Here is a 144,179-nt window from a genome sequence, read left to right as displayed (position 1 = left end):
AGGTACATCACAAGTGTTCACTTCACCTCCTGTTGTTATTGCCATTGCTTTTTAAATAAAAATAAATCATATTTTGACAAGTTTTCTAAGTGTAAATTCTATGAGAGGCAACTATGAACAGTAAGAACACAGTTTTCCTTCCCCATTTTTATACCCCTTCCATTTAGTACTGATTTGCCGTCTGTTCCTTGTACAAATGTTATCGGTGTATAAGAAATCAGAATATACTCTGAAGTATAGTTTGGGGTATAGTTTCAGCATATTTACTCAGCAGGGAGCTTTTGTTTTAGGTATCATTTAGAATCACTTTCCAATGATCATAAAAATTACAGTTTTAGGAACTATTTCTGAGAAATTTGTATTTTTTTCATGTGAAAAGATGGCCATAATTTCTATGCGACCAAAGACTGTCACTGCAAACAAGGTGATTTTTTTGTAAAGTCCAGGTATATTCAGTAGGCTTAATAATAACAATTTACCAATTAATTATAAGAATGGCATAATTGAAACTGCTCTATTTAAAAATACTATGCAATTATATAATTGTTTTATCTTTTAAAAACCTGAAACACCTTATAAAATATTTTAAAGGGTAGGTAACAAAAAGTTCCATCAAGCTTTTATAGGTTATATTCAATATCGTATGACATGTCCCATAATACTTAGTATTCCAGTTGATAGGTGCTGTTCATATCAGGAATGTGTGTATATATATATATATATATATATATATATATACACACACACACACACACATAAGTTCTCTGTGATATTTAGAAATACAAGTTTTCCTTGTTTTTGCTTTTTAAAATTATTTCTGATCCTAGTTGCTGCCTTAAACAATCTTATTCACACATACATATATACACATCTATAGAGACATGCATGCAAACATTTGCACACCAACCTAGGAAAAAATAGTTATTTAAATAAAAAAGGTAGAGCCAAAATTCACTTTAATTTTGTTCAATATTTCAAAATCTCTTCGTAGTTACAATTAAGTAAATGAGTGGGTCAGGCTATTTCTTTTCCGTTTGTATGTGCAGACACAACTTTATACACATGACAAATGCAACTGAAGCCATTTTCTGAAAAATCTAGTTCCCTCCACCTCCCCCACAAAAATAGTTAGGTTTAGATAACTGAGTGTCTCTCGTATAGAAATGTTGCCTTAAATGTTCTTAGAAAATGGTATTTAGAGAAACAGAGATCTTAGGAAAAAAACTCAGCTCTGTCACTCCTCAGCTGGTGACTTTGAGAAAGTTGTTTCTGTTCAGGCATTTGTTTCTTCATCTGTAAAATAGGGACAACTTCCAGATTACCAATCTCACTATGTTTATAAGAGACTATATGATGTCTGTAAAAGATATGGCACATTGTCTACCGCAGACATTATAAATGGCAAAGGATTGGTGGCTTCCATTACATGCATGTTGTTACAAAACTTAAGACTTTACCCCAAAGAGCTTTGTGTGCTCCCTCTGTTAGACATGACATTGACACTCAATTATGTGTGTAACCATGTTTCATTCTTAGAATTAGTCCACAGGAACAGGGGATGGAAGGATAAAAGTTTTGCGTCATAGGAATCGGGCTCTTATTTTATGTTTCTCCTTCTCATTTAAATATTATACAGTGCTGAAATACTGAAGTGTAGCCAAGAAAGTCCATTGGGTTATAAACACAAATGTATATAAGTATCTGAGATGTGTAATTATATAAATAAATTAAGACAAATCCATTGTCATATTTTGAAACAGATGAATGCCATGTAATTGTGTTGCTTAAATACAAGTGCATTTTGTGTAGGAAGAGCATTCTATAGAATAACAGACAATCTAATCCAGCTTTCTACCTAGGTGAACTCCGTGTTTCATCTCTCATGAAACCATCAAATCGAAAAACCTCTTATTCTATAAACTCAAAACCATTTTGAACTCTATAAAATTGAATAACCCATCATGCTTTTCCCTTTTAATCTGCATACCTACACAGTAGTCCCTGTCGTATTCAATGCATTGATTTGGTATAATGAAGTTGTCCAGTCATCATTATTTACATTTTATATTTCAAACATCTTCATGTCATATAACAGAAATAGTCACGTATTGTTTGAATTTACTTTCCCCCCTTTCTTTGCTGATGAACATTTTAAGTAACATGTTCTACAGCCGTTGTGCAGCAGGAAGCTTAATAGAGATGCTGTTTCCATAACAACAAATAGGATTTGAGCAAAAACGCAATGTTCAGTGGTTACTGTTCCTCGCAGCAGGTAAAAGCAGTTATTCAAAATTACAAGCAGCATGACATTGAAAAAAATAAATTAAAGCAAGGGGTGCTAAGAGTTCTGTTCCATATTTAGTAAATGTGTAACTCATAAATGCTTGAGGGGACAGCTGTAAGATCCCACTCTATGCAGTATTTCCCCTCATATCATGACCTAAAATGAAGAGTAGTTATGGACAATCATTTTTCAGATATGAAGAGTTTTGTGAGTCAAGGAGGCACCAGCAATGACAAGGTAGAATAATTTCTAAATAGGCTAACTGCTTATATTAGATAATTATTTATGTACAACTTCTAATTCTTATAGTTAGAAATATTTACGCTTTTCTAAAATTATCCTTTAACTTTATTTTAATTTATTTAAAATAAAATATGTATCTATTAAACTGAAAATTTTCCAAGATGTTGTAGAAAAAGGTAAGAAAAATAATCTGATCTGAAAGACTACAGTGTCTTCATAGGTTATTTTAAAAACCTTTTCCCTCTCCATGATTCCATATCTCGGTTACTGTGGTTGTTCAAAATGCACACACTTTGAGTGTTTATAGATCCATTTTCCTAGATAGAAAAATAGAATCAGTCTTTTAAATTTAAAGGAGTATTAGAATAAAATAAAAATATAATTAAAATGTACAGAATAGTAAAAACGATTAGAACAGATTTTTTTCCCTACAATATCAAATTCACAAAATGTGTGGGAAAGAATTCTATGTATAGCAAATTAAAACATAATCTCATTAAGAAATCTTTGTGTTTATCATTACTGAGAAGTGGGGATTCAGTCCTATGACTAATTTCAAGAAATCAAATTTATTGCTCCTCAGTATGTGCATTTCCATTTACAGACATCTCTGATTGGCAGTTCTTTCTTACTCAGATAAAGTGGCTAATAAACTAAAATCTTCCTCCTTATATTATCTAGTCACTAAAGATGGATCTTTTTAAGTCCATGCTTTGTCTCCTGTTCTGTTTAGTTATGGAAACTTAAGGTAGCAACTATCTATATGCCAATGGTTACATGTAATTTATGAAGTGATCCACACATTGTTCAATCTGATATCACCTCTCTCCTCATAATTTTTACAATACTATTTTTGAGCCTTGATAATGGAGCACAGTTTGAGTTATATTACATTTTGAAGGATGGTGTTTGCTCTCTCTCTTCTTTACTAAACAGATTCCTTTTAAAGTGTGAATTGGGATCTTCTCATTTTTGTATCCCTAGAGTACGCATCACAACTTGCTTATAGAAAGTTTCAACAACTTAATAGCTTTGAATGCACTGAGTAGAAAATTATGAGGAGTAATGATCAGAAATCAAGGTGAACAGAGAATTGGTTCAGTTCTAATCCCACTGTGGTAGGCAGAATTCTAAGATGGTCCCTGTGATTTCTATCCCGTTATCCACACCTCTGTACAATCCCTTTTCTTTGAATGCAGATAGAATCTGTGACTTTCTTCTAAACAATAGAATATGGCAAAGGTGAAGGGATTTTGCAGATGTAATTAAATTCGCTAATATGTTGACTTTGAGCGAATCAAAAGGGAGATTATCCTGGATCAGCCTAGTCTAATCAGATGAGTCCTTTAAAAAAGGATCCAGGGCTTCCCTGGTGGCGCAGTGGTTGAGAGTCCACCTGCCGATGCAGGGGACACGGGTTCGTGCCCCGGTCCGGGAAGATCCCACATGCCGCGGAGCGGCTGGGCCCGTGAGCCATGGCTGCTGGGCCTGCGCGTCCGGAGTCTGGGCTCCGCAATGGGAGAGGCCACAACAATGAGAGGCCCGCGTACCACACACACAAAAAACGGATCCAGACCTTCTCTGAAGGGAGAGACTCAAAGCAGCAGAGATGTTTTCCTTCTAGCCTTAAAGAAGCAAATAGCTATGATGTGAACTACTTATGGAGAAAGCCACGTAGGAGAGCACAATGGACAGCCTATAGGAGCTAAAGAGCCTCAGTCCTAGAGCCACAAGGAACTAAATTCTGCCCAAAACTATGTGAGCGCAAATGAGGGCTCCATACTTCAGAAAGGATGGTATCTTTATTGCAACCTTGGGAGACCCTGAGCAGAGAGCCCAGCTAAACCCAAACTCAGACTCCTGAGCCAAACAAACAGTGAGATAAAAAAGTGGGTGCTATTTTAACTGCTGAGGTTGTGATAAATTTGTTATGCAGCAAGAGAAAACTAATATAACCATCAAGGAAGCCCTGATTATGCTGTGGAGCTACCCTAGCTACACAGTCAGAATTCTATGCCATCAAGTAGGTAGTGGCACATTAGCCTGGGTCCAGCAATAGCTCCCTCTCTGATTCTGCTTTCATGTATTTGGTAGTTGCAAAGGTACATGTTATAAAATTGGATTGAAATGATTAGTAGCTGTAAAGCACTTTGAAAAAATAAGCTATTATAAAATTTAAGAAGGGGGCTGCATTTTCACATTAACATCAATCCCTACAATCCGTTATGAACTACACTTTCAGTGAAAATAAATATATTCCTTTCTCGCCTCCTGTTTTTCCACTTCCTATCATACATTTATCCAGAATGTATTTGTTAAATAGATGCAGTATGTGTAAAAATGTACTGGGCTTGTGGGTAAGTCAAAATGTGTTTAAAGAAGAGTTAGGAAACTATACTTCTAGAGTATTTAATTTAATTAAGTATGATACAATATTATAAGTGGGTGTAATTATTCAAAGAATGGCACCCAAACTGAAAATTACCTTGTAATCAAGAAGACCCAGACCAAATGAATCATTGTAACAGGTATGAAATCGAACACTTCATTCTAGTCAATTACATTTTAGGGGGAAAATGAGAACTTTATTTCCATATCTCTAATCAGGAGGCAAGTTTTACGTAGCCTGTAGCTATGCGACCCTGAGAAATAATGCTATCAACAATAATTTTTGATAAGCTAGTGCTTTTGTAGCAATCAGCTTAGTGGAATTTGAAAATAGGTTTAAATGAAAGTTAAATAGAAATCAAAGGGAAAAATTCAGTCACTGTCCATTTGAATACAAAGTGCTAAAACCTGTTTGTTAAAGAATGTATTTGAAGAGTCTACTTTTACTTCTTTTTCAAATGTGGACAAGGTTATTCACACCACTTTATTCATAGATGGGCTATTCACAGAATGTTGTGAGAAAGTTAGGGGAACATTGCCAAAGTTCAAGTAAGTCTGTAGAATCAAAATAAAGATGGAAATTCTCAAATTTCCTTAGAAGTTTCCATAGAGGCTAATCTGTGATAAAATTTTTGATTGACCAATTCTACCATTTACTCACTATGATGAGACACACACTTCTCAAAAGCAAGGAACAATGTGTTATCCAATGGGTATCACCACAGATAAATTTTCTGTGCCTTGTTTAAGAATCAAACTGCTGTATATTCAAGCAATGTAACAGTGGGCATACCCCTGAAAACAAGCTCAGTATGGAGGTTTCATAATTGCACCTGAGCAGATAATTAGGCAATTAGAGCTATTAAAAGTTGACAAAGCACCAAGCCAGGATGAATTATACCCCTGATTTCTAGGAGGAGAAGCAAGGGAAAATAAGATCCCCAGTGAATCTGTTCGATAGCCCAGTGAGGAAACGAGTTGAGCCCGGAGGGCAAAGATGGGAGTTTCCACTCCTCTACTCTCATCCTCAGGATTTAAGAAAGGATGAGGAGAGGATTGGCTGGAGATATGAAAATCTCACATCATTTGCACAGACTATATTGAATACATTAATAAAGTGAAATTAACTTTGCAAATATGTAATTAGATAAAAACATGAGATGAAAATAAAACAATAGGACTAATGATTTAATTTCTGAAAAGCAGCTGATGCCTTGGCTCACATCAGACATGCATCTGAAGCAAGCTAAGAAGCATAGCAAGAAAAACAGGTTATGAAGAAGATTTCATTTTAAGTGTGTGGAAATAAAACAGACTAAATTGAATTTTGCAAGAGAATAATACAAACTAGGTAAGGGGCAAAACTAGTAGCCCTTGGCTCCCTGATCTACTTGTTAAATTCACAATGATTGTATATGACTTAAAATTATTGCAGTCTCCCAAATTGACAAATGTAATTGCTGAGACTGATGAAAGAGAATATTGGGATGCTGCTTTGGATTCTGTTGGAAAGTACTTAGGAGTTGACAGATGGTGCGTACATTTGGAGGTTGAGAAGGGTAAGAAGGTAATGAGACTGGGGACCAAAAACAATTACAGTCTTAAGCTTCAAATGCAGCATAACTGTGGCTGTAGAGTAGGCAAAACAATTGAGTTTAATGTATTCATAATGTCTGTCAGAAGTGTGAGAGTCAAAACCTGGAGGTGTAGATAGAGTCTGAAAGCATAAGGCAAATGACTGCAGGACCTCTTCTTATTCAGTCACTAGAAGATTCAGGCAACAAATATTTATTGATGAAAAATGAATAAAAGTGCGTCACTGATGACTTTGTAGACATGACATTCACAAACATCAGTGCATTTTGAACAAAAGGAAGTGGAAATCACTGACTATTGAACTCTTACTTGAACATGATTACAGAAGATAATGAAATTGAAATAATTATACTAAAGGTTTGGGTGCTGGAATGAAGAATAAATTTAACCTGAATATAGATGGAAGAAGTCAGTTTTGAAGGGCTGTAAAGGAGGTATAAATAAGATTTATTGATTCATTGATATTGAGGAAATATCAAAGGGTATGGTAATCTCTAAGAACAGTATTTGGGGGCAATATTGACCGTGAGGAAATTCTAAGTAGAGGAGGGTGACATAATCCGATTTTGACTCATTACATTTCATTTGTTGGTAAGGCATTTATAGTAAGAAAACCATTCATCTCCAAGCTCCCTGAGAATGGAGAACACATCTAATCCATCTTTGCATCACCACAAGTACTTAGCCAAAGGCATGAGATACACTAGGTATTATAATTAAATAAATACAATGAAACAAATTATACGGAAGAATTTTTTTACCTTAAGGGAAAATCTCCTTCAATTTTATTTTGCCAGAGCAAAACTACTCCAACAATTTAATAAACAGGCTTTTCCATTGCTTTTTTCTCTAGGATCATGTTTATATCCTTCTTTATAATTTATCTTATTTAGTTACATCAAGTCACAATATTTCTGTTTTTCGACACCAAAATTTTCACCTGATTTTTACCTACTGGTTTGTATTGATTTGAATGCATTTCTCTATTGCTGGATATTTAGTTTTATTTTTCTAATTTTGGCTGTAATAAACAGTAAAACAATAAACATGATGTATAATCTTATATAAACATCTTTTTTCCCTTGTCAAATTTTAAGAATTTTTTTAAGATAAATTCTTAAAAATATCTCCCAACCTGTCACCCTTTTCTGACCTATATGATTTCTCAACCCAGCAGCCAGCCAAAGTAATCCCATAAAAAAGGCGAGATTGCGTCTGTCCTCTGAACAAAACTCTCCACTCATTCTTCATTTCACCCAGAGTAAAAGCCAAAATATTTACAGTGACACAGAAGGTCCAGCATAATCTTGGGTGAAGCATACACCCTCCTCAGAATTGTTGCCTGGAACACTTTCCCCTGTGATATTTACATGATTTACATCTTTATTTCCTTGATGTCTTTTCTCAGATGCCTGCTTATTTGAGAGGCCTTACGTGATCAGCAATATTCTCCTTACTCAGTTCTGTTTATCTTCATGCATTGCCTCCTAGGCATATTTTTATTATTTTTTTCTTGTCTGTCCTTCATAAGAATATGAGCTCTTCAAGGGCAGAAAATGTATCTGTTTTGTTTACTGTCACATCCCTGCACATGAAGCATAACCTAGCAGCACATGAATGAAAGAATGAACAAATGCAAGGAATGTAAGTTGGGATCAGCTCAGCAAGAATATTGGGTATCTCGTTAAGAATTTGTACAGATAGTACCTGCACACATCGAAGAGGTTTAAAGGTTTAGATTTTTTTAAATAGATAATAATATGTCCATTCACTTATTTATTAAACAATTATTTATTGAGTGCCAATATGTGCTAGGCCATGTGTTTGGCACAAGACACACCAAACTAAGAAGGACTGGCACAGTTCTTGCTGGGACTTGAAAACTTTCATTTTCACGAAGGAGAATTCAACTGTGGTTTCAGAAAGATCACTGGTGGGGAGAGGATATCCTGGGGATTTGAAGGACTGGATGTGGGGCACCAGTGCAGAGCATTTTGTAATGGGAGTCTGGTTTAGGGCAACAGCAACAAGTAAAAGGGAAAAGAAGAATATGAAGAGCCTTTCTTCTACTTAACACCAGTTACTAACCAAAGGTACTTATTGTGAGTAAACAAGCTCATTATCTTGAACATGCCGTAATGAAGAGTGTAGGGAAAAATACTGGCTCAGGCCCCTGACAGTTTAATTCAAGACTAGTTAGTAAAATTGTCAGGAGCTTGTAGGTTTCCTAAACTCTGGCTGTAAGTAGATTAAACAACAGACTCATACTCTATTGGGTTTATGTGTCATCAACTAAGGAAAAGGGTGCGTCGCTTCTGAGCAGCTCTGGGCAGGTGGTAGAGATGATACTGCTCACTGCCCGGACGACTTGCCTAAAGCGTATGTTGACCCAGCTGAGGAACAAGATAACCCAAGTTTGAATTATCCATCCCAAAAGTCAACCTCTCAGGCTTGGATGGATTTCTTAATCTCCGTGAACTCTGATGTTTCTGTAATACATGCCTTACAGTCACCATACACAGCCCTCTCTATTCCCATTCTTCTGATTTTAATAAAGTGAGATTCTTGCCTAAGTATTCTTATTCTTTTGCCCATTTACTTATTCCTCCTCCTTATGGAGTACCTGAATGGGGGTTAAATTTCATTTCTGAATTAGATGTGTTTAATACATAAGACAATATGTGGTAGAATCAGTCACTCACTTCCCTCTCTCCACACTGGACAACTGTGATGTTTGTACCAGTGCTGGGTGTGTCTGTGCTAATACTCTCAAATTAACCCTCAGGTGAGCTGTTTTAAAGCCCAGACCTGGAAGGTAGGAAGAACTAGTAGAATCGTTGGTTCTAATACTAAATCTATTCCTCAATATTAACTTTATCAGTAAAGGTGAGGTGAATTTAAAAAAATTATCTGCTTAATCCCTACTAACTCCTATGATTCACAAAGGGAAAAGAACTCACGACAAAAAATCAAGAACTTATTTGTTGATGGTTTCAAACTTTAAAACCAGCCATCCTAATAAACAGCATTCCCTAGCCCTCCTGAACTGAGGTAGGAGTCAGGTTGTAAAGACTGGAGTCTTAGTAAAGAGCATCTCTCATATGCCTCATATATTTCTCTTATCCATACAAGCTCACATTCTTTCTATTGCCTCATAGACAGCTCCCTATTCTCCCTGTTTCACTCTTTAATACATCCTCTACACAACATGGAGGCCAGTGTTTTAACCAAGACTGTGCTGGGGTAGGAATTAAGTGTCTATAAGAAGATAATGGCCGAGCTTGTAAGGAGGCCAATGAGTTCACCCAGGTTTTATAAATGTGTCTTTGGCCCAAATTATCAAAGTTCCAAGGGTAATAGAAATCTTAATAATATTGAAGTTGCATAATTGTTTTTGAGATGACTGAATGAATAAAAGAGATGAGACTCCCCTTTTGGCCTCAGTGGGGAATACAAGAGAAGAAGGAAGGGGAAAATATTAATGGGGCACTCATCTATGTAAGGCATTATATTTAGCACTTTATATAATTTAGATAATGTTATCTACACTACATATACCATGGTATTTTATTCCATTAATTTACTTAATCCTTGTCTCATTCCAAGTGAGATTTTGAACTGCCTTTTTACAAATGTACTCTGTAAGACAGGAAAAAAAATTAATTAAGGTAACAGTGAAAATAAAATAAATGATCTAAATAGAGTCATATTTTGGATAAGACTAATGCTAAATAATGCATAAAAAAGAATTCAGACAATTGTATAGTTGGGCTGGAAATCTGGCAATGAGCAGTTAAGCAATCAAACCAAAGTGTGGGCAAGTTTAGTTACATTACCTGGTTTCCATTAAAAGAGAAAAGTTAAAAAGAAACACCACAGCTTTTCCTGGCACTGAGAACAGAAAAAAATTTCCCCATGGATCCTATTAAGATGAGAAGGAATTTTTTTCTTCTGCAAGTCATATATTGTAATGGATTTGTGAAGGTAACAAAAGTTTGAATTAAGCTTTTATCCAACTTTGATCCTAAAAGATAGTTTCTCACTCTGTCATGTATTTGGTCAAATGCAGTGATCAGGCAGGAAGTAACACTAAATAAGTAAGTGTACTTCACAACCAAGTGCACTCTTCTAGTCGTTGCCTCAACCAAAAGCATCAATATATGATTCCACACTGCCCACATATTCCTGTTGAATACTAGTGCCATTCGTCTTTATATACCTTTAAAAATGTACACAGATATGATCAGAATGACATGGTTGTAATATGGCTAAAGCATGTTCTCTTTTCTGTAATCATTAGTTTTGAGACTACTGAGACCGTTCACCAGGTCCGTTCCCCTAAACTGTGGTTCTCTTACAACTTAGTAAGCACCCCAGGGAAGGGAAGAAGAAAGAAGAGTATGATCTCACAGTAATAATACCCTATCTTTGCCTCCAGTTTTTTCTCTGACCGTAAAAATAAACTCAGTTCCAATTATTATTCCTTTGTAAAGGAGAAAGGTTCAGGCAAAGTGATGCAATATAAAAGAGCTCTATGCAGTCAAAATGAAATGGTGAACAAAATAGTGACAAGAAGATGAGAAAGTCCAATTGCTGCAGAAGAAGAAAACGCTTGACTTTCTGGAAAGGCAGAATAGGAAATCCACAATTAAATTAAAAACCCTCACCTTTATAATGATGAGAGCTTTATCCTTTCATTAAACAAATTAAGCAGTGTATCTTACCTGCTTTCCCAGTAATGGTTCTGGTATTCTGATTTTCAGGGCTTTAAGTGTTAGGTAGTGGTTTTGTGATGTAAAATTACTGTAATTCCAGTTTCTTTTATTATCTGACACTGAATTATAAATTTTCTATTAATAATTATTAACTAAGCATTTAAAATATATCAAGAATAAGGGAGGAAATATCTATTTTCTTTATTTCCTTATGGTTTATAAAATGAGGTCTAGATGACCTTTATTTTTAGTAATACCAAATATAAATAATTCATGTTATCTACATTTTACCGTGATGATTTATTTTTTTAATTTTCTTGGTATATAAGCATTTCCCAGAAGATAGTTTATGTGACCAGCAATTAATGCACAATACAACTGAAGAGTTTAAATGATCTTCAAACAGTAAATGATGAGCTTGCATCAAGCACTTCAAAAAATATTAAAAGCTTCACTTTTTTCTTCAGGTACTCTAAATAATTGCCAAATGGACATATGTAACGATCTTGTCTATTCCTTAACATTTCTGTCATGTGCTCTGCATTGGCTGCCTCGGTTACTCACTCCTCAAGCCCACAGCAGCAGGGTTTCAGCCCCCAGCACTGTGGTACAACAGCTGTCTGCCAAGTCACACATCATTTCTGAATCACTGATTCCAACAGTCTCATCCTCCTTGAATGTATTTATTCATATAGTTTTAAATACCAAATATTGCAATGTATTTAAAATATGCCAGGCACTCTGTAATGTCCTGACTCTCTTAGATCACATCCTGAGGTTCAGTAACTTTCTTGATGTCTTTACTGGCCTTTCCCAGGGTTAACTGTCACTCACTGAGACCAAATGTGATCTTATCATGTATAGATCATAATATAATCCCCTAACAGTTTTTCTGTTGGATTTACATAATGTTTCAGGTAGGAGGAGTTTGGGGGCACTGTGCACTGGCTCCTTTTATTGAAGCCAGCATAGACACATGAATGAAAATGTTTTTCTAGAGCAGCACTGTCCAAAAGACCTTTCTGCAATGATGAACATGTTCCATATCAGCTCTGCACAAGAGGGTAGCCACTAGCTACATGTAGTCATTGAGCACTTGAAATGGAGCTAGTATTATTAAGGAATTGCATTTTTTTCTTATTTATCATGTTTAAGGAATGCATTTTTAATTTAATTAATTCTAATATAAATAGCCACATGTGGCTAGTGGTTACATTACTGAACAGTGCCTTTGTAGAGCATGCCTTTCCTATATAATCTCTTCTGGACACATACTGAACTTTCATGTCTTCAGTACAAAACAAACATCTCTCAATCTCCACCGTCATCTGTATAATCCCCACTTCCTCACCTCCCATTTACTTCTTTTTTTTTTTTAACATCTTTATTGCAGTATAATTGCTTTACAATGGTGTGTCAGTTTCTGCTTTAAAACAAAGTGAATCAGTTATACATACACATATATCTCCATTTACTTCTTTGATCTGGCTTCTGCTCCTGCCAATTCACAGAAATCACAGAAGTATATTGCCAAATTCATGATATATGACACTGGGTTATTTCTCTCTTTTGTCTTACCTTCTTTAGCTTCTGAGTCACCCTCATCCTGGGTTTCCCTTACTTCTCTGACCCATTGATTCATTCCTTCATGAATAATGTCTTTACTATGAGTGTCTGCTATGTGCTAGGATTTTGGGTGATGAGAAAAAGGACACTATCCCAGTTCACATATAGCTTATAGTCTGTGTTGTTCATTTTAAAAATCAGTGATGTTCAAACTCATTGGACCACAATGCAGAAATATGTTTTACTTTGTAACCAAGTATACATATATTAGTGTAAATATATTTATAACGAAAGTTTCAGGAAGAGATCTTTACTCAAATTATATGCAAAGCATATTAATATTTTCTGTACTATTTTTTAGTGCTGGTCGAGACCTATTCTACTGATTTCATGGCAGGCTCACAGTTTGAAAACCCAGCCCTAAATCCCAGCTCTCCCCAAACTCTGATGCTAGCCTTTGACGATCTCATGTAGAGCCAAGTACATGGTTCCAGCCCCTATTCACAAATACTGCTCCTTCCCTGGAATTCTGTCTCCACCCAGACTCCCCACAGATCACATCATGAGAATCAGCAGCCTTTCAGAACAATGGCCTATCTCAGGGTTGCCTCTTGTTCACTGGCTACAAATCTGATTTCATATCCTTTTTCCCAATCCTGTGCCTTCTCCTATATTTACTTTACTGGTGAATGGTTCTACCATCTACCCACTTAACCTAAGGAAACCTAGAAGATATTCTAAGTGCATTCCCTCTCATCCCTCTGCATCACATCAAATATCTTGGAGAGATTCTTCCTCTCCTTTCGTTGTCATTGCTGCAGCTTAGACCTTCCTGACCTCTATTATAGATAATGTACCTCAAGTTCTGTCCCTTGGAACTTTCAGTGACACTGGAAATTTCTGTATCTGTACTGTCCTATATGGTAGCCACTAACCATGTGTAGGAGCTCTTGAGAACTTGAAATGTGGCTAGTGCAACTGAAGAACTAAAAATTTAAGGTTAAATAGCCATATGTGGCTAGTGACTAATGTACTGAACAGCACAGGTCTATATGATCTCCCCAACACAAGTATACCCCCTGCTAGTCTCTGGAACAAACAAACAACCAACCAACCCCTGAAAAAATTTTTACTCTAATTCTTTGCCGATAAATGCTACATTTGTGGCAAAAATGTAATTTTTCAATAATATTTAAGTTTTAAATATCTACAAAAATTGTCAGAAATCGAACAAGGTTTTAGGCATTTGTATGTTGTCTACAATATCCTTTTTAATATTAAAATGTGTTAAAATTTAAATGTCTTACTATATATTCTGATGTATTTGTATTCAAAATTAAGCAGATTTTGAAACTGATGATTTTGAAAATAACAGGAATATACAATTTAGTCAATTTTATTTCCTGCTTTATGTATATATACATTCAGAGGACTAAGTGATAACATTAAAGACAATTGTTTCTTCGTACTTGACTATTTTCCTTGACTATTTTCTACATTCGATTATTGTGTATACACTATAATCAGGGAAAGGGTATATATATATATATATTTCATACATATGTATTTCTCCATGTATCCATGATAAAGGTCTTGGAAGTTTGACAATGCCCAGTAAACAGCAGCTACATCTCTGCCCAAGAGAAAAAGGCATTAAGAAATCAAAATATCACCTTTATTACTGATAAAGGTTAATTTAGAGGGCATGCCATAACATGAGACCTAAATGAATCTGCTTAGATTCTATAGGAACAACCCACAAAAGGAAAATTTTAGTCTGCCATGCAGACAAACCTACCAAATTCACTACTCCACAGCTGATAAGTCTGGAAAGGAAAAATAGACTAAATCTCCCAACTAATATCCCAGTCATGGAATGCAGACCAAAGGTTATTGCTCACAAGGTAACTGACTCCCTCTCCTTTGAGGACCAGGTTATTGGAAATGTTAGAAAAAAATCCCCATTATGTAAAATGTGGATATATTCCCACCCTAACATCCCACCCTAACATACTCTAGCTTTTTCATCTATCTCATTGAGATTAATGATTAAGCCTATTTGCTCTCCAAATGCTACACGTTGTCTATTTGTGGCCAAATGCACAAAATTCTAATTACGCTAATCTCGCAATTTTGCTAACCCAGCAGTTACCAACAACCCTGAACAACCACAGTCCCTGGCCTCCCCGAGGCAGCTGCCTCTAAACAGCATCGAACAACCACTTCATGAGAGGGGAAGAGAAAAGGAGACTAATCCACACACGCCGTATGTCTCTTTTATGTTTAGCTATCAGATAATTGATTTCAACTCCATGGGAAAGCATAAAAGAAATCAGTCTGCCTGGAAATCTGAGGAATTATTTCCTTCAGCAATTTATAATACAGACTTATTTTTAAAATGAAATAATTTGTATGTATCAGTCAACTAGAGCAGTGGTCCCCAACCTTTTTGGCACCAGGGACTGGTTTCGTGGAAGACAATTTTTCCACTGATGTGGGAGGGGCGGGATGCTTCGGGCAGTAATGCGAGCGATGGGGAGCAGCAGATGCAGCTTCGCTTGCTCGCGTGCCTGCCACTCACCTCCGGCTGTGCAGCCCGGTTAGTAACAGGCTGCAGACCGGTACTGGTCCTGAGACCAGGGATTGGGGACCCCTGGACTACAGAAAGAATGAGATAAAGTAGAAGAAACAATGAGAACTGAGCATCAGAAGACCTGGTTTGGTCTAGGTCCAGCACCAAGATATTGGGCATTTTGTTAGTGATTTTGGCTCTCAGAGCCATAGTTTCTTCGCAAAACAAAAGGTTTGAATTCCAGAGAACTTCTGAGTACCTTTATAATCTTTCCAATACATCTATGCTTACATTCTCAAACATAGGATGAACTTCTCAGTAATAAGAATATTGCACAGCTCTTGCAACCTCAGCTACCAGAATTATTTCCTTTACACGTTAGAAACTCAATGTTTATTCTTTCTTCTTGATATTAAACAAGAATAAATTTGGCAAAATCTTAAGAAACAAAAATAACTAGGCAAACTCTCATCAACCCTTCATTTCTTGATTCTGTGATATGCGACTGAAAATAGAAGAGTGGTGTGATTTGCACATAGAAAGGGAAATAAGATTCATCTGTCTCATCCTGGCTTTATCACATATTTGGCTTGACCTTTGATGACCTCTCTATGCACTTTTCTAATGATAGGAATGTGGACTGAAGTACACTTTGCCTAAATGAGTTTAATTTGCATTAAAAGAAAAAGATACGTATCAACATCTTTCTTCTGAACAACTACAACAATCTGCTTACCAAAACCCTACTGCCAAATTGACATTCCTAATAATAGCAAATATTTATAATAGTTAGTGCTTACCCCATCTCAGACATTGTTCTGAATTTTAAAAAATACGTTATCTCACTATTCTTCTCAAAATGCTTTAGTAGCTTTCGATAACCTTAAGGTATAGTCTGCCTTCATACTAAATATGAGTTATACATATGTATGTATAATAAGAAATAAGTTTGGATATAATACATGACTCTATTCCACTTCCACATGGGTTACCCTTGCCCTCCTCCCCTTGCTTACCTGCAACCTCCCACTCCAACACAGGGAAACCTGGCTCTCAGTACCTCCATCTATTTACTTAATTATACAATTATAATATTTCTAGGTGGTAGTTTCAGACTTTGTAGACATGCCTATAGGAAATAACTATCAACTACAGTCCAATATTTATGTACAGTTACTTTTACCTTTAGTCCTATAGACTCCACTCATTTCCCAAGTTACTTAGGTTAGTGCCTTGTCCCCAGTGTCCTTTAATGAGGCTGTTTACTACCTTTAAAATACAGTTAGACTGGTCACATTCTGTCTTCTATGCTGGATCCTCTGACTTCCTACATGATTTATTTTTAATTTGCATACAATATTCACTCTGTTGTAAAGAAAACAAATAGATTTTGACAAATTCAACATTACATTATCATACAGAGTGGTTTCATCAGCCTATAAAATTCTGCACTTGACCTATAAAACCCCCTACTCTGAATTCCTGGAAACCACTCTTTATACCTCTGTCTTTTCTAGAATGTCATATAAATTACCTCATACAGTGAGACATTTTAGACTTTTTTTTAAACTAACCAATATACACTAAAGATTCATCAATGTCTTTCCATTATTTAATAACTCACTTCTTGCTAATGCTGAACAGTATTTGATGTTATGGCTGTGACAGAATTGTTTATCCGTTTACCTATTGAAGTACATCTTGGTTATTTCCAGTTTATGAAGCTTATGAATAAAGGTGCTATAAACATCTGTGTGAAGGTTTATGTTTAGATATAAATTTTCAAATCAATACCTAGGAGTACCATTGTGGAATGAAATAGTTAAGATCATGTTTAGGTTTGTAAGAAACTACCAAACTTCCTTCCAAAATGGCTGTTCCATTTTGCATTCTCATCAACAATAAATGAAAGTTCCTGTTGCTCTGCATCACCACTGAAAGTAAGTAATGTCAGTTTTATAGATTTAGTGAGGTTTTATCTTTTCGGATAAGGTGTCTGTTCAGATCTTTTGCCCAATTTTTAATTGTGTTATGTTCTTAGTTTAATAAATTTTTTATACATATTGGATAAAAGTTTTATCAGATATGTTTTAAAGTATTTTTCTCCTAGTACATGGCTTGTCTTTTATACTCTTAGTAGTATCTTTTGTAGACCAGAACTTTTCAAATTTTAATAAAGTCCAATTTACCAATTTTTTCTTCCATAAAAATTTTGCTTTTGATATTGTATCAAAAACTTATTACAAAATCCAAGGTCACATAGATTTTACTCCTGTGTTTTCTTCAAAAGTTTTATAGTTTTCCATTTTCCATTTAAGTTTATCACCCATTTTAAGTTAATATTTTTGCATATGTATCCAATTGTTCCAGCTCCATTTCTTGAAATGTTTTATAGATTATCTGCATACTACTGATTTCAAATTGAATTATGGCTAGTTTGTAAGTATAAATTATTTATTATTAAAATATAACTCAGGAAATATTGTAACTTGTTAAAAGGAAATTTGAACTTCTATATATCTTGTAGGATTATGTCACAATTTAAAAATTTCCAAATATTCTCCCTCAAAAACAGGTGGTAATTACCTTTTCTACATAAATATGTTTCTTGTGTAATTCAAGGTATATTTGGTCATTTATTCTTCAATGTACATTATTGCACAGATTAATCTTAGCATCTAAGCCTTCATGAAGGCATTTAATCATTATACATTATAATTTTACCTTTATTACTGTAAAGCTTTACCAGCATTCTTCATTCATCCAAAGGGTTTTCTTAAATTATAACTCAAATCTAATTCCTGATCTTCATGAATCTATGCTCCCTGTCATTCCCAAATTAGCACTGAATTCCAGTAGTTGAGTAGAACTGTGATCAACTGAAGCCATTTATTTTTAATGTGCAATTAATTGTTTGTGGAGCTAATATTAATTGGACTCATTGGTTTCTCATTTAAAACAATTAAATCAGGAAAATAAAGCAGCTTGCAAATGATCACACTGAACTGCAGCGTAAAGAGCACTACCATTTCTTAATTGACTGAATATTAGTAAAATTACTTGAGAAAATAAAATTAGTTAAGCTGTCCCAGATGTTCCTGGACACTCCTCTGGTTTTCATAGAATATCAAGATTTTAAAATGTTTGAAAATAAGAAACAAATCAGAATAAGAAATGAAAACTTTTCATTCATGAGATCCTTAAGACATAATTGGGAGTGACTAGAATCAGTTTTAATACTCGATAGAGAGTGCCTGTGAATATTTATTTCTAGGATTTTATGAATATTTCTGATGCACCTTTTGGAGCATTCAAAGGTCAGAGTGTTGTTGAATAACACCCTCTTTGACCAAAGCCTCTAGTAAGAAATACCACATGGAAATGATTTCCTACAATTTAACAAAGAGAAAAAAATGTCTTTCTTCACCAAAGAATAATATGGAGCTGAGTGAAAATTATGTTACTGGGTTGACTGATGAAAGTAAACATGTTAAGTCCTAAGGGAAAGTGATAGTGAGTTAAATCAATAAAGTACATAACCTTGCCTAAAAGCAAAATGAAATAAGTTTTTTGTTTGATTTTTATATAAGTACGAGCCACTTTCCATATAGTGTTTAGCATTATCAAGTTATAAATTTATATAAAATATATTCATGAGGCAATGTTGTTTTTCACATAAAAAGTTTTCCCCATGATAGGATTAGAGATGCTAGTATACATTCATTAATTTGCTTTTTTCTAAAAATACTGACTGCCTTTTATTTGCCATGCTCTGTCCTCTGTCTTGAGTGTATAATATTGGGCAAAATAAGCAAAAAATAGTATTTGCTTTTCCCTCCAGCTTTATTGAGGTATAACTGACATATAACATTGTATAAGCTTAAGGTATACAACTTAATGCTTTGATTATGTATATACTATGAAATGATTACCACAATAAAGTTAGTTAACACATCTATCACCTCACATCATTACAATTTTTTTGTGGTGAGAACTCTTAAAATCTACTTTCTTAGCTACTTTCAAATATATAATACAGTATTGTTAACTTAGTATCTGCTTTTATGGTGCTCATAGTTTTGAGTGGAACAAATCTGGTGAGACAGAAAAAGAAGAAAACATTGGTCAGTTTTTGGGTAAGCACCTTCTCATTAATTGCAACTTTGTCTTAAAGAATTATCTTGAGCACTCTGAAAACAGATTCACAAATACCACTATAGCTAGTCATTCAAATCTTAGTAAAAGTTATGAGAAAGGAATTTGCAGAAAATTGCTAGAGAAGTATAGTGAGTGTGTCCGGTCATATGGATGGACAAGGCACATTATCAGGTGCTGACCTTCCAGGGAAGGGAAGGTAGTTACACAGTGAGGAGTACTGAGGGGTAGATAACTCCCAGTATAATTCAATTATTCCTCAACTGTTTTGCTCAGAGATGTCCCTGCATATCTATGACATAAATATTCAAACCTAAGTGTTTTTCATAACAAAATGGTAACTGTGAATTGCATATTACATTTAACTATTGAAATAATAAGTTAATATCTTTTTGTCTCTTACTGTTGGGAAAGATTTAATTTGGTTATTAATTTAGTGAGGTATCCAAAAGTGCGGAGATATAAGTTCTTAAAATATTAATAATATAACTTTGATCATTTGACTTAGTCGAAGCTAAATGTCCCTGGGCCCTGATGGGGATTCTGGTTAGATTCTCATAGTGAATACTTAGAAAAGGCAGACAAAAAAGGAACAAATTGGAAGTCATAGGGAGGATTAGTAATACATGTGTGGGGAAGACATCAGGGTTCAGAGGGGTTGAAATGGTGAGGGCAGAGGAAGTGTAGTGGTCCTAAGGAACATTTTCTACGTTCTGGAGGATACAGAAACAGTATAGGTCATGGAGGGAAGGAAGTAGAGACTCTCATGGAATGCAAACTTCTTGTATAAAGTTGAGGTGTGCTTGGAACAATTGTTCTTTTAACCGTGTGCCTGGCTGATAACAAAGTGAGACCATCAGTCTTTATACTTAAGAGTGTGTGAAATTAAGAGCATTGTGAAAGACAGGTGAGCAATATGAGGTTGCAGTGCTGAGATATACTGAGCTTCAGGAAAGGGTTGTGTGGTCTTTTCCTGAGTAGACTCCTGTGTGGTTTCCACATCTCCCTATTGTAAAAGTTCAGTGAATGAACAATAAAACTGAATGAGCAGAGTATACAAGAAAAAGAAAAGTAGAATATATATTTAAGTTCTGGAAGATGCAAAGTAGATGACACCATGGACTTAGACTTACAAAATAACAGGATGTTCTAATATTCTCAATATTCACATAACTAATGGTAGAAATATGAGTGGCTGGAGTGACCTAACTTGGGGTACAGAGTAGGTTATAGGAAATCATTGGTTGTGCAACCAAGAATCCAGTCAGGTTTGAGAAACTGGAAGTCTCCATCTCCCTGTGGTGTGTGTTTGTTCTTGATCTCTGATAAGCTGTGAGGACAGGACTTGAGGAGTTGCAGTTTCCGTGAGCCCGCGAGGTCCAGAGCTTGTTGGGATTTGGGGTTCAAAACTGATCTTCAAATGACTTCCTACCCCTAGCTTCTACTCTGCTTCTCTCTCACTATATCACTGACATAAATATACATGCCACACAATTTCAAATTGGGACAACCACGCAAATGAGCTTTTACTTCCACATACATAATGGGAAAAATACCTCTGGTGTTATCTATAGCAAATGAAAATGTTTTCATTCATTGCCTATATAGTGCCAATGCATGTAACTTAGACCAAGAATTTTTCCAGTTTCATTGGGTCACTGACTTAGTTGATACTAAATTGGGAAGCCAAACAAACCATACAATTGTTAACACAATACCATTTTGATGTACTGTTGGTCTGTAAGGTGGATACTGATGCATCACATGTGTAAAGACTGCATTGGTCATGTTGAATGAGTTCTTAATTTTATTTTTCATTTCCCTTAAGGTAACTATTAATTATATTTATTTATTTCCACTAAAAATGGAAATACAACATTTTGAACTAGTAAAATTGTCTTGAATATCTGGACATATCTTTGAAAACTGCAAAATATTTTTAGTTTTGTCATTCCTTTCAAATAATTCTCTATTATTATTATTATACTTTACTTTGGATGGCCTTGATTCTCTGAATAAAACCTTTCTTTGTGAAGCAAATGATTCAATTAGCCTTCTTAAATGATTATTTTTAGGTTTACTTTTAAAATAGTTGGACTACATTCTTTACCTAGTTATTGACTTATGAACTGATTTAATGTCTATGAGTGCCAAGTAAAATTTTGTTTTCAAGCTGAATATAACCAAAGTGCACACATCTTTTGCGTTTTATGAAATCTGAACATTTTCCATTTTCCCTTTTAATTAAAATCTTATTTCACTTCTCTTATTTTCCCTATTTTTCTCTGAGTAGTTGAAACAAGTGTAAACCAGAAATTTCAAAAGAACAGGAACACTTGGCTGTATTTCTGGCTGATCAAGAAGCAGAAAATGCAGGAAATCTAACGAGAAAGCTTATTATTATGATTTGCACAGCTCAGCTTTTGCATAATCAAGCATGTCAATGCACTCACACATTTGCAAATGTTGCTTAGCATCACACATCTGAATCTTTTTAATGCTTCTCCATTACCATTGCTTTTGCTGCCCCACTCAGGAAGTGGTCATCCATGACCCCAATTTTCAAAATGGGCCAGCTAAAAACAAAGACTGGATGTGTTTCCTAATCCTATCAAACCTTTTTTTTTTTTTTAAGCAGAATGAAAACAGGTGGTGTTCTCAATTTTTAAAGGAGCCAAATTATGAACTGTAAGCTGAATATGGCTGTGATTATCCAGGTACAATTGCTCACATGAAAGTTGGTAGAATTGTAGAAGAAGCTATGCAATATTCAGGTCATCTTTGTTAGCAGCTGTGGTGCGTTTGATCTCTTAATATCATGCAGTACTTCAGTTAATGTTATAGGAACATATGTTGCTATTTGTCAATATAATAGTGTAATACATATGTATGAAGTTGGGTGTCATGCCAAGAAAACTGCATCTACATCCTCCCAAAAGAATTGATATGAGTAGTAAATACCCCTCGCTCCCTTTCTCACCTTTCCCTCATCCCTACACTTAGGACTCATATTAAAACATAGTGAAATGGTGAGGCATCATAAGACTGTTCACCATCATAGTCTGGTGATACTTTAAAATTCTGGTCCAATAAATAAAAATAACTTTATGGCAATCCATTTTATAGCTATTTGTTATTATTATTATAGTTATTTTACTGTATTTGTGATTACTAAATGAATGATTAGATATTGATTCTGAACAAGAGAGAGATGAATTTCAAAATCAGATTTTTCATGTTATTATGTATAACAGTGAAATAAAGTTTGAGCATCAGTGATTAGTGTTTCCTAAAATACTTCATGAATAAGAAAGAAAACCATAGATGATGGTAAAATTCAGTGGATTTGTAGGTGATTGAAGAATCCCTTAAAAAGGTTGCTGTGTCATGGATTCCTGACAACCTGTAAAGGCAACAGGTGGTGAGGTGACATGGGAGCAAGGATCATAATTAATATTCAGAAGAGGACATTGAGGCCTTTTTCATCAAATGTATACATGGCATAAAAGCCTTGAGAGCTAACCAGTATTTGAAAGAACAAAGTCAGAATACTAAATGCTGTCAACAAAATGGGAAGATAAGTAACATATAATAAGATGGAATTTTAAAACATTAAATGGAAAGGATTGTCCTTATTCTGAAAAAAAATATTTTTGCAAAAATAACATAACATATGGAAGATGAGGCATAGCAAAAACATGTGCTAGGGATTTTAACTGGAGGAAAGATTAATATGAAACAACTGCAGGATAAATAAAAACCCTCAGAACATTTTGAATACATCAACCTTTGAACAGACCTTTATGTGTTCCAAGAGAGACTTTAATGTGACTTCCCGCAAGCTTATATTTTCAGGTCTAATTTTGAAATTGGATTAGTATATTAGAATTTTAAATCCTTTCAGTATCGTGATAGAAAAATCAAAGCTTGCTGACCATCTACCTCTTAAGATATAATCAAGACCTGTACTCAATATCTTAGGTACGATCTACTCCAGGTAGATAAGAAAAATCATCTTATACATTCTGGACACTAAATTCATGCATACAATTATTTTTAAATATTTATTTAGACTCAATAATGGGCCAGTAGCCACACAAAGCACAAATATTAGTTTCTCTCTGAAGGAAATATCTAAAAATATTAGGAAGGCTATCTTCATAAATAAATTTTTCACTGAATTATTTATTTTAGGAAAAGTAAAAATAATATTAGAGGACAAAAACTGAAGGATAGGTAAATAATATTCTATATATATATATGGCAGGATACTGTCAAAGAATAATATTTCTAAGGACTTTATAATAACATGAATTTGCTCATGTCAACATGTTAAAAAACAGTAAATGAAGATATATATGTGAACACAGTCATGTGCAGGGTTATAAAAACATCATACCAAAATGGATTAAAGTATATCTAAGTGAACACATTTAATACTAATTAGAAATATGTCTGTTGAAAAATATGGGCAAATCACATGAGAGAACAATTCACAATCATAGAAAGTTACCTGCTAAACAAAATGTAAAAATAGCTTAACTTGTTCAAAGGAATCAAATAAACCTAACTGAAAACGCTAATGCCATTTTAGTTACCTTAATAAGTTTAAGAGAAAGTATACAATAACATGATGAGATCAAAATTGCAACAACCAGGACTTCCCTGGTGGCGCAGTGGTTGAGAGTCCGCCTGCCGATGCAGGGGACACGGGTTCGTGCCCCGGTCCAGGAAGATGCCACATGCCGCGGACCAGCTGGGCCCGTGAGCCATGGCCGCTGAGCCTGCGCGTCCGGAGCCTGTGCTCCGCAACGGAAGAGGCCACAGCAGTGAGAGGCCCGCATACCGCAAAAAAAAAAAAAAAAAATTGCAACAACCAAGAAAAGATATGTATTCACAACTCTAACAATGTACTGTTAAAATATTTATCAAAAACTATAAATTCACATATTTTGACCCTATTCCTCTTAAATTTTAATCCTGACTATGAAAAGCTTTCTTATGCAAAAACACAAGCAGACTAGAAACTCTAACTGTGTAAATGATCCTTGAAATGTTACATGAAACTTCTGAGGGCAGTCAATGCACCTAATAATAAAGGAATGCTTAATTATGGTTGTTCTCACAATGGAATATCATGCTGTTATAAAATAATTTATGAATTTTGAAAAACAGCATATAGATATGATATACTGTCAAATGAAAGTCAGGTTACAAATTGTAAATACATTAATATTTAAAGCTACATAAAATGTATAGGCATATGTAAAAAGATTAAAGGGAACTCTCAAACTGACAATAATTTTGTTAGCATGGTTGAAAGGTGGGATGATTTCCATATTGAATTATTTTAAAATGTATTTTAAAAATAAAATCATACTTAAAGCCAAGAAGAACGTCTGCAACATATGTGTGTGATATATATACATATATATACATACCTGACACTAAAGCAAATCATAGATGGCTTACTATAGAAATAAGTAAAGAGGAACTTCCCTGGCAGTCCAGTGGTTAAGACTGCCTTCCAATGCAGGGGGTGCAGGTTCAATCCCTGTTCGGGGAGCTAAGATCCCACATGCCTCAGGGCCAAAATACCAAAACATAAAACAGAAGCAATAATATAACAAATTCAATAAAGACTTTAAAAAGGGTCCACATCAAAAAATCTTCAAAAAAATAAAGTTGGGGAAATAAATGAAGAAGATCTTTGTAAAATATTGATATTTAAGGAATAGGCAAAAGATGAGGACTCACATTAACCTGATTAAAATGACAAAGCGGGCTGAAAAAGACTAAGTTGGCTGCATCTCCAACAAAGTGAAAAAGGTTTAGTTCTTCAGGAAGGCTGGTGATGTACTTGCTAAGGTAGTTTCCTCTCCTACCTAATTATGCTTGAGTACAAACAACAAACCTTCACTAGTATGAAGTAACGAGAGTATTCCACCTGCAGGAACCTGTACTAAATGATGTGCTTATTTGCAAGTTAACAGTAGCAAACCTAAGTTAAAGCTGTCAGTTTGGGATTGGCTTAAAGGAGGCTGTGTCCAGGATAAAACTCTCTTTACAAAAGCTGTCTGCTCTGATCCCATCTCTAGAAACTGGCAAAGCTACTCCAGCAGGTGGGGAAATAGGCTGGGTGACACAATATGACTGAAAGTAGCGAGCACTCCTACTCCACTCAGGCAAAAGCAGAGGTGGAGTGTCTCTCCTTCTCTTCCTGAGTCCGACTGTGTATGTCTACATGGTGGTCTCCTTGCTGCCCCCAAACACCCATCATCTTCTCCTCCAGGTAATGCTCTACTGCCAATCCCTATCCCTTCGTCACTATCCCAAATCCCAAGAATCTCACTTAGCCAAAACTAACGAAATGACAAGGAAGCCCGGCTCCTCTTGTTGGCACAAGTCAGAGAGTATAGCAGAGGTGTGTAATTGAAGGCTGTAAATGGGGGATGCGTTTTTACTTGACCACTGACTCTAATACTGTGTTTTTCCAGAAAATCTCAAGTAAAGTACTTCACCATACTGGCCCAAATTCTAGGCTAAACATGGAGTCTTGAATGTTACTACAATGCCTATTCACTTATTCAATGATTTTTTACTGAACACCTAGAACCTGGCAGAGGAAAGATTGAGATGAATATGATTTCCTCAAGGTGTTTAACATTTAACAGATGAAATTTAAAAAGCATGTGAATAATATGAATATACTTACAATATTTTGGTATGGGTTAATAATGTTACACATATAAAATTATACCACCAGTAAGATGGAATCTTAGCTATGAGTAAGGGGTTATGGTAGATAGATGCCAGAGAATAAGGGAAGTGTCTTTAGTACAGAGTCTAGAAATACTGGCAGAAATTCTCCTGGAGAATTACTAAATCATTCCAGACAGAAGAAAAAGCATGGATGAAATAGAGACACATGAAAGGATCAACCATTTTAGAGAAAGTTCCCGTGCTTCCTTGTGACTAGAGAAAAGGGTATACGGCAAAGAGTGCTGGGAATGAAACCTTTAACAGAGCTAATTGGGAATCTGCTTTGGAGTATATGTGGAATTAGAGTTTCTTGAGGCCGTGAAAATAATCCAAGTGAAAGATGTTAAGATACAAAAAGGAGTGTGGGAATGAGAAGAGGATTGAATGTAAAAGCTCATAGAATACGAGAGATATTTTAGATCTGGAATTCATAGAACTTTAAGGTGGGAGCTCCCTAAAGCAAAATTGTTCCTTTAGCTGAGATGGTTCAAGAATATCTTTCTTAAAATGTAGGCATCTAGCTGTAGCTAACATATTATTTTATGCTGGTTTCCCACAAAAGCAGACCTTGTTATGGGTACAAGTAGTTTACTAGGCAGATCTCAAGAATCACTAGTAGAGCAGGAATATGAGACAAAGAAGGAAAATAAGTCAATACAGGTGCATATGTAAACAGGTTACCACTGTGAGTTACTGAAGCTCAATCCCACTGGGAAATGTTTCCAGGTTATTCCACCCAAAGTGTGATTCCCATTCATCAACTCCATCCATCACCTGGTTGTATACTACTCATGGGGGCATTAAATTGTTTGCACTCTGCCTTGACCCTTGCCCACAGACTGAGAATATTTTTATAGCCAAAGAATATGCCTCTAGACAGAGTCACAGGTGTTTGCAGTAAGAAGCTGTGAGAGCTGTGAGCACCAAAGAGATTTGGGTGCGAACTCAAAGCATCTGCTAAACACATTAAACCACTATTTCTCAACTGAGAGAATTCTGTAGAATTCTGTATGAATTTCTACAATAAACTTTAATGTTTTAAAACTTTTTTTTATTATCTACTTAAACATAGCTTCAGCATATTCTGAATCTGGCTAATACCTTTGAACTTTGCTTCCTGATAGTTTCAGTAACTAAGTGATAAATCATACAAAGAAGTATACATTTTTAAAAAATAAATAAGAAAAAAGTCATGACATATTGTATGAATGGAGGTTTCAGAGAAATTTTAGTAGAGAAAAGTTGGAGATTTTATTCAGATGGCCCAAGCTAATAAACACATACTGTTACGGGTTGAATTGTGCCCAACACTCAACAAATTCATTTGTTGAGTTCTAACTCCCAGTACCTCAGAATGTGACCTTATTTGGAAATAGTTAATGAAGACGGAATTAATTAAGATGAAGTCATTAGGATGGGTCCTAATTCAATATAACTAATATTTTTATAAAAAGGGGAAATTTGGACAAAGAGACACATGTACACTATGGGAAGATGAAGGCAGAGAACTAAAACCCAAGGAATGCCAGAGATTGCCAGCAAACCAGCAGAAGATATTTCTTCTGGAGGACGGAGGCACGAAACAGATTTTTTTTCAAAACTCTCAGAAGGAACGAACCCTATCAACACATTTATCTTGGACTCTGGGCTCCAGAACTATGAGGTAATAAATTTCTATTGTTTAAACCACCCAGTTTTTGACTCTGTTTTGGAGGCACTAGCAAAATAACACACATACCAAAGTAAAATAAAACCTGTGTCTCAGTAGGCAATAACAAATATCATGATCATAGTGAGACTAGAACACTCAATCATTGTTCATCCCATTAAGTTAATGTTTTTATTTTTATTGGTTTTGTAGTTTTATTTACTATTTTTTAATTATTTTTATTATTATGGTATATAACAGCTATAAGCATAAGGAATTTGTTATAATTTCAATAAAGTTAACATTTTCATAAAAATAACTTGATAGTTACTACCTGAGAATATTTTTAATGGGTTCCATGAAAACATATCTTGAGAAATCCTGCTGTAAACTTTTGGCATTTTTTTATTAGTATGGTATGACTGATATGATGGTTAATTTTATGTGTCAACTTGACTGGATTAAGGGATATCCAAATAGCTGGTAAAACATTATTTCTAGGTGTGCCTGTGAGGATGTCTCCAGAAGAGATTAATATTTTAATCAGTAGATTGAGTAAAGAAAATTGCCCTCACCAATGTGGGTAGGCATCATCCAATTCCTTAAGGGCCTGAATAGAATGAAAAGGTGAAGGAAGAATAAATTAGCTCTCTCTGAGCTGAGACATGACATCCACCTTCTCCTGCCCTAGGACATCAATGCTTCTGGTTATCAGATGGGGACTTACACCATTGGCCCTTGATTCTCTTCCAGTTTCTCATCTTTACAGTTTTTTCTTTTGGGGGGGGTATCTTTTTTTTTGGTCTCCAAAAAACTTTATCCATTAATATAAAAATATGTGGAACCTGTAAACTTTCAGGCTAACATCTTTCATTTTGGACATCTGAAATGAATTGAGATCACTATTCTAAGACCTAAGTTCCATGACAAGTCCAGCTTCACAAAAGTGCCTATAATTTTATATGTTAACTTGGCTGGGCCATAGTTCCCCAGATATTTGGTCAAACATTTATTCCTGATGTTTCTGTGAATGGTTTTTGGATGAGATTAACATTTAAATTGGTGGACTTTGAGTAAACCAGATTACTCTCTATAGTGTGCGTGTGGGGGGGTGGGGGGTGGGAGGCTCATCCAATCATTTGAAGGCCCTTAATAAACAAAGACTGACCTACCTGGAAAAAGAAGAAATTCTGCCAGCAAATGGCCCTCAGACTTGAACTGCAAACTTGCTTTCTCCCTCCATCTCCAGACCTCCAACTACCTTGCAGATTTTGGACTTGCGAGGTTCCATAATTACATGAGACAATTCTTTAAAATCAGTAAATCAATCTCTCTCTCTCCCTCCCATCACCCCTGCCTCTACATATATATGCTATTGGTTCTGTTTCTCTGGAGAATCCTCACTATTTCTGAGTACCTGTCCTTAAATAAATTACCTGGACTAATATGGGTGCAAATGGTATCATTAGTCTACCTTGAGTCAGGTAGCCATCTTTGAGCCAATCAATGGTGGGAGAAGACTGGAATATGCAAAGTATGGCAAGTTCCTATATGAGCATTTGATCATACAGTTAGAGCAAGAAAGAAAAAAGTTATTTTACTGAAGAACAAAGTTTGGAGAGCTGTATGAAGAACATCTCACACATATAAATATGTTTGCTGAATCAGCCACCAAAAATAGCACAGTTTAAGATAAAAGACATGTAAAACTAAGGTCCAGGTGTGGTATTTTTTTCAAATAAAAAATATAAAAGAGTTTAATTAATTCCATCTGGAAAAAAGTACCATGTGACTAAACTTAATTAAACCGGTGAATTTCAAAGTATGCAACTGACTGGCCTCACACATCTGCTATTTTTCTAAAAATGACATTTGTAGAGTATCTTAAAAGTGCTTTGGACCTAATTTGTTTTCACTATTGAATTCAATCTATATTTTACATGTTAAATTACAGATTACGTAATATATTATGTAAAATACACAATTCATCTGATTTCTTAATTAAACTGAATTTAATCTAAACAAAATATGTATGGAAATCTTAAAGTCAAATAAATATTGAAATATGCTATAGTATTTCATGCCATAACATTTTATGGCCACATAATTAAGATTTATAATGTGCAGTAAATATTTACAGCCTGAAAATAGAATCAAAAGAATGTCCAGATATGAGAGAGACTCATGTATTTCTCCCATGATTCCATTACAAGCACTTTCGCACAGATTTTAGTCACACAGTGGTTGGGTATATGAGTTTGTGGTCAATTCTGGACAAAGGATAGATGAAATTGGAAGGCTGAGGACTGCTAATTTCTATTTTACAGTCTTTCCTAATAATAGCAATCAACAGGAGAGTGGAAGTCTTTCATTTCTGACTCTTTCGGGCAATAAGAGGCTCCCCCTTCTTTCATTCACACCCTAATATAAGGTACTACTACTCTGACAGAAATTTACCAGTAGATCCATTTTATGAAGAATACAGTAATTGTCCAGTAAGTGAATTCATGTCCATAGAGAATTGAGAGGGAGCTAGCTGGCCTTGAAAGCCAGACAACATACATCTGTTGCTAACTCTGTCACCCATTAACTGTCACTGAGGAAACATGTGAATTCTCTGGACATTAGTTTCCTCAACTGGATATTGTGGGGAATAGAAGGAAGTCTCCATCCTTCAATTAAATGAAATAAATTTTGATTCTACTACACATAACTGTTCTAAGGAAAATATCAACAAATAGGGCAGTAGAACAAATACATTTTGATTCTACTACATATAACTGTTTTAAGGAAAATATCAACAAATAGGGCAGTAGATGTGTCAATTGTTCACAGAACAACCATTTTCACTTTTTCAAGCACATCTCATGTCTTTTTGCTCTGTCAACAAGACTTTCTTTGGGAACTGAAACTGAGTCTCAATACATCCATTTCAAAAATCTGCAGATACTTTGGAATTTCTGTGCATAATGAGATATTTTTCAGAAAAAAAATACCTTAGCTGTGTGTGTAATATCAAACTTGCAGATTGAATATTTTAATGTTATATTTTTGGTCACTGAATCAAAATCTTTCTCAACTGAATACTTAATCACTATAACATATCCCTGGAACTTATTTCAAATCTATGGCTTTAAGTTACTTTCAAAATACCATGAGTATTTTTAAAACTAGCAGTGAATACTCCCCATTCCATAAAATGTAACCTTAAACCAACATTCAGGTTTGTACTGTGTTCTCATACTTCCTATTTTTCCATATCATTTGTCTTGTTTCCATTCTTTCTGATTTAGTATCCAGTTTACTTAAGCAATTATTATCATTTCAGCTGCTGAGTGCTACAGGATATATTGCCTTAATATTGTTGTTGCATCCCAGCCGTTATTCCTGGTGCCTACAACAAATGATCCTTCAAGTAACACTGCAGAACAAGAGTAGTAGGTACAAATGCACTGCTTCCAGGAACATTCAATCTCCATATCGAGACCCCAGGGACATTGGATAATTGTTATGACAACAGAACATGAGTAGTTTCATTTGTTTGTTGGTTGATTTGTTTTAAATGTATTTGTTCATTGGTTCTTTAATTCATTTGCCTTTAAGTTATTGGCTTTTACTGTGTATTTTATTTTGTTGGGGAGTAATTATGAGGGAGAGGCAGGTCTCATTTTTAACAAAATAAATTTTTAAGCAGCCATTGTGGAATGTAGGTACTCTCACAAAAATTATGTTTTTGCAAATTGTTTTATACAGGATCAAATGTTATTTTGCTGTTTTATAGACAACATTGCAATATAACTATCACACGCTTGCTTGCTTATGCCAATTCTGCTTGTTCCCTCTGATTTTTCTACTACTCTCTTTCTCCTTTTTTTTAAAAAAAATTTCCTTTATCTGTCTGGCTACTCTTCTATTTTGTTGTTATTGCTGTTACTTATTTGATTGGTTTGTTTTGTTTAGCTATTATTATTATTATTTGTTGATTAAATTATTATTTGTTGATTATTTGTTGATTAAATTATTATTTGTTGATTAAATCATAATAGATATCACATTCAGAGCCTAGTAAGAATTCTTGGCTCAGACAATTTGGGATAATAGAGAAGACTTCCATGAGACTCGGAATGCAGGAGAGAGCTTTTAAACATGCTTAGTTTTGAAAAAACAATAATATATGGTCAGGTATAGTGCATTTGGTATCCCAAAAACGTACAGTGAAATGCAGTTTGGGATATAAGAAATTTATTTTAATCAACATCTGTGGAAAAATAAGGTGGGATAAAAAGTAAGAAGAATAATTCAACTATGATATAGGTCCAACGAAACCTCACCCAAAACAATGGAAAGGTCTGAAAGGAATATTGCCTTTCAGAGTGTTCTGTATCTGGTTGAAATGCCCAGATATTTATACTCCACCTCACTCATCAACCAGATCCATACCACCCCAAGGAGAGCATAACCTTATACAAGGCAGCTCTCTGAAACTTAGGCCAACTCTGAACTAGAGGCTTTCTTGTTCTTTTTCTTTTTTGGCTGTGCTGTGCAGTACGCAGTATCTTAGTTCCCCGACCAGGGATGATAGAACCTGTGCCCCCTGCGTTGGGAGCGCAGTGTTAACCACTGGATCACCAGGAAAGTCCATCTAGAGGCTTTCTGATGACAGTATTCCCACAAATGGAAATAAATACTCCTTACACAGGTATCAGGGTGGAACCTCACTGTGTCTACAACATCAGAGAAGACTAATTTGGAATATCATAGACAGATGTTACCATGATATATATATTCTCTGGCTCAGACCCAGGATATTTTTCAAAGTTTCACGAAGGAAGAAGCTATGAAACAAAATGAAAATTAACTTTGAGGACCTAGAATAAATTGTAATGTTTCCAAGGTCAGAATATCCCAGTAGACTCAAGTATTTCTAGAAAAGAAAAAAACTGAACTTTAACAGAAACAGCACATTAACAATAGTACATTAACTACATTGGTAGGAAAAATACTTATCCATGCAATAAGAATTTATGCATGCATATTTTATGTTGGAGGCGATGCTGATGATGGAGGGGGTGGAAAAAGCATAGTAAGTTTCAATCGCAGATATAATTATCAAAATTTCAGAAGCTCTCACATAAAAGCTTATCTTTTATCCATATTAGGATGGAGGATCATGACAAGCTTTTTGAACTCATTTAGGATCCCACATTTGTTCTTCTATATTTTTCAAGTCCACAATGTTAAGCCAATAGCTAGGGAAGGAAAGGATGGTAAGCAGGAAGTTTCTAAAGACCAGGTCTAATAAAAAGAAATGAAACAGAGTTATTTGTAGTGAGGTGGATGGACCTAGAGTCTATCATACAGAGTGAATTAAGTCAAAGAGAAAAACAAATACTGTATGCTAACACATATATATGGAATCTAAAAAAAAATTGGTTCTGAAGAACCTAGGGGCAGGACAGGAATAAAGACACAGACATAGAGAATGGAGTTGAGGACATGGGGAGGGGGAAGGGTAAGCTGGGACGAAGTGAGAGAGTGGCATGGACATATATACACTACCAAATGTAAAATAGCTAGTGGGAAGCAGCCATATAGCACAGGGAGATCAGCTCAGTGCTTTGTGACCACCTAGAGAGGTGGGATAGGAAGGGTGGGAGGGAGACGAAAGAGGGAAGAGATATGGGGATATATGTACATGTATAGCTGATTCACTTTGTTATAAAGCAGAAACTAAGACACCATTGTAAAGCAATTATACTCGAATAAAGATAGGAAGAAAGGAAGAAAGGAAGAAAAGAAAGAAAAGAAAGGAAAGAAAGGAAAGAAAGGAAGGAAGGAAGGACGGAAGGAAGGAAGGAAGGAAGGAAGACCAGGTCTAGAAGCAGTGCTTATCATTTTACTCACATTCATGGACCATAACTCAGCCACAGATTACACTGAACTGCAATGGAGACTGTAAAATGAAGCCTGGCAGGGCTCCAAGAAAGATAGGACAAGTTGGACATTGGTGAACATTCATAACCTCTGCAGATGAGTGAGAACATTCATAACCTCTGAGATGAGTGAGCACATAGGGAAGAACTCAAAAGAGAAATACTCTTGGTAAGGTAATTATACTGACTTAAGAGTTCAAAGCAAGTAGAAGTGTGATTGTCACTCATGCCACCTGAGAAAGTCTGTACACAGAAGAACTACCAAATAAGAAAAATAGGTTGCACTTTTGCTCTTTTAAGCAATTAGCCTAGGAATAAGTTGAAAGTTATATAAAAGAAAATCTCAACAATTCAACATTCAAAACTTTTTTTCATTTGAAGTACATCATGTACAAAGATTTATTGTTAAGATCTTGGAATATTTCTGCTCTTGAGTTATAAACTTCTTGTACTTATAGACAATTAGTGTGTATATGATACAATCTTCCATGCAGCTTCAACAATTATTGAAGTGTAGGATGATGGATTACAATAAGTAATTTATTTGAAGACAAAATGATTACTTCCAAAATATTGTTAAATGTCAAAAGTATTAAAATGTGTTGATAGGTTGTTGTAGTTCAGTGGCATTTATATTTCTAATGACGTAAAGAGGAGGAGGAAGGAAAGCATCCAAATTACCTATACAATTTTAATATGTAATCACTTGAGAAAATGTGAGCTTAAGATATAGAATTATGTTGTACACCTGAAACTAACATAATACTGTGTGTCAAATATGCTTCAATTAAAAAAAAGAATATAACAGAGGAATAAAATGGCAGGTCTATAGAAATCAACCTCTCCAAATTACACGGAATATATGAAATGACCTCACAGCTACGAAAACTCTATGAGCCATACCATTAAAATTATTGAAAGGATGCTAAAACTGAAAGTATAGCTATGACTAAAAGAAAAAAAATCCCAGCGTATGGCTCTACGTGCTCCCACCATACACCCACTGCACAACAATGTTTTGTGGTGAAGAGGGTCACAAAAGGAAAAATATGCATGGAAAACACAGTAGACGCAAGTCAAAGGGACTGAGGAAAACATCGAGAAACATTAAATCTGTGATAAATCTGAAAATACAAATAAGTAACTGAACTGACAAGAGAATGGACTAAGAGAAGGAGTTTCAAATTAAGGATAATTTCATGGGCCAGACACCATATAAAGCTCCAGGCAGGATATTTAAAGGTACAGATTTCGTTCAAATGGGCAAGCCTGATTTAAATGGACCCACTTCTAAAGACATAGCTTCGATGGAGACAAAAGTCACAAAAGAAGAAATAAACACAATATGGCAATTGGGTGGAAAAGAGGAAAAGAAAAAAGTAGAAATTTTAGAATCCTGAAAGACAAAAGAGAACTGCAAAAAATCATGGGACTTACAATTACTTTGTTACCAGCAAAATATAGAAACAAACAGCCTTGTTATATATCTGGACTTTGATAGAGTAGCAGAAAAGGATGCCATTAAACTAGAAATGTGGATAACACTCCAATTTCATAAAAGTAAACAAAGTGGTCTATAGACCACTGTTGCAGTAAATCAGGATACAAAATTTCACAAAAATCAACAGGGGAAAATTTTCCCCTTAAAAATAATAACAAAGCAGAAATAAACTGTACTTCTGTACTCTAAATAGAATTAAATATACTCAAGCATTTGAGGATATGTAAAATCTTCCTTGAGTCATAATTTCAAAAACTATTAACAGTAATGTATGAGACAACTGGGAGAAATTAAAAGAGTTGATTGAACTTTGAAAAACAATGGAAGAAGACAAAAGCACTGCATAAATAAAGGAAAAAAATATAAGGTGCTCAAGGAGGAATAGAGATGGATTAAAATTTACTAAGGATCTTTGAAGAAAGGCCAGAAAACAACCAAAAAATATAAATGGTATATAGAAGGAATAAACATGTCAAGAGTGAAGGCGGTGGAAATGGAAGACAGAAAAAGAAGGGAACAGTATTTGTATTATTAGTCTCTGAAGTAGAAAAAAATGGAAGAGAATATTCAAGAAAATATTCCAGAAATAGAAAAAATCCTGGATCTACACAATGAAAGAACTTACTGGATACCTGGGAAAATTAACTCAGAATGATCAATGACAAAATACTTCTCAAAAAAAAAAAAGATTTCAAAGATAAAAACTAAATCCTCAAGACCACCGCATGAAAAGTTTAAATGACTCACAAACTCAAAAACATTTCTCACATTGACCTTTCAAAATCAATCTAAAAGTCAAGCAACAATCAACCATCACTTTAAAAAGTTATAAAGAAAGAAAGTACAGAACATGGATTTTATGTCCAGCAAAGCTATCTTTCATGTATCAAGGCCATAGAGAGAGAGAGAAAAAAAAAATAAACTTCTCAACATAGCTTAATTTAAGAAATTTTGCACCCATCAGGTCTTCTTAAGGAATCTACTAAAGGATGAGCTTCATCCAACCAAATAATGACTAGGAAAACTATGGCAAATGGACATATGGTAAATGTCTCTCTAACCCTGGTGCAGAGAAAGGCTTTCTAAATTTGACTCAAAATCTAGAGGCAATAAAAGAATATAATGCTAAATTTGGTTACTTAAAAAAATTATATGACAAAACCCACCATAAACAAAATCAAAAGACAACTGTTAAGACCAGGAGAAAACATTCACAACACATGACATCTATAAAAGAATTATATCCCTAGAATAAATATTTCTATTAAAACTTGAGAGGCCAAGTACCCAAAACCTAATGCAAAAACATGAAAATGCATAAACAGACAATTCAAAAATAAAAGATAAAAGTGGTCCTTAAATATATAATGTTTATACTCACTCATAATTAGAAATATGAAATTAAAACAATACCAAGATAGCACTTCTTACCTATCAGACTGGCAATATCTATATCTCTATATCTATCTATCTATCTACTATCTATCTATCTATCTGTCTATCTATTTACCTGCTACCCACACATTTCAGTGGTAGTCTGTTGGGAAATAGGTACTCTCATACATTGCTGACAGTAGTGCAAATTACACTTCTATGCAGATACTTGATAATACTTAATAAAACTGCTTATATGCACATACTTATTTTTATGCACTTACCAGTAGGAGACTATCCTGAAGATGCAGCTTCAGTTATTTGGAAATATATATTTATAAGGTTATTCAATACAGCATTGTTTGTAATTGTAAAATATTGTAAACAACCTAAGTATCCATATGTAAGAGAGTGGTTGAAAAAACTATGGTACAGTTGTACAATGGAGCACTATGCAGCTATAAAAAAGAATTGAGGGAGATATCTACTAACCAACAGTGGAATGATTTCTAGAACATACTGTTAAGTAAAAAACAAAAAGCCCCAAAGAGTACCCATGTTATGTTACCCTTCAAATGAAGAAGATGGGATATAAGAACACACACATATGTGCTCACTGGTTACCTGCAGGGAACATGTTGCCAAGTAGTGGTAAGAAGGGAAAAACGGAAAAGCAGCAGCAGAAATGAAGAGGGAGTGACACTTCTCTGAGTATAACTATTTTATAACTGTGACTCTTAGAAACATAGTAATGTTTTACATATCTTTCACTCACCCCAAAATAAACAATTAAAGCCAAGCAGGATGTGGAAGAAAGCCAAAGTGGAATTCATACACTAACAAATGAATGGTTTTACATATAATAGCATAATTGCACTGCAGAAAACATGAGGCAAACCCAAATTGTAGGAAATTCTACAAAATAGTAGATCAGTACTCTTCAAAGTTGTCAAGATATTTAAAGACAGGAGAAGATTAAGGAAATACTACACATTGGAGGAATCCAAGGAGAACTAACAACTAAACGAAATGTGGATACCTGGACAGGATCCTGGAACAAAGGACTTTGGACCTTAAGGTCCAAGGAGAAATAACAGCTAAATGAAATGTGGATACCTGGATAGGATCCTGGAACAAACAAAGGACCTTAGGGGGGAAAACTGATGAAATGTGAACAAGGTCTGCAAGTACTAAACCAATGCTAATTTTCTAGTTTCAATAATTAAACGATGGTTATATAAAGGGTAATATTAGAGGAAATGAGGTGAAGGGTATACAGGAATCTTAGTACTATTTTTGCAACTTTTCTGTAAGTCTAAATTTAGTTTAAAATAAATTGCTAAAACAAAAAAAAAGGGATTGTGGAAATCAAATTTCATTTTCACAGCAGTATAGTTAGAATAAAGCATAATTTTGAATGGCTCTAATTAAGTAGATTTGTCAAATTTATAAACAAATGTTTAGTAATATTTATACCATAAAAAGGAGAGTATCATTAATAAAGGGCCAAGTGGACAGAGCTGGTAAATGATCAGTAATGTAAAAAGACCTCCTATCAATTGTTCAATTATTTGTACCCCACCAAGTCAAAAAAGATAATAAAATTAAATGGATAGTATGATTCCTCGTGAATAATTATCTACCATATATCTTGATACATGGCTTTCCAGTGATAAAATCTTTTTAATAACTGATATTTGTTTAAAAATCAGTCCTGATTTACACAGTAGGAATGAAGTACATAAATATAATCAGAGAAAGCTTTGAATGGTTTCATCATGTTTGTGAGTAAGAAGAAAACATCTAAGAATTCTAATTTTAACAGTGTAAAGGCACAGGTTCAATCAAAATAAGATAACTTGATAAGGGAACTATTATGTAAATCATTTGAGTGTCCTAAACACAAGATTATTTTGACTCTTTTACTTCAAAAACTTCATTTTCCCTTTCTTGAACACAGATTGCCAGGAGTGTTTCAGCGTGAATTTAAGATTAGTTAAATTATTCAATATTGCAGTAGACTGAATGTCTGTGTCCCCCCCCATATTTTATATCATGAAACCCTAATCCTAATATGATAGTATTTGGTTGTGGGGTCTTTTGGAGGTAATTAGGTCATGAGATGGAGCCCACATGAATGGGATCAGTGCCCCTAAAGAGAGGCCAGAGAGCTAGCTAGCCTTCTTTCCTTCTCGTGAGGACACAGCAAGAAGACAGCCGAATGTAACCAAGGAAGCAGGCCTTACAACGAACCTCACCATGCTGGCACTCTGATCTCCACCCTACAGAATATGAGAAATAAGTGTTTATTATTTAAGCTAACCTGTCGATGGTAATTTTTTATAGCAGCCCAAACTGACTAAGACAAGTTTTTGTTTTATGTAGAGCATTTCAAACTATCCACACTTAAGAAAATAAAAGGTATATTCAGATTGAGACGGAGCAAGGGAAATTCTATCTAGCAAAAAGCAACATGGATGTTTAATGTTTCAAATCATTTTATACCTTAATTTTACTGAATTATAACTAAAACAGTATAACTGTAGTTCTAAAACATACAGCTTTTCATAATTTAAGCTTCCATTAGTCCAAAAGAAGAAAGAAACAAAATGATTACCAACCAGTATATACAAGTGGAGTTTTATATATTCTTACTGTTTTCAAAATCAAGCGTTTAAAGGAAAAAAACAAAAGTGGGTTTTTGATTGTTGCCTTTAATAAATGTTAGCAAAATAAAAATGATATTTCTCCTTTCGTGCACACCTATAAGCTAATAATGAACGGTGGGTGTGTGTAGTAATAGAAAACAAGGCCACATGATACTAATTTAGAAACATAATCATTAGAGTGAAAAGGGAGTTCTATACTCCATACTTATTTATCTTGAGGATAAGACCAGGCTCAGAATTGTTAGAAGACACACTTACTTTACTAAAATACCTACATATATTACTTAGCATCACCATATTAGCATTGATTCTAACTTGATGATTTTAGTCAGTCTGTGGTTTGATGATAATAGTACATTTCATCTGAGTGCTGCCTTTCATTTTGCTTTTGTGGTTTGGAAGGCTCCACTTCCGAAAATCAAATCTCTCTCTCTGCATGAAGTTTTCAATTATCCCGGCTGAAATATTCCCTCCAGATACGTCAGTGAGGTGGCTGCTACTCTTAGAGATCTTTTCTTTATTCTATTGTATATACCGTCTCCTTTTCTGCACCAAAAGCCTTTGCTTCTTCTTAACTTCCTTCAGCAAGTGCTCTTCACTCCTGCAAAGAGTGCTCTACAGAGTCAAAGGCAGAGGGAAAGGTTGCTGGGTACTCTAAGAACATCACTATCATCCCTCCCTCCTTTTAGAAACTGATTTTATCTTGAGGAATCTGCAGATTCCCCAAGATAAAAATCAGATCAAAGATGCAGATTTTATAGCATCACATTCACACAACCTGAAACTTACACATGCAATCCAGCACTAGGCAATTAATATGTGATTTCCATTAGTATGTAAAAGACTAAGACTAAGTTTTTATCAGTGATTTCACCATGTATTTTGGGTGCTTTATTTTTCTTATCCTTCAAGTCATCTGAGGTGAAATATGGAATAACTATTGAAATACTAAAATTTCAAACACTTATAATTAAAGGTAATGGGTTTCTATTGTTTTTTATAATGTCGGACCATAGATAATCTTGATGCATTTGCAAACCACATTTCTATAGAGTAAAAAGACTTAAAACTGCATATAGGACCTTACATTTCCTGGGTGCAGTAAACCACCTGAAGATCTGTAGCAAGTCAGATTTAACTCTGATCCCCTAATTAGAATAAGATGTTAAATATCCAGTAGTTTAAACAGAACACTTCTTGAAAGGCATCACTGTTGGTTGTAAAGATGACAGTCATTTGTCCTTCCACACAAAACTAAAGGCCAAATATACGATAAAAAGAATTAAATAAAACAGACCAAAGGACCCATGAACTGAAATATATTTCCCTGAACTGAAATACATTTACTGCATTAAGGATTGAGCTTCTTTGCTTTAAGTAATCTATTTCATATTTGTTAACCTTCCACCTTAACTCTCAATAAGTAAATTTGTCGGGCAATTATATAAAGTTGGTTTAATTTTCTGCTTACCAAAAGAATTTATCATTATGCTTCTCCCACAGCTCAATTTCTAGAACTAATTCTTTTCTAATCTTATTTCTTGATAACATATTAAAATGTTTTATTATTGCCTATAAATAACTATTTCCAAATATACAACACATATATACCTCTATGGTTCTAAATGAAATAATAATTTATTTTTATTTTATTTAGTTTAATAGACAAGAAAAATTTAAGATTATAAAGGCTAACAATCAATATTTTTTGTTTTTAAAAAGTAGTTCTGGAGTTTAAAACTCAAAACATTCATTACTCTAATTTGAAACATTCAACTAGTCCTACCCTCAACACTTACTCTGCCCATAAGTCAGCATAATGACTTACAAGATTTCACATGAAGAATTTGTGTAAAATGGCACAGAGCTGACTACAGAGGTCTCCAGATTTCTTCTCTTTCCTTCGTTTCTCCTCTGCTCTTCCTGACATATCATGATTGATGTGTTTTTTATTCTCATTTACAAAATGAAGGCTTTGTTTGGCTGGACAGGTATTTTTTTTCAGGTGACTGAATCAGAATTCATTTTTGGTACAATCATTGTCCCTTAACACATAAAAATGTAAGCATTTTTGAGTATAAGAAATAAGTTGTTAAAGTTAATAATATTTTGGTTGAAGCAAAACTCTAGTTTCAAAAGCACTAAAGAAGAACACCATGAATTTCTATATATCTACTTTAGGGTCATTTTAGCAAATGGTTCTGTGATATACAAATACTTTGGTAATTCTTGATAATTGCTAGTTAGAAGCAAAGACTAAAATCAAAATTACACTTCTGCTTTTAAATAAAAGGAAAAAAACAGGTAATTTTCTTGATAAAATTTTCCAATAAATTGCTGCTAACTTAAAGGGAAGGGAGATGTTGTCATAATCCGTATTTAAGAAAAACTGATACTCTTTAAATTGATAGTAAATACAATATTAGGGAATAGAGAAAAGTAAAATAGAAAGTGCCTTGCCACAAAGACTTTAAAAAGTTAGGATCCTGTGTTTCTAAAACCATTTCTACGATATTGTCCTAAAAAATAAACAAAATAGAAAACTTTAAAATGATCTGAGAATGCAACAGAAGGAATAAATCAAATAAAAATCAGTAGATGAATATAAAGGAATATTATTCAGACAATAAAATCATGTCTTGGAAAATTACCTAATAACATAGAAAATACTGATAACATAAAGTAATACGAAAAAATTTGCCAAAAATATCTGTAGTATGATCTCAGTGATTTTAAAAGGAGTGTATGGAGAAAAATATTAACAATATACATTATAGAACATAATGTTAATTTTTTTCTCTCATTAATAGAATCATGAGCAATTAAAAAAATATATTTTCACTTACCTAACTTGTAAATAATCTACTTTAGAGTTTTATTATTTTGGAATCAGAAAAATATAAACAAGTATAATAAAGTTATTACTTTGGAAATGTCTATATTCTCTACAGAAAACAGTTCCATGTATCAGTCACCCAGGCCAGTAGAGGCAAAAGCACCTAGAGCTGGTTGTTGTTATCGTCTTACAAAACAAGTAAATTTATTCATTTCAACTACATAACAAATTTTAAAACAGACTTCTAACTGGTCCTATATTTTGGACAGCTGCACAGTAATAACCTGTGTCTTCAGAGTAGGAGAAAGGAAAAAAAGTGGTCTCTTACCTTTCTCTCACTTGAGCAATGGCTCTGAGAAAAATTTAAGTCCTCATTTCTTTGTCACTAAAGTGAACATAACTTTTTCCTGAACCTAGTTTTTCTCCTCTTCCTCACACTCTCATAGTTTTCTGCAAGGAGGATTGTCTTATTGAAAGACATTTGGCCCAAGTTTTTGTATATCTCTCTATTTGACCTGTATTTTTAAAGAATGGCTTACTTTTTATAAAATTAACACTTAACAAAGTGAAGACAACAGGGTTCTCCCTGTAACCTCCTTTCCAGACACAAAGCTGTATTGAACTCCACCATGAGAAGACCTGGGGGTATATCCTGTGGTTTGGCACAGTGCATGACATATAACTAATATTCAATAAACAAGTTTGAATGAAATAATATTTAAACAAATTGTTTGGACAAGCCACTACTTTGGGGTATGGTTCCCTGATTTATAAAATGAGAATGCTGTGATCTAAATGTTTGTGCCCCTCCCAATTCATATGTTGAAATCTTAACCTCCCAAAGGTAATGGTACTAATGAGTAGGGCCTTTGGGAGGTGATTAGGTCATGAGGGTGGAGCCCTCATGAATGGAATTAGTGTTCTTATAAAAGAAACTCCACAGCAGCCCAAATGGACTAAGGGAAAATCATTTTTAAGTACCCTTTCCAATCCTAAAATTTCTATAATTCTCACAGGAGCATATGTTATAGTGCCCTGAAAACACTGTGGAACAAAACTAGAAAGAATAAATTTTTCTAATACAGTAAACTTATTTAAAAGTTTACAATTTTCATGGGATCAATGCCAAATTATTTGTGATACATCAATAGTTTTATAAATAGAATGGTTGATAGCTTATGTATAGAAAACAAACCCCTCTTCTTAGCAATAAATTGACTTTTTTAACTGCCAATATTCTGAGAGTTCATTCTGTTTGTTGGAAGGTAATTCTGCATAAGGTTTCTTTCATTTTTGAATATTGTGTGAAGAGATCAGCTTTCCAGTCATTTTATATCCCATTCTGCTGATGAGCAGAAGTGACTCTCAAAAGAATCCATGTGGGAGAATCTGACTTGAGAAGGTATGAAGAGAGTCTACAAAATTCCAGCTATAATCTAATGGAATGCTCTTTGTCATTATTAATAATTCAGTATATAGGAGAGAGTGGCCAAGATGGTGGAGTAGAAAGCCCCTGACTTCACTTCCTCTCACTAGCACAGCAAAATTGCAGCTATTTACAGAACAATCATCAATAACAAAAAGATCAGAACCTACCAGAAAAGATCTTCTACAACTAAAGACATAAAGAAGGAACCACAACGACATGGATAGGAGGGGTGGATTTGTGATATAACCAACTTACCATATCCCTAGTGGGCAACCCACAAACTGGAGAATAATTATATTGCAGAGGTTCTCCCACAAGAGCAAGAGTTCCAAGCCCATCAGGCTCCCCAGCCCTGCACTGGGAAGATGAACACCCAGAGAATTTGGTTTTGAAGGCCAGTGCGGCTTAATTTTAGGAGTCCCAAAGAACTGGGGGAAACAGAAACTTCATTCTTAAAGGGTGAACACAAAATCTCACTTGCACCAGGACCTAGGGCCAGAGCAGTAATTTGATAGGAGCCTAGGCTAGACCTACCTGCTCATCATGGAGTCTCCTGGAAAGGCAGGGGGTGGCTGTGGCTCACCCTGGGGACATAGACACTGGTGGAAGCCATTCTTGGGAGCTCCTTCTACCGGGTGTATGCTGGTGCTGGCAAGGCACCATTGTGGTATGCTCCCTCTAGCTCATTAGTGCCAAGACCTGCCTACACCCAAAAGCCTGCAGGAGCCAGTGCTGGGATGCCTCTGGCCAAGTAACTAACTGGGTGGGGATGTGTCATCAACAGGCTGCCCAAAGATTTCCTGAGCCCACAGCCACTTCTAGACAGTCCACCCAACAGGGGGGCAGACACCAGATGCATGAAAATCATAATTCAACAACTTGCAGAACCGGCCTGCCCAGAGCAGGCCAGACCTTAACTTATGACCAGCTGGGCCCCAGCCCTGACAACTAGCATGCCAACAAAAGTTTCAGGACACCCTGACCAGTACCCAACTGTGTCAGGAACCAGCCCCCCCACGAGCAATCTAACACTAGTGCTGGGATCCCTGGGCCCTGCAGCCAGACTCCAGAACCTGGGTCTGTAAGCTAATAGGCTGGGATTAACCCCATGACATGGCTTCACCTGCCAGTGGGTGGGCAATAACCCCAGAGTTTTCTAGACCTTAAATCTGCTCACCAGTGAGCCACCACTAGCCCCAGGGCCCCCTAGGGTTCTACAGTTGGCCACCTCATGACCAGGCCCCCCTAACCAGCAGCCAACAGCCTCTGCAAAAGGCGGGACCTGGCAACCAACTGGACTAGGGGCCAACCAAGCCTACAAGACCACCCACATAGTCAGCCCACCACAACAGAAGGACCCACATAGCACTCAAGCACACATAGGGGGTAATTCCTAGAGCATATGGCTTAGTTGATGAGAAAGAAGTGGGCTACTGGTTTGCATAGGACGTCTCCCACAGAAGACCACTTCTCCAAGTTGGGAAATGCAACTAATCTACCAGATACATAAAAATTCAAACAGCAACTTAGGCAAAATGAGGCAGCAGAGGAATAGGATTCAGACAAAGAAATAAGATAAAACACCAGAAGAAGAACTAAGGGAAGTAGAGATAGGCAATCTACATGAGAAAGAGTTCATGGTAGTGATCCTAAAGATGATTAAATAATTTGGAAGAAAAATGGATGCACAGAGCAAGAAGTTAGACATTTTTAACAAAGAGATAGAAAATAGAAAGAACAACCAAACAGAGATGAAGAATACAATAACAGAAATGAAAAATACACTGGGTGGAATCAACACTAGATTAAATGATACAGAGTAATGGATCATAGCTAGAAGACAGAGTAATGGAGATCAATGATGCTGAAAGAAAAAAGAAAAAGGAAAAGAAGTGAGGACAGTTTAAGGTCAATATGCTAATATTCACATTATAGGGGTCCCAGAAGGAAACGAGAGAGAGAAAGAGACTGAGAATATATTTAGAGACATAAAAGCTGAAAATTTCCCTAAGCTGGGAAAGGAAACCATCACCTAAATCCAGGAAGCACAGAAAGTCTCATACAGGATTAACCCAAAGGAGAACACACCAAGACATGTAATTAAATGACAAAAATTAAAGATAAAATATTAAAAGCAGCAAGGGTAAAGCAACAAATAACATACAAGGTAACTCACACAAGGCTAAAAGCTTATTTTTCAGCAGAAACTTGCAGGCCAGAAGGAAGTGGTATGATATATTTAAAGTGACAAAAGGGAAAAACCTACAAATCAGAATACTCTATCCAGCAAGGCTCTCATTCAAAATTAATGGAGAGATCAGAAGCTTTACAGACAACCAAAAGCTAAAAGAGTTTAGCACCACCAAACCAGCTTTACAACAAATGTTAAAGGAAATTCTCTAGTCAAAAAAGAAAAGGCCACAACTAGAAGCAAGAAAATTAAGGAATGAAAAAGATCACCAGTAAAGACAAACATATAGTAAAGGAAGGAAATCATCCAAACACAAAGCTAGTAGGGAGATTAAAACACAAAAGTAGTAAAATCATCTGTATCCACAGTAAGCAGTTGAGAAATACACAAAGAAATTAGACGTAAAATATGATACCCAAAACATAATAATGAAAGTACAAATGCAGGGTATTTAATATGCATTTGAAATTAAGAGATTAGCAACTTAAAACAATCACGTGTATATGTAGACTGCTATACAGAAAAACCTCTTGGTAACTGCAAATCAAAAGAGTATGAGATATACGCAAGAAAAATAAAAAGGAATCCAAACATAACACTAAAGAGTCATCAAATCACAAGAGAAGAGAACAAAAGAAGAAAGGGGGAAAGAAAGATCTACAAAGACAAATCCAAAACAATTAACAAAATGGCAATAAGAACATACATATCAATAATTATCTTAAATATAAACAGAATAAATGCTCCAACCAAAAGACACAGACTGCCTGAATGGATACAAAAATAAGACCCAAATATATGCTGCCTACAAGAAACTCACTTCAGATCTAGAGATGCATGCAGAATGAAAGTCAGGGGATGGAAAATGGTATTCCACACAAATGGAAATCAAAGGAAAATCAAAGCAGCAATACTTATATCAGACAAAATAGACTTTAAAACAAAGACTGTTACAAGAGACAAAGAAGGAAACTACATAATGAAAATGGGATCAAGCCAAGAAGACTATATAACAATTGTAAATATATATGCAGTCAACATAGGAGCATCTCAATATATAAGGCAAATATTAACAGATGTAAAAGGAGAAATCAACAATAACACAATAATAGTAGGGGACTAACATCAGTGGATAGCTCATCCAGCAACAAATTTTCATCCAGAAAATCAATAAGGAAACACAGGCCTTAAATAACACATTACACCAAATGGACTTAATTAATACACGTAGAGCATTCCATCAGAAAGGAGCAGGATACACATTCTTTTCAAGTGTACATGGAATATTCTCTAGGATAGATGACATGCTGGACCACAAAGCATGCCTAAGTAAATTTAAGAAAACTGAAATCATATTAAACATCTTTTCCACCACAACATTGTGAAGCTAGAAATCAACTACAAGAAAAAAAGATGCAAAATCACAAAATCACAGAGGCTAAACAATATACTACTAAACGACCAATGGATCACTGAATAAATCAAAGAGGAAATAAAAAAATACCTAGAGACAAATAAAAATGAAAACATAACAATCCAAAACCTATGTGATCGGGGGAGGAGGGCTAGTGAAAGTAAGGAATGGGAGTTTGGGATTAGCAGAGGCAAACTATTATATATAGGATGGATAAACAACAAGGTCCTACTGTATAGCACAGGGAACTATATTCAATATCCTGTGACAAACCATAATGGAAAAGAATATGAAAAAGAATATATTTATTTATATGTATAACTGAGTCACTTTGCTGTAGAGGAGACATTAACACAACATTGTAAATCAACTATACTTCAATAAAAAAATTAAAATAAAACCTATGTGATGGAGGAATCATGCTCCCTAACTTCAGACTCTATTACAAAACTACAGTAATCAAAACAGTATGGTGCTGGCACAAAAACAGACACATAGATCAATGGAACATGATAGCACAGAAATAAACCCACACAGTTATGGTCAATTAATCTGCAACAAAAAGGGCAAGAATAAACTAAAAACAGAGTTATTATAAGATCCAACAATCTCACTCCTGGGCATATACCCAGAGAAAACTCTAACTCAAAAATACATAAACCCAATGTTCATAGCAGCACTATTTACAATAGCCAAGACATGGAAGCAACCTAAATATCTACTGACAGGTTAATGGATAAAGATGTGGTGTGTATATATATATCTATATATATATACACACATACACACACACACACACACACACAATGGAATGTTAGCCATAAAAAAGAATGAAAAGCCAGTTGCAGCAACATGGATGGACTTAGAGGTTATCATACTAAGTGAAGTAAGTCAGACAAAAAAAGACAGATATCATATGATATCACTTACACGTGCAATCTAAAAAGTGATACAAATGAACTTGTTTACAAAACAGAAATAGACTCACAGACAGAGATAACAAACTTATGATTACCAAAGGGGAAAGTGGGGGGAAGTGACAAATTTGGAATTTGGGATTAACAGACTACTATATATAAAATAGATAACTAATAAGGACCTACTGTATAGCATAGGGAACTATTGGGTGGGCCAAAAATTTCATTCAGTTTTTTCTGTAAGATGTCTCTAGTACCACTTAGTTGTCTTTAACTTCAGCTGAAACAATTTTGTTAGATTGTATGTGACAGCTGTCATATCAGTGTGCATTTAAAAAAAGACATCAAAACTGGTGAATTTTTGTGTAGCCATATTAATACTGAAGATGGAAGGAAAAAAAGCAACATTTTCAGCATATTATGCTTCTATCATTGAGTGTGGTGCTAGCTTTGGTAAAAATGCAACTGAAGGTAAAAAAAGGTTTGTGCAGTGTATGGAGAAAGGTGCTTTAACTGATCAAATGTGCCAAAAGTTTTTTGCAAAGTTTCGTGCTGGAGATTTCTCGCTGGATGATGCTCCACAGTCAGGTAGACCAGTTGAAGTTGACAGTGATAAAATTGAAACAATAATTGAGAACAAACAATGTTATACCATGCAGGAGATAGCCGACATACTCAAAATATCCAAATCAAGCATTTGGATATTTGCACCATCTTGATTATGTTCACCATTTTGATGTTTGGGGGGTCCTCATAATTTAAGCAAAAAAAACCTTCTTAACCACATTTCTGCATGCGATTCTATACTGAAACGTAATGAAAATGTCCCGTTTTTAAAACAAATTGTGATGGGCAATGAAAAGTAAATACTGTACAACAATGTGGAATGGAAGAGATCACATGGGGCAAGTGGAATGAACAACCACCAATCATACCAAAAGCCAGTCTTCATCCAAAGAAGGTGATGTTGTGTATATGGTGGTATTGGAAGGGAGTCCTCTATCATGAGTTCCTTCCAGAAAACCAAACGATTAATTCCAAAAAGTACTGCTCCCAATTAGACCAACAGAAAGTGGCACTCAACGAAAAGTGTCCAGAATTAGTCAACTGAAAATACATAATCTTCCATTAGGATAATGCAAGACCACATGTTTTTTTGATCACCAGGCAAAAACTGTTATAGCTTGGCTGGGAAGTTCTGATTCATCTGCCGAATTCACCAGACATTGCACCTTTGGATTTCCATTTATTTTGGTCTTTACAAAATTCTCTTAATGAAAAAAAAATTCAATTCCCTGGAAGACTGTAAAAGGCACCTATAACATTTCTTTCCTCAGAAAGATAAAAAGTTTGGGGAAGATGGAATTATGGATTTGTCTTAAAAATGGCAGAAGGTAGTGGAACAAAAAGGTAAATACGTTGTTCAATAAAGTTCTTGGTGAAAATGAAAAATGTGTCTTTTATTTTTATTTAAAAAACTGAAGGCACTTTTTGGCCCACCCAATATATTCAATATCTTATAATAACCTATAATGGAAAAGAATCTGAAAAAGAATATATATATATCACTTTGCTGTACACCTGAAACATTGTAAATCAATTATACTTCAATTTAAAAAAACCTATGGAAGGCAACAAAAACAGTTCTAAGAGGGAAGTTTATAGCAATCCAATCTTACCTCAAGAAACAAGAAAAATCTCAAATAAACAACCTAACCTTACAACTAAAGCAACTAGAGAAAGAACAAAGAAACTGCAAAGTTAGTAGAAGAAAACATAAAGACCAGAGCAGAAATAAATAAAATAAAGACTAAAAAACAATAGAAAAGATCAATGAAACTAAAAGCTGGTTCTTTGAAAAGATAAACAAAATTGATAAACCTTTAGCCAGAGTGATCAAGAAAAAATAAGGGAGAAGGCCCAGTCAATGAAATCAGAAATGGAAAAGGAGAAGTTACAACCAACACCACAGAAATACAAAGGATCATAAGAGACTACTATGAACAATGAGTTACCAATAAAATGGACAGCCTAGAAAAAATGGATAAATTCTCAGAAAGGTACAATCTCCCAAGACTGAACCAGGAAGAAATAGAAAATATAAACATATCAATTACCAGTACTGAAACTGAATCAGTAATTTAAAAAATCCCAACAAAAAAAAGTCCAGAACCAGATGGTTTCCATAGGTGAATTCTACCAAACATTTAGAGAAGAGTTAACACCTTTGTTCTGAAACTATTCCAAATATTTGTAGAGGAAAAAACACTTCCTAACTCATTCTATGAGGCCACCATCTCCCTGATACTCAAACCAAAGATACCACAAAAAAATTGCAGGCCAATATCACTAAGAAACATAGATACAAAAATCCTCAACAAAATACTAGCAAACCTATTCCAACAACACATTAAAAGGATCATACACCACGATCAAGTGGGATTTATCCCAGGTATGCAAGGACTTTTCAATATCCACAAACCAATCAATGTGATATACCACATTAACAAATTGAAGAATAAAAACCATATGATTATCACAATAGATGCACAAAAAGCTTTTTGATAAAATTCAACATCCATTTATGATTAAAAAAATCTCCAGAAAGTGGACATAGAGGGAACATTCCTCAACATAATAAAGGCCATATATGACAAACCCAAAGCTAGCACCACACTCAATGGTAAACAGCTGAAAGCATTCCCTCTAAGATGAGGAAGGCAAGGATGCTCACTCTTGCCACTTTTATTCAACATAGTTTTGGAAGTCCTAGCCACAGCGATCAGAGAAGTAAAAGAAATAAAAGGCATCCAAATGGAAAAACAAGTAAAACTGTCACTGTTTGCAGATGACATGATACTATACATGGAAAATCCTAAAGACACCACCAGAAAACTACTAGAACTCATCAATGAATTCAGTGAAGTTGCAGGATACAAAATTAATATACAGAAATCTGCTGAATTTCTATAAACCAGCAACAAATTATCAGAAAGAGAAATTAAGGAAATAATCCCATTTACCATTTCATCAAAAAGAATAAGAAACCTAGGAATAAATCTACCTAAGGAGGCAAAAGATCTGTATTCCGAAAATGATAAGACACCAATGAATGAAATTGAAGACGACACAAACAGACGGAGAGATATACCATGTTCTTGGATTGGAAGAATCAATATTGTTAAAACGACCATATTACCCAAGGAAATCTACAGATTCAATGCAATCCCTATCAAAATACCAATGGCATTTTTCACAGAACTAGAACAAATAATTTTGAAATGTGTATGTAAACACATAAAAGACCCTGAATAGCCAAAACAATCTGAGAACGAAGAACAGAGCTGAAGGAATCATGCTACCTGACTTCAGACTATACTAGAAAGCTACCACCTCACCATGTCAGAATGGCTATCATCAAAAAGAACACAAATAACAAGTGTTGGTGAGAATGTGGAGAAAAGGGAACCCTCTTACACCGCTGGTAGTCATGTAAACTGGTGCAGCCACTGTGGAGGTTTCTCAAAAAACTAAAAATAAAACTGCCATACGACTCAGCAATTCAACTCCTGGGTATATCCAAAAAAAAAAAAAATCCCACTAATTCAAAAAGATACATGGACTGCAATGTTCATAGCAGCATTATTTATAATTGCCATGGTATGGAAACAACCTAAGTGTCCATCAACAGGTGAAAGGATAAAGAAGATGTGGTATATACATGCAACGGAATACTACTCAGCCATAAAAACGAATGACATTTTGATATTTATGACAGCATGGATAGAATTGGAGCATATTATGCTAAGTGAAATAAGTCAGAGAAAGACAAATACTACGTGACATCAAGTCTATGTGGAATCTAAAAAATACAACAAACTAGTGAATATAACAAAAGAGAAACAGACTCTCAGATATATGGAACTAGTGGTTACCAGTGGGAAGAGGGGAGGGTGGAGAGGCAATATAGGGGATTAAGAGGTACAAACTATTATGTATAAAAAAAAAGCTACAAGGATATATTGTACAACACAGGGAATATAGCTAATATTTTACAATTACTCTAAATGGAGTATAATCTTTTAAACTTGTGAATCACTCTATTGTACACCTGTAAATTACATAATATTGTACATCAACTCTACTTCAATATTTTTCTTTAATTCCAGGAAAAAAAGTCAGTACATAGATGTGAGATTTTACCTGAAATAACTGACTTTTCTGCTATTTCCTTTTCATCTATAACCCTTCTCTATTTGAACACATAAAACTTATGACAGCCTTTGCTTTGTAGTAGGAATATTATAGAAGAAAGACAGAGAGCTACAAAAAGTCAATATTTGGCTTTGAATTTTGAAACTAATACCAGAAAAAAAAATGAGTTTGACAGAAGGAAAGGTAGAAATGTGTATACATTGTAAAAAGACACAGTGGACATCCCAGATAGTTTAAGGGATTCAAAAGCATAGAGAGATTGTGCCCCACTTCCCATATAAAGCCTAAATGATGAATTCAACCTTATAGGACCTTCTTGAGTCCAGTACAGAAATGGTTGATAAGCCTGACTTAGCATCCCAGAGGTTTCACTCATTCTAACATGGTATTGAGAAAAGCTGAATGTCTTGAGGAGTAGAGTGCCTTTGCCTTTTTCTGGACTACATTAAAAGTTGCAAAGTGCCTTACAGACAACCATATCAAGGTTTTCATAGCCATTAAGGAATACAGAAAGGGGCTCAGAAGTAGTGGAGAGAACCAGACTTCAATATGCCTTGAAGTTAACAAGAAACTACATCAAAGTTCCCTGAATAATTTGACAATGGAGGGGAACACTGAAGGACATACAACCCAGAGAGTGCTAGTTTTGATATATGATGACAATAACTATGTGTGCCCCCATAACCCAAATGTCATTATATCATTCCAAATGATCTTCAGCATATCTATCCAGAAATGCAGTTAGAATTGAATTAACTGAGATGTAATTTTGTCATGAAATATTGAAACCTCCAAAATAAATATTAGTTTATTTAGTTCAAAAGAAAAGATTCATGTGTCTTCTATACCTGAGACTGTAGCCTGAAATTTTTTACACATCACATGTGTTTTAAAAGTATTTTTATATCTGTGGCAAAATCATAGCTAAATATAAAACCCATTATTTTAATATAATATTCCTTAGACACAAACATTTAACAATTACCTTCATTAAAGGTGTGTCTTTGAAATCAGTTTGCAGATACATCATGTTTTCCTTTTAATTACAGATGCAAGAAAATTGAACGATATTATAGTTACAGAGGGTAACATCCATTAACTCTAGTCCCTTATTAGTGATGGAGGTGGAAATGTTTCATATCAAAATCACCTGGGAAGATTTTAAAACGTCACCCATTCTGGTTGTCAGATAGCAAGTCTAGTGTGAAAAAGAACTCTACTCCTATTCCAACATACATATCAACTTGGGAACCAGTGCTCTTTTCTCCTGATAAAATACAGGAAGAGATATTAAATTGCAAGTCATCTCATATATTCTCAGAATAAGAAACAGATTATCAAGCACAAATTATCACCAGGATAGATACTATCTTTTGTGCATAGTTCCTTAAGCATCTCTCGTCTCTTTCCTTCTAAAGAACTATCTTTGATCTTCCTTTCATCCTGATTTAGTTTATCTAAATATGTCTTAAGAAAGAATATGAGCACATGTTGTGCTTTATGAAGGACCTCCATCAGCTTACTGCAGAAAGTTACATTTTTAAATTTGCAATCATTCAAAAGCCCATAGCAAACATTTGTGTCTGTGTGATTTTCTTTAAAAAAATCAAACAACAACAACAAATAAACCTGTCTTCAAGTTTCACAGAACGTCATCTAACTTTAGCTTTTTCTATAAGGAAAAAGTCATTCATGAAGATTAGTCCTTTATTCCTAAAGGCACTGATGGAGGGATTTATCGTTGCTTGGATACACATCAAATTTGTTCAACTGCATTCTTTGTTTGAACCAGCAAGAAGATGTTTGTGTCTTTGTTTTTGTATTATTTTGCTGGGTTGCATTCTTGAGACTATGCCAATCCTCTATCATTTAATATAAAAATTACATATTTCATGTCCCTATCAGTTATCTGCTTATACTGAATGAAAAGAGGGCATCTGCTAGAATTCACAAAAGAAGCATAATTTTGATCCTAATTAGATTGCTGTTTTTTCTGTTGTTCCATGGTCAGAATGGTGGAGGATAATTAATAAATCTTTGTTTCCTCGGAGGAATAAATATAAGACTCATTAACCGGAAGTTGTCTTTTCTTGAATTAATCCAATATTTTACATCAATTTAAGATTGCTAGACTGCTCCGGTTATGAAATTTTCACACTTTAATTCATTATTATCTTTAAAGCATTCCTTTGTAAATTTTATTTCATGGTATTTTGAATAAAGGAAACTCAGGTACATACGATAATGTGATCCTACACTAAGTAGGTCTCACATAGGAAAGAATTGCCAGTGCAGAATTTAGTGAATATGTGACTCCTCACCAAAACATGCACATTGCCACTGACTGACTTTCATTTCAGTTGCTAAGTCTGAAGGTCAAGTCTTCCAAAGTACTCCATATCACTGCCCCCATCTTATGCAATTATTATGCTTTGCACTTAGGGATTTGAGTTTGCTTAAAAATCCAGAAAATGAAAAAAGTATAAAAATCAACTATAATCCAGCTCTGAACAACTCTTTCCCCAGTCATTGCTGTTTGACTCATCTAGGATGGAAAAGAATGGAGGGGGATAAAAGACTGTGAGAGAATGAAGTGAACAATGATGGTGAAGAATGATCAGAAGCAGAAGAGTAAAACTTAATCTACCATAGATTTTGAGAGAAAATTACCTCCATATTTATTATTAAACATGTGTTTGTTGTCAATTAAAGAAATATACCCTAATATAAGTTTTGTGAGTTTTTACAGAAAATATGAGTGACAAGTGTAAGGAAATAATAAAGAGGCTCATAAGAGACCCTTCTTTCCTTTCCTGGAATGGCATTACATCTAATTTATGTGATCAACAGTCCCTAACTCATTGTCCTCCCATCCCCCTACCTGCCCCCACCAGAGAATGGTAGAATGGACATTGTGGTAAATAGTCCTGCAGGGACCCTATTTCAGGAATTCCTATAGGCAAGTAAGTGGTAAATCAAAAGGCTTTCATGGGGGAAACAGTCAAGGAAAAGGCTTAGAGATGGAGCAAGAAGGGGATTAAGAAAGAAAGACTGTCTAAGTCTGGGTTTACACATGTCAAGCCAGCTTCTTGGACTCATGGGTAAATAGAGTCAGTAAAATCTCTAATTAGCTTTAGCTCATTTTAGGTAGGCTTTTATCCTTGCTAACAAGTCTTTTCTAAAGGAAAGTGAAAACCATGGCCTTAAGTCAATGTTTTTGGGCACTTGATATGTTTGAGAAATATAGTTTTATGCCAAAATATCATTTTAAAATTGCACTAAGATTAAACAAGTTAGAACATGTAAAGGGCTTAGAATAGTGCCTGGCACAGAATAAACAGTCAATTAAGACTTGAGGTGTTTGTACTACTATACACAACTCCACTTGGAGTCACTCCTTTGCCTAAGGGAAAAAGTGTCCAATGTATTATATTATAATACTTGCCATTTGTGATTAAAAGCAAGTTCATTTCCTCATACTGTCATCAATTGTGGTTTCCTTGTTCCCTTAAGTCAATCTACATATAAGCTAAACTACCCAAGAAACTAGAATTTGGAGCAAAAGGACCACCTTAAAAATAAGTGAGAATGGGCTTCCCTGGTGGCGCAGTGGTTGAGAGTCCGCCTGCTGATGCAGAGGACACAGGTTCTTGCCCCGGTCCGGGAAGAGCCCACATGCCGCGGAGCGGCTAGGCCCGTGAGCCATGGCCGCTGAGCCTGCGCGTCCGGAGCCTGTGCTCCGCAATGAGAGAGGCCACAACAGTGAGAGGCCCACATACTGCAAAAAAAAAAAAAAAGTGAGATTTACTGTACATAATCTTATAGAAAGGTATTTAAACTACTTTAAGATGATTGGCTGATGAATCACTTTAGTATCAATTGTCTTTATAATATGACTATGCTATTGTTTCTGAAGAGTACTGTTGAACTGGAAGTTCAGTGTGTGTGTGTGTATGTGTGTGTGTATGTTGATCTCTGGATTAAGAGCAAACAAACCTCTGCAGTGGACATAGATATTTTATAATTATCTTATTAGTTAATGTGCAAAAAATGTGGAAAACATATTCCCCAAACTACAGATCAGTGAATTCGATGTTTTGAATCTCATGGTAGGATTTCAAACAGAAATGTTGAAAGAATTTTTAATGTATGTTCAGAAAAAATAATTAGCATATTGTTACCAAGAATAAAAATTAGCATGTAAATGTATTTGTATTTTTTTAATAGCCTGATACTTTAGGGTACTCTCTTAACTAGTTTAACTAAAGTTCAGCAAAGCATTGTATATTTCATGTTATTTTTTTTGTCAAGTATCACCTTAATATTTTTACTGGACTTTTTCAACAGACTTTAATCTAAATTTGTTGCCTCCAGGGCTTTGCACATCATCTGGCTGTCATATTAAACCTCTGTTAAAAATAAATAAAACAAAAATTTAATAAATCAAAAATTTAATAAATCATCAGTCATGATAATACCAATCTAGAAGCAATGAATAGCAGACTAAAGAATACAAAAGAATGAATAAGTGATCTGGAAGACAGAAAAATGAAAATCACCTAGTCAGAACAGTAGACAGAAAGACAAATGAAAAAAAGTGAAAGCAACATACAAGATCTATGGGATAATAAAAAGCATGTCAATCTACATATAATAGTGGTTCCAGAAGGAGAAGAGAGAGAGAAAGGGGTTGAAAATATATTTCAAGAAAGTATGGCTGAAAACTTCCCAGAGCTAAAGAAGGAAACAGATATCTAGATACAAGAAGCACAGAAGGTTACAAACAATATAAGTCCAAACAGACCCATACCAAGACATATCATTATTAAAATGGCAAAAATTAAAGATAAAGAGAGGACCCCAAAGGCAGCAAGAGAAAAATAAAAGAGTCAGTTACATGGGAATCCACATATGGTTATCAGCTGATTTCTCTGCAGAAAGTTTACAGAACATAAGGGAATGCCATGATATACTCCAAGTTCTGAAAGGGAAAAACTTGCAACATAAGGTATTTTACCCAGCAAGATTATCACTTAGAACAGAAGAAGAGATAAAGAATTTCTCAGACAAACAAAAACTGAAATAATACAGTAATATTAACTCTATCCTAAAAGAAATATTGAAATGTCTTCTTTAAATAGAAAGTAAGCAAGAACCTATAGGAAAAAGAAAATCACAATGGGAAATACAAATATACAAAAGGATGAAGATCACTTAAATAAGCCAGTATATAGACAAAAAAAAAAAATCAAAAATTTTTTGTAAAAGTCAATGGAACTACAATTAACAGCAAAAGGATAAACATGATGATGTAAAATAAGATCAAAATCACAAAATATGGGGGAGGGGACTATAGTGGTGTAGACCTTTTTGAATGTGTTTGAACTTATATGACTATCAGTTTAAAGCAAGTAGATATAGTTACGAGTCAATAATCTTGATATCCAGAGTAACCACAAATCAAAAACATAAATAGACTTACAAAAACCAAAAAGAAAGGAAATCAAGCATAATACAAAAGAAAACCATCAAACCAGAAAAGGAAAAACAAAAAGAAGAAATGAACAAAGAACTACAAAATCAACTGGAAAACAAGGTTTAAAATAGCAACAAGTACATACTTACCAACAATTATTTTAAACATCAATGGATTAAGTGCTCTGATCAAAACAGATAGAGAGATAGATTGGATTTAAAAAAAAAAGCAAACAAGAACATACAATATACCGCCTATAAGAGGCCCACTTCAGGGCAAAAGACACACACAGACTGAAAGTGAGCAGATGGAAAAAGATATTTCAAGCAAACGGAAACTACAAGAAAGTGGGGTTGCAATACTCATATCAGACAAAATAGACTTTAAAATAAAGACCATAAAGAAAGACAAAGAAAGACATTACATATGATAAAGAAATCAATACAAGAAAGGATATTAAGCTCATTAACATATGAACACCCGAGATAGGAGCACCTAAGTATATAAAACAGATACTAAAAGACATAAGGGGGAATATGACAGGAATACAGTAATGGTAGGAGACTTTATCTAATGGACAGATCTTTCAGACAGAAAATCAATAGGCAACAGAGGTCATAAAGAACACAGGAGAGCAGTTGGACTTAATTGATATCTACAGGACACTATATCTGAAAACAAAAACAACACAGAATACACATTCTTCTCAAACACATGAGTAACATTCTCTAGGATAAACCATATACTAGGTCTCAAAAAACTTTCAACAAATTTAAGAGGATAGAAATTGTTTCAAGCATCTTTTCTGACCACAACAGTATGAAACTAGAAATCAACCAAGGGGGGAATAAACAGGAAAAGAATGAACACACAGAGACTAAACAACATGCCACTAAAAAACCAATGGGTCAGTACTGAAATCAAAGAACCAATCAGAAAATATCTCAAGACAAAAGACAGTAAAAACACAACTTAACAAAAAATCTATGGGCTACAGCAAGAGCATTTCTAAGAGGGAAGTTTATAGTGATATAGGCCTTCCTCAAAAAACAAAGAATATCTCACATAAACAACCTAACGTACCACCTAAAAGAATTAGAAAAAGAAGAAAAAACCAAAAGTCAGCAGAAGAAAGGAAATAATTAAGATCACAGGTGAAATAAAATGTTTAAAAAGCAATAAAAAGATCAATAATACTAAGAGCTGTTTTTTGGAAACGATAAACAAAATTGACAAACCTCTAGCCAAGCTCAACAAGAAGAAATGAGAGAGGTCACAAATAAATGAAATAAGAAGTACAAGAGGAAAAAAAACAATTGATACCACAAAAATACTAAAACTCATAAGAGAATACTATGAACAGTTATACGCCAACAAATTGGACAACCTAGAAGAAAGGGACAAGCTTCCAAAAACATGCAGCCTGCCAAAACTGAGTAAAGAAGAAACAGATAATTTGAACAGACCGATTACTAGAAGTGAAATAGAATCTGTAATAAAACAAAACAAAACAAAACAAAACTCCCTGCAAACAAAAGTTCAGGACTGGATGGCTTCACTGGGGAATTCTACCAAACATACAAAGAAAAAATTCTACCTATCCTTCCAAAACTATTCCAAAAAACTGAAGAGGAGGGAACTCTCCCAAATTCATTCTATGAAGCCACAATCACCTTAATACCAAAACCTGACAAAGATACTATAAAAAAAGAAAATAACAGGCCAATACCTTTGATTAATATACATGCAAAAATCCTCAATAAAATATTAGCAAAATACATAAAAAGGATCATACACCATGATTGAGTTGTATTAATTCCAGGGTCCCATGGATGGTTCAACATACGCAAATCAATCAGTGTGATGCACCACATTAACAAAAGGAAAGACAGAAACCACACAATCATCTCAATATATGCAGAAAAAGCATTTGACAAAATTCAACATCCATTCATGATTTAAAAAACTCTCACCAAAGCTGGTATAGAGGGAACATACTTCAACATGATAAAGGCTATTTATGACAAACCCAGAGACAACATAATATTCAATGGTGCAAAGCTGAAAGCCTTCCAGCTAAATTCAGAAACAGGACAAAGATACCCACCCACACTAATTCCATTCAACATAGTATTGGAAGTCCTAGCCATAGCAATCAAACAAGGAAAAGAAATAAATGGTATTCAAATTGAGAGGGAAGAGGTCAAACTCTATTTGCAGATGGCATGGTATTCTATATAGAGAACCCTAAAGTCTCCACACAAAAACTCTTAGAACTGACGAATGAATATAGCAAGGAAGCAACATACAAGATTAATATCCAGAAATCTGTTGCATTTCTTTACACTAACAATGAAATATCAGAAAGAGAAATATTAAAAAATCCCAATTAAAACTGAGTCAAAATGAATAAAATACCTAGGAATCAACTTAACCAAGGAGGTAAAAGACCTATATGCTGAAAACTATGAAACACTGATGAAGGAAATTGAAGATGACTCAAAGAAATGGAAAGATACCCCATGGTCTTAGATTGGAAGAATTAATATTGTTAAAATGGTCACACTACCCAAAGCAATCTATAGATTTAATGAGATTCCTATTAAAATACCCATGACACTTTTCACAGAACTAGAATAAATAATCCCTAAATTTATATGGAACCACAGAAGACCCAGAATTGCCAAAGAAAAGGAAAAAGGAAAAAGAACAAAGCCAGAGGCATAACCCTTCCAAACTTAAAACTATATTATAAGGCTACAGTAATCAAAACAGCATGGTATTGGCACAAAAACAGACATATAGATTAATGGACCAGAATAGAGAGCCCAGAAATAAGCCCATACACCTACAGCCAATTAATCTATGACAAAGGAGGCCAGAATATACAAAGGAGAAAAGACAATGTCTTCAACAAGTGGTGTTGGGAAAGTTGGAGAGCTACATGTAAATCAATGAAATTAGAACAGTCCCTCACACTATATACAAAAATAAACTCAAAATGGTTTAAAGACCTAAATATAAGACAGGATACCATAAAACTCCTAGAAGAGAACATAGGCAAAACATTCTTTGAAATAAATCATAGCAATATTTCTTAGATCAGTTTCCCAAGGCAAAAAGAAATAAAAGCAAAAATAAACACATATGACCTAATCAAACTTAAAAGCTTTTGCACAGCAAAGGAAACCACCAACAAAACAAAACGAAAACCTACGAAACTCAAGAAAATATTTGCAAACAATGTGACCAACAAGGGGTTAATATCCAAAATATACAAATAGCTCATACGACTCAATATCAAAAAGAAGAAAAATCAAAATATGGGCAGAGACCTAAATAGACATTTCTTCAAAGACCTACAGATGGCCAACAGAAACATGAAAAGATGCTCAATATCACTAATTATTAGAGAAATGCAAATAAAACTACAATGAGGTATCACCTCATATAGGTCAGAATGGCTATCATCAAAATGTCTACAAATAATAAATGCTGGAGAGAATGTGAAGAAAAAAGTATCCTCCTACACTGTTGTGGAATGTAAATTGGTGCAGCCGCAATGGAAAATCATATGGAGGTTCCTTAGAAAACTAAAAACAGAACTACTATATGATCCATCAATCCCACTCCTGGGCATATATCCAGAAAAGGTGAAAACTGTAATTCGAAAAGATACTTGCATCCCAAGTTCATAGCAGCATTATTTACTCCCAAGGCATGGAAATAACCCAAGTACCCATCAATAGACGATTGGCTTAAGAAGACATGGTATATATACAAATTGGAATATAACTCAGCCATAAAAAGAATGAATATTGCCATTTTCAACAACATGAATGAACCTAGAGCATATCATACTAAGTGAAGTAAGTCAGAGAAAGATAATTACATGATATCTCTTATCTGTGGACTCTAACAAAATAATACAAATGAATCTATATGTAAAACAAAAGCAGACTCACAAAGAAAACAAACTTATGGTTACCAAAGGGGAAAGTGAGGGGGGGGGGAGGGATAAATTAGGAGTATGGGATTAACAGATACAAACTACTATACCCAAAATAGACAAGCAACAAGGAGTTACTGTATAGCACAGGGAACTATAGTCAATATTTTTTAATAACCTATAATGGAAAATAATCTGAAAAAATATATATATGGGTATGAGTAAATCACTCTGCTGTACACATGAAACGAACACAAAATTGTAAATCAACTGTACTTCAATTATAAATAAATACTTATATCTAATCATATCTAAATTTGTCATATCAAAACATTTAGTCAGATATATGTGTGTGTGTGTATATATATATATATATATATACACACACACACACAATACATTTATAAAATATAGGCAACATATTAAGAGTTAGCTTTTCTTAAATACATGTTAAATAATTCTTAATCTGGTGAGAAAGAACTCCACAAAAATTATCTGTGGATGAGAGGAAGCACAAACTTTATCACACTTCTTAAGTCTGTTCTGGGTTGAACATACAAGCATACACATGTACATCTTATTTTATCAATGAACACTGTTAAAAGCCCATATAAAAAACAAACTGAGCAAATCTGAAATAAGAAGATGCAATTACATAAAGTAAAAAATGTCTAGAATTTAGGAGCACTCACAAATATTACTGACTCCATGCTTGTAGGAGTACACTGTGAATGAATAGAAAGTCAAGTACTATCAGACTAGCACACAGGAGTCATTAAACTATAACCATGTTAATCTAATTTTTCCCAAGATGTGCTAAAAATTCACATCCTCAGGAACAGTGTATATAGAAGAATGTAGGGTATTTTTTCCTTTTTTAAAATTCTAAATGAATGGTCTATTGTCTGTGCTCTACTCTCAGTAGCAGCAATAATGATGGTAACAGCAGGGTCCACTGATAATAGTGTTTTGAAGATAGACCCCAAGGCATTTTTACTTCAATATACATTCTTAGAAAAAGGATTTCTGAACCACCGGTCTAACAGAAGTGATCTCGGTGAGGTAAAATTTAGCACTGAGCCTAGCACATAGCAGATATTCAATACATATTTTTTGCATGAACAAATGAGAAATAAATAAATGGCAACTTTGTTATCTAGTTCAACAATTTTAATTTTACAGATGAGAGTGATGAAAAAAGACTGTCATATGTTTAAAATTACAAAGTTATTTAAGAGCAGAACCAAACCTAAAATTCATTGTTTGGAGTTTTTCTACCAAATTGTTTTGTCTGAATAAACTCCACAGAGTGAAATAGTGATACAATGAAGGGGATATAGAGCAGAATTTGTAGCCAACACGTCTGTGTGCATATTCTTTTCTCCTACTCACAAACTTTGGCAACTTGGGCACGTTCATTAAATTCTCTATGCCTTCCTTAGTTTATTATGATAGTCAGTACCTTTTTAGTGTAGTTAGTGAGAATTAAATGAGTTAATACATGTGAAGAGTCTTACTAGAGTCCCTGGTGCCCAGTAAAGGGTCAATTAATATTATTATTATAGGTTATCAAAACTATGCCTCTCTCAAGTCAAATATGATATGCTGGGATGATCAATAATAAATGCTGCTATTTATTAACTTCTTTCTATGTACGAGGAATCCACAGATATCATTTATAATGTCACATATCTGTGCAAGGCAGTTTTAATTAGAAGCAATATCAGGAGGCAGAATGTTGTAGTGGTGGAGAGTGAGGGATCTGGATTTACACTAAGTAGGTGAGAATTCTGCTCCACCAATTGCTAGCTCTGCAGTTGGGCAGGTTTTATTTCATTTATTTTATTTAACGAACATTTATGAAGCCCTACTATGTACCAGGCATTTTTCTAAATACTCTGCAGTTACTGAGTCATTTAGTCTTTATAAAAGAGGAAGAGATTTTATTACACCCATTTTGCAGAGAAACAAACTGAGATATTAACAAAAAGCATCATGGTACAGTGATTGAGTACATACCCTCCTGAGAGTGACTACTTGGGGTATAAATCCTGCCTCCTCCACTTCCTAGTGATGTGACTCAGGTGATTTAGGATAGCTAACTCTGCAACAATTATCTCTTCTGTACAATATGATAATAATAGCACCTGCCTCAAAGAGTTGCTGTAATATTTAAATTGGATAACCTGCCAAGAAATTAGAACAATGCCTTGCCGTGCTCAAAGTATGCTAAAGATTAACACTGTCAATGTTATCGTTGTTGTTAATATTACTACTACAGGTGGGAAACTCAAGGCTCTGAGAGAGTCACTGAACCAAAGTAAAGGGGACAAGTAAGGGAGCAAGCTGGAATTCAAGCTCAATTTATCTATCCCCAGAGTCTGGGCTTTTCTGCTCTTAATTTGCTTCTTTACAGAGGACCTTTGGTCTCCCTCCTTGGATGACAAGCTCATAGCCAGTAGGCTGCATCTTGTTAGATATCATAGAAGTAGAGTGACTGCAGGAGTCTGAAAAGCAAAGTAGATGAGTTTCAAGTGTTGATCAGGGCTTTGCAACAGATATCTCCATTACATAACTCCAGAGAAACAGACTCCTGTCACAAGCCCCAATCCAATGTTACCTGAGTCACATTTTTTGTATCCATGCCCAATTGGATTCCCATTTGCAGAACAATGCTATAACATGGATAATCAAGACAAAGTACTTAGAGTCATAAAGTGAGTAAAGTGACAGTTTTGGAAACAATACAGATACCCTTAGTCTCAGTCTAGCTGAGTTCCTATATGTCATGTTGTTTTATCACTATTTTAAAATCTATTCAAAATGTTCACAGTTTTATGCTAATCACTTCCAGGTTCCATTTGCCCATTTGCTTATTCCTTATTCTCCTGGGTTTTTTGTTTGTTTGTTTACAATGGCTTATGTCTTCAAGCTGACAAAAGATGATAGTGTGATACATTTTTTTCACTTGCACATAGCTAAATCTGTGACTTTTTTAAAATAAGATTTTCTGTAAACATCTTCTGTTCACAGAGAAAAATCGTCCTTCGGGAATTGTGGAAATAGGAAAACAAATAAGAAATGCACCAAACACAAACAGAATCAGCCCTAATCGGATTCCTTTTCAAAGTTTCAAGAACTTCAGACTGGATTTCAAAAACTTCATACTTGATTTCAGAACAGAGTATTAATTATGTGATGAAGAGAGTAAAATTCAAGGTATCTCTTTAGAGAAGTTTCCCAAGGCCATCACTTTGTCAGCTGAATAAACTTCTAATGTCATCATCCAGGGAAATTATAGTTTCGGCACAAGAACTGTGCCCCCTGGAATCACAGTTATTAAGTCTGCCCTTCTCCTGTAGGACCTACCCACTTCACCATGTCTTTCTCTCCAGCAATCATGCAATGTTATTAAACTACAAGTGAATCTCAAATTACAAATACAAATTATCCAGCTACAAGCATTTTCTCTCACAGTATTCAGTTCAGGTTGGCACATATCCACACATAATGGAAAGAGTTTTGGAAGAAAATCAAAAGACCTTGGCCTAAGTCCCAGTGCTAGCACTTTCTAGTTTTGTGACCTTGGGCAAGTTATTTGGCCTCACTGTTTATGGTTTCCACATTTTAAAAACAGGGGATGATAATTCCTATTATTGCTGGTGTGAGGATTAAATATATCTGGTTTTAAGCACTTTGGAAATGATCAGCTTCCCTACTAAAGGCGGATATAGTTTCAGCTGCTTTCCTTCCTCCTTTAGTTTCAAACACTGTGAAAAGCACAGTTAAATTGTCGGATGTATAGTGAATGAATACATGAAGGGATGATTTGCAGTGAGTTTTGTTGTTGTAATTAAACTACACATTTAATCATCAACTATCAGTACCTACTGTATAATAACATCCAGTATAATAACACTGGATGTGGAGAAGACAGGAGGTCCCAGAAATAAGTAAATTAACAATGCTATCTCAGTGCATTTACTATGTGCCATGGCAGGGGGATGCACAGGATTGTACACGATATGGCTTGAAACACTAAGTGATTTGGGATGAGAAAACAAGAAGAGAAGGGAGTGAGAAACGCTGGGACTGGTGGAGTAGTCAGGTCCAGGATTACTTTATAAAACTCTTTATTTTTTAATCAATTTTAAATGCTAACTTTTAGGATGCAAAAATAGTTGAAGCATCACTCTTATGTATTCTTCAATGATCATGATGCCATTAGGAGGAACTTAAATATGTTTTATTTAATGCATCAGTCAAAAATCAGCCAGCTAATGTGACATAAGCTAGTTTGTTGGAAAACATCTTTAACATATTGACTACTTCAAAATTTGGAATGCCTTGTTTGACATGGTGAACACCATTTTGGGTACATACACTGCTTTCTTATTCATCCAAACTAAAATAAATGTTTTATTGTTTTGCTGGCCTGATTAAAAATAGATTTATAATTCCAACTTCTGGTAAAGCAGAGGCACTGATGCCGTCCCTATAACTACTTCCTGCCAACTACAGAAAATCTGCAAGATCACATGTACATTTAATTTACACAAAATTTGCAAATGTTTTGTGTGTGTGGCACTTTATTTTTTTCTTTCAATTTTTTGATTCGTTTACCATGCAATCACTTGATACTATTTTACTATTTATTTTAATCACTATTTTTCATTGCTTCTACCTGACTTCTCCAAAACCATGAGGCTATTTCCATACACCACACAATCCCAAGTCTGTATCAATGACCACCTCTACCCTCCATGTGACTGTTTCCAAAATTCTAGGTTCTAAGGCCAGTGATGATTAAATCTCCCAGACTAGGCAGCATCAGGAGAGAACCCCCAAACTCCTTACTATGGCGCTTTGTACCTGAGGTACCTATGAATTGCAGGTTGGTTAGGTGAGATCCTTTTCACTCCTTTTTGTCCCATGAAACCACATTTTCATATGACCTGAAATTTTGTTCTATCTTCAGGGTGAACTGAGTGTGCTAATTATGGATGTCATGTAGCCTAGGATCCTGTAGTCCACCCTGAGGCCTGAACCAGGTCTGCAGCAAATTAGCATCTTTCAATTAGAACAATTCTGCACCAGTACATAGCTGCCCTGCTTGCACATGCCTGGAGAGATATGAACTCTCCTTTGTCTCATTTTTTACCTTGTTCTAGGGCAGAGGTCAGCAAACTTCTCCCGTACGTGACCAGATAGTAAATATTTTAGGTTTTGTAAGCCAATTGTCTCTGTCATAAGTACTCAACTCTGTTGTTGTCACAGGAAAATCACACATGGACAATACCTAAATGAAAATTTCAGCAACTTGTCCAAGACCTTATGAGTAGCAAGTGACTAAGACAGGTTTAGAACCTACGGCTAATATTAAATAATGGAATTGCTTCCAAAATTATTTCCCTCAACATGTATGCACTGAGGGCCTACCAGTGCTAAGAACTTTCTGGACACAGGTAAACCACATGAAAATGCCTACCCTCATACAGTATATGATTTAATAAGTTCAACTCCTTTACGTAGTTAAAATAATATGCAAAAGCTTGTAATTAAGAGTCCTATCTTTTTCGAACCTTCCTCCAAATCCTCATTGGCTGCCTCTTTCACCAACTTTTGTTTTAGGCCTATTCGTCACCTCCGCAACTCTCAATGTTATGTCTACACATCTTTTCTACACATATTAACTCTAATTGATCAGAATTAATATGTATGTGCCTCTCCTTTCTGAAGATGGAGATATTATTCCACTTTCCATTTCTTGTTTGTCTTTTGCTTTCTTCCACATTCCAAGGTTTTTTCAGTGAACTTTTCACAAAAGCAAAAATAAAATCTTGACGAGGTTTTCATATTTACATTTTTCTCTGTAATGGTAATTGCATATTCTGTGTTTTTAAATCAGCTGATTTTAAATGTTGAAAACTAAATAAACAAAATACATCATTTCAACTATGTAAGTATAGTTTGCTGCAAGCTCAGGTACTAGTCTATCATTTATTTTCTCTACAGGAGTAAAATAACATTGAAGAGGGCTCTCATTTCTATGTAGTGTGAGTTGTCATTTAACTTAAATCTTTTAACTTAGTAGTCATATACGGCCTGTGGCATTGTAATAATCTTCTGAATATTCAATTTGAACAGTCTTAACATTTAAATATAAAATGTTAACATTTATGCATATTGACAAAAGAAGAGAAGAAACTTTTTTTAGTCTTTTTTAAGAAAGTCTTTGCTTACTGCCCTAGCAGTGATAAGGAGTGACAAATAAAAGTACCATCTTGGGACATACAAAACCTCTTCTATTTCAAAACTACTATTTCTCATCCTTTGCACAATATGTTTTCTTTGTGTGAATAGATTAGGAATAAAAAAGAAAAACACCCAGCAATATCATTCAGTTTTCTTTACAACTTAGAAATAGATTTTCATTACCAAAAGCAAAGAATGTAACACAGTAATTATGGCATGCCTTAGTCCAACAAAATTCTATCATTATTTCAGTATGTTCTTTAATGAAAATGATAAAAATAAGGTCTATTTTCTAAATGATTGCTGGTAGAAATGACCTTAACTGAGGTTTTTGGTTGTTTTCTTTGATATTGTTTTTGAGAAGTCTTTAATTCTTATTCTGTTAGGGAGAAGCCATATTCACCTTCACATTTGATGAAGAAGTGTACCTCTGAAGCCAGGGTGATTACCTTCCCAGCCTTTTCTGTCTTGTCTAGAATAACAGGGTAGCCTTCTATTTTAAAGAATAAATGACAATTACACATTTCCATTTACTTTGAAAACATATTTACGTCATGATTTTTAAAAATTGTTTTCCATATGAGAAATTACTGATAAACTGCTTTATGATATACCTACTGTATCTTCTTCAAGCATTATCTTGGTTGAAATTTGAAACAGATCCATGAAAAAGAATTTTCTTAACAACATTAGCTATATACTTATACACTATTTCAATGAAAGATGTATTTTTAAAAATGAGCAAGAGTTCAATATCTAAATGCTATCTGATAATTTTTCTAGTTTATTTAAGATACATTGTTTTTCATATACATTCATATGTTGATTCATCAAATGATATTCTACAAAAATTAAGTTTCCAATATTTGGGGAAAAGTTACTTTTACCTAAATGTATTTTGATCACTAAAATGCTGCTTTTAATCATACTTTGTATCTAAGCATCACAATAATATAGTGAATTAACCACATTTAATCCACTGGTCTTTGAAGAAGTTTTTTTTATATATTCACAAATTATTACTATTATATTACTATTATTATATTACTATTATATTATCTTGATACAATGGCAAAATGAGAAAATATTTTTAAAAGGAGCTTGAAGATAAGTCAGTGCCAAAGAGATTTTTCAGAAACAGAATACGGCAGCCTTTTTCTTGGCTTTCTGTTTACCATTATTGGTAATCTCTAGGCCCAAAAAGAGGACACAGAGAATAGAGGAGTGAAGAGAAGGACCCACTGCTGTACTTCTGTTCCTTGTCTAATATATTTCTTCAAAACAGTTCTGAGCTGGACCTGCTAAACATTTTGCTAACAGCCCTAAAAGGAATCATTATTTTAAGATGCCTGGTGCTGCATGATTAAAGGATTTTGTTGACTTTTTAGCACATCATGATCAGATTTCAATAGAAAGGGCATGTGCTTAGAAGATCTCACTGTAAAGTCTTGTAAAGAGGTAAATAATCTAGAGACATTTGCCTTTTTAAAATGCACTGGGAAACTAAGCCTCAGGAGACACATCAGATGCAATCAACAAAAGCAGCGAACTTTTCACTTATCTGTTTATATTGAAGTTGCGCAATTATTTAGCATCTTTTTAACAAAATCTTTCATGCATTGTTCCCCAAAGAAAGGTATTAAAATGCCAATACCTTAGTATGCACACATAATACTCCCCAGAAAATATTAAGAAAATCAATAAAGAAATCAATAACAGTCTGGAGTCTGCAAGAGTTGCAAAATACATTGATGGCTTCCCTTTTATGTGTTTTGAAAAACTGATTTCAATCGCTTGATTACTGATTCTTAGAATTTCAGTGAGAACTTTTTCTTTCCTCCCTCCCTCCCTCCCTCCCTCCTTTCTTTCTTTCTTTCTTTCTTTTCTTTCTCTTTCTTTCTTAAGACTCAGCAGGGACATGATAGTGTGAATTAAAATCCAGACAGTGTTTTTCATTAAAAAAAAAATCAGTGTTCTTTCTTAAGATAGAAAAAGAATATTTTCAATGCATTATTAGTAAGTAAAACATCAAAAGAGGAACACATCACAATGAAATGGTATAGGATTCTATATAGCATAAAACAAATAAAAATTAAATATTCACTAAGGCTCTCAACATTTTCAGTAAAAAAAAAAAAAAAATTAAATTTCTAGTCTCATTTGTAACACTTTTGTGCCAATCTATGAACTTTTGTAAATGCTTAATTTGGCAAGTCATAAATAAACTTTCTTTTGTACCCATTTATGCTTCCTCTCATTGTTCCATTTCATGCTCTCCTTTACAACACTACTTATTGAAAGAGTTTTCTCTACTTAGTTTTCCAGTTTCTCTCCTCCATTCTCTCTGAAACCCACTCCAATCAGGTTTTCTTCCCTATCATTCCACGGAAACTGCTCTTGACAAGGTCCTTAATGACCTTAGTTTGCAATAACCAATGACAAATTTTTAGTCCTCATAACTTCTCAGCATTGAGTCATGTACCTGAGTTGGTCAATTTCTTCTCTGATAGACTTCTTCTCTCATGTTTCCTTGTTTCCCATCATGCTCTTATCTGACCTGCAATCTTCATTAACCCCTGTGTGTTATCAACACATCAGTAAAAGTGGTCCTTTTAAAACAGTTCATGTCGGATCATATGGTAGTTCTATTTTTAGTTTTTTAAGGAACCTCAATACTGTTCTCCCTAGTGGCTGAACTAGTTCACATTCCCACCAACAGTGTAGGAGGGTTCACTTTTCTCCATGTCCTTTCCAGCATTTATTGTTTATAGATTTTTTGATGATGGCCATTCAGACCAGTGTAAAGTGATACCTCATTGTAGTTTTGATTTGTGTTTCTCTAATAATTAGTGACGTTGACCATCTTTTCATGTGTTTTTTAACCATCTGTATGTCTTCTTTGGAGAAATGTTTATTTAGATCTTCTGCCTGTTTTTTGATTGGGTTGTTTGTTTTTTTGGTGTAGAGCTGCATGAGCTGTTTGCATATTTTGGAGATTAATCTCTTGTCAGTTGCTTCATTTGCAAATATTTTCTTGCATTCTGAGGGTTGTTTTTTCATTTTGTTTATGGTTTCCTTTGCTGTGCAAAAGCTTTTAAGTTTAATTAGGTCCCATTTGTTTATTTTTGTTTTTATTTTCATTACTTGGAGGAGGATCAAAAAAGATCTTGCTGTGATTTATGTCAGAGAGTGTTCTGCCTATGTTTTATATACACACTACTATATATAAAATAGATAACTAATAAGGACCTACTCCATAGCACAGGGAACTCTACTCAATACTCTGTAATGGCCTGTATGGGAAAAGAAACTAAAAAAGAGTAGATATATGTATATATGTATAACTGCTTCACTTTGCCGTATACCTGAAACTAACACAAAATTGTAAATACCCTAAAAAAAATTAAAAAAAAAACAGCTCATGTTACTTCTCTGCTCAAAAGCCACAGTAACTATGCATATCACTCAAAGAAAAAACTACATCTTTCAACAACCTACAAGGCCTTTTATGATTTGTCTCATTAACTATAAGACACTCCTGTTTCTCTTTTACTTAGTTGACTACACCATCTTTTTTTTTCCTGTTTCTCAAAAACTCCCAAAATGTTCCCACCTTAAGTCCTTTGCTTCAGATTCTCCTTCTGTCTCTCCCTCAGATATCCTTTTTTTTTTTTAACATCTTTATTGGAGTATAATTGTTTTACAATGGTGTGTTAGTTTCTGCTTTATAACAAAGTGAATCAGTTATACATATACATATGTTCCCATATCTCTTCCCTCTTGCATCTCCCTCCCTATCCCACCCCTCTAGGTGGTCACAAAGCACCGAGCTGATCTCCCTGTGCTTTGCGGCTGCTTCCCACTAGCTATCTATTTTACGTTTGGTAGTGTATATCTGTCCATGCCACTCTCTCACTTTGTCACAGCTTACCCTTCCCCCTCCCCATATCCTCAAGTCCATTCTCTAGTAGGTCTGTGTCTTTATTCCCATCTTACCCCTAGGTTCTTCATGACCTTTTTTTTTTTCTTTTTTTCTTAGATTCCATATATATGTGTTAGCATATGGTATTTGTTTTTCTCTTTCTGACTTACTTCACTCTGTATGACAGACTCTAGGTCCATCCACCTCACTACAAATATCTCAATTTCATTTTTTTTATGGCTGAGTAATATTCCATTGTATATATGTACCACATCTTCTTTGGAGGTTCCTTAAAAAACTACAAATAGAACTACCATACGATCCAGCAATCCCACTACTGGGCATATACCCTGAGAAAACCATAATTCAAAAAGAGTCATGTACCAGGGCTTCCCTGGTGGCGCAGTGGTTGAGAGTCCACCTGCCGATGCAGGGGACACGGGTTCGTGCCCCGGTCCGGGAAGATCTCACATGCTGCGGAGTGGCTAGGCCTGTGAGCCATGGCCACTGAGCCTGTGCGTCCGGAGCCTATGCTCCGCAACGGGAGAGGCCACAACAGTGAGAGGCCCGCGTACCGCAAAAACAAAAAAAAGAGTCATGTACCAAAATGTTCACTGCAGCTCTATTTGTCTGGAGACAAATCATTTGTTCATTGCAGCTCATGCCAGGGCATGGAAGCAACCTAAGTGTCCATCATCGGATGAATGGATAAAGAAGATATCCTTTTTAGCCAACTCCTCCATCTCTTTCAAGTCTTTGCTTAAACTTCACCTTCACTAAGATATCTATGACATCAATCCTTTTCATACTGGAACTGCCCATCTTCCTTCCCATTACTCACAGGGGCTCCTAATTCCTTCAATCTCTCTCTCGTTTTTTTTTCTCATAGCACTTCCTAAAGTAGTATATAACTTACTTAGTTTTTATATTTTTTGTTGGTTTGCTTTCTTGTCTCTCTCCACTAAAACGTAAACTCCATAAAGAAAAGGAATATTTTCAGTTCTATTCACTGATAATATACATAATATAATATAAATCTGACACACTGGTAGCACTCAATAGATATCCGTTGAAGAAATATGTAAATGAAGATTTAAGCATGTACTTCTAAAATTTCAGGTTGATTAAAAGAAAGAATAATAATAAAGGCAATAATAAGTTAAGGAAAGCAATGTATTTTCCTTTCCTATTATTTTTTCTTTGCTCTCTTTTAGAGTTCATATAATATACACATATAACATATACCGTCAGTTTCCTTAAACATAACCCTCACGAGGCTGTGAAATCCTTGAGGCCAAGTGCTATTCAGAGTCATCTTTATTACAATGCCTAATAGCACAATATCTGGTACACAATAAGAACTTAAAAATTAAGGACACCAAAAGCACAAGTCATAATACAAAATAAATTGGACTACATAAAATTTAAAACTTTCAAGCTGCATATCAATAAAGTGAAAATATGACCCATAGAGTAAGAGAAAATATTTGAAAATTATATATCTGATAAGGGACCTGTATCTAGAATATATAAAGAATTCTTATAATTCAGTAGTATAAAGATAAATAACTCAAAACATAGGCAAAGGATTTAAAAGGCCATTTCCTCCAAATATATGGGCAAACAGCCAATAAGCACATGAAAAGATGTTCAACACCACTGGCTATTAGGATGGTTATAATAAAACAGACAGGTAATAAAGTGTTAGTCTTATATGTGGAATCTAGAATATGACACAAATGAACTTATCTATGAAACAGACTCACAGACATAGAGAACAGACTTGTGCTTGCCAAAGCGGGTGGGGGGTGTTGGGAGAGGGATAGATTGGGAGTTTGGGATTAGCAGATACAAACTGTCATATAGAGAATGGATGAACAACAAGGTCCTACTCTATAGCATAGGGAACTATACTCAGTATTCTGTGATAAACCATAACCAGAAAGAATATGAAAAAGAATGTATATACTATATGTATAACTGAATCACTTTGCTGTACAGCAGAAATTAATACATTGTAAATCAACTATACTTGAATCAATTTAAAAAAATAAAAAATAAAAACTGTTAGTAAGGATGTGGAGAAATTGGAATGAGAAATGGTACAGTCACTTTGCAGTCCATCAATCTGACAGTCCCTCAAGATGTTAAACATAATTATCATATGACCCAGAAATTCCACTCTTACATATATACTTAATAAAATTGAAAACGGATGCCCACACAAAAACTGGTACACTGATGGTAATAGCAACATTATTCATAATGGTCAAAAAGTGAAAATTACCTAAGGATAAACAAATTATGGTATATTATTTGGCAACAAAAAGGAATAAAGTTCTGATACAGAGGACAACATGGATGAACCTTGAGAACATTAGGCTAAGTAAAAATAGCCAGCCCAAGAATATTATGTGTTATTTGATTCCATTTATATGACATACCCAGAATAAACAAATCCACAGAGAAAAAAACGAATGTATGGGTAGGGAGTGGTTGGAACGGAGAATGACTGCTATTGGTTAGGGGGTTTCTTTTTGAGATGATAAAAACGTTCTAAAAAGGTTTCGCCAATGGTTGTACAACTCTTGTGAATATACTAAAAACATTGAGTTGTATACTTTAAAAGGGTTAATTCTGTAGTAAATTAATCTAGATAAAAATATTAAAGATAAATTTTAAAAAATTAATGGATGGCAAGGTTATAACATAATCTTGCAAAGTCAACTCAGTTTAAAGCAAAGCTAAAAGTTGACAAATTATTTGTAAATTTGGACAGGGTAGAGTCAACCTGTAGTCTTTGGACACTAATCTTAATATTTATATCCTTTTCCATATAGTATTGCTGTAGTTATTTCGGTAGGAGAGGGATGAATATATGAGAAGTCTGTGTGATTTTCCTTATGTTTTTAGGTCATATGATTTCATCTGTTTAGCAATGCTTATTCCATTACAATAACAGATTTTGGACAGTTATTATAAATGTATATTTTGTTTATTCAGTTTGCGATTATCCATGCTGATGAAGGGGAACAAGGATAAAGGAGAGGCAGAATCATTCATGTTAGCCTTTACAAATGATGTACCTTCTATTCTAAGAATTTCCAGTACTATAAACAAGCTGTTAAAACTTCAGAAACCTTTCTGTTCATATTCTCCTGCTTGCCCTTTAGCTTAACGCACCCTCATCCACTATTTCCCATCTAGACAGAATTAAGCAGGAGGATTAACAAATATGAAATAGATTATTTAAAGTAAAGAAGCTCAATTTATAATCCAGAAAATATATTTCAATTCATGACTCTTTTATCCCCTTTACTTTATCTTTATCTTATCACTGGCCTTGGAAGAATAAATAATTAGACAGTTCCAGACCCAATACCAATGTCTCTCTGTCAAGAAGTTATCCAGGGACCACTGTGTAAACTAGACTGTTCAGCTTGTCAAAAGGAAAAAGAATTACTTTCAAAGTAGAGTCAATCCTCCTTTAGTTGAGACCAGAAATCCTAAAGTAAAGAAAATGATGATTTCTTAATTACTTAGTTTTAGCCAATAATAATATTTCTTTTTCCTTTCTTCAGTGGATAGATGCTCAGTTTATTCACTCCTGTACTCTCTGTGGTGCTTCACAGTAATGTTAGAATTTGCCCTTTCTCTCACTCCAGTCCAAAACCCATCCTATATCCTCTCCAGACAAATCTCCCACCCTCACTCATCCTTTCTTTGAATTCCAGTGGAAGGCAAATGCTGCAGCCAGCAGCCTGCCTTCATGGAGAAAGAAGTTTTGACTGACACAGCAGTTCTTAAGGCAGACTGATAAATTCCATCCATGATTTCCACTTCAGGGTCCTCTCCCACTCTCTTATCTGCCTCCTCCAAGCCTGAGTTTGATCCAGGGTTTTGTCAGGTACACTACTTTCCATCTCTGCTGTACCTGATTCCTTTGAGTTTTTTTTTAATGAGTTTTCTCTACTTTAGTTTATTGATATCCCATCTACCTTGGGTTGATGAAATAAAAATTCATATTTTAAGGCAAGACAAGAAAAAAGTTAAACATAATATTTTTCTCTGTCCATTTTGGCCTCCTCCCTCCCATCTCGTGTGCATTGTGCATCTGCATTATGTGTTAACCAGACCTCCCCAATGACAGAAATACCTGTTCAATCACAAAGATCAAATTTTTATCTTCTTCAGGTGTCAGCTATGTAACTACTTAGAAGGTAACATTCCTTTCTCAATCTTGTAAGGGGTTACAACGACCCACCACTCACCTTGTACATGCAGACATCTTTGGTGAATTTTATGTACAGTGCCAATATATCATTTCCCTTAAAGATAGCCATTGGTGCAGAACAGACTGGTCAGATGACCTGCTGAGATACTGGGCCACATCTAACAGAAGTTCTTAACTTAAATACTTATTTATGACCTTATTAATATTATTAGCTATATTACTTGTATTCTGCCTACTTTACAAGATTCTCATTACTTGCATTACCAAATGTGACTGAGCCTCAGATAAAATTAATGATGATGAGGCAACCTGAAATGATTAATTAAATGCATAGTTCTATAAGAACAATGATTGCAGTGGTGTAACTCTAGATATGGGAAGAAGAAAAGAGTGAGCCATTTCCAGGACCATAACAGGCTAGTAAGACAAATGGTCCAGAGGCTTCTGGCTACTGTTTATGGGGCCTAGGCCACTAGTAGCACATCGAGTGGCCTATCAGTGAAATCCTCACCCGGCTTGAGGAGAAGCATTCCTAGTACTGTGGGGCAAACTGGTCAGGAAATGCCTCCCAGATCTTGCTCGAACTTAACACCTAAAGGGAAGGGATTATAAAATAAAGAATGTTGCCCACCATCCCATTTTACAAGGATCAAGTTATTAGCCAGTGTAGTCACTGACCTACACTACCCATCTACAGGAATTCAGGGAGAAGGGCAGGATAGGGCACTTTGTGCTCTGGGAAAGTCAACAGAACTGGCCCTCATATAGTTTTTAAGATTTTGTGGAGATCTTGTGAACCCAGTTTCTTGCATCTTCCCATACTTAGAAAAGCACTAAAATGATTAATGAAGATACCTGTTCCTCGCAAATAGCAGTAACCTTCCGCCAAGATGAGTGCTTGATTGCATGTACCCTCTCACCAAAATCGCATACACACTGGCCTCACCCTTTACCTCTCTGGAACAGTTCTCACAGTTCTCTGAGAGACTGTCTCTTGGGTTATAATCCTCAGGTTGACTCCAATAAAATTTTCCATTTCCTCTTTTTTTATATGGAATATTGATTAATGTTTTCATTGACAGGGTCTTTTAGAAATCCATGAAAATATTCCTTTGTTTTACTGTTTTATCAGCCTTGCGATGGCCTCCTTCTCCTCTCCTCATTTTTCTTCTCCTGTTCATTACAGTGGATTTTTACTGGTAAATGGGATTTTAAAATTTTATTTATTTTTTTATTTGTTTGTCTACTGAGCTAAAGGGCAAGGATGAGGGGAAAGCAAATAGCTGTGCTCTTTCCACCATTTTGAACTAGAATCCCTTGGGAATATTGTATGTATTCCTCTGATTTTATACATACTTCCTCAAAATTGATGTAAGTACCTAAGGAACTGCAGAAGAGAGATTTTGTGTCATTGCTGTCTGCCTACTTTACTTTCTACCCTATGGATGGCTGTATTACATCCTATCGGCTTCCCCTCTCAACCTCTCTCTCCATTAAACCTGAGCACTTGGTTCTATCTCTGTGCTTTCTTGTGTGTTGCAGTGTTGGGAAGAGTAATTATCTTACTTCTTTATTTTTGCAGGTATGTAAGCCCCTGAATATGATCATCCTGAAAATAAATTTCTGTTAAGAATAATAATATAATCCAAGATAAATTTTATATAATATAATCCCCATTCCTGACTGGTGGCAAGAGTTCAGAGCTTTACTGTTTCACCACAGTGTGTTTCACCACATCATGCTCAGTGTACTGTCTCAAATGTTGAGACCCTATTTTTTAAGCGCACACCATTTTTCATGTAAGCCATATATGCTGTATCCTGTTTTATTTGCAACCACCATTATTCTTCCTTAGGCCCTATTGTTTTTTTAACAAACAACACAACAAACAAATCTTTATATACAATAGTCAGTGAGACTTCCACACAGAATTTCAGACGCTGGGACTGATTGTACGTCCATATGGTTTTCATTGACTCAAAAAGGATACTAGGATACTTTATTCATATTCTGTCCATTTTTTTCTCCTTTTCTGAACCTATGTGTCTGTATATGTTCACATATTAAAAAATAAGTAAAAAAGGAGTACAGTAGAACATTTCCCTCATATCCGTGCAACAGACAATGATACATTTCCTCATTAACGGTCATGTGTACACAATAAGAAAAAGGATAAATGACCAATTCTGTCTTATCTCCTTCTTTTCTCCGTTTTCTGATTTCCTATCTAGTGGCTGACTCTCTCTGTCAGTAATAAAGAAACCAAACAAAACTGTGGAGGATTCATAATTATAAATGATAAGTGAGCCGAGGTATGAGATATCAAAAAACTTAATCTATTTCATTCTTTTTTAACTCATAGGCTTGCATGCTCTTGCAAAATATTATCTATGCTCACTTTGTCTGAACAAAAGCCTATAGGAAGGACCTCCCCGGTTGCACAGTGGTTAAGAAGCTGCCAGCCAATGCAGGGAACACGGGTTCGAGCCGTGGTTCAGGAAGATCCAACATGCCACAGAGCAACTAAGCCCATGTGCCACAGCTACTGAACCTGTGCTCTAGAGCCCATGAGCTACAACTACTGAGCCCGCGTGCCAAAACTACTGATGCCCACATACTTAGAGCCTGTGCTCTGCAACAAGAGAAGCCACTGCAATGAGCCCACGCACTGCAAGGAAAAGTAGCCCCTGCTCACTGCAACTAGAGAAAGATCGCATACAGCAACGAAGACCCAACATAGCCAAAAAATAATAAATAGATAAATAAGTAAATTTATATTAAAAAAAACTTTAAAAAAAAGCCTATAGGAAGAGATGGAGGTGGTTAGTTTAAACAAGAAATGATTTTATTAATGCCCACAGGAATGGTGAAATAAACATAATAAAGTCTATGTGACCTCAAAAGTCTTCTACATAGTGAATGGAGGAGCAAGAGGTGATCATCAAAATATTTTATTTGCCATGCTTAAAAAAAGGATTTGGCAATTTACCAAATTTTTATATGACTAGAACCATTTGCATTATGAGAAGATACAGAAGAGTACATAGATTTTATGCTAGCTACTCTTCCTCTAAGCACCTGAGGCATAAAGATTTTATGTTGTTATTCTATTTAGAAAAATGACACCTTTCTAGTTGAAGCTAACCAAATTGTTATAAAAATGTTAGACAGTTATAGTGCACTGGAAGTGTGATCTTTTAAAATTATTATGCATGGTGAATATCTTGGAGAATATTTAATTGAGAAACCATGCTCTTGAAAGCCAGAAAATAAAGTAAACTTGAATGATGGTATGAATTTTATTTTGAAACATATCAGCTAAGTATCAGATAAATACTGAATAAAATGATCAAGCATGAATTTTTCGAAATATCTGTGTTGCCTCTTCTTTATAAGTACACTAAGCAAAATTGAAATGAAAATGCATTTGCTATTTATAAACATTTTTGTGTTATAACACACTCTGCTACAGCATATAGGTGAAGAGAGCAAAAAAGTAAATATAAACATTATTAAATATTATCAGCACAATATTGGAAATGTGCTTTCATTACTTCGATAATCTATAAACAAATTATAATTTTTAACAATATATATTGTAAAGTATAAAATTTAAATGTTTTAAAGTATAAAGTATTGCTTCTGTCTTAGAAACAACATGATTGCACAGGAAAGACAATTCATTTTTTATTATTATTTAATATATTTTTATTACAGAGCTAATATAATCTCATTGTAGGTAAAATATGCAATTCAGAAAAAAATATTACTACCCACTGCCCAAATATCTATAGATAAAATTTTGTAGATTATTACATTAGCGTACAATAATGTATCAGACCTCTTAGTATCTGTTTACCTACATGGGTTTGGCCCTGTGATTTGATTTGGCCCATAGGCATCAGCAAAAATGATAGAAGCTGAGGCTTGATAAGTACTTCTGAATTGGTGATGGTTTGCCTGAAACACTGCCACCCTTGTGTACAAAACCTGGGCTATTCTTCAAAAGAGACCAGGTGGAGGAGAACTAAGGTACCCTGACCTACAGCCCCAGCTAACCTCCGGTTATGTGGCTCTGGCCTTGGATCACTCAGCTCTAGGAGAGTGATTAGATGGCTGAACCTGTGCAAAGTGACCCCAGATTAAATCAGGAAATAAACTGTCCAGTTGAGCTCAGCCCAGACTGTAGAACAGCAAGCAAATAAATGGTTGTTGTTCTAAGTATAAGTAGCTGAAACATAAATTAGAGTCTAAATCTCAGATGCAACCCTTCAAAAACATTAAATATAGGGCACTGAATCTGTGATGGGCACTGGGTGGAGAGTGGACATATGGTGAACAAACTGTTAGAGAAAGTTAAAAAGACAGTGAGAAAACTCACAATGGAGGCTAGAAGGATGATTAGGCAGTTTTTGTAGTGGTAAAGTAATAGGAGAACACGTAAAGAGTTGATTGGCATCATGTAGCTGCATAGGAGGAGAAAAACAGAGGTACATACAGGAAAAGAGAAAGAAAGGGGAAAACGTACTATTTAGTTTTCAAGTAGAATTTAGAGGGAATATATAGCATCTAAGAATTTTGGGGTCAAAAAATAAAACTCATGGCCAACAGGCAGATGAAAAGATGTTCCACATCACTAATCATCAGGGAAATGCAAATCAAAACCACGAGTTATCACCTCACACCTATCAGAATGGTTATCATCAAAAAGAACACAAATAAAAAATGTTGGCAAGGGTGTGGAGAAAGGGAACCCTTGTACACTGTTGGTGAGAATGTAAATTGGGGCAGACACTGTGGAAAACAAGTTTCTCAAAAAGCTAAAAATAGAACTATCATATGATCCAGCAATTCAACTCCTGGGTATATGTCTGATAAAAACAAAAACACCAATTCAAAAAGATACATGCACCCCAATGTTCATAGCAGCATTATTTACAACTGCTGAGATACGGAAGCAAACTATGTGTCCACCAACTGATGAATGTATAAAGAAGATGTGGTATACATATATATATATATAAACACACACACAATGGAATACTACTCAGCCAATGAAATTTTGCCATTTGTAACAAGATGAGGGGCATTATGCTAAGTGAAATAACTGAGACAGAGAAAGACAAATTTGACATGATATCACTTATATTTAGAATCTAAAAAAATACAACAAACTAATGAATATGACAAAAAGACACAGAGTCACAGATATAGAGAACAAAATAGTGGTTACCTGTGGGGAGAGGGGCAACAGGGGGGAGGAGAATAAGAGGTACAAACTATTCGGTATAAAATAAGCTATAAGGCTATATTGTACAACAAGGGGAATAAGCCAATATTTTATAATAACTATAAATGGAGTATAACCTTTAAGAACTATGAATCTGGCTTCCCTGGTGGCACAGTGGTTAAGAATCCACCTGCCAATGCAGGGGGCATGGGTTTGAGCCCTGGTCCGGGAAGATCCCATATGCTGCAGAGCAACTAAGCCCGTGTGCCACAACTACTGAGTCTGTGCTCTAGAGCCCATGAGCCACAACTACTGAAGCCTGTGTACCAAGAGCCCATGCTCCACAACAAGAGAAGCCACTGCAAGGAGAAGCCTGCACAGCAAAAGGAAGAGTAGACGCCGCTCGCCACAACTAGAGAAAGCCTGCGCACAACAACCAAGACCCAACGCAGCCAAAAATAAATTTTAAAAAAAGTACTATGAATCACCATATTGTACACCTGTAACTTATATAATACTGTACAGCAACTATACTTCACCAAAAAGAATTTAAAAATCTCATTCTCAAACCCATTCCACCTGACAAAAACAAAAGACTCTCAAAGAAATGACTTCAGAGTATGGACCATTCAAGAACACTGCTGTAAGATGCTTTGTTAAAACCTTAGAATTCAAAGGTTTCAAACATTAATTCAAACATTAATTCAAAGTTAATGTCTGAATACAAGAACTTTAAACAAGAAAAGAAAACAACTACTAGGAATTCTGTAGATATTGTTCCACAGAGTCTAATAAGCCCAAAGAGAATTATGGTTATGGTTTTTGGAGCATGGAATAAGCCATGATTAGACTCATAAAAAACTAAGAAATTTTTAAGATAACTGTATGCTCTTGGACAAAATGTATCACAAACAAGTCAAAATGGAAAGCAGCTTCTAGACCTTCAACTTTTTACAGAAATTAGACTAAAAAAATCTATCTGCTTAAATATACCCATTTCTTAAAGAAAAGGAAATACATCTCAGAGGGCAGAGCCAAGCACTGGGTATCTGTGCCCTTCTAAGATCCACTCCCATATTGATTCTGAGTTTGTTCATACGAGCTCAATTATAATTTATTAGGTATGCTCTTAATACATGTCCAACCTACTAATAGATGCCAGTCAACAATATAAAGTAGGTAATTTAGTTTTATGATCCTGTAATACCTGGCATTTTTATTTGCTCCCTTTTGAGCATACTGACCCATAAATGAAAATGCAGCTGGTTTTGTATATATGCTTTTGTTCTGAGAAGCCCTAATGTACCCATTTGTTTTATTCTGTAATCCTTGTGGTTGTGAATCTTGCTCACTTTTCAGTCATTTCCAAGCCTAGTTCTCCTATTTTGAACACATGATTACAAAACCCCAAGTCCTAAAATCTTGGCTGCCTTTCCCATATTCAATCTATGAATGATCCCTTTTAATACAGCAATACTGTAGATAAAATTTCCAATGCAATTCCATAGATTTAGCTTAGCTAGAGATGTTATGACCTTGGTTATTGCCCCCCAAAGATCAGATTACTACAAAAAATTATTTTATGATGTAGTATATGAAGGAGGTTTTGAGGCCAACAAGGTAGTTAAAAGTGAAATCATGTGGGTTTATCACTTTGTGTGCTTTCAACATACTATGCATCACACTCCCTGTTTATAAAATTGGTAATAATAATATTATTCACAGATTTTCTTGTAAGGTTAAATAATATAACACATGTAAAACTTGAAATATTTCACATACAGAGCACTACATATACGTTACCAGTATTATAAAGATTGGGTAGGATTTGAAGAGGCAGGCATTGAACGTTAATTCTAGGCAGGGATAAGCACATAAGCATAAAGGTGGGAAAGTCTACAGCATACGGAGAGACCAATTTGCATGAAGTAGAATTTATAGGGTTAGTGATAATATTGCAAGCTAGATTAGAATTATTAATTTTATATGGGATTTGAAAGGTTCTGAATGTCAATTTAACAATCGGAACCTTCCTTTTCTAGAAAGTATCCTTTTAACTAGTCTAAAGATGTGAAGAATTTAGTCTAGGGAAGCCAGTACAAGGAACACAAGTTTTATCTTGTAATATGAAAAGGACCACCAGGTAGAAGAGATTTGCTCTCTTTTGTTCAAGACAGCAAACCTAGAGCTACCAGTTTAGTTTACATGTGGGCATGTTTACCCTCAGAGTAATAAATTATTTACTGCAAATAGATGTCTGTCAGGAGAAAGGGCTACTACATATAATAATGAAATGTAGCTCACTGGAATTATAATGGCAAAGACTGGAAGACAAACCACAGATGCTACAGAAGGTATTAATATAGAATAGGGATTAGGAGTTTATGTGTGTACATGAGACCAGTTCATTTTTCAGGAAAGGAGGGAACATGATTTCATCACACTCTGAAAAGAATCCATTGCTCAGAAAAGTTGAGACCATTAGAAATATAATATTGGACTTAGATGCCTCAATGTGATTTCTAAGGTCTCAATAGCTAGTCAGTGTTCACATAGAAACACTGAGATGTTGCAGCCTTGCCAAACAACTGATTTTGTCATGGCATAATTGATTTTCCTTAATTCCTCACTCTGGTGGTCTCTCTTTTTATTTTGATACCATTTGCTGTACTTACTCCATCTACTTCTTATATTTTAATTCCCATCCTGGTCAATTGAGCTATCCTTTAGCATTTTTATTTTGTGAGGTTTAGCATTTATCTCCTGACCTTTTAACTTCACAATGGCCTTTAGACTGGAAGGACCAAAAGTGTTTCTGAATCTTTCTCTCAGTCCCCCACACCTGAACACTTTTTTCTCCTAATCTTTTTAATGTTTTCAGTGACAGGTTTTACTTCGGTTGTCACTCTTTTGTGAAGGTTATTTTTTCAGGTTTAGCAATTGTTAGGTCATAAACCTTATCTGTAAGTCAAAGTCTGTTTTGGGGGAAAAAAGAAGATTCTGAATCAAAGAAAGATTAAGGAAGCAAACTGTGACTCATTTGCAAGCTATCTTAACTTTGTAGGAAGGGACTTTTATTTTTATTTTGTTCAGTTAAACGTATTAAAAAAAAAACCCAACAAGCTATAAATCCAAATCACAGTGTAACACACTGAATCAGGCATATTCGTGCACCTGATGTACCCATGGTGGTACATTTCTCCAAAGGTACTGCTTTAGGATTCTCTTAGGATGTTAGCGTATCTATGATAATGTAGGTGACTCCTAAAATAATCAAGTTTCAGAGCCAATGGGTATGGCTTCATAATATATAATAAATTTGCAATCTTCTGTAACTCCTTTAGTGAACTGAAAGCATTCATAGCCCCACGTCCTTATATTACTCTTGACCTTTAAAATTACCAATCCTTAGCTTATTCCTGTCAATTCAAGACAAGTAAGACACAAGACTGTCTTCTATGAGTCAGAGTGACAAACACTTTATCAAGGTTTAATTATATTTTTTCTCTTTACAATAAGTGAGTCAATATCCCTTTCATAAAACAATGCTGAAATAATTCATCCATACAGGCTCAAGGGGGGAAAGAAGTGGGTTACCTAAGCCATTCACTGACACTGTGGAATAAAAGAAAAATGGCTCAAAGATAGGGCTGAGAAGCTGATTTTACATGGAGTAGATAGTGTTTCATTTGCAACACAACGTCTGATATAAAGATTCATGGCATTATGTTTTTATCTTGAAATACTGACACTGCTGGCAGCTCAACCTGCTATTCCATTAGAACATCTCTTAGGAATTCTGGAATTTATCTACTGCCCACATAAAAACGGATAAAGCAAAGGAAAATATATTAAGGCTTATTTTTATCACAAAACAGGTCTGCACCTCCAGAATCAAATCTTTTAAACCTCTATCATGAGCCGTCTGCAGGAAAGCTTATGTACAGTAGGAGCAAGGTGAGGGACAATGGCAAAGAAACATATATGAACAGTATCTTTTTTATGTTGACACCTACATTATATTCAGTTTAATATTTCTCTTCAGATTCACAGAACAGCAAAGAGTCTTACTTTGTCCCTCATTCTGAATCCATAGTTACAACAATGCTCTGCCTAAAAGATGGTAACAATGTAGGGAGTGAAAATGCCTAAAGCTGAAGTCCCTGAGTTGCTTGGGGGAAGAGAGCCTAAGAGAGTATAAAAAGACAAAAATGCACCTTTAGAGGAGATTTATCCAACATGTGGAGTGAGGATTATATGTAACCAGTGGCATCTTGGGGAAGAGCCTCACTGAGATATTGTGAATAAAAAGAAAAGTTATCTAATTAGCCACTAAGGTCTAAAACAATACCATCAAATAGAAATTTTTGAGATGATAGAAATTTCCTATATTTGCACTATCCATAACAACAGCCACAACCCAACTGCAGCAACTGAGCACTTGAAATACAACTATTTGGACTAAGGAACTAAATTTCAAATTTTATTTAATTTTAATTAATTTAAATTTAAATAGTCCTAATTTGACTACTGTCTATGTTATTGCACAGAATAGATCTAGAATATAGCTAGCTAAACATATCTATAAAACCTTAGTGTGTGAAATCAAAGGGAGAATAGTTCTAGCAGTGAAGGTAATTTAAAGAGTTTGATGAACACACTTTCCACTGCATCTCTTTCCAAGTCAGTTTTATTGAATATTTTGTGCCTTTAACCATCATCTGAAAGATTTCCATGTAGAGAGATACTTTTTAAAATTTATTTTAATGAAGTCATGATTGATAAAGGGAGATTGCTGATTAAACTGACATGCTTTCTAAGATCTCCAAGTAATTACACCCCTCATCTCAATCTCATGGTAGTGGTCATAGAAAGGTTAGTGACTCTTATAGACCAGTGCCTGAACTATCAATGCTTTAAGTTGAACATTTTATTGATATGTCAAAACAGTACACTGAGCACGAAACAGAAAGAAAAATAATGCAAGAAGGCAAAAAAGACTGGGATTTCAATTCAAACTAGTGATATGAACTGAAGAGATGCAAATAGATACTATATTTATTTCCACTGTTAAAATGCTGTGAGCTCTGTGGAATCCCAAAAGGGAAGATAACTTTATTAGTAAAAACAGTCAGATTTTAATAAGAACCATGTTTTTGGTTTCTATAACTTTTAGATGTGCCTGAGTATGACAATTTCAAAATTAAATATTTAAGTTCTTTCCTTACTTTCATTTTTTTCATTCCTTCCTCAACCCAAACCTGATATTTAACAGGTGTGCCATTTTTGTGCTAAGTTGAGAGTGACTATGCCTACCAAAAAAGGTTCTGCACCCCTGATTATGCAAAAGAGTGTGGTTTCCACTGGTTCGGTTAAAAAATATTCCATCTTAAGAAACAATAGGGAATTAAATGATAATATAAACCTGGATTTGTAAATACACTAAACTTCTTGAAAATAGTTATTTGTTAAGTGTTCTTTCATCAGTTATTTGGGTAATATCAGAAAGTCTACATTTTAAAATGTAAATAGGATGCAAACAAATTGAATGATCTAGATGAAATGGAAAATTCCTAGAAATATGCAAATTAGCATGGCTGAATCATGATGAAATAGATAATCTGAACAGATCAATGGCTAACATGGAAGTTAATTTGATAATCAAAAACTCAACAAAGAAAAGCTCTTTGGGGCTAAAATGCTTTACCGGTGAATTGTAACAAACATTTAAAGAGGCCAGTCCTCTTCAAATTCTTCCCAAAAAAATTAATGAAGAGGGAACACTTTCAAATGCATTCTGTAAGGCCAGTACAGCAAAGCCAGAAAAAGACACTACATGAAAACTACAAACCAATATCTCTTATAAATAATGATGTAAAAATCCTCAATAAAATGCTAGAAAATTAAATACAACAGCACATCAAATGGACTATACATGCATGAGAAAGGAGGATTATTCCTGGAATGCAAGGATGGTTCAACATACATAAATCAATAAATGGGATATACCACATTAACATAATGAAGGATAAAAACCACATGATCATCTTAATAGATGCAAATAAACACATTTGACAAAATTCAACATCCATTCATGATAAAAGCTTTCAACAATTTAGGAATAGAAGGAATGTACCTCAACATAATAAAGACCATATATGACAAACCCACAGCCAACATCATACTCAAAGGTGAAAAGTTGAAAGCTTTTCCTTCAAGATAAGGAAGAAGACAAGAATGCCTACTCCCACCACTTTTATTCAACATATTTTTGGAGGTCCTAGCCAGATCGATTAGGCAAGAAAAGGAAATGAAAGCCATCCAAATCAGAAAGGAGAAAGTTAAACTGTCTCTTTTTGTAGATGTCATAACCTTATATGTAGAAAACCCTAAATATTCCATAAAACGTCGCTACAACTAATAAATGAATTTAGTAACTCGCAGGATATAAAATCAATATACAAAAATCACTTGTATTTCTATGCACTAACAGTGAATTATCCAACAAATAAATTAAGAAAACAATGCCATATACAATAGCATCAACAAAAATAAAATACTTAGAAATAAATTTAACGAATGAGGTAAAAGATTTGTACATCAAAAACTGTTAGATATTGATGAAAGAAACTGAAGAAGACACAAATACATGGAAAGATAGTCATGTTCATGGATTGGAAGAGTTAGTATTTTTAAAATGCCCATACTACCAAAAGCAATCTACAGATTGAATGTAACACTTACCAAATTCCAATGGTGTTTTCAACTAAATAGAAATATTGATTCTAAAATTTGTATGGAATCACATAAGACCCAGAATAGCCAAAGCAATCTTGAGAAATAATAACAAAGCTGGAGTTATCACACTTCATTATTTCAAACTATATTACAGAAAAACAGTAATCAAAATAGTATGGTACTGGCATAAAAACAGAAACATAGATCAATGGAACAGACCATACAGCCCAGAAGTAAAACCATGCATATATGGTCAATTAATCTTTTACAAGAACACCAACAACACACCAGGGAAAGGATAGTCTCGTTAATAAATGAGGTTGCGAAAACTAGATATTCAAATGCAAAAGAATGAAGTTGGACCCCTAACTTATAGTACTCAAAAAATTAACTTGAAATGGATTAAAGACTTAATGTAAAACCTAAAACCTTGAAGACTATAATCTATAAAACTATATTTTTAAAAAAAACTATAAAACTCCTAGAAGAAAACAGAGAACAAAATGTCTCAACATTGGTCTTGGCAATGATTTTTTGGTTACAACACCAAAAGCACAAGCAAAAACAAACAAGCAGAACTACATCAAACTAAAAACTTCTGTAGAGGAAAAGAAACAATTAACAAAATGAAAAGGCAGCCTATAGAACTGGAGATAATATTTGCAAACCATATGCCTGATAAGGAATTAATATCCAACATATATAAGGAACCCATACAACCCAATAGCAAAAAGAACAACTAACCCAATGAAAAGTTAGGCAAAGGTCCTAAATAGACATTTCTTTAATGAAGGCACACAAATGGCCAACACATATATGAAAAGGTATTCAACATCACTAATTATTAGGGGAATGCAAATGAATACCACAATGAGATGTTACCTCACACATGTTAGGATAGCTATTATCAAAAAGGTAAGAGATAATAAGTGTTGGCAAGAGTGTAGAGAAAAGGGAACAGTGTACACTGTTGGTGGAAATATAAATTGGAACAGCCATTAAGGAAATGTAAATTGGCACAGCTATTAAGGAAAACAGTACAGAATTTCCTCAAAAAATTAAAAATTGAACTACCAGCTGATCCAGCAATTCCATTTCTGAGTACATATTCAAAAGAATTAAAATCACTATCTGAAAACAATATTTGTACTCCCATGTCCATTGCAACATTATACACAGTAGCAAAGATATGAAAATAACCAAAGTATCCATATATGGAGGAATAGTTAAAGAACATGTGTGAGACATCTAGATCTAGATCTAGATCTCTACATATAAAGGTATACATATCTATAGCTATAATTATATATATCTATATATATGTATGTATAGATATGTAATATAATATTATTCAGCCTTTAAAAGGAAGGAGATTCTGCCATTTGGGACAACATGGATAAACTTGGAGGAAGTTATGCTAAATGAAATATACCAGACACAGAAAGACAAATACTATATGATCTCGCTTATATGGGAAATCTAAAAATGTCAAACTCATACAACCAGAGTAGAATGTTGGTTGCCAGGAGCTAGGGTGTTGGAGAAATAGAGAGATGTTTTTCAAAGTGCACAAAGTTTCAGTTATAAGATGAATATATTCTTGGGATCTAATGTACAGCATGGTGATTATAGTTAATAACACTATATTGTATACTCGCAATTTGCTATGAGTATATACAGATCTTGTGTTCTCTGCAACAAAAAGAAAAAAAAAAGGAAAAAAGATAACCATGTGAAGTAATGGGTGTATTAATTAAATTGATTATGGTAAGGATTTCACAATGTAATTAAATCATCACATTTGTACATCTTTTTAAAAATTACATATTACTTAAATATATATATGATTTTTAATTTGCCAATCTTATATCAATAAAGCTGGAAAAAATTATAATAATGGTATATTTTATATGTATTTTATTTTATCACAATAAACAAGCAAACAAAGAAAACAAAATGGAAGCAGTAATTCAGTCATGTCTATAGTATGTATCTTGATATATGATATGATGAAAATGGCACTTCACATCTGTGATCTTCTTCCCTGAAACACAACCTCAGTATAATCATGATAAAATACCATGAAAATCCCAACTGAGGGATATTCTATAAAATACCTAACCACCACTCCTCAAAATTCTCAAGGTCATCAATGATACAAAAATATGAGAAATTATCACAGACAAAAAGAGGCTAAGGAGACATAAAGTTTTTAATATAATTTGGTATCCTAATTAGATGGGATTCTGCAATAAAGGAAAAAAGGACAGTGGGTAAAAGCTAAGGAAATTTTAAGTATGAACTTTAATATTAATATATTAATATTGGTTCATTAATTGTGACAAATATGCCATACTAACAATGTAAGATGTAAAAATAGAGAAAACTGGATATGGGGTGTATGGGAATTCTCAATATTGTATTTGCAACTTTTCTATAAATCTGAACCTATTCTGAATTAAAATATTTATTTTTTCTAAAAAGTCTCAAACTGTATAATTTTAATATGTGCAATTTATTGTAAGTCATTTATACCATAATAAGGCTGATGAAAAAAGTATCCAAAAAAAGAAGTCAAAACAAACAACTGACTTAAATTAAAGAAAGTAGAAGGGAAGAAGCATTAAAAAATATATAAACACACATGAAAGAAATTGGACACAGAGTTAAAATAGAATCAAAAAAACTAAATGCTGGTTATTTGAAAAGACTAATAAAGTAAACAGGCCTCAGGAATCACAGATTAAGGGGGAAATAAAGAAGGAACAAAGAAATATAAAATAGGGAAAATCTTTATGTTAGTAGTTTGAAAGCTTAGACAAAATAGTAGTCTACAAAAACTATTGTTTATTTAAAAAAAAGAATTGTTAAGTATGAGAATACTCAACATTAAATATGTTGAATTAGTACTTAAAAATCTGTCTACTGAATTATAAATTGGCTCAACCACTTTGGAAAATTATTTGGCAGATTCTATGATTCAGCAGTTCCTCCCCTATATACACCCAACAGAAAAATATATGCACCCAGAAGGCATGTGCAAAATTATTTATAGAAACAGTATTCATGTTAGAAAATGAAACAATCCATGTGTCTATCTAGAGTAGAATAAATTATGACATATTCATATAAAACATTCTTACTGAACTATGAAAATAAACTATTGTTAAACACAACAAGGATGAATATTACAAGCCTAATGTCAAAAATATCAGATACTAAACAGTTAATTCCTATCAAGTTAAAAAAACAAAACAAAAACCAGCCACAACTTATCTATGTTGTTTTAGATCAGAACAGTGGTCATCCTTGAGGAACAGGGAATGTAAGATCTAAGAATGGGGTACAAGGAAGTTCTACATACTGGTAGTGTTCTATTTCTTTAGGGGTGACAAGTTGGATTTGTTTACTTGGTGAAAATTCAAGCAACCATATAGTACTTGTCAAAGTATCTGAGTACATACTCAAGAAACCTGGCATTCCAGTCTTTCAAATGAGGGAAGATTTCCCAGCCTTGATACCAAATCCATGCAATGACATCATAAAGGACATTTACTGGCCAGTATCGTTTTGCACATAAAAAAATTAGTAAATAAACCAGCAATATGAATTTATATATACAATATATATGTAATACATAATATATTTAATATTTATATAAATAGTATATTATATGAATATGTCATGTATATATATTTTAAAGATAGTGCTTAACTCAGCAGGGGAGGGGGAGAGAGAAAATGCATTTGAAAGTGGGTTAACAAATGGTTTTGTTTACTAAGATGTGTGACAGACATGCTAAAAATAGCATTTTAGACAATACCAAAGATAAGGACTTGATGAAATGAAAACTATCTAAAGATATTAACGAGAATACAACACAGAGCAGGGACAAGATTAAAAATAAAGAACTCAGGAGACATGGAGGATAAAATGAGAAGGTCTAATATTCATCTTTCCAAAGATAATATACAGAATAAGAGAGATGCATTATTTAAAGAATCTATTTGCATAATGTGTTTCACAGCAATCTCTTGTGAGTTAGTTTAGCTCAATAACAAAACTGGTTTTCTACATCTTTACAAGTGAAGGGAAGATCCAGGGATACATTGATCCAATGGTTGGGCTAACGTTGAGAGACAAGCCGTGCCTGTGGGACCTGAGACACCCTGAGGTAACACCAATGCCTCCATACATCTTCAGACTAAAGCAATCATGTTGCTTTTATGTGCACTTGGGAAGAATATGCTGAGAAATCATGCAAATAATTGAATAAGATGAAGGAAGCTAATACTACTATAATAGATTTTTTTATTAAATAAAACATTTTTACCAGATAGCTTATATGGTCCTTATAAATTCTCTCATCTTAGATAATAATGGCATGTTAATAAGTAAAATATTAATATATATTGTTAAGCAGCATATCTAGTATTTCTAATTTAATTTGTTCTAACAGTTTCTTTAAAGTATATTAAGAAAATTTACTTTAGTGCTTCATTCACATTTTTCCTCATATTGAACTTGACACTTTCAGAGCAAGAAAGAAACAACATTCTACGTGGGAACAAATTTTATGGTATATTTAACCAGAGAAAACAAAATAAATTTTGTTAGATTCCAAAAGTTATAGTACATAAAACAAAGTATATTTTTGTTTTGTTCTGTAAAGCTATTACCTACATTAGGATAGGAAAAAAAATCTAATGGAATTGTAGTAGAATGAAGAAAATTCATAAAAGGGATTTTAGTTGTCAAATGTTAGAACTGAAGTTACAGTATTGATTTAATGAACTAGGAATGGTCTTAACCAATTGGAAAGAGTGAAACCAACCCCATACAAAGTAAAATTAGTCTCACCTGAGAATCTTCAGTGTTTCAGTTAAGAAGAGAAGCAGAAATAGATGCACACCATTATTCTCAGGGAGAAGACACACTCACACACACAAAAATCAAAAATTAACCCTATTTGATGCTTAACACACCAGTGACGTGTAATAACATCAAATACACACTACTACTCCGTCATTCATTGAAGTCATCAACAGCAGGCTCTTTAGTTAGTCCAAAATATTATCTTGTTCCTTGGATCAAAGCCTTTCAAAAACTATGCTCCCTGATCATGAAATTTATTTGTAATTCTATCAATGGTACATTTTTTGGAAATTCAGAAAAGTATGTTTTTTATATACATTTTATTTGTTAAACACACATCTATGTGTGTGTGTGTGTGTGTGTGTGTGTGTGTGTGTGGCGGGGGAGAAAGGGAGGATACTACCAATGTAAAAGACTTAAGTGATTTACAGCTAAAAAGCACATATTAGAAATACATCATATTATTTGTTAATTTCACATTTTACTTTGTCAGCGGTAACATCCACTAGTAGAAACAAGACAACTTGAAAATGAGCATTTTCAATTATTTTGAGTATTGTTTTCTCGCAGAATTTAATAAGTTTTCAAGAGCAAACTACGTACACTATCACACATTTTTTTTTCTTGTTGAGTTCTCATTTTTGATTCCCCAAAGGTGAGACAAAGGAAGAATTGCACTTCAGTTGAAAACACAGATATCAGAAAAAAGCATACATTTCCTTCTTAAGAGTCTTTATTATCTTAGTTCTTAGGAATGCTTTCATTTATTTTGAGCTTTTCAAGCCCAATAACCTTTTGATTTCATTAAATATCATACTGGTTTCCATTTTAGATGAATGAATTTGAAATTACTAACTTGTCAGAATAAGCTGACAGGGTAAACAACTTTGGTTACATACATTTAAACTGCTTTTTAATTAAAGCAACACAATTGTGATACTCATTAGAAAGTGAAGTGAAACAACAAAACCTTGAGCTTTCTCAATTAAACTAAAAGCTTAATAGGGATTTGTTATGAAATGTTCTTCATATTTTGACATTTCAGGTAAATACACACATATACTTAATTACATAAATTATTTTTTATTCATTCAGCAAAAACAACAAATAAATAAAGAAGAAAAAATCTCAGAAACTAACAAGTTCTATGAAGAAAAATGAAAGAAGTGTAACATAGAGGGAAGTGGGATTACCTTTCAGATTGGGTAGTAGGAGAAGGTCTCTCTGAGGAACTGACAATGAGCCAAAATTCAGTGGAGCGAGGGGTAAGTCATGTGGATTTCTGGAGGAAGAACATAGAGAGAATAGAATGTACAAAGCTCTGACACCAGGGAGTTCACAGTATGTTTGAGGGTAAGATTGGAAATCAGGGTACCTGATGCACACTAAAAAAAAAGGTGAAGATTGTAATAAAAATGTTCAGAGAGGTAGTCAGGGATTAGGTTTAGTTGGATTTTATAGACAGTAATAAAGAATTTAGATTCTATTTTAAGTGTGATGGCAAGTGCTGGATAAATCCTAGAGTATGATTTCAGACAGGTTAGGAGAAAACCAAGTCCAGTTCCTCAGCTTGGTTAAGGAAAGACTAAGCTGTTAGATTAAACGTCTGAAGATCAGAAATGACCATGTCGTTTATACCTAAAGATTATATACTGTCCTCTAGCAAATACATTTCTATTTCTAAGAATGAAGTGATGACTCTGGCCCAGGTGAATGAATAGAGATAAGTATCCTAAAAGCTTATATGCTGGGCTGCTCCAGCTTCATGTAGCTATAAGCCTTATTGAAGATTGTTAAACATCAAGGAGGAGTGTTATGACTCTAAGTCATTCACCGACATTTTAAATTTCAACTTGGCAGATTTCTATGACCTTAAAGCTTATGGTCAGATCTCTTGTACTATGATTCTCATCTTTCTACTGTGACTCCTGACTCTCCTGACTTCTCCGTGAATCATTTAGATATACAAATTTTGTTTAATTTGGCTAAATTATGTCTGTGTCTGATCTATTCATCAATATGTACTATTCATACTTGTTGATACAGTCAACCAGCAAAAAGCCATTGGAGGATATTAAGCTGGAAAGAAACATGATCTGACTCATGTTTTAAAAGACTATACAATAAATATAATGAAAGAGTAAGAAGAGAAGCATAGACCTAAGTACAGGCTTTATTGCAAAATAAAGGCAAGACATAATGGAGCCTGGATAAAAGTGACAATGGAGGGAGTCTAGATGAAAAGTCATCAGATTCATGACATCTTCTGAAGGCAGAATCAAAGTATTTTCTAATGATAAATATGGAGTATGAGTATAATACAGAGGTAAAAGATAACTCTAAGGTTTTTGGCTTGAACAACTGGGTGAATGATTATAATATTTACTGAAATGTGTTACACCATAGAGGCATGGGTTTAGGTAATCAAAAGTTTAATTTGGGGTATTTTATGTTTGAGGTTCCTAGTAAGATCATGTAGAAATACCAATAAGTCAGTTGGATATGACAGTCTTTATTTCAGGGGAAAAGCTGAAACTGTAATCACAAATTTGTGTGTCATCATTTTAAATATGGTAATTAAATCATGTGATATAGTTGTGACTATAGAAGGATAAAAGATTCTTCGACAGAAAGTTGGGGTAGTCCTAAACTTTTAGAGATGGGAAAAGAAGAATTATCCAGTAAAAATAACTGAGAAAGATGGCCAGTGAGGTAGAAAAACACATACACACAAATGTGTGTCACAGTAGCTGAGTGAACAAAGTATTTCAAGAGAGAGTGATTATATGCTTCTGCAGACTCAGAATGTCAGACAAGATAAAACAGAGAGAAGATAGTGAAAATTTGCCATTGAATACCTCAAGGTGGAGGTCAGTGGCGACACTGACAAGAGTAGTTTTAACAGAGTCAAATTGGGCAGTCTTCAAGAGAGTTAGGGCTATGGATAAAATCAGTCCAATGTATTCCATTTTTTTGGTAACGTGAAACCAAATGCAATTCTGAGTACTGCTGAAAGAAATTGGTTGGGGTGGAAGGGGTGAAGAGTTGTTAGCAAAGAGAAAAGACATGGAAAATACACTGTAGGGAAATGTAGTTTGTGTCTTTGAGGACTCTCAAGCTTTTGTGGTCATATTCAGAGTGAGATCAGTCAGATTAGCTTGTGTGTTAGTAACTTTAAACGTAAGGAGATCAACAGTGAATTACTGCCTTCAGTGGGTAGAGGTCATGGTAGAAACAAATAATTTGGAGAGTTGGAGTTCTTGAAGAGTTCATATTTTAATATGAAAATATGAGCAAGACACAGGGATGGCTTTATTTAAGATTTTGGACGTGGTCCAGACATTGGTAATGATAATGTTTAGAAAGAATGATGATGGAAATGGGTTATTGAGGTGAAGTGTAGGACAAAATTATTGGAGGTGAACAAAGCACAAAACTAAAATTATAATGTGTTGCATAGGTTGTCTATATAGGTATTGATGGACAACACTAAGAATAATAATATAAGTACTGGTGGAAAAAAGGTAATAAGCAAGTTGATAAAACATCAATGATATTTTTGGTAGGTGTTTACAACCATTAGGAAAAACATTCATATATCCCCCTGATACGTTTTTCATTTGCTTGTTTGATATGAGGAGGGGTGAAAATCTGTCCTAACTCCAGGACCACTGCTGCTTGGTGTGTGAGTGAAAGACGACTTGAGAGTACTAGTGTGGAAACAGTATACTTAGATACCTAGATATCAGTTAGAATGAGAAGTGGAAAAAACATTGAGACACAAGGAGGATATAGGGAATTTTCTTTGTTCAGTGATTACTGAAAGAGTTTAAATTGTGAGAGAATGAGTCATTTCAGTGGATGTACAGAGCCCTGTGTCTTCAAGAATTTAGATGATTAAGGAAGAAGTAAGTGTCTTGAACTGTACAGAGAGTATTAGGATTAATTTTTATGGTTTCTTTCTGGGATGTGATAATCAGCTCTAGTTATGGTCTTCTGTGGAGTGATATTTCAGAAAGTTTGTGGTTCTGGAACAAGAAGGTTGGGGATCAGAAGAAGTGGTGGTTTCACCATACACATGGGGGATTCTCAAATTCCCCCACCTTCAATCTTGATGTGAGAAATGTCAAAGTTGGGGGGAGGTAGTTTCATCAGGAGCATGGGTACTCTGTGGGACCCTTGTAACCTCAAACTGAACTCTACCTCCCAGCAAAATGCCTCTCCTCATATTTTGCTAGTCATCATTTTCCTCCATTTTTTAAGGAAAAAAGAAAAAGTTTTGCCTCATACTGTAAGGTAGAATTATGATAAGGGGAGGATGAATCAGCTTTTTGATGAATTGCCTAAAAAAAAAAAATCATATTTGTTTTCCCCCGTGAATGGAAGAATACAATGGGAAGGAGAACACAATGTCCTAGAAGCCAATATTGAAGTGGTAAAAAAATGATAAATATTAATGAGAATTTTAGTAAAATGAAATTTCAAAGTGCTAGTTGGATCTAATAACAATAAAAAAATATTTATACTATTTCTTTAAGATTTCAGAGAATAATAATCCTGTGTTATACTCCATGAAAAATAATTTCTATGGCCAATTCACTTTGGAATACTTTACTTAATATACACATATCTTGGATTCAGACAGTTTAAGGTATTGTAGTAATAATATCTGAGAATTTTTGTTGTAAAGAAATTCATCTGCCTTTGTTTAACCAAGAGCTTCCCAATGTAGTTGATCTGTAAAACTGTGTTTCTGTGTGTGCCTGTGTGTAAATACTTATTGAAATCCTGCAGAAATATATTGTCCCGCCAGATATTATCTCCTATTTATCTAGGAGCCTGTCGTTTCTTTACCTAAAGTCAAAATTCAAACATATATTAGGTGTTGCACTTGACCCACCCAGGCACAATGTCTGTGCATAGAGCTTTTCAACTAAAACATTTGTGAAGTCAACTAAGAACAGTGAAGTTCAAAAGGTAAGTTCAGTTAAACCTGAATTTTCCATTTTAGAGGACACTGCTAATTGACTTCTGACAATTTAAACATCTGACTATATTATGGAATATAGTATATAAATACCCATGTGAACATAATACTTTCAAAACAAAGAGCATTAACATTATTTTTGACCTGAAGATAAATGCATAATGCCTCTTGATAATATGTGTCAAATCATGTGTTATTCTGGTTTCCAAGCTTCTAGTTTTTTAAATGCAAGATTATTGATATCATCAGCATATACTTTGCTGTCTTCTCTATCCTTGGGCATTGAGAAATAAAGTCACTGGTTTTTGAATGGTCTAATAATCACAACACATATCTATTAATGTAATAATGTAAATAAATAGTTTTTACTTTGCTTTTGAAACTTGCTTTTCTTTTGAGACCAAAATAAGATCTCAAATAAAGCAAAAGCAAGACAGTTTTATACATCAGTGATATCCATCACTTGGGAATGCAGATCCCTTTGCATTTCCTTCACACAAAAATAATTAGATTTTTTTTTTTTGGTTAATCCATTGGAAAATTCTCATAATGATATCCTCCATTCAGGGATGGAAATGATAGGATGATATCCACTTATTATAATAATGACTTTCAACAAGATAACACTCACAAAACTTAATGGCTCAAGCAAACATTAAATGTATAATTTTAGCAAGCAACTATATGGCATGAGAAGAACAAGTATATACAAATTACCCAATATAACTATTCCATGTACAACACAGTAGACAAAGCAAGGATTAGGCCTTCAGTAACTATAAAATATGCACAATAGCACAATATAGTGAAATCAAATAAAATGATTAAAAAATTACAATGATAAGTTTTATAATTGTGTAGACATTTCAAGTGGCCTATTACGGAAAGAGATATGTATACATACACAAACAATACACATACATTTTACTACTAAATCTTTAAGTAAATGACAAAAATTATTATTTTATAAGGCTTTAAAATGGGTGTGGTGTGTCTTTCATGGTTAGTACACTCATATTCAATTAGATGGCCTTTGACTTTAACATATAAATTTATCAAGCTTAAATGATTATTTCAATTTGTCACTTTTTAAAATGTAAGTGATCCTCCATGCTCTATGCCTGGTTACTCAGGGGAAATATAACTTGCATCAAGCTTAAACTAAATGTATAATTACCAACTAGAATTGAGCATTTAGTAATGTTTCAAATCTTTTCATATTTACTATTTTGTTATGGCCTTCAAGTTAAATAATGATAAGAGCAAAACTGCACTACACTTTATACAATAAAATCCATCAGCCATAGTCCTACTCACTATGCAATCCAAGTGTATCTCACTACATGAACTATTCATAGTTTTGGCATCATGTTATCTATCAATTTGAAATAGGTTAAAAATGAGAAAATAGAGATATTCTGTGCTCCGACTTCTATTTAGTTTTGTATTTCTCGAGGACATGCTTGTTGAGAGCTAAATTCATATTGCAATCAATAACTTTCATGTCCTTTTATCCTTTCTCCATATCATTCAGAAGTTTATATTCAGTATTAAAACACAGTAAAAATATTAGTCTGAATTAATGTTGGAAAATATGTTATCTAAAAAATGTGATGTTAAGTTCACTTTGACAACTTTCAAAACAGGAAATATGAGTTTTTACTGAGAAAACACAGAAAATATTGCTGTTTTCTAATCTGGCATGAGTCAAAATACAGCATTCCTGATTTGATATGAAGAGCTGTAAAACAGAAGTACCATTGCTTGCTAATAATACCTATTATACATTAATATATAAAATATATTTACAAAAGCATGCATTATAAAATTGATCAACATTCCCAGCTATCTATATTAATATCCATATACAACATAAAATAGAATTTGATACAGTTTAGGCCCTTTTCTCCTAAACTGTTTGTCCAAATACTCCACTAGTCTGAAGTGAAGATATATATATTTTAAAGTGTAAGTCTTCTTACAATGTAATAATATCAATTTTTACTCACATTATAATTTTTCCCTCAGGTACTCAAAATCCACAAATCCTACTGTGCTGTCAACACCTGGAGGGAGGAGAGAATGTTGTCTGGACACAAACTCTATGGTAAAGATTTATGTCTAAAAATACAAAGAGACATACTGATGCAAAATACACAGGTTTGCTGATAAAGCGTCTGCTCCCTGCCATTACTCTTAAATGGTATAATTGATTTGAGGAACTTGATTATTGCCTCCAGTGCTGAGTAAATAATGATCAAGTACAGCTGCTTTTATTTTCTTGACTTAAAGTCAAATGGTCACCTGTTACAGTTAAAAGCACTGGTCCCAGTACCCTCTACTCCTTCCTATGAAGTATCCCAGTTTAGTTATTTTTAAACACATTTCAAGTGTTTTAAAAGTCCTAATCATTAAGATTTATTTGAAAAGTACTTAAGAATAGTATCCCAATGTAAAAAATAAAAAAAGAATAGTATCCCAGTGGCATTTTCATCTTTTAACCATTTCTCAGACCATGGTAATTTAGCAAATAAATGCAAAATCACATGGCAGAATTGACTTTGAGGAGACATAGGTTTCATCTGCTCATTCCACATTGAACTACTTCAAACAGACATCACTTAACAATTAGTTTAAAAATAAATGGGGGTCACAATAGGGAACAAATACAAAAATTAGTTACATAAGGAAAAGGAATAAAAATTACAATTTCTGAGCAAAATAGGGCATTATCAAAGGGCTCAAAGTTTCATCATCAAAACACAGTGACAGTTTTATATTTCAGGTTCAAGTGTGATATACAATTTATATTTCCTTTCCAGATATTTAAAGTCAGAACATTTAGTTCCAGCTACAGGGTTTGAAAAGAAGTCTGCATATTTACACTTTAATGTTTATGAGTCAGTAAAAATGAAAGCGGTTTTCATCAATATTACTTTTACTTTATTTGGTTGAATTACTTCAATGGCATGTTACAATTTTACAAGCCAAGTGACTGAGAGAAAAAATACGATGCAGACTGTGGCACGTTAACCTTCTCTCATTTTCAAGTGCAACTTTGCTGTTGTATAAAATATTCTGCCTATTTTGCTTTTGTTTTTGCATTTTTATAAAAAGAAAACATGAATATATTTTAGAAGATTGTATCTAACTGTACAAAAATTTCCATGTGTGTTCATTTTAGTTGAAATGTATGCTCAATTAATTTATATGGCCATAGTAGAGGACTGCATAATCTAATTAATTTAGTTCTCCATTTTTAAAAGACTGAGATTGAATAGAATGTCTTTTCCTTTGTGTGTCCTGAATTTGTTCTACCTCCCTACAATAGAAGAATCTCATTTTGTCCTTTATTTCAACCTAGAGGGTAGTAAGTCATTCTTTTAGGTGTAATAACCAAGGCACTAACTGTGATTCAGTTAGCAAGATGGTAAAAATGATAGCAATATCCCAGAGTCTTTTTCCCTAGAGACTCTCAAAGACACTACCAGTACTCACTCTCCCACATTATAAGTTTCATGAACTGTACCTGAAGGTTTAAATGTAGCCCTAAACTGAAAAGATTTTCTTTTTAATGGCATCATGTTATTATTATAGCATACATTTATCTCCTACGTGCCTTTGGAGTTGTCTCTGCTTATGACAACAAAAAGTTTTTACAACTGTCAGCAAGTGCCAGCACAACTGGGAAAGTTGTGCAAGTGAGAATGTCTTGTACTTCATGTATCAACAATATTACTACCCATATTCCTTTGCTGTGGATAGTTATGGAGTAAATACATATTTAGTGGAGTCAAATGGTACCTGGAAAAATCATCAGGGGCATGAAAGGAGGAAGAGAACTGAATGCCGTCAGGCTATTTTATTTTATAAGAGAAATCTAGCCTGTCATTTCTGCTCAAAGTAATATGTCTCTTTAGTGCCTAAAAGGTTTTTGGATTCTTTTTGACTGGATATATTTGTGTACCAGGCAACAGTGAACAGCATTTCTTTAAGATTTCCTTTCTCATTAATTTCCTCCATGGGATGAAGTGAAGGGCCCCAACAATAATTGAAAGAAGAAAGTAAGAGTTTTTTTTGGTTTTTTTGTTTTTTTTTTTTTGCAGTACGCGGGCCTCTCACTGTTGTGGCCTCTCCTGTTGCGGAGCAGAGGCTCCGGACGTGCAGGCTCAGCGGCCATGGCTCACGGGCCCAGCCGCTCCGCGGCCTGTGGGATCTTCCCGGACCGGGGCGCAAACCCGCGTCCCCTGCATCGGCAGGCGGACTCTCAAACACTGCGCCACCAGGGAAGCCCTGAAAGTAAGAGTTTTTGAAACAGCTCATCTTTAATTAAAAATCGTTTTTAGAATGACTGAATGAATGTATGATAAAAGATGAATAGTAAAGTAGAGGTCAAAACAAGGTACTAGGAGTGTGTAACACATTTCTCATACCAGAAAACTATGCTGACTTTGGAAATAATGATCAAAGATATGTTTGGGGGTATTAAAGTTGCAAGGGGAGCATATCAAATTGAACTATAATTAGATCATTTTCATTATTAATATATTTTGACTGTCATTAGAGACTTTTTAAAAGTTAGGAAAGCAGTGAAAGCATTTTTAAATAATAGCTCTTCTTTAATGAAGTATTGAACTGAATACCTTGCATATGCATACACTGTGGACAGGCACCCGTAAGCAACATGTAATTTCATATACCATGATTACATGTGTGCATGCTAGGAACTAAGAGAATGAATAATGAGAACTAGTGAAACCTTATTCTCTCTGAGGTAGTCTTGAACATCACAGCCTAAATATCTGATTCTTATTAAGCAAGGAAAAACGTGTGCGTCCATTGTTGACAAGGTCAGTACCTCTGTTTTCAATAGTAATGGAATTGCGGTGCAAGACAGCATTCTATATGACTACCCAGCTCTCCTTCACAGGACGGGGAGCACAATGATGGATTCATCAATGTTTTTATTACTTCAGATCATCTCAGATATTCATGAGCAATTTTCCCCCCCATGAACTTTATCTTCCATCATGTTCACAAAATGCCATGTCAAGCTTTTTCAACAAATTGGCTCTTAAAATCTTTTCTAGATTTTTAGCCCAAATAAGAGATGTATATATAATAAAGGCAGTAAATTTAAATATTTTTTTCAAAAAACCTGTTGATATACAGTAAGAAAAATATTGTAGTAAATTATCATAATGTAAAACTTTTCCTTGTCACAAATTCTTAATTTTAAGCTACAATGATTGTTATTATTATGGAGCAAGAGATATGCAAAACATGCTCATTTGCATAAACTGTTACTCAGAAGTCCTCTATGGTGCAATTCAGTCACACGTTACACACAGAAGAAACTACTGTCTGAGGATGTCAGGTAACTTCCCAAAGTCACATTACGACTTCAAAACTTGTTGATTATACTGATCAAAGTATTACCATAGAAATTGCAGTCTTGGATCAAGAGAGGAAACCTATGAAATTAAAGATATATGAAAGGTAGAGTACATTGTTCCAAGTTATGTTTTCTGAAAAAATAGTCCCAAATAAATAGCAGTGTTTTCTAAGGACTGTAGAAACTGATGGAGGTCTATGGTTTGGGGCTGCTAACTAACAGCACACCTGTAGACACAAACTTGCTTTCATCTGCCTTGACTAACCATATTTATGCCTATATTTAAACAGGGATTTTAACCCGACTGGTACTAACAGCTCCAAATGAGTAATTATGAACTATAGTTGACGTCCTCCTTAGTTCTCAGGTATTTGGCCTTGAATACTAGAAGTACTTGAGCCCTTTGTACCCATCAGTCTGTTATTACTTGAATCTCCCTTTTCACAGGACTAAAGCCCATATATAATCTTTAATAAGTATTCATTGATTATACCCTATGGGGCATTCATGTATAAAGCACTTTACCAGACATTTTTTAAAAGGGTTGCTGAATTTATGAATAACTTCACACATTCCCATTTGTAAGAGACTGTCCTTAGGGATTTCATTCTGCGAAGATTAGACAGCAAAACTCCTTACTAAATAACCTCTTGTTTTGTGCATTTGTTCTGTAAGTTAAAAAAAAAAAAATGAAATTCAGCCTCACAGGTGACTCAGGTAGCCATTGGTTTTGATTATTCAAATTCAAGTATTAAATAGTTATTTTCTAAAAATTAGTAGGCCTGTTTTAAAAATGCTTTATAACATGTTAATATCCTAGCAATGGTCAGAATCTTTTTTTTTCCCCTCTTAGTGTACTTTAAAAAAAATTTTTTTTTAACATCTTTATTGGAGGATAATTGCTTTACAATGGTGTGTTAATTTCTGCTGTATAACAAAGTGAATCAGCTATACATATACATATATCTCCATATCCCTTCCCACTTGCGTCTTTCCCCCAGTCTTTCCAAGATATTTTAGCATAATTTAATTTAACTTAAATTAAAAGGTTGCATACATATTTTAAACCTCATAAAAAAGATTTTGGTGGGGACTGACCATATAGTGATTAACTTATTTGAAAACTCAACATTTTGTTCTCCAATTATGCACTACAGGCTGTGGATAGGAAAGTAGGCTGAAGCCTGGTAGATGGCTCTTGGCTCTTCTGCTCTTTCTTTCAAGAGAAGAGTTCTGCCAATAATTGTTTAATATAGTGAGTTTACATTAAAATGTCACCTACATAAACATTTGTGCCACTAAAATTCTTTCAGAAAATCTTGTTTTAAAACATGAATCTGTATGTATATATTCAATAGTTTCTTTTAATTATGAATAATCTGGAAATTTTTTTTTTTTTTGCAGTATGCAGGCCTCTCACTGTTGTGGCCTCTCCCGTTGTGGAGCACAGGCTCCGGACGCGCAGGCTCAGCGGCCATGGCTCATGGGCCCAGCCGCTCCGCGGCATGTGGGATCTTCCCAGACCGGGGCACGAACCCATGTCCCCTGCATCGGCAGGTGGACTCTCAACCACTGCGCCACCAGGGAAGCCCTGGAAAAATATTTTATATTCACAATTTGTAGATGGAAGTGACTAGTTTTAACATGGTTATTTTAATGGATAATATGAAAAAAAAAAAAAGGCATGACAGTCACAATGGACAATTTTTTTCTAATGTAATCTTATTGTTAAATTGTTTTATTTACTCTACTTGGTTAGACCATTGTCAGATGTCTCTTTATTAATTTACTGTATAACAAATATTTTCTAAAAAGGTGCCATATGGAAGACAGGCAGCTAAACACTGTAAAATACCTAAAGTATCTCATATATATTACCTCGATGAAACTTGCAGTCTTATGTGATCGCAGCTATATTCATGTAAATACAAATAATAATACAAGGGTATATTTCACAAGAATCAAATGAGAGGTATAGGGACCATGTGTTCTATGTTTAGATATCTACATCACACCTTGTTAAAGATGCAGATGTCCAAACCCATTCTAGACCTATTGAAATAGTAATTTTCAGTATCTAGTGCAAAATGAAAACACGAGTGCCCTTGTTTAAAAAGAAGGGGAAAAGTGCCATTAAATAGAAAAATATAAAGCCTTTTTCTTTGTGCTGAAGACCTTCTCTCTCACCTTGTCATGATGTTTGTTGTTTGCTATATAATGTTGTTTTAAGTAAATAAAAATTTTAAATTATTAGCATGAATTTTATGTTAATTTTTATATTGTATAATGCCAGTTTAAAATGCATTTCATGTGTATACGGAATTACCGAACTTACATAATTCATTGTTTTAGTGAATATAGTACACATTTACGTATTTCATTCTTACTAGAAAAATTAAACACTCCACAAAACTAACTTAGTTGTTATTTCATTTCCTGATAAGCACACATTCTGCCAGCACTTTCTACCTTAGGCTTAGTTATGAGTAAGAAAAGACTTGAAAGGAAATAAACTATGGGTTGTCCTATCTTTCCTTTTCCTCCCATGTCATCATTTTCAACCTAAGTGGTTGGACATACAGGGAAGTAACAAAGGTAAGAAAAGATATGATGGGGTTTCTTGATTGTTCATGTTTCTTAGACTTCCACTGCCTTCTTTATGTTCAAAGCAAGTTCTGACATGAAGGAAATTTGAACAAACCCCTCCCAGGGTTCCCTGTTCCTCTGCTTATTTATAGATGTAACATGTCAACCTTGTATTCACCTTGAGTCTGGCTGAACTCCCAAGCATCATGGAACCACCAGAATTCTGTGTCACGGCGCAAGAAGTAGATTCACCTTAATGGAAAGCATTTAAACCAAGACTAAATCAATGTTCCTTCCATCTTCATTTGGAAGAAGTTTAGACTGGATATCTCTAAAGGCCTTTGCCTCCCTTTGAACATATTTAGGAAAATAGTTTATTGGCCAGTCTTCCTCTTTGGTTCTCTGCATCTTTTCTATTCTATCTCAAAATATAAAGAAAATTCTTATCCTTTCCTCTTCTCTGGAATAGGTATGTTTGTGTCATATCACCAAAAGTAAAGCACATTATTCCTTTACTTCTGGTCTCTCTTTAGTTGAAATGTGTTATTACTCCAGTAGGAAGAATTTATTAAGTTTACTTTTACAAGAGTAACATAGAAGTCCTCATAAAAGTGTAATTTACCAAAAGGCATTACTTATATGACTCATGCTGAGTCATTTAGCATTCAAGTTATTCTATACTTTAAAGAACTATGTAATTAAAGATCTTGATTTATTTTTTCTCTCAGTAGTCCTCAGGGTGATTTTTCAGTCTAAACATATTTAAAAAAATAAATTGCTTATAAATCCAATTGTGGTAGATATCCTCCATTGAGAGTCCATAGTCACTATTCCTACAGTGATCTACCAAGACGGTACTTTATTTTCACCAAAGACTTGGATAAAAACCACTACCAGTTTTTGCTTGACATGAAAACTAGATTGGTAATATCACATATTTAGAAAAACAATTTTGACATATTTAAATTTCCTGTAATTTAAGCCTCTGTTTAGTGAGTTCTTAATGTTAAAACCTGTTATCTCCTCAACGCAGTTATCACATCAGAAGATTCCCTAGGAACTGAGCAAGGTTTGATACGATAGGAAGGTATTAAGGAAACAAGGGAAAAGGTATCACTAATACAAGTGCCATGTGGAGTCCTCTTGTTGTAGACAGAGCTACTACTTTCTTGTCCATTTCTGTACCTTTATCCACACCACAGACAAATAATCTACTCACCATAGGCTTCAATTTCCTAACTCTATAAAGTAAAGGGGTTGGACTATTTGACCTTTAAGGTGCCCTTTAGCCCTAAAATCTTACAGTTCTGTACCTTTCAATTGATGGACTATACAGAGAGAGGAATACTTTAGGAATAAGCCTCACAGCCTACAGGCCAATGATGACACAGAATGCTCATGTTTTTAAGGAGGTGATAGAAGGTATTTGATCCCAATGGTTTGGAGTCCCCCGACTGTGATAAAGGAGAAGAGCTGAGAAGCCTTACAACATTAGTGTTCTTTGTCTCTTTGTGGATGACCCTTTCACATTAATATCAACATCAGAAACTCTGAATTCAAGAAAAGAAAGGGAGAGTCACACATTCTTTCAGTAACGCTTTGTCAGCGAACATTTGAGATCCATAGGAAGCCAAATCAGACATCACTTAAAATAGTTTTTGGGTCAAGATTACAAAAAAATGGAAGACAGGAAAGAACAGTGGAATCAGCAGGAGTGTGTCCCCTAAAGTCCCTTAAACTAAGTTGGAACACAACCCAGAGCAAGTTAGCTAGAGCACTTCTCAGTGGGATTTTACCCACCGAAAGGCATTAACCACAAATTGTCCTCTGAAAGTATTTCCCCTCGACACCAAAAATCACTGGGAAAAAGGATATTATTTGTTATGGAAACTTTCAATAAAGCATGCATGCCAAATCTTATTGTTTACAAAATTTATAGTCCTGAAAATAGGCATCTTAAATTGTGGAATATGAGGGTAACCTTGTCTTTCAGTCTCAGGTCAAGATCATATATATGGGAATTGTAAAGCTACTATATAACTGTTGACTATTATTTGCAGGTTTAAACAATGTGTAGAAGGAAAAAAATGAAGTAATAATAAACAGTATTTTTCTGTTCCCAGTTAGGGATCTCTATTTTCTAGTTTAACATAGAGTTAATTTTTACAGACACAAAGTGACTGTGGCTATCAAAAACAAACTACACAGCTATTTACATGCAGAGAGTATTTCAGTTCACACAATAAAGAGAAAAATGAAATTTCAGCACAACATGAGTCTTTGACACATCTCTGGTAACTATTCAAGTATAATTCACACATTCAGTAGACCACAATATTTACTATTTTCCTTCAGAAGTTTTCTTACTCACTTTCTTTCTGTCCATTTCAAATATTCAGGCTGTTTATTTTCAAAATGTCTATCCAAACTAAGAGACATACTATAAAAACAAAATAAGGTATGACCAATACTTTCTCTACAATTTAACATTTTTAAGATTTAATTGTTCCAAAAGCTAGTATAAAGTCCTATCATTTAAGGAATATTAAAATAAATATCAACTGATAAAACTGACATATTTATATTTCCTATAGTTTTCCTATGCAAATTATAACACAGAACTTGGGAAACAAAAAAATAGTATGTGAAAATTTGATTCATTTTACTTTACTGCTTCAATTGTGTGTTTTTAATTGAATATCTGTAAAGTAAAAGTTTATACTGCAGGACTTTGAACTAGGAGTTGAATTAATTTCTCCTGCTGCTAAATTTTATATAGAATTGGAAAGCTACTTGCAGTCTCAAACCTTAAATAAGATTTGATTATTTAGCAAGACTTTACAATGTATTAAAAATGATCAAAAGAAGAAAAAAGAACATTATATGCCTAACTTTAACCAATATTAGTTTGGATGAATTTTATTGTAGTTTTCTTTCATTGAACATATCATAAAAATAAAGATTACTGCATGTTTGTTTGTCATACTTCAAAAGCAGTAAGAGATAGCTTCTAAAGTTAACGTATCACAGAATAATGCTACCCAAGTGATTGACCATGCAAGCAGTGTATTTTCAAGCTGACAGTTTTATATGGCTAGAATCTATACTTATTTTTTTACTTTCCCACATGCAAAAACTCATTCTAAATTCAGTGCTTTGATCTATCTTATCACCCTCCCAGAGTTAAGTTCAGTAAAAATCCCCTCTGATGTCACTTAGTCATTGTTTTCTGTTATGTTACTAGTATATAGCCTCTATTTTACTGATTGACTTTCTTTTGATTTTATTAGATCTCATCATTTCCAAAATAATTTGCTTGTAAATAATATATTCACTAATATAAATTATCTTATCATAGTGGCTTTTATTCAACTTACATATGATTATTTTTTATAGTTCCATGACATAAATACACCTTAAACAGAGGCAAGTGTATTTCAGAAATGGAAGAAACTTGTAGTATTAATATAGTGATTCAAATGCATAGATGTGTGTTGATTCATTTGTTTGAGTGTGATAGACATCTTGTGGACTGTGTTCAAACAATGGCAAACAAGCATGTTAAAATTGGTAAGAGACATAAAATTAATTAAAAATGTCCTCAGTGTAAATAATGTCTAAATAATTCATGTTAAAAAAGGGTAAGTTAACAGACAGAATTTGAAAACTTTGTTAGTTGGTGTAATTTTAATACCCCAATGTGGTATATATTATCTAGACACAGTGAGAAAAAAAACAACAACTGTAGTCTATTTAGCTAACATTTTTTGAACAAACACTATATTCAAGCCAAGTGTTCATTATACTTTTATGTATACAACAGCCTTGATATTTTTATCAATAAAGTGCCTTCTGAGCAATTATTTAGCTCATTGCATACATTTTGGTATGTTGTGTTTTTATTTCAATTAATTTCAAATTATAAATATGAACAAAAAGCCTCCCAAAATATGAAACAGAAGCTAATAATTAAAGGGAGAAATGGAAAATTGAACAATTATTGTTAGAGAGTTAAGCATGCCTACTTTCAATGATGGAAAGAAAAATAGAAAATCAGCAAAGAAACAGAAGACTTGAAAACACTATAAATCAACTAGAAATAAGAAATATGTATAGAAGATGTAGTATATATATACAATGGAATATTATTCAGTCACAAAAAAGAATGAAATAATGTCATTTGAAGCAACATGCATGGACCTAGAGATTATCATACTAAGTGCAGTAAGCCAGACAGAAAAGGACAAATATATGATATCACTTATATGTGGAATCTAAAAAAAAAAAAAAAAAGATACAAATGAACTTATATACAAAACAGAAATAGACCCACAGGCATAAAAAAAAAACTTATGGTTACCAATGGGGAGAGGTGGAAGGGATAAATTAGGAGTCTGGGATTAACATATACACACTACTATATATAAAATAGATAATCAACAAGGACCTACCATATAGCACAGGGAACTATACTCAATATTTTGTAATAACCTATAAAGGAAAAGAATCTGAGAAAAATAGATATATATGTATATATAACTAAATCACTTTGCTGTACACCTGATACTTACACAACATTGTAAATCTATACTTCAATAAAAATAAAATAAAATAAAAAGAAATATGTATAGAACACTTCACCCAACAGCAGCAGAATACACTTTCTTCTCAGGTGCACATAGAACTTTCTACAGAAAAGGCCATATGCTAGGCCATAAAACAATCTTCAATAAATTTAAAAAATTGAAATCATACAAAATATGTCTCCAAATGCAATGTAATTAAATTATAATTCAATAGCAGAAAGAAATTTAGGACATTTATAAATAGAAATTAATCAACACAAACTCCTAAATAATTAATAAATGAATGAAAAAATTACATGGGAAATTAGAAAATACTTGGAAGTTAATTAGAGAGAATTTGGAGATAAATGAAAATAAAAGCAATAATATCAAAATATACGCAATTCAACTAAAGAAATTAGACCTTAAGAAATTAGAAAAAGAAAAGAAAACTAAAAGCAAAGGAAGGCAGTAATACAGAGCAGTGAAAATCAATGAAATAGAAAATAAAATACAATAAAGAATATCAATGAAACGAAAAAATGGTGCACTGAAAAATGTCAACAAAATTAACAAACTCTTCACTGGACTGATCACGAAAAAAAGAAAGGAGACTCACATTGCTAAAATCATGAAAGGAACAGTGGGAATTACTACAGAACTTACAGGGGGGAAAAGATGACAAGAAAATTTTAGCTAACAAAATAAATAAACTAAATAAATTTCTAAAAAAGCAAAAATCTACCAAAACTGACTCTAAAGGAAGTACAATATCTGAATGGACCAAATCAAGTGAAAAGTTTGGGTTAGTAATAAATAACTCTCCCAAAAGAAAAGCTCAGACCTACATGGCATCACTGGTGAATCATACTAAACCTTTAAAGAAGAATAAATATCAATTCTTCACAAAATCTTCAAAAAATATTGAAGAGGAAGGAACACTTCCCAACTCATTCTATGAAGTCAAAACTGATACCAAAACTAGGCTAAGAAAAGAAAACTGCAAGATGTACAAGAAAACTATAAATGTACAAGAAAACTATAAATCAATATGCTCTGCAAATACAGATGCAAAAATCCTCAACAAAATACTAGAAAATCAATTCTAGCAACATGTAAATAGGATTATACAGCATGACTAAGTGGGATTTAACTGAAAAATGAAAGGTTGGTTAAACGTCAGAAAATCAATCAATGTAACAGACAATATTAATAGAATAAAGGATTAGAAACCCCATGATCACCTCCATTGATGCAGAAAAAGCAGTTGGCAAAATCCAACATTCTTTCGATATAAAAACACCCAAACAAGAAATAGAAGGGAACTTCTACAACCCAATTCAGGGTATCTATAAAAAAAATCTCACAATTATTAAAATAATATAGTTCACATTGAAACTGAAGACTTTCCTTCTAAAATCTGGAAGAAGACAAGAATGTCCACTCTCACCACTTCTACGCAATACTTCTACACACTTCTAGCCAGGGCAATTTGTCAATGAAAAGGAATAAAAGTCATCAAAAGTGGAAAGTAAGATGTGAAATCATCACTATTTACAGAGGACATGATCTTATATATAGAAAATGCTAAGAACTTCACTAAAAATATTGAATAATCAAGTTCATGTAAGTTGCAGGATACAGAATCAAAATTTAAAACTCAATTGCATTTCTACACAGTAACAAAAAGTACAAAAATGAGATTGAGGAAACAATCCCATTTCCAATAGCATTAACAAGAAACTTAACAAAAGAAATGCAGAATTTGTGCACTGATTAGTACAAAATACTGTTGAGACAAATAAAGATCTAACCAAATGGAAAAGCATCTCTTGTTCATGGATAGGAAGACTCAATATTGTTAAAATGGCACTACTCCCCCAAATGATCTACAGATTCAACACAATTTCTATAAATATGCCCACTGTCTTTTTTTGCAGAAAATGTCAAATTGATTTTAAAGTTCATATGCAAATACAAGAGACACATAATAGCTAACACACTTCTGAAAAAGAAGAACAAAGAACTATAGTAATTTAGACTGTGGTACTAGTATAAGGACAGACATATAGATTGATGGAATAGAATTCAGCATCCAGAAATAAATTCATACATTTATGACCGATTGATTTTCGAGACGGGTGCCAAATTGATTCAATTGGGGAAGAACTGTCTTTTCAATGAATGGTGCTGTGATAGTTGGATATCCACATGCAAAAAAAAAAAAAAAAAAAAAAAGAAGCTGGACCCCTGCCTCAGACCATACATAAAAACTAACTCAAAATGTATCATAGACCTAAATGTAGGAGATAAAACTCTAAAACTTTTAAGAAGTAAACATATGAGTAAATCATGGTGACCTTGGCTTAGGAAATATTTTCTTAGGTATGACACCCAAATCACAAAAAACAAAGGAAAATAGATAATTTGGACTAAATTCAAGTTTAAAACATTTGCACTCAAAACAAGAAAGTTAAAAGATAACCTATAGAATGCTAGTATTTCAAATCATACATTTGAAAGGATCTGTCTTCAGAATATATAAACACTTAACAACCCCAAAGTAAAGACAACTAACTGAATTAATGACTGGCAAAGAAGCTGAATAGATAAATTTCTCCAGAAGATGGCCAATAAAGCACAAGATGTTCAAGATCATTAGTCATTAGGGAAGCATAAATCAAAACCACAATGAGATACCAGATCAATTCTAGAAGGATGGTTATCATCAAAAAAAGACAGAAAATAACAAGAAGATATAGAGAAATTACAATCCTCGTTCACTGCAGGTAGAACGTAAAATGGTGAAGCCATTCTGGAAAACAATTTTTGGCAGTGCCTCAAAATGTTAAGCATAGAGTTACTGTATGACCCAGCAATTTCACTCTTAGGTATAGCCAATAGAAATGAAAGTATATGTCCATATATAAACTCGTACATGAGTGATCAAAGCAGCATTATTCATAATACCCAAAGAGTAGAAACAATTCAGATGTCATCAGCTATTGAATGGGATAAAACAAATGTGATATATTCATGAAACAGAATATTATCCAGCAATAAAGAAGAATGAAGTACTCACAAAATCTTAAAATATGGGTGAAGGTTGACAACATTATATTAGTTTTAAGAATCCACTCACAAAGACAATAAAACATATAATATTTCTGTGAAACATGCAGAATAAGAAAATTTACAGCAATTGGAAAAAGATTAGTGGTTGCCTAGACTTTGTTGTGGGGTGGTGGAGAGCAATGGAGAGTGACTGCTAATGTGTACCAGAATTATTCTGAGGTTGATGAAAATGTTCGATAATTAAATTATAGTAACTGTTGCACAACTCTGTAAATATTCTAAAACCCACTGAATTATACACTTTAAATGTGTGAATTTTAATGTGTAAAATTACATCTCAATGAAAATGTTAAAATATATAAATAAAACCAACATTTTAGTATAATTTATTAGTAAATTGTTTAATATCATTCTAGTATAAAATTATGTACTAGCTGATTAAAGATGGCTTAATTGTAATATACAAAATAAATATTGCAGAAATAGTGTAGGTTTTGGACACCAATCTAATTGTCTAGGAGTGTCATCTTAATCTAGTTTCTGGAAAAGGTTGTTTTTTATTTGTTTGATACCAGGCTTCCACAAATTCCCTGAACAATAATGAGCACATTATATCCTATTTCAAATACCTTACAGAAGTCCTTCCATTTACTTTTACTCACTGATAGCAACCTCCTCAATCCTCCTCCAAAAATGATTTCATATTTTAAAGTAAGCTAAAAATTTAAGATTACAAACACAGTTTATCTCACTTCCACTGTATTTTTAACAATGTGAATACCATATACTTCTAGAAGCAACAGGGGCTCAAAAAAATCATGATGTGGACCGTAAATCTCTAGAACATACCATGTGGCTATTTCTTTTATTAATATCTTTTGACAGTGAAACTGCCTGTCTTCTCAGTTGTTTAAACTATAAAGGCAGGTACTGTTCTAACTCTTTAAAGATTATCTTTACCTACTTTTTTTTCCCTCAATGCTTCCCTTTCATTGTCTTTTTTCACAAAACTTTAAAGTTTCTGCTGACTCCTCTGCCACTCAGATAGTGTTTATTTTGGGACTTTAATATCCCTTGCTCCATCTAAAAATCTTTCACTCTCTTCTACCTTTTCTAGGATTTATGGTCTTAGAGTTATAATTTCAAATCTACAGAGCAGGTAAATGTTGATTTTGAATATATATATTTTTAAGTTCAGCAAGCTTTGCGTATTACCAAATCTTCTTTCTTTTTAGAAAGTATAACCAGGAACAGGCATCACATAACTAAAGCTGAAAACTCCTGGGCACCATGTGATATATAATTCCCGACGATGACCACCATTCTTGTATGCCATTCCTGTGTGACATCTGCATAGATCTTGTCTATTTCCTCCTTCACATTCTGGGTTGGCCTTGGATTTTATCTTTATCAACAGAATGTAGTAAAACCAACACTGAATTAGTTTCCTGCCTTGCCCTAAAAAGGCCTGGCAGCTTCACTTTTCAATCTCTTGGAGCCCTGAGGTACCATATAAAAAGTTCTGGCTACTCTGGTATAGAAACCAAGCAAATAAAAAGAGTTGCCTGGACAGCCCATAGCTTTTCCAGGCATAGCCACTGAGGCACATTTCCTGTGACCTTAGGCATATTGGATATTTCAGCTCGAATCAAACTCCCAGACAAATGCACTTCATGAGTGACCTCAGCCAATCATGTGGAACAAAAATGATCTTTGCTCAAATTTCAGAATCATAGGCTAATAAATGGTTATTTTTCCACTAAGTTTTGGGGTGATTTGTATAATAGCAGCAGATAAGTAAAACAAGCATAAAAAAGAACACACAAAAGAACAAAATGAGGAAGAATGTTTACCATGGGAAAGAGCCACCATAATTAAAATTTTATGAACTTAGAGAAGAACCTTCACATTGAACAGTCTTAAAAGATTACATGCATATGAAAAGATATTCTTTAGAAAATCATTGAAGCTGAACTGTAACGGACAAATGATATGTTGATGCTTTCCTCTAAAAGTTTGACTCATTATAGTAAATATAAAAAATAAAAGTTAGGAAAACCAGTATAGATATGGTGGGTATTATTTATTGATAATAATATGTTACAATGACCTTTTTTAATCTAACAAGAATAACAATGAGAAATTTTTAGGTTTTACATTTGATGATTGCTAGGAGGTACAGTAATGATAGATGAGGCAAGTGAGAACTTCTCTTTTATTATCTTCCTAGAAATGACAAGATGATGGCATTAGATTCTTTTTACACCAGGCACTTCTCTTCATCATCATAATTTTCAACAACATTTTTTTTTTTCTTTTCAACAATTTTTTTTCCTTTTTTTTGCGGTACGCGGGCCTCTCACTGTTGTGGCCTCTCCCATTGCAGAGCACAGGCTCCGGACGCGCAGGCTCAGCGGCCATGGCTTACGGGCCCAACCACTCCGCGGCATGTGGGATCTTCCCAGACCAGGGCACGAACCCGTGTCCCCTGCATCGGCAGGCGGACTCTCAACCACTGCGCCACCAGGGAAGCCCAAAAACTAACAACTTTGATGGCAGTGTTAGTTATCTGTTGTTAATAATTTTTCCAATACTTAGTGCATAAAACAACAAACATTTCTTATTTTACAGTTTCTGTAGGTCACGAATCTCAGCATGGCTTAGCTGGGTGCCTCTGCTTCAAGGTCTCTTGTAAATCTGTGGTCAAGGTGTTATTAGCCAGGGCCAGTTCTCATATGAGGGCTCAACGAGGGGAAGATATGCTCCCAAACTCATTCACGTAGTTGTTGGCAGGATTCAATCCCTGTGTGCTGTTGGATTGAGGGCCTCAACTTGTGGCTGTCTTTTGTGCCCTTTGCAGGTCAACTCACCTTCTTTCAGAGCTAGTGAGTAAGAGTGCAATACTGGACATACAAAATGGAAGCCACAGTCTCCTTGTAACCTAACTTAGGCAGTAACATTCCACTATGTTTGCCATTTCAATTTGGCAGAAGAAAGTCAATAATCCTAGACGCCACTCAAGGCGAGAAAATTATAAAAGAGCATAAATACCAGGAGGTGATAACCATTAAGTCGAGTCTTGTGGTTGCCTAAGACAATGGTTCTCAAAAAATGAATAATATCTCCTAATCACGTATCACCAAATTGCACGAAATGTTTAGTTCAATTCAGAAGACAAAACAAGTCACTGCATAAAATTTAATTTATATTTTAATAAGAATAGAAAAAAAATAAGAACAAGAGAAGTGCTGGAGGACAGTAGTAAAGAATCAAAACCACTATGAGATGTGCACAGATAAACAATTCAGGATGAAAAGCCAAGCAAGGCATGGCAATATTGCTAAACTTCATATATGTCACAGAGTAGGCAAAAGGGAATATCCACATGGGTAGAGTAAATTTAGTAGTGTAAAAAGAAGAAATGGGGCTCAACAGTTGGAAACTACCTCTTAGGTACAAGATAGGGAGTTAGGTTACATGCTAAGAATCTTCATGGGTTATGGGGATGCAAAGTAGGAACTCAACCACGGTTAGGAATAGCAGTAAGACTGAACAGATGCTGATATTGTTATTTGGCTGATTAGTTATAACCCAAAACTCATTTCATTTCTACATATATAAAACCAGGGTTGTCTGGGCTGGAACTGATTCACTAGGGTTTTTAATACCAATGTCAGTTCCAAATTAGAAGGATAGAGAAAAACCATTGAGGTTGTTCTGAAAATACTTGGTAGGCTCGTTCTCCCAGCCCAATTTAGTTCCCACAGTACTATTAGCACTTGGACAGGAGACAGGTTCATATCAGATTTAGAACAATTACATTGGACATGTGTGAAAAGCACAAGAGATTTTCTGTCCTATGCACATCTGAATTACAGGGAAAGCTGCTTAAAATCACAGTGAGTCTATTTCCACATTGCTGTCCAGTTGTCAGATGGCATCTCAGTTTATAAATGTAAAAATCATAGCAGATTTTATTTTCATCAGGATGTTAGACTTACTTACTGAAATACAGCACATCAGCAAGCATCTCTGAATTTTCATTATCATATCTGTACAGTACAGGGCTCAAATGTATGTAGCATGGGAGAGGAATCAGCAGACTTTCCACCTGAGGAAAGTCTCCAAAAGTGACACCTTTTAAACAAAAAAATTTTAAGTGTAATATTTGACATGAGTATTTAGCTAAGTGACAGATGAAAAGTATTTTCAAGAAAGCAGTGTGAACCATAAGGAAAGCAGAAAATATAATCAAAAAGTATTTTTTAAGAGCTTTTTCTCTTACCAACTGACTGCCTAGGCTCTATTTACCACCCTACTTCCATTTTGCTTTTGCCCCACATCTGCACCCATTGATGTTAGAACAGGGCATTGTCTCTGGTCAACCAACTGTTAAGGGTATATCCCCAGAATCCATGAAATTTATAGTCTAGTTAAGAATATATAACCATTTGAACAGATATAGTCATTAGAGAGTATAAAATATTCACACGGTTGATCAATGATATGAGAGAGGTATAAATTACTCTGTGAGTGCTAATGAAGGAGATATTAATTCTGAATAATAGGACAGAGGAAGAATATAGAGAGAGGACAACACTTGAATTGGACTTGGGAAAATTAATAGAGTTTTTTCTAAGCAGACTTATTGGGGGGGCGGGTTTTAGTCAGTGAGAGTAATTTGAGAAAAGATACAGAGTTGGGAAGTGCAGGACCTATAATGATCAGTCTGATAAAACTGGAATAAAGGTTTAGGTGCATATGGGGAAGGATGGAGAGATTTGAAGATAAGCCTAGAAAAACAGACTGTGTAGGTTATGGAGGACTTGGACTGCCATACTAAGAAATGATAGGAAACAGGATGCCAGTGAAGATATTTTACTTAAGTATTAATATATCTGGAGCTGTGCTTTAGAAATAATACATAGAAACTCTATGCAGCGTACATACATAGCAACACTATTCAGTATTGAGGTGGTCTGCAGAAATGCTGCAATGTATTCATGTATGCCTCTCTTCATAAAATTACATGTAAATATGGCTACAATATTAAGAGTACATGTTTATTTCATATGAGTATTATATACAAATGTACATATTTCTTAAATTTAGAGATGAGAATAAAATTTTAGTCAAAATTATTTTTAATTTTACCATAATATAAGGTACCACTTTATACTGTATTTCTGTTCAAAAGTGAGCATTTCAATTTTGTTTCATTCTCATACATAAGGGAACTTAAATGCATACTGCAATACCAACCTCGGCCATATGAGAACCATTCTCATGACCATTCTCGGCCATATTCTCAACCATTACTGGTTTAGAAATGAACATTGGCCAAAAGTCACTAGAAATGGATAGCTGTTCAGTGCTGTGTGGGAAATGAGTTGACGGTCACAGTCCAGTTTCTACTTAACAGGTGTTTACCTCATAAAAACCACCATCATAATCAGTACTTATTGGCACCCTTATCACCTGCGTGAAGAGAGAAGCCAAGATTTGATTGCTTTCCTTTCTCTGTCTGTCAGGACTGTGTGGGAAGCTTCCCTTCAACCTTTCATAACGGCTCTATGTTTTCCTTCCAACAATAATAATTTCTAAAATGAATTTAGTGTCTAAGAAGCCATCTCTAGGGACAGTCATTGACTTCTTAAACAGATAGTAAATTCATTTTAGAAAATAATATAGTTAGAAGGAAAACATGAAGCCATTATAAAAGGTTGTTTATAATGAGAACATTTCAAGAGGTACCATTTCAAATCAGCAGTTTAAAGACAGACATATGTTCCCACCACAGAGACCTGTCCTACTGCTTGAAACACCAGAAGAAAATTCATTACTTAACATCATTAAAGGATCATACTCAAACTTAATCATGATTTACAGGGTGAAATCCACAGCTTTACTCAGTGTTGTTTGATTATGATATTGGACGCTACTCAATGGAAGGAGAATTTGTTTTTCCATGCTTGCTAACAATGTCATCTTCCATATTTTATGCTTTAAGCATGGAATCTAATTACACAGAAATAAGAAATATTGAAATCAATCCATTTGCTGCAGAATTATTTTAAACCTTCACTGATTGGATACATGAATGTCAAAATTCACCTTTTGCCCAAAGTTATATTTATAGATAAAAATATTTTATGAACATTCTATTGTGTAGTATTTATACTTGATTTCTCTTACTTTGAAAAAATGTTTACTGTGGTGATGATAGGAAACAATTAGCTCTGTTTAAATGACTTAGTGTGACATTTCAATAGCAGTTGTTTTAGAGTATCTTTTGAGTGAAGGGGCAATGGACTTGAATGCATTCCAGTCATTACTATATTACATTTTTATTGGCCTTTCCATTTATAAGACAGAAAGAGCAAAATTACCTGTATAAAAGAATGCATTCAAAATGCATTTATATTTATTACATAGAAAATAAATATCAAAGAAAAAATCACAAATATCTATGTTTACAAAGGGTCTTATTTCAGATAGAAAGATAATTAAAAAAAGGAAGAAACTTGAGAACCTCCAGGATAAAATTGAAACTATAAATCATTTATATTTTCTACAATAACCTCTTAACTTATACAACTAACCTTTGCTTATTGAAAATTTTCAAAAAAGGAGATATTTAAAATATTTGATGAAACAAAGAAAAGGTAAAACATTTTGAATGTGAAATGTAAAATGTATACATGCTTATTGATTGAATTTTTTTAAGTACAGAAACACATAATTCTTTCCATAACCCTTTCATTCATTTATACTGCTTTGTATTCTCTCTTCATCCTTGCCTACAAACATAATTTTTAAGGAAGTGAGATTGAGCATTTCCACACAAAGTATGTAAAAATAGAAACTAAAATAAAGCTTCTATATATTGGATTACAATTTTGACATTATTACTGATCCATAAGGAGGAAATAACACATATTTATATAATTTGGGAAATAAGAAACTTCAAAATACCTCATTTGCAAGTGAGAAAAATTATCCAAGATTATAAAACTACCTAAAAAGAAGAGTCAAATGAATATCGATGTTTACAGTCTCCATTCCATATTAAAAGTGAAGGCCTTTCACATGATATTATTAGAGTATACTCTTCTTTTGAATATGATAACCCCAATTAACAAATTCTTCCTCAGATTTTCAATTGTTCCTTTAGTCTGTGACTGTTATTTTTCCACCTCTTCTAAAGAACATGATATCAATTATCTAAATCACAGGCAACTTATTTGGAAGTTTAGATATGTAGAAAAGATTGAGTTGTTTCAAGAATATGTTCTAATTTTGATGTACATTTTTTTTAAAATCTTCTATTTAAACCTTTCTTAAGCAAACCATAACTTACCTAAGAACGCTAGGACTAGGCCATGACCTACCTATCTTTGAGAAAACCTTACATTGAACATCAGTTCTGACTTTTAGTAGAAACCCAATAAATTTATATTAATATTTTTTATTGAATTGAAGAAATAAAAAGATACAGAAATTCTTCCGAAAGCTATAGGTTGTACTCCACAGGGAAGCAGACAAATATATCTCACTTGACTTTAAAATTATTCCTAGGAGCAAGAATAGAAGCCCATTTATCAATTTTACTCTAAGCTGAAGATGCTAGTTAACAATAACTTTTCTTAGCTCTAAAAATTAAAAGAATGAAACTTTCATATAAATTCGTATTTTGTGATTGGTACAGACTATCTTTTGATTTATGGTTTTCCTTATCTTTTTTTTTAAGGAGGGGATCCACTGGAAGTGTTATTTCTGTCTAATTTTTAACAATTTAGGAAGTATATTCTGAAGACTTAGTAAGTTCCTACACTTAATAGCTAATACACAAAATACTTAATAAGATGATAACTTTATCTGATTGTCACAATACCAAATACAGTTTAGTGTAACACTAAAAAATGACAGTACTTGACTTCATGTGCCAAAAAATATCACTTCAGCTTAAAAAAAAAGCCCTTTGATATGAGTATTGACAGGCGAAGGTTCACAATGCACAAAGAGACCAAGTGAAAACCTGTAATTAGTAGAAATTACAAATCTGAAGTATTACATTAATACCACAAAGATAGTAAGGCCACAGATAAAAAAGAAATCTTCATTTTGTGATTCAGAGTATTTATTCTCTTTAAACTCTTTTAATTTTGCACAATTACCATCCATCTTTTCATCTGAATGCCATTTTATGCATTGCTGATCTCTGAAACTTTTCAAAAGTGGAAAATATTTCAAGGCAGTATAAAGGCAGCTCAGTAAGGTGGTATGTTATGAAACACTTCAACTTCACTTCTTCAGCTTTGTTTCACTCTCCATCCAAGCACACCTCAAGTGCTGCACTATTCATTGCTATCACTACGGTATATCCTATGACTCCTCAAACATTATCACCACCTGTCAAACCTGGCATGAAATAGCTTGCAAGGTTTTTATGTTGATTTTAAGGAATTAGCAGCATCAAGCATGTTATTTATTCTGGGTTTATCTTCAGTGATATACACTGTTACCAGCAGCACTGGATTGCATCCTGAATAATCTTTTCAGGATTGGCTGCTGAAGTATTATATCTTCGTCTGGATTAAGGTTGTCTATATTCTGCACCAAAATTTGCTTTTTAGAAAGACTTCATGCTGCTAAGTTCAGTCAATAAGAAATCTAGCTTCTCACAATTAAAATTTACAATCCATCTCCCCAAGCTAATGTAGAATATTTAGCCTCTTAGTACTTTATACATTTATTTACAAAGCTGAGCTCTCATCCCTATCCTGCTTCCAATAAAAAAAATATAGATAGATTTGTTATAGGTTTGCTTTCATTGCTAATGGGGAGACAACTATGCAGGTATATAAGACAGAGTAGAATTCTGCAAAATAATTTTTGGCAGTGTATGTTTGACAGACACAGTTTCAAAATCTTGAATATCAAAAAGTGAGATTTCTGGAGTGAGGGCTGGAATAATACAAGTGGAAGAGTGAAGACAGAGCAAAGCAGACATCTGGGAAGCCAGGGAACTTCTGAGTTAATGATGGTCCCTCCCACAGGCTCTGCTCATCGTTCTTGTTCCCGGGGAGTCCACTGCTTTTTTCTCCAGACAGCACTGACTCCTCCTTCCAGCACAGGACCACGCACGGGGCAAGGTCAGCTATAGTTAGACCATTCACGGATCTAGCAACAGATCTAGGTCTCATTGTTCTTACAGGTAGAATTAGGAGTTGGGATTAGATAAATTATTCATATACATTTTTGGTCAAGTTTCCCTTTCAGAATCAGAGGAAAGATTTGGAAACTCCACAAAAGAAAAAGAAAGAGGGACTTCCCTGGTGGCCCAGTGGTTAAGAATCCTACTGCCAATGCAGGAGACATGGGTTCAAGCCCTGGTCTGGGAAGATCCCACATGCTGCAGAGCAACTAAGCCCATGCACCACAACTACTGAGCCCACATGCCACAACTACTGAAGCCCACACGCCTAGAGCCTGTGCTCCACAACAAAGAGAAGCCACCGCAATGAGAGGCCCGTGCACCTCAACGAAGAGTAGCCCCCGCTCACTACAATTAGAGAAAGCCTGCGCACTGCAACAAAGACCCAACGCAGCCAAAAATAAATAAGTAAATAAAAAAGAAATTTATTAAGAAAAAGAAAAAACAGCACACGAACACAGCATTTTAGAGGTTTAAGCCTATCTATAGAATTAAGAATTAATTCTATTAAAACGTCCAGAGAGTAGAACAGTTCTAAAATATTATACATGATTTCATAATACGCATGAGTAGTGGGCTTTAGAACATCATTAATAATTTCTTTGGGATTTTCTATAATCACAAACTATCTGCGATGAACATGCATTTAATAGTGCTGCCTCAGAAGCCGGACCACCTATGCAGTGTTAAAATAATTAAATGAGGATCGCATGAGACTGAGATGGCTCTAATGCCTTGGTAGTCTATGTAAACAAACCACAACTTAAGCCAGATGTACCGGAATCCAAGAAAATGAAACTAAAGAACAACCAATCACAAACAGCCAACTAGATTTTCCCAAATAAGGCAACCACTTACGGTATAGCTTGTTAAATAACTTCCTTGCTTTGCTTCCATATCTTCTCTGCACAACCCTTCCCCTAGCTCCTGTTGGTGGAGCGCTCCTAATCACTTTTGTTTTGGCGCTGCCTGATTCAAATCGATGTTTGCTCAAATAAACTTGAAAATTTTAATAGGCCTCGGTTTATTTTTTAACAGTAGCATTCTTCATTCAGCCACAAACTTCATGTGTAACATTAGGAAAATTACTTATCTTTTCTTCATTTTCCTCATTGGTAAGTCAGGGGATGACAGCATTTATATTTACCTCATATGGTCACTGTCGGTATTAAATTAGTGGTGTGTGTGAGTTCATATTTGAGTGTAACCTGGGCCTGGAATTTACATACATCATGCTTAGAACAGAACCTGGAACATAAGTGTCCAACTTATCTTAGATGCTGTCTGTGTAATTTTAAAGATCTCTATAAAGATGCATAAAAATAAACAAAATATAACTTATTATTTCATTTAGATGATTTTTTTTTCTTTCTAGAATTTCAGAAGTCATATTAACCATATTATCTAAATTTGCAATGTAACATTCTAGGCATTATCTGTACTCATGTTTATGGTTTCTAAATTAATGCAAAAAGAAAGGAAGAATATTTTTATATCATCATAGGAAAAGAGTAAGTAGCTGCTTCCTGACCAAAAAAAAACCCACTGGGAATAATATAATCAATAATGGTAAAGGTCTATGTAGTAACTTCATTTGCACTTAGCATCCTTCACTGTATAATGTGTCCTGGGATCATATTCCTCTCCCCCTCACCCATCTCTTTTCAATAATGTACATCAGGCTTCCCTTCTCATGGGGCTGGCATAAAATTACTTACATTTATATCTATATTCATTGGATCTTTTCTAAAAAGACTTTTCTTGCTGAGCTAATTTGTCCCTATTTTTAAAGTATGTTTCAAAATAAGCATTTCTAAACTGAATATGCAAAATTAATATCAACAGACTTCTGAAGTATGTATTCCTCTACCTATACTTTTTAGGGCTGCAAATCAGATATTTTAGGTAAGATTTGGTTCAAAACTGTTCTACCAGATTCAATTTACCTTTTAACCTGAAATCCTTCAATACTTCCCTTTCCTTTCCTCATTCCTCCACTGGTGAGTGTGACAGATAACAATGCCATTTCTGTTAAACAAGAGAACATGTACACCCAACACCACTTTCCACCCCCACTCTAACACTTATAATGAAGCTAAGGAAAATATACACATAGTGGGAAAGGGAAAGCCACGTAAATTTTCTGCTTAGTGAAACAATCCCCCCCTTTTTTTTCACAGCACTTTCTTGCTTGTACTATATTTTTCCTTTTCAAAAACAGCTGTTACGTGCACTATGCACTTCATCCCTTTCCTATGACCAAGTATTTTTCAAGTCCTATAATTTTGCCTTCATTTTTTCATCCAAATATGAACATTCCCCTTCCCCTGAAATGCACACAGACACTCTATTTTAGGTGCCGTGGCATGTCAATAGCATCAATCACCATTCGCACCATCGATCATGCAGCTATGAAGCAGTTGGATGACATCTGCCATAACACCCCCTGTGCAAAGATAATGCACTTGAATTCTGATGCAGAAGAATATTGGTCTGCAGACTTGTAATCAATCACAGCATCTTTTCAAGCATGATATCTCAGAGATGTAACAGAGTTAATCACACATTCTTAGAGTGTGTTTGGAAATCAATATAAGAGAGTTCCATGCTGTTGACTAATATTGAATAATTAAAATATAATTCATAATTCTCCCAACATCCAATGCCATATAAATTATTCCAAACAATATATTGCTCTTTCAGCTTTAGCCCATTTCTCCATAATTATCAGTATTCTAAGATTTTTAAATTATTATTAAATTTTAGCAAGATTTGTAACATTCTAAAATGCAAAGCATAAAGACAAAGTAATCTCATATTTATTATTCCTGACTCTAGTACCATTTACTGTATGCAGGTTTTATACAGCAATATATTCCTTGCATTGTTGATGCTGGACTCTGGTATACAGAAAAATCAAAATATATCATAGCAAAATTTGAATAAAATATAAAGAAAATTTTGTAAATGGAAACAATTAAAATAAATGAACAGTAAAATATATTTAATAGGATTGTTTAACTTGGTCTCATTTGAGACTAAGTCATTACATCCTAACCTGAAGCCCTTTAAAACCCTTGCTAATTTTTTCATCTTTTAAAATTTCATCATTATAGCATTTGGTAAATGCATTACTGATACTAAAATGTATTTACTACAAAAGATGCTTGCTGCAAGGCTAGGAACAAGTAGAAAAATATCATTTGGCTTCCTGAAAAACCTAGAAGTTTTGAGGGAAGAGGCATTGTTTCTGGGGATAGAACTCTCTCACTTACTTCCCCGACAGCAGAGAAAGCAGAGCTAGGTTTTGCCCCAAGGGAATGTTTCATTACCTCACACTTCTCAGAGGAAAGAGTAGTAAACAGAGAGGCTTGGAAGGAAGAAGAAGAGGGTTAAGTGTTTAGTTGCCAGGAGAGGCAGACCTCCCCTGTCTGGGGTTAGAAGTTTCTAGGGCAGAGTGTGGGGTAAAGGTACAGAGGTAAAACTGGCTAATACTTTTAATGCTTTGAACGTATATATCCATGATATATTATGTGGTTTGTAGGCTACCAACTTGTAACCTCAGTTCAAATCCATAAGAGTTTCCTCAGTCTGAAAAATATGCCCTTTCTACTTTGGTATTTGGGTTTAATTTCATAGATTGAGAAATATTTACTGAATAATGGCTAAACGATTAGCATTAACTTCATATGTTCCATAACTGCCTATCTCCATTCCTTTTCTATTTTTTCCTTCCCTTACAAATCTCCCTATTTCAAGTAATATCCACCTAATAACCTTTTTAAATTGTCCTGATCTTTCAAGGCCTTTTTAAAATGCTACCAGCTCCATGAAGTCTTTCCTGATTTCCTATGAAAAGGAAATCAGGAAAGACTTTTTTTTTCCTTTCTGTGCTCCCATCTTTTTTATTATTTACTTTTCAAGCTCTGCCTTTATTTGATATTCTACCCCTTTATACCAGTCTGTTATTATACGCTCCAAAAAGTAATTTTTAAATTGGACCTACTGCTTGGATAAGATTCAAAAATCTTCCCTAATAAAGTATTTTTGCAGTTTGTGAGGTTGTAATGAGGAATCCATGCAACATACATAGCTTTGAATCCTTCTGCTCCACATACATGCGTCAATTCTACCTTCAACATAATACCTTCTGCTTTAATCTTATCTAATCAGAAAATGAAGTGGTCCAATTAATCAAAGATTCTGTGTTTTTTATATATATGATAAATAAAAATACCTGTATGTTTATACTCATGTATGTAAATATACCCATATACACATGTACTCACTAACTCTATATGGTCTGATCATTAAATAATCAAATGCATAAAATACACTTATTCATGCTATACTAATTATTCAAAGGAATTTCAGGAACATTTTTCATATGTACTATATATTGTACAAAGTGGTTAACATACTCTAGAACTGACGCCCATTGGTTTGTCTTGCCCAAATGTAGGTCAGACTCATTCTCAAATTCACCCTTTTTCCATCTGTACAGTATGCATCTGTAACTATTTATGACTAAGGACCTCAAGCAACTGACAAGGTCCAGCAACTTATATCGTGATAGTATCTTCTCATCAAAGTGGGAAAAATAAAGGCAAAGAATTTTTTGCTTCCAAGTGGGATATATCAATTTGGAACATATAAAATCCATCTGGCTGGATCAAACTTACAGGATTTAGCACGTAACAAACTGCCCTGAAGACCAGGGACGATTGTGCTGAAAATCAACTTGAACTCTGTACCTGTACGAAGCAGAGCACTTATCACGTTATATTGCCAATAGTCCTCTATATGTTTATACCTTGCTCTGGATCTTGAGCTGTACTTGAATATTATTCATTTCTGGGCCCCTAGCACCGAGCTCAAATATACTGCTCTCATAGATACTCACCTACTACTGAACGAATTCACAGGTGAATTAACATCTGAATTAATGCAGGGACAGTTTGATGGTCAGCAAAATTTTCCTTCTTGACTCTGTCCTAACAAAACTGAAGTGTTGTAAATTCTGCTCATTTTACAATTTAAAAAAAATAGGCAAATAATATGCATTCTGAAATTTCCACTGGGAAATTTAATCAGGAACATATTAAGATATTGATTTATTTTTATTCATTCAAACTACAAGCATTGATGTTGTGCCTTTCATGTGCCAGGCACAGTATTAAGTCCAAGCGACACTGCAAGGCATAAATCAGAAAGACATAAATATTTAGAGTGGTAGTTCTCAACTGGGAACTTTTTGGCCCCCAGGAGACATTTGAAATGTCTGGAGACATTTTCTGATGTAACTGGGGTAGGGTGCTATTGGATAGAGGCCAGGGATGCTGCTAAACATCTTACAATACACAGGGAAGGCCCTCAAAACAAGGAACTATTTCAGGATTAAATAACAGAATGTATACCTTTCATATCTTGAGGTTTTTATCATTTACTTTATTGACCTTGATCTTTCTAGGATGAAAAGTAGTTTGTGTTTTTGTTGTGTTTCATATCCTCAAATGTCAGTGCCTTCCATTAAACTTTGTCAGCTTTTCTTCTCTGAACCATCCTATCATTTCAGGAACTTGGTTTATTTATGCTTTCTTCTCTATCCTTTACTTTCAAAATCAATTTTTGGAAAGACAATATAAGTCTCATATCACAGTGCTCATTTAAGATAATAATACACTAATTAATCAATATATCAATTAACTATAACCATAGGATAAATGTGTCTAATTTCTTGTGTTTAAGATACCAATGAACATGTTGGTATGATTTATCTGGATACACTGATAAAGAAGAATGACTTTTGAACACTGAAATCACACCACACAGTAGTTTTCCTTGGTATAAATGTACCAAGATAATCCTCTCTGTTTCCAGTTCAGAAGATGACTATTATGTTTCTCCTTTCAGAGAGGTAGTTCCAACTTAAATGGATACACTTAAAGGGAAGCTATATATATATATATATATATATATTTTTTTTTTTTTTTTTTTTTTTTGCGGTACGCGGGCCTCTCACTGCTGTGGCCTCTCACGTTGCGGAGCACAGGTTCCGGACACGCAGGCTCAGCGGCCATGGCTCACGGGCCCAGCTGCTCCGCGGCATGTGGGATCTTCCCGGACCGGGGCACGAACCCGTGTCCCCTGCATCGGCAGGCGGACTCTCAACCACTGCGCCACCAGGGAAAACTGCAATCTATTTTTTTAATGTGTTAATAGAAATGTAGGCTATTCCTCTTTGCTCTAGAACTTTCCTTACGCATTTTGATCTCCCACATTGCCTTTCATCCAACTACACACACACATACTTAACTTTGGTAAGAGTTTCTTGATCTTCTCTCATGGACAGATGAAGACCTTTAAGAAGTCGTTTATCTCCTGCCCTTCATTCGGAGAAATGTAATCTAGCTTTGAACAATTTTGAGTAGTATGCATACCATTACCGTGTAAAATTATATTTTATTATAAATCTGAGTATTTTCATATGTATTTATGGTATATTTACTTTCTTTAACCCATTTTCTTTAAGTAGTATTTTAAATAAATCTTTCCCATTTGCCACCTAAAGGCATTGTTATTTTGTTTTTAAGTATCTATGACTCTTTAAGAAAGATTTCCCTTTTCTGTATAAGATTTATTTCTACACTTGATAATAGGATTTTTTTTTCCAGCCTGTGTAACTAGGTGTCATCAGTAATATAAGAAAACCTTTATTTTCCTTTATCAAATTCCTTACTTTAGAATTTACTACTAAATAATTTTACTTTTTTGAAAGTAATTTTTTTTAAAATAAGTTTTAAAATAAACTTTATAAAAACCTCTCAGATTAAATTGATTTACTAATAACCCATCTTTTTCTAACCCTCTAATTTCAATTTTTTCTTTCCTTTCTTTCATTCTCCTTTCCCTCTCCTTCCTACGCTTCATTTCTTGCTTTCCCCAAGTGCTTACTAATGTATGTTATGTGCACAGAGACATATATGTACTTTAGTTTCCCACTGCTGCTATAACAAATTAACACAAACTTAATGACTTAAAACAACACATATTAAATATTCTGCAGTTCTGGAGTTCAGAAGTCCTAATGACAAGTTATTATAGGCAGAGCTGCATTTCTTCTGGAGTCTCTAAGGGAGACATTCCCTTGCATTTTCCTGCTTTCAGAGTCCACCTGCATCTATCTTTGGCTCATGGCTTCTTCCATCTTCAAAGCCAACAAGGTAGTATCTTTAAATCAATCTCTCTCTCCCTCTCTCTCTCGCCACCCTTGTCACTTCTACCATGACTCTATTTTCTTATTTTTCCTCTTATTTGGACCCTTGTGACTACTGTACATTGGATCCAACTGTATTATCCAGGCTAATATTTTCCTCTCAAAATCATTAATGTAATCCCATCTGCAAAGTCTTTTTTTGCCATGAGGTTAATTAGTCACAGATTCTGGGCACACGTCTTTGGGGAACCATAATTTTGTCTACCACAACACACATTTTAACTCTTTAAATATATAACTCTTTAAAATATAAAAGTTATAGCAAAATTTTGAAAGTCTTAATTATATTTGCAAACATATATGTATATACATACATTGATCTGCAAATATTTTATATATATAATATATAAATAAATAACACAGGTTATATATGGTACAGTAAGATGACTGATGTACTTATTCTTATGTTTCATACATTTTAAAGCTTTTATTCAAAAATTGTACTTTAGCAAATGAAAGTATGCTCAACATCACTAATTATTAGAGAAATGAAAATCAAAACTACAATGAGGTATCACCTCACACCGGTCAGAATGGCCATCATCAAAAAGTCTACAAACAATAAATACTGGAGAGGGTGTGGAGAAAAGGGAACCCTCTTGCACTGTTGGTGGGAATATAAATTGATACAGCCACTATGGAGAACAGTATGGAGGTTCCTTAAAAAACTAAAAATAGAACTACCATATGACCCAGCAATCCCACTACTGGGCATATATCTAGAGAAATCCATAATTTGAAAAGATACATGCACCCCAATGTTCATTGCAGCACTGTTTACAATAGCCAAGACATGGAAGTAACCTAAATGCCCATCGACAGAGGAATGAATAAAGAAGATGCGATACATATATACAATGGATTATTATTCAGCCATAAAAAAGAATGAAATGGTGTCATTTGCAGTAACATGGATGGACCTAGAGATTATCATTCTAAATGAAGTTAGTCAGAGAAAGACAAATATCATATGATATCCCTTATATGTGGAATCTAAAAAAAAAAGGATACAAATGAACTTATTTACAAAACAGAAACAGACTGACAGACTTGGAAAAAAAAAACTTATGGTTACCAAAGTGGAAGGATGGGGTGGGGGAGGAATAAATAAGGAGTTTGAGATTAAAAAATACACATACTATATATAAAATAGATAATCAACAAGGACCTACTGTATAGCACAAGGAACTCTAGTCAATATTCTATAATAACCTATATGGGAAAAGAATCTGAAAAAGAATGGATATATGTATATATGTATAGATGAATCACTGTGCTGTACACCTGAAACTAACACAACATTGTAAATCAACTATAATATAAAATAAATTTTTTAAAAAATTTACTTTGAGGTTTCCTTAAAAGCTCATATATTTTCTGATATCACAAATGTCTTTTTGTTTTTGCATCCAACCAATTATGTTCTCATACGCTATTCTTAATAAAGATAGTGTTTAACAATGCTTTTTGGCTAACGGTTTGGTGATTCAAGTTACCTTTTAACAAATTTATTGATATATAAGTAATGTGGTACAGAAGTCTTACTACAGCCAAGAAAATTTACATTAATCATTTCACCTCTTTATATCAGGCCTATTACTCTAATCTAGCAGATTAAATTTGTCAGAATGAAAGCTTTCAATCCGAAAACCTAACAATTTAAACAGCCATGGCAAGGTTTTCTTAAGTGAATGTGGATGTAGTTAACAGACCAACTTTTGTCATGACAATTATGATCACACACCTAATTCAATTTGCTTTAAACCACTTAACGCTGTGTAGTGAAAAGAACACTGGTCTAGAATCAGATTGATATTGGCTTAAACTCTGGCTTGGTTGCCCAGTAGACTATGACTGTTGGCTCATCCCTTCACTTCTCTGAGTTTTGGTGCCTTCATCTGTAAGAGGAAAATAAAAATATGTATCCCTATAATCCTTACAACAGTGGTTGCCTGATGCAAAGGGATTCTAAGTAAATGACAGCAGGTTTTATCACAATCATCTTTAATAGAATAAAGAAAAGAACAAATCATGGAACAAGTCATTAAGTCATGAGTATAATCAAAGGGAAAATGAAAATAAAATATCAAGAAATGCTTTACTACATATGAAAGAAAGAATCTTAGCTGAGCAGTCAGATTAGGTACTAGGTAAATTTCTAATAATACACAAGTCTGTCTCTATAGAGACATCAGATTCAGTTTTAAATGTACTTAAAACTTTGCTTACCCTATATCAATCTACTTTGGCATTAATTTTTAAGAAATTCAATATTTAGGTTTTAATCTTATGGGTTTTTTCCCCCTTATTTTATCATAGAACTTGCTCAGGCTATTCTGATTCTTTTCTTCTTTTTCTAAACATCTTTTTTTTTCATAGTCTTTTTTATGATGTTATGCACTGGATCAGTCAAACAAGATCATTTCAATTTTAATTCCAACATTCAAAACTTGGTGCCCATTTGACCTTTGTTATATATGTATATAAATATATATATAAAACACGTTATATAAAACAATACAAATATGCATATATGTAAAGTTAACATAAAGTTAATTATATACATAAATTAAAGCATTATGAATTTATTTATAAAATTAACATATAGGGGACTTCCCCAGTGGTGCAGTGGTTAAGAATCCACCTGCCAATGCAGGAAACATGGGTTCGATCCCTGGTCTGGGAAGATCCCACATGCCGCAGAGCAACTAAGCCTGTGTGCCACAACTACCAAGCCTGCCCTCTAGAGCCTGTGAGTGAGCCACAACTACTAAAGCCCATATGCCTAAAGCCCGTGCTCCGCAACAAGAGAAGCCACCACAATGACAAGCCCGCGCAACGCAACAAAGAGTAGCCCCTGCTCGCCGCAACTAGAGAAAGCCCGCGCGCAGCAACAAAGACCCAACACAGCCAAAAAAATTAAAATAAATTAAAATAAACATATAAAATTGACACAAACATATACACATAAACAGGCACATATCTATAATGGTATTGAAATAATGACTATTAAAATATCTTCCCATATCCTTGCTATCTACCTTCTTATCTAGCTTATCTATTTAATCTAATCTATTTTTCAAACTGTCAACACAGTGATCTTTCTAACAAGGCATATTTGATTGTTTCTCTTTGGTTCTAAAATTTCAAATGGAAGTCCATTATGTCTAGGATGATATGATAGGGTAGCTCCTTGGCATGGCCTACAAGAATCTTTATAATTTGGCCCTCCTGACCTCTCCAGATTAACCCCTGGGCCTCATTACTGGTGTCATCACTCAAATCCTGAAGGTTTTTTGGTGTTTTTCTCCTCACAGTCGCTTGGCCGATTTCTCTCTCTATTTGGTTGACCTTCTATATTGAATATGCCCTCTAACCACCTGGCATAATTTCCATATATCTATAATTTTATTTCACAATTCTATTCTTCTGGAAAGCTTTTCTTAATTCATTTAATCAGCATTCATCACTTTCCCTTTGTGCCAGCAGGTTTTAATATCTTCTTCTGTAGTACTTTTGGAGTATTTTTTGGGAATGTGCATATACTGATTTTAGCCCCACCCAGATTTCACAATGCTACAGGCTATATGTACCTCTAGTATAGTGCTCCTGAATTTGAAGGTATACAGGAAAGTTTAGTCAATAAGTAAACAGACAAATGAATGAAGTTGGTACATTGGCTTACACTTTAAAATTCAATGTTTATAACCATCTATAATAATTACACTAATGGTATATAAATATATGCTTATCTTAAACAATGAAACAATATAGAAATACACACAGTGCAAGGTTATGGACTCTCAGCATTTCTCCCTACTGAACTGCCTTCCCTAGAGACACTGATATATAAGTAAGTATATAAACCTGCATATTTAGGTTTAGATTTTAATAGGTATATAAATCAAATTATACTCTAGAATATTTGTGTATATTGTTCTTTTAGCTTAATACTATTACTCAATGCTCTCCTTGTGCCATTACAAAGAAATCTCTCTCATTCTTTTTATCCAGAACACAGTGTCCTATATTAGGTAATTAATTTATTAAGCCACCCTCCATTAATAAACACTTAGATCATTTCTATCTTTTACTACAACAAATAATGTTACCATGAATATCCTTATACACACACACACACACGTACAAAATTGTGCCCATGTGAAAACATAAACAGAGCTTAGCTTGCTTCAACTATAATTCTTGCACTTAAGTGTATGCACTTTAAATTGGATACATGCTGCCACATGGTTCTCCAAAATTTTCAACAATAAATATTTGTTACAGTTAAAGAAGTTAAGAAAATTTTAATTAAAAAAACTCAGATTCAATCAAATTCTCCCTTTTTATTTATTTTTCCCCAGAAAATTGGCAAAGGAATTTCATAATTGTATTCCAAGAGGTAAAGTAGCATTTTCCATCTCCAAAATACAGGCTAACCTCATTTTACAGCATTTTGCAGATATCAAGTTTTATTTTAATTGAAAGTTTGTGGCAGCCCTACATTGAGCAAGTCTATTGGCATACTTTTTCTGACAGCATTTGCTCACTTCGTGTCTCTGTGTTATATTTTGGTAATCTTCACAATATTTCAGACTTTTTCATCATTATTATATTTGTTATGATGATCTGTGATCAGTGAATTTCAATGTGACTATTGTAATTGTTTTGGGCTACGAACAGCAGCCATAGAAGACAGAAACTTAATAAATGTGTGTGTTCTGATTGCTTCGCCCACTGGCCATTCCCCGTCTCTCCCTCTCCTCAGCCTCCTTATTCCTTGAGACACAACAATATTTAAATTAGGTCAATTAATAACCCTACAATAGCTTCTAAAGGAAGAGCCTCAAGTCTCTAAATCAAAATCTAGAAATGATTAAGCTTAGTAAAGAAGATATGTCGAAAGCCTAGAAAGGCAGAAAGCTAAACCTCTTGTGTCAAGTTGTGAATGCAAAGGAAAAGTTCTTGAAAGAAATGAAAAGTGCTACTCCAGTGAACACTTGAATACTAAGAAAGTGAAACAGCCCCAATGCTGATATGGAGAAGTTTTAGTGGTCTGGATAGAAGATTAATCCAGCCACAACATTCCTTTAAGCCAAAGCCTAATCCAGAGTAAGGTCTTAACTCTCTGCAATTCTGTGAAGGCTGAGAGAGGTGAGGAAGATGCAGAAGAAAAGTCTGAAGCTAGCAGAGGTTGTTTCATGAGGTTTAAAGAAAGAAGCCATCTCCATAACATCAAAGTGCAAGGTGAAGCAGCAAGTGCTGATGTAGAAGCTGCAACAAGTTATCCAGAAGATCTAGCTAAGATAATGAATAAAGGTTGCTACCCTAAACAACAGATTTTCAATGTACAAAAAAATAGCCTTCTATTGGAAGAAGCTACCGTCTAGGACTTTCATAGCTAGGGAAGAGAAGTCAATGCTTGGCTTCAAAGCTTCAAAGGACAGGCTGACTTTCTTGTCAGGGGCTAATGCTCCTGGTGATAAAATTGAATCCAATGCTCATTTACCATTCCCCAAATCCTGGGACCCTTAAGAATTATGCTAAATCTACCCTACCTGTGCTCTATAAATGGAACAGCCAAGTCTGGATGACAGCATGTCTATTTACAATATGGTTTACTAAATATTTTAAGCCCAATGTTGATGCTTACTTCTCAGAAAAAAGATTCCTTTCAAAATATTACTGCTCATTGACAATGCGCCTGGCCCCCCAAGAGCGATGATGGATATGTAGAGTGAGATTCATGTTGTGTTCATGTCTGCTAACACTACATCCATTTTGCAGCCCATGGATCAAAGAGTAATTTCAACTTTCAAGTCTTCTTCTTTAAGAGATACATTTCATAAGACCATAGCTGCCATAGATAGTTATTCTGCTAATGGATCTGGGAAAAGTCAACTGAAAACCTTCTAGAAAGTGTTCACCATTCTAGATGCCATTAAGAACATTTATGATTCATGGGATGAGGTCAAAATATCAAAATTAACAGGAGTTTGGAAGAAGTTGATTCCAACCCTCATGGAAGATTTTGAGGCATTCAAGACTTCAGTGGAGGAAGTCACTGCAGATGTGGTGGAAATAGCAAGAGAACTAGAATTAGAAGTGGAGCTGAAGATGTGACTAAATTGCTGCAATCTCATGATAAAACTAGGATGGATGAGAAGTTGCTTCCGATGGATGAGCAAAGAAAGTGGTTCCTTGAGGTGGACATGCTGTGAAGATTGTTGAAATAACAGGGGATTGGAATATTACATAAACTTAGTTAATAAAACAGTGGCAGGGCTTGAGAGGATTGACTCCAATTTTGAAAGAAATTCTACTGTGCATAAAATGCTATTAAACAGTATTACATGCTACAAATTTTTCCTGAAAGGGAGAGTCAATCAATGCAACAAACTTCACTGTTGTCTTATTTTAGGAAACTGCCACAGCCACTCCCACCTTCAGCAACCACCACCCTGATCAGTCAGCAGTCAACAACATCAAGGCAACATCCTCCACCAGCAAAAAAGATTACAACTTGTTGAAGGCTGAGATAATGGTTAGCATTTTTTAACAATAAAGCATATTTTTAATTAAGGTATACAGGTATTTTTTTAGACATAATGCTATTACACACTTAATAGGCTACAGTAAGTGGACTTCCCTGGTGGTCCAGTGCCTTCCAATGCAGGGAACATGGGTTTGATCCCTGGTCAGGGAACTAAGATCCCACATGCCACGGGGCAACTAAGCCCCCATGCCATAACTACTGAGCCCGCGCGCCTCAACTGGAGAGAAGCCCGCGTGCCACAATGAAAGATCCTGCATGCTGCAACAAAGATCCCACAACTAAGACCCGATGCAGCCAAAAATAAAATTAATTAATTAATTAAATTTAAAAATAGACTACAATATAGTGTAAAGATAACTTTTATAGGCACTGGGGAACCAAAATATTCATGTGATTCAATTTGTTGCAATACTCGTTTTAATTTGGTGGTCTGGAACCAAACCCATAATATCTTTGAGGTATGTTTATAAACTAAGTCTGCATAGTTTAACATCAAAATCATCATAGCTTAAATTATCACGGACTGATGGCATATTAACGACTGAAAGTTAAAATATATTCATATTTACCAGAGGTGGCTATTGAATGTACTTATAGTATAAAATCAGGTGTTTGAATTTTAAAATATTTTAAACTCGTAGCTTTCTGAAAAAGTTAGACTGAATAATTAACCATTATGCAAAACTGGAGAATGGGTTTGGGGCATCACTATATATTAAGGTGTTAAATGTTGTAGCACAGAAAATTGTAAATTTGAGGTAATCTTTCATATTCAATAAATATGTTTAATGAATTCATTTTGAGCAGTATAGAAAGAATCATCTGAGTCAAGTAAAACATGCTAGCATTTATGATCAGAGTTTTTGAACATTATATATCAATTTTAAGAAATTAAATATATTAGGTGTTTTTTTCCAAAGTTTAGGCAATATTAATACATTATACAACTGACAAGAAATGGCTCACTTTGTGTTTGGTCTTAAAAACTAAATCTAATTGACTTTAAATTAAATTAGTCAAATCCACTGTTTATTTGGCTTAGAAAAACAATTCCACTGAAAAACAACTGATTGACATTTGAGAGTTATATCTTTAGTTATAATATTCAATTATATAATTGGTGGTCAGGAAACAAATTAATGTGTGCTAATATGAAACATTATTTCTAACCTTGTTTAAATATAAAATTTATATTCATCTGGCAAGAATGTTATTATTCAAAATATCAATAAAATAAGCATATTGGAAATAGACTGAAAATTCACATTCAAATTCAAGGTTCTCATTGTTCTGATTTATTTAGATATTAACTAACCAGATGCCTAAGGAATGTATGGAGGATGTGTGTTAATAGTGGCATACATGGGAGATATCTAATTTTAACCTTTGCTGCAACATACTGCATTTGACATTTTAAGAAATATAAAAATTCTTATATTGCAGAAGCAATCTCATTGGTGGTGAATTGCCACTTCTCTTTCTCTTTTTTTTCTGGCAACCATGAGACCCAGATGCTAAGCACTGGAAGATATTTCCTCCAATAGCAGCATCTGGTGTGCTGGCCGACTCCATAAGCAATTTTGTTTTACAGCTTTAAAGCAGCTTCTGGGTCTATTACATGGTTAATCTGATGGGCTGTCTGGGCTGCCTTGTCCTCCTGGATGCCATATGCCAAAAGCTAGAGATGCAATGAACTATCTGCCCATTAGGGCTCCTATAAAGAGCACACCTTAAAAAAAACTAGCTGCAAAGAGAGTGCTCTACTTCTGTTTAGCCATTACAGTACTAGTGATGAGCAACCTGGCTAAAATAGTGCTAAAAACTCACCAAAAATGTTCAATGCCCTCTGAGCACCAGAGAAGACTAGAAAACTGTAAATAATAAAATATGCAGGAAATCAACGTATCATTTGATAATGACCTAAGTATTTGCAATTTTCTCCCATGCAAGAGAAGGAACATATAACAAACTGTAGAACTGTGAGAGCAAGAGACACAAATTTGCTGCTATTCTGTGGCAATTAACTCACGAGAGGGTGAATATCCTGAGTGTTAGGGACTGTGTCTAACTCATTTTTATATTTTCAGGGCCTACCAGAGTATTTGAACATGGCAGAAATGGAGTAAGTTATTTCAAGTAAATAAAAGCAGATAACAAGATAATATTATTGCAATTGTGCGATAAATTGTATAATCTTTAAATTCTTTGCATCATTAATTTCTTATCCTTTAGATATTACATTTTATATAGCTTTTTCAGAGACTCCTTTCCTTGCCACCCAGAGACTAGATTGAACCACCCTTCTGTATACCCCAATATCTGCTAATGCATGTCATTATATCATTTAACACCATTTACATTTATGTACTTGTGTGATCATAGTAAATTGCATCCCAGTCTTTTAATTGAAAACATAGGTTAATTTTGATTTAATTTAAAACATGTCAATATACACTGCTATCTTAATTTTTTCATGAGGGCTGAGGTATATTCTTTAATTGTAGAAGAGTTCAACGTCTGCAGACTAAAGCATATCAACTGATAAATAAACAATGCAAGTGATAAGAGAAGAGGGGAACTTTAGTTCATCAAGTAAATAAGTTAAGTGATGTTAACTAAAGAGTTTCTACTTTACTCCACTAGCTCTCATTCTTGGAATTGCTCCTTCTTTTTCTGGTATCATCTCTCCGGCCCACTCTTCTGTCTCTCTCTTCTACTTTTAAGAGCTCATGTGATTAGACTGGGCCCTCCGAGATAATCCAGGATAATTTTCCTGTTTTATTAGTTAACTGATCAGCAATCTTAATTCCATCTATAAACTTCCATTTTCCTTGTAAAAAAAAAACCTATTCATAGGTTTTGGGATTAGGACATGGACCTCTTCTGTCTCTGACACTGCCCAATCACCAGAATTTAAGGGTGCAGATGGAATATACTCTTGATAAAGTTTCCCAGTTGAGCTCCAATAGTGATATACGGAAACAAGAGAAGGTTCACTGATTTATATCACATTAATGCTGATACTTTAGAAATGCTTTATATAAGGGGAAATCACTTTATATAAGGGGAAATCAAATCCTTAAGACCTAAATCACAAAACCAAAACTATCTCCTGAAAGAATTAGGAATAATAACTAGTTTTCCAACTCTCATTTTAGTGTTCTTTTTACTAAATCATCCTCCTTAATCATCTTCTGGTTCAGGCCAAAAATACACAGTAGTCTATTTCACAGGTTATATGGTTCTTAATGATTCATAAAAATAAAAACAAGATTATAATAAAAATATAAAATTCTTATAAAAATTAAAATACAATTTAATGGGTGAAGGCTACAGTTTCATTCAAATAAAACAAAAGCACATAAAAATGTACTATACCTGCCATGTCATTAGAGCTTTGTTCAGGTATAGCCAGGAGAAAACACTTGGAAGTTGACAAATTCGTTTTAGGGAAACTCACTGCTCCAGGCTTCATGCTTTAACCTTGTGTTGAGAGAGAATAATTCCGCCCCCCCCCCCACCTCCACAGGCTCCCACCAAATAAATTCATGGTAACCTGCTTTTATATGTCTTTATACTAGCAGACCACACAATAAAACAAAAAAGAATTGTGTTGAACTAGTCAAGTAATTAGAGATATGGTTTGTAAACCCAGAAAATTTAATAACTAAAAATCTTAATCAAAATATATATATTTAAATGTGAAGCATTTGATTGCTGTATTCCTTTCTCTACACCACAAATATTCACTGAATAAATGACCCAAAGTGATTCTATGGTTAATTTGGCTAAGTATATTTGGCTCCAATGTCACTCCAGATCCTGTTTGTCATTCCGGAATTCCAGCTGCACTAGAACTGCTTGAAATCATAAAAAAGAACTTCCCTGTAAAATTTCTTTTTTCTTTTCCTATTCAACAACCAATGCCCTGAACAGAACTAAGTACTGACATTGCTACTGTCATCCAGTTTCTCTATCCCTTGGCATTTCCTAACCTGTACACTGGAAGCCAAATTGAATATGCTCTTGTTCACTGAGATATTTGTTTTCATATTTCTTCATTTAGGAAAATGCTGTTTAATATTTGAATACTTTTATATTAGAAGGGATACTTTAAAGGAGAGAGAAAATGATTTTGAATAAACTATCTCTCTCCAATTATAAATCTGAAAATCTTCATTTAGGAATTTTACATTAAACAAAGCATATTTTGAGCAAGCAATATTTTTCTAGCTTTACTGAAGTACATTTGACAAATAGAAATTCCATAGTGTTAAGGTGTACAGCATGATGTTTTCATATACATATACACTGTAAAATTATTAACACAATCAAGCTAAGTAACATATCCATTAACTCACCAATTTACTTTTGTGTGTGAGTATGCTGAGAACACTTGAGATCTACTCTCTTAGAAAATTTTAATTATTATTATTAAATATTGTCAACATTCTGTACATTAGGTCTCCAGAGCTTATTCATCTTTTAACTGAAAGTTTGTTCCCTTTTACCATATTCTCCCCATTTCCCCATCCCCTAGCCAGTAGTAAACATTTCATGTAAATGAGTTCAACATTTTTAGATTCCATGTATGTGCGATTATGCAGTATTTGTCTTTGTGTCCGGCTTATTTCACTTAGCATAGTGTCCTCCAAGTTTATCCATGTTGTCACAAATGGCAAGATTTCCTTCTTTTTTAAGGCTGAATAATATTCCATTGTGTGTATGTGTGCATCACATTTTCTTTATTCATTCATCGTCTACAGACCCTTAGGTTATGTCCATATCTTTGCTACTATGAATAATGTTGCAGTGAACATTGGAATGCAGATACCTCTTAGATATACTGATTTTATTTTCTTTGGCCATATATCCAGAAGTGAATTACAGCATCTTATGATGGTTCTATTTTTTAACGTTTCAAGAAAGCTCCATACTGATTTCCATTGACTGTATCAATTTACATTTCTACCAACAGTGGATAAGAGTACCCTTTTATTTACATTCTCACCAACACTTGTTATCTTTTGAGTTTTTATTAGTAGCCATCCTAATAGGTGTGAGTTGATATCTCATTGTGGTTTTGATTTGCTTTCCCTCATGATTAGTGATGTTGAACATTTTTTCATATACCTGTTAGCTATTTGTATGTCTTCTTTAGAGAAATGTCTATTCAGGTCCCTTGCCTACTTTTTAATTGCTTTATTGGTTTTGTGTTTTGTTTTGTTTTGTTATTGAGTTATATGATTTCCTTATATTTTGGATATTAACCCCTTATCAGATATATGGTTTGCAAATGTCTTCTGCCATTCTGTACTTTGTCTTTTCACTCTGCTGATTGTTTCTTTTACTGTTAGTTTGATGTAGTTCCACTTATTTGTTTTCGCTTTTGTTGCCTTTGCTATCTGGTGTCAAACCCAAAATATCACTGTCAAGACCAATGTCAAGGAACTTTTTCCCTGTTTTCCTCTAGGAGTTTTATGCTTTCAGGTCTTATATTTAAGTCTTTAATCTAACTTGAGTTGATTTGTGTGTATGGTCTAAGATAAGGGTTCAATTTTATTCTTTTGCATGTGAATATCTAGTTTTACCAATACCATTTATTGAAGAGACTATTTTTTTCCTATTGTATGTTCTAGGTAATTTTGTGGAAGATTAGTTGACTGTATATGCATAGATTTATTTCTGGGCTCACTATTCTGTTCCATTGGTTTGAGTAAGCAATATTTAAAAACTAGAGACTGCCTACAGCCAAACAGGAAATACGAAACTTGACAATTTCTTTTGTTCTTAAGAAAATAGTAAGTACTGTTAAAGAGATGAAAATTTATTTTGCCTTACCCTATCTCCTAAATTTCCTTCACTGCTACAGTATTTCCATATTTTGTTAGAATCAGAGCCAAATTTTAGATAGCTACAGATGAAGTGGAAGTAAAAAAAAGACCCTAAAATTCCAGTATTTATCAAAATTTGGTTTACTCAGGAAGCCTTACTCTTAAGGTAAAAATCAAACAAACACGAAACAGAAAACAGCAGTACAACCATCTTATTCCTCTCTTTTATATTAAAAGATATGCTATTGTACTAGAATATATACAAAAAGAAAACCTATGGAGAATTCACCTTTGTTTCTTAATGAAATACCAATGGCCGCTCTTAGACAGTTCAAGAGCAACTTTAAGAAAAGTTGCCACAGAAGTTTCCATGTTAAATTTTTGGAGTTTTAAAATATGAGAATATTCTTTGAAGCCAATTTTTATGGGAAATTACTAAAATACATAGAAAAAGCACGACTTTGTGGATCATGGGTAGAGTTCACAGTCTTGTATTACAACCCTCATGCTGTGCTTTATCTATGACTGGTAGCTCAAAGGCATCATTTTGAGTGGAATCATATTGTTTAGGAGTAGTAACTCATGCTGCTCTGCTACAAAGCAATCAGTAACACAGAGATCAATGGGACAGGACAGAAGAAAAAGGAAAGAGGCAGTTGCAAAGATATTTCTGATATTAAAGATATTAAGAGGGAAGATATTGAAAGTAGGCTGGGTAGAAATTATATGGACATTTATAAAATATTTTAAGTATATACCCATGGCCTAATAACTTTAAAGTAAAATATATATTTTCAATGAAGTATATATTTATAAGATATATAAATAAAACCTTAATCTAAATGAAATTAGCTAGTATTGATAAACTGACTCTGCAAAGCTAAGCTATAAAACTCCCAAAGACGGTTCTACCATTTTCTTAAAATTTTTCCTCAATAAAATTAAATGTAATCCATATGTCTAGGCTTATTTTATGTTTATATCATGAAGATAGCAGATGATGAAGTAACTTTATTACTTAACACTTCTCAGGGCTTTTAATGTCTTTAATATAAACCTGAGAAATAATGTCAGGAAACTGCATCTTGATGAAGATAAACAATACACAATTTCCAGAGATTAAGAATTTGCTTTAAATTAACTAGTTTTATTAAAGAAACTCTGTTCACACAGCTTGAAGAACTGTGTCAAATAGAGTATAAGTGAAGACAAGTCTAGAGACCAAGAGAGACAATTTCTTTTTTTACTACATCCTTATTGGAATATAATTGCTTCACAATGCTGTGTTAGTTTCTTCTGTACAACAGAGTGAATCAGCCATATGCATACATATATTCCCATATCCTCTCCCTCTTGAACCTCCCTCCTACCCTCCCTATCCCACCCCTCTAGGTCGCTGCAAAGCACCGAGCTGATCTCCCTATGCTATGCTGCTCCTTCCCACTAGCTATTTATTTTACATTTGGTTGTGTATATATGTCGATGCTTCTCTCACTTCGCCTCAGCTTTCCCCTCCCCCACAGTGTCCTCAAGTCCATTCTCTATGTCTATGTCTTTATTCCTGCCCTGCCACTAGGTTCATCAGTACCATTTTTTTTTTT

This window comes from Pseudorca crassidens, chromosome 3 (genome assembly GCF_039906515.1).
Source record: "Pseudorca crassidens isolate mPseCra1 chromosome 3, mPseCra1.hap1, whole genome shotgun sequence".
In the NCBI taxonomy this organism is placed as follows: Eukaryota; Metazoa; Chordata; class Mammalia; order Artiodactyla; family Delphinidae; genus Pseudorca; species Pseudorca crassidens.
This window is presented reverse-complemented; position numbering follows the sequence as displayed.